Below are 144,179 nucleotides of genomic sequence, written 5' to 3'. Positions count from 1 at the left end.
GGTAATGAGCAAGTCCATTACCCCCCAAAGTGTTCTCATGCTCCTTGGCAATCCAGCCCATTCTTCATCACAACAGATGCTGGGTGTCTTGATTTGGTCCTTTTACCCTTTTCATAATTTATGACTTAGGTTCCTGGCTTTGAACAAGTTACTTAGCTTCCATTTTATCAACTCCATAATAAATACAAAGCTATCCTCAAAAACAGAATATTTTGAGGATTAGTGATTTAAAACAAAGGACTAGATATACAATATTAATAGGGAAAAATAAAAATAGAACTGGCTACATATTAATTAGCCATTAATCTTGATGACAGAAACTTTGAGCCACATCCCCACAACAGATACCATTCAGCCTCCAATGGTATTATTCAGTAAGAAAACTTGTTATGTTAGTACTTCCAGCCCATGTCCTTTTGTTCCCCATCTTGAGTCTCCATGCTTCCACAGACTCAGACTAGTCTTCTCTCAGAGATAGACTCTGGCCTGAGCAGGAGCATATAAAGCCCCCCCCGCCACACACACACCCACCCCCGCCAAATCCTGTGTTCAAAATCAAATCCCATTTTTCCTTTTGGTGCTAGCATCTGCTACACATAGAGGATGCTGCCTAATTTTTCTGATCTCAGTTCTTGACCTTTGGTTGTCCAAAAGTCGTCCCCATTCCTAGTGCCCAAATATTCTTCCCTCCCAACCTGGTTCATCTACCCAGGCCAAGTCTCTCCAGAGAGTCTCTTGACAAATGATTGCTGCGTCAGTCAAATTCCCTCTATCAGCCTCAGATATATGGGACACATCAACCCCCACCCCATCCTGGCTTCCTGTCCCACCTGGTCTGTCACCAACCATCCAAATCCCAGCATGATAGTTTAATCCCCATGTCCATCCTCCCCTAGCCTAATTAATTTTGCATTTAAGCAGCTTACATGATAGATTATACTTTTTTCTTTAATCTTCAAGAGTCAGTTTAGGATCTAGAAAACAAAACAGAATTCTATCATCCAAATGCAGGATCAGTGTTTAGAAATCTGTTTTTGTAAATCAAGAATGAATCATTTATATTTATTTAATTAGTGATGCAAGACGACATGAGAAAAATATGCTCTGAATCCTGTAAAATCTGTAAGGGAGAGAGGTATGAAGGAGAATGCCACACTTAAGCACTTTTAACTTGTGTACTCTTTAATTATTGGGGCTAGTACAGCCCAGTTGAAGAGTGTACATGTTAAAAATATGCAAAATATAAAAATAAATTTTTGAAATATATGAAGTATGTAAGTTGGGCCTATTTGTAAGTTGGGCCAATTTATAAATTGGGCTATAGTTGTGTTTATAAAAATATGCCATCTACAGTATAAAACTATGATTATATATCCTAAAAAATATATTGCCTTTAAGCCTTGAAAAATATGGAACAACTATTACTCATTTCCAGAGAGATAAGACATTTCAATGGTGGAAAGAATATTTAAGCTGTATGCATGGAAGAACAGTGAAAATGGTCAAGGCGATGAACAGGTTGGAGTAGCCTTTCCGTCACACCAATGAGACAGACATTTTTCTTGGATGACTGTAGAAAGGCCATTTATAGGGTTGAGGCTATCTCAGGGCCATGAAGATGATTCCCAATGGAGATTGGCTTATACTTGTAGGGGGTATATTTAAAATAGAAATTACCACTGTAGTCAGAGATGCATACTTAAGAATAGAGCACTTACAAATATGAATGAATGTCACAAATCTAAATCTCAGATATTTTTCCATTTGTGACCCTAACCTTCAGCATATTTATTGGAACTTGATGTTGCTCCTTCAGATTTTGGTTCAGTAGAAGAGAGATTAGGAGTGCCTCACTGGCTCAGTAGCAAGAACATGTAACTCTGGAATTCAGGGTTGTGAGTTTGAGGCCCACATTGGGGGTAGAGATTATAAATAAATAAACTTTAAAAAAGTAGAAGAGACATTAATATTTTGGGAAAGGAGAACCACCTCTTGCAACTCCAAAGGCATGTTGAGCACAGAGGCTGCTCCAAGCTTCACCTCTTCCTAGTGAAAGCAAAGAGAAGGCATCCCACATTCTTTAGAGCCACCTCTAGTGGGTTTTCTCAGTTGGCTGAAAAATCTCAAAGGTAAGGAATTAATTGGGAATTTAACATTGGCTTCGAAAAAGAAGTCACAATATCTAGGTATTTCACACAAGGAAGAAGTCAAGCCACTCACAAAAGAGTTTCCTGCTGAAAATTCTTTAGTGGCAAAGAGTGTGTCTTGCTAATTGGGATGATGGCCAAGAGGACGCCAGTGGTCAGCCTTTTGCCCAAGGTGGCTGCCTCCATTAGGAATGGCAATATGCCCTTTTTGTGTACTCTGAAAGGCGCCCAGTGGGGAAGCCTGTGGAGCTACTGACTGCCTTTGTGACGAGGGCAGGTCTGGGCAGGTCTCAGGCCAGCAGGGCTGAGCAGCCACCTGCTGACAGGGCTTTTCTTCCTCTTGAAGGAGTCCAGGGGATTCCATTAGAGAAAGTGCTGCTTCAAGCAAGACTTGGCCACCTTTAATGATTTCCAGAGAAGGAAATGAGTCTCCCAAATCAATTATGACACTCAATTAGGTTATTTAGGTTGATGAATCCCGAGTGAAATCAGAGAATAGGAGGTGTGATTCAATGGCTTGCAACTCTCCTGGCTTCAGAGCCTAAGGACTGCCATGTTAGTATTTTGTTAATATTCCCTTTGTAGCTCTATAGTGCAATGCTTGGTGCCAGCCTGGTCCTGGGCACAGAATGAGCGCCCAGTGAAAAATGACTGAGTATAAATCTCAAGGCCCTTCTTTTCTCTGGATTTGGTCAGCACTAAGCATCCACTTGGGTGATCAGGAATGCTTTGTGTATACCTTTTATATAATGAACAAATGCTGAACATCTCTAATGTACAGTCTTTTCATTTCTTTATGGATTCAAATGGTCAAATCATATAGATGTTTTTCAGTAGTAAAAATATCTAAATAATTTGTTTGTATATGTACACAGGCCCTCTGAGAATGAGTGCAGATAAAAAGAAAAAAACAAAAGCAAAAACAAATGTTAAACTCATACACAGGAGCTAAGCAATTCCTAGAAGACAGGATGTATAACCAGTCTTTATATAAGAATGTGATCCACAAACAAGGGCAGGGTCTCTATGTGCAAGTGGTGTTGAAGACACCAGCCTATCATAAAGCTGTCTTTCTGTAATGGACAACCTGAAGATTACTCTGTTGTTCTGTAGCCCTTTGGGACTCCTTCCCCATACCTTTGATCCTCACACACTGAAGCTAGCCACCACAAGTCCCGCCACTTCAGGGGTGCTGTGATTGGTTAAAACTACCCAACTAAGGAAGCAAGTAGTGACAAAAACCCACCCTGAGGCTGCTTCCTGGCTGCTTTTTGGCTGCTAAATAAAATGCCCCAAGTCTGCCCGAATGGGGCATTTTTTTCAAATTTGCAAAAAGGTACTATATGACCAAATAGAGGACATGTAGTTGTGCTTTGTTGTATTATAGTGACTATCTCTGAACTACTTGTAACAAATTCTGAACAAACATCTCTAGACTACTTGCAATGAACCCCAGAAAGAGATAAAAGACAGCACGGAAAAAGTCAACAGCCAAAGTAAGGCTCGGAATTTTCCAAAATTGAGGAAACATGAGTTCACAGACACAAAAAGCAGGACACAAGCCAAGCAAAATAAGTAAAAAGAAATCCACACCTGGATTTATTTTAGTGAAACTGAAGAACACCAAAAACAAAGGGAAAATCCTAAAAGCAACATGAAAAAATAATCCACAAATTACAGGTAGACCTGTTACTGCAATAAGAGAAGCCAGAAAACAGTGAAATAATATTTTCAAAGTGCTGACAGAAAATAATTGCCAACTAACATCCTCAACACAGCTGTCTTTCAGTCACAAAAGCAAAACAAATTTGCAATCAAAAGTTGCAAACAGGGGCGCCTGGGTGGCTCAGTGGGTTAAGCCGCTGCCTTCGGCTCAGGTCATGATCTCAGGGTCCTGGGGTCGAGTCCCGCATCAAGCTCTCTGCTCAGCAGGGAGCCTTGCTTCCCTCTCTCTCTCTGCCTGCTTCTCCATCTACTTGTGATTTCTCTCTGTCAAATAAATACATAAAATCTTAAAAAAAAAAAAAAAAGTTGCAAACAAAAGTTGCAATCATCACTAAAAGATCTTTATGAAAAAAGGTCCACAGGATAATTATCAGGAAGAAGAAAAATGATCCCAGGAAGGAAAATCTAAGAGACCAGGAAGAAAGGTGAAGAAAGATAGTTTAAACAGGGAGGTAAATCTAGATAATACCACTTGTATAAAATAGTAACAATTTCTAATTTGATGGCTTAAAAAAGACAGAAACACTCAAGATGAGAGAGTTATTAGAATTAAAGTATATTAAGAATCTATCTATTCTTCCAGAGGGAGAGAGACTAAGGCATTGATTACTGACTTTGCCAAGCTTACTTCCAAATTTCAAGGGTGATCACTAAAACAACAGAAGTAAAATGATAACTTTCAAACTTTCCTTCAGGGAAAAGTGGGTGAATAAAAAAATAAACAAAATATTCCATCCACCCTCAAAAGCCAAGAAGACAAATGGAAGAAATATAGTAAATATGAATCAAATAGAAGGGACATAGTAAGATGGTTAAAAACAAAGCAGCCCAAATATATCAGTAATCACAACAAGTGTAACTGTATTAATCTTGCCAATTAAAAATAAGAGTATTAGACTAGAACAATAAAATCCAATTGTATGTTGTTTATAAGTAGTACACAAAAAACATACCTAAGGACGTAGCACGGTCCTTGGAAAATAAATGTCTATGGAAAATAAAAGGAAAGGGAAACTAACCATGCCGGTACTAGTCAAAACAGAATTGGGATAGGTGTAATAGTAGTGGATGAGATAGACTTTGAGACAAAAAACAAAACAAAACAAAACATTCGTATGGATAGAGAATGTCCCAATATCAGAAGAAACATTTCAACTTCCCAGGAAGATGTAACAATTCTAAAATTGCATATAACTAATAAAATAGCTTCAAATGATATTAATCAAAAGTTGATAGAATCATAGAGCGAAATGGACAAATCCTTTCTCATAGTGGGAGACTTCAACACACCTCTTTCAATTCCTGATAGGTCAAAGAGATTAAAAAAAGTAGTAGAGATTCAGTGGCATTTTGTTGTGCCATAATTTCATGTTTTAAATAAAAAATACAAATAGCTGCCACTCTGAACATATGGACTTTATCTAAGCCTGGTAAAAAGCAAGGAAGCTTATGCTTTCTATAGTTGAGAAGCCTCATGCTATTGTATGCATAATTTCCAGTAGGCATTTTGAAAATTTTAAATTGTTTAGAGATCTTCTATATTATAACTGAATTTTATCCACTAACCTAATGAAACCCACTCACTTTAAATATATTAACATAGAAGATTTGAACAACACAATTTATAAATTTGATTTAGTGAGCATAGAACAAAATCTGTGTCTAATAACATAAGCATACAAATTCTTCCACAGAACTCATGGAGTATTTATGAAAACTGACCAAATGTAGGCCAAAAAGCAATTTTCGAGAAATTTCTTCTAATAACTGGTATGTGACCACAACAAAATTGAGCTTAAAATCAATACATAAAAGTGATGTCTATACACAGAAATATAAAAATATTACCAAAAAAACTTCCATGTCATTTGATGAAAAATAAAAGGAACTTAGCAACAAGTATTTACATGCTTCTTATTATTTTCCAGAATTCTTCATATGTGCTTTATATACTAGTCTACTAAATTAAATCACTACTAATTAATTTACTACTTACTCCTTTGAAGTGAGTATAATTATTATCCCCATTTTATTTTTTATTTAGTTTATTTATTTATTTATTTTATTTTTAAAAAATATTTTATGTATTTATTTGACAGAGAGAAATCACAAGTAGATGGAGAGGCAGGCAGAGAGAGAGAGGGAAGCAGGCTCCCCGCTGAGCAGAGAGCCCGATGCGGGACTCAATCCCAGGACCCCGAGATCATGACCCGAGCCGAAGGCAGCGATTTAACCCACTGAGCCACCCAGGCGCCCCTATTATCCCCATTTTAAAGACGAAGAAAATGAGACACAGAGAGGTTATGTAAGTTTACACAGCTGGTAAATGGCAGGATTCAAATCCAGGCAGTTCAGGGCCAGATTCCACACGCTTACCCCCTATTCTTTGCCACTTCTCTAAAGATTGTGAGATCTTTCTGGGGAAATCCATAAAGCTTTATAGAAAGTATTCACAGAGGCACCTGGGTGACTCAGACAGTTAAGCGGCTAAGTGTCTGCCTTCATCTTGGGTCCTGAACCCAGGGTGCTGGCTGGGATTGAGCCCTTAGCAGGCACCTTGCTCTGTGAGGAGCCTGCTTCTCCCTCTCCCTGTGTTGCTTCCCCTGCTTGTGCTTTCTCTTGCTATTTCTCTCTCTCCCTGTCAAATAAATAAATAAATTCTTGAAATAAGAAGGAAAGAAAGAAAGAGAGAGACAGAGAAAGAAAGAAAGAAAGAAAGAAAGGAAGGAGGGAGGAAGGGAGGGAGGGAGAAATGGACACCTGGGTGGCTCAGGTCATGATCCCAAGGTCCTGGGATCAAGTGCCACATCAGGCTCTCAGCTCAGCAGGGAGCCTGCTTCTCCCTCTGCCTGCTGCTCCCTCTCCTTATGCTCGCTGGCTCTTTCTCTCTCTGACAAATAAATAAATAAAATCTTTTTTAAAATTATAAAAAAAGAAAGATATTCATACCTAATAAATTAATGGGATAGACATTTCTGATTTCTTAGAAATCATTAAGATATCAATTCTCTCCAAAATTGTTCTTTAAGTTCAATGTAATTTCAATCAAAATCTCAAAATCTTCTAGGAATTCAACAAAATGATGCTAAAATTTATGTTAAAAGAGCAAATGGTCAATAATCCTAAGACATTCCTGAAGAAGAACAAGAATGGCTTGCCCACCAGAATTATTATATACTGTATTAATTAGAGTAGTGTGGTGTTGACACAGAAATAGATAAATTTGACCAAAGGAATGAAACATAATTTTTGCTACCACCTACTCTATAAAGAGTTTTCAACTCTTTAAATTAAATTGCTCCCTCAAAATATCAAAAAATTTTGGTGAATAATTTTTACCTTTCTCCTCACAGTTTGTCAGACTCTAATTTCTGCAATTTGAATTAAGTATATTTGTAGAGTTATTGTAGTCAGTTCCAATTTAGAAGAATTTGGAACCCCAAGACTATTATACGGGGGGGGGCACATAATTTTGGGTGCCAAATCAGGACACCTTTGAGAATGAGAAAGAGTCCCATTTATAATTAAAGCATACCTGTTAAGTCAGGATGAATAGTCACCCTAATTTCACTCCATTCTGTGCACTTTCAACAACTAGTTTCTTCCATCAGTTACGGAAACTATTTCTAGGCCAGTTGGTAGTTTTTTTAAAATTACTGGTCATAGAGTAATTTAAGCACCATGATATATATCTTTTTATCATGAACCCACCTTGACCATTAAACCAGCCCAACACCCAGAGTTGAGCAGTAGATACACAGTGGCATTTGAGACAATCATTTTGCAATCTCTTTACTTGTTTCCAACCTGCTTGTTTCCGTTGTTTCCAACCTCCTCCTGATTCAACTCAGTTTCCATTCAGACTCCGTCCTTTACAATCCCATACCTGCTCAGTGGACTCAGCATTTACCTCTGGGCTCTCAGTTCTAAACTCTCAGTACCCCTACAGGCATCGGCCGCACAACTTTCCACCTGCTGTCCCCACAATCCCCTACCCCAGAAAGGCAGCTCTACCCCAACCACCCCTGAGGAGCCAGCCCCTGAGCACACAGCTAGTAAAGGTCCGAAACAAGATTTGAAATTGAATCTGTATTACTTCAAAGACCATGTACTTAACTATTAGTAAGTGAGGAAAAGCTGTCATTTTGGGGAAGAACACTTAAATATAGATAAGGACCTGCTTAACAACTTCAATTTCCTATTCTAGAGCCATTCCATTCCTACATGAAGACATAGCCAAGGCCTAATCTCTAGGACCAATCTTGTTCTTTAAAGAAATATGAAGTTTTCCCAGTGCATACATCAACCTTATTACTGGGACCTGTTAACTAGGCTCTTGCTTTATGGACCAATGTATTGACCTGTCCCCTATTTCCAGTTAATATGAGCATAAAGCATGGGCAGTGGGATCAGAGCCTTGGGTTCAAACCTTTTCCCCCTACTACGCATCCTTGTGACTTTGGACAAGTCAGTTAACCTCTCCAAGTCTCAATTTCTACATTTATAAAATGTAAAAAATAAAATCTATATTATAGGGCTGTAGAGATGAATGAACAAGATAATAAATAGTAGGTACTCAATAAAGAATAAATGTGACATAGTTATTATTGATATGAATATAACAATATACCCGGTACCCCTGTTCCAATTAACAGTGTTTTTATTCTTTCCAAAAATACCTTTAATGTTGCCATTGAAACACATTCTTTGATCCTCAACCCCAAGGATGTACAGCCCAACCCCTATGGCATCTGAAGCTTGCCCTCTAGAACGATAGCCTGGTACCCACAGTCACAACCCACTTCTGCTATGCTCTGTCTTCTGGAGATAATTGAAGTATCTCAAAGCAAAGACTATGCCCATTCAAATCCCTGCAGATCACCCACCTCAAGTCTGTTCCAGATCACCGCGTGACCCCCAAGAAATATGCTGTCACAGTCTCCAAGTTTCTAATCCTCTTCTCTCTGGCCCATCCTGCTATATCCATGGTAACCAATCCTATAACTTCTGCCAAATAAAAACATAATGTTAACACATTTATTGATTTGTGCATCATAAACTCAACACAATTTACGTTCAAGGGTAAGGTAAACTTTCCCAGTTTCCTAAGAGGGACTCCAGTCTAACCCAAAGCCACAAACATGGTGGGGCCAGAACGCTCATTTATTTGAATCATTGCATAATCCCCTTGAGAGACTTTCAAGGTCCTCCTTAAAGTGTGTTTCCCTCACTATTGTGGTTCTAAACTATAGCCACGGCCTCAAGACCAAATTACAGCCTTTGGCGGCCGGTTTCAGTCTGGTGGTTACGGCAATGAATTTGGAGTCAGGAATCCTGGAGTCTCAGCCAACTATTCCCTGGGTGACCACAAACAAGTTAGCTGCCCTTGTCTCAGTTTTTCAATCAGTCAAATGGGGTAATTTTTCCTTTCTTCCAACTACTTCAAAGGCATATGTTATGACAATTAATTAACCCCATGGCCATAGTAAACTCAGAACTTTCCATGTAGTAACAAAGCTATTGTCAGCTTTTTCCCTCCAAAGTATAGGAATACTTTAGGATACTTTGGGTTTGGGATGTCTGAACATTACAGCTGGAGGTTCATTCAGGGGTTTTTTCCCTCTAGGGTTACTAAGCCACATATCCAAATGCCTTAGGGCTGGCTGATGGAGGCAACAGCATCTTCCAAAATATTAAACCAAAAGCCTGGATTCAGTTCAAGAGAATAGCATTGCTAAATCATCCTGGTGGCTTTCTTTAAAGTGTCCAGGCTTCCCCATAATGTAAGAATCTGATACCATTTTTTAAAATCTGATACCATTTGAGAAATATTCTAAAGAATATTAGTTTGATATTCACAGGTAAACAAAGTCCATCTCTGCTTTTAGTCCTAAGGTTAACACCAATATATTTCTTTATTTCCCATTTTTCTATTACTTTGGGTCCTAAAGGAATCTTTTTCCCATACTCCATATTTTCATGATTTTTAACACTGAGAAATTTTACTTGCTCCTTGCATATAATCATGAACAGTTACATAAGTAGGACTCCACCTACAAAAACTACTTTTACAGTTGCTTTGAGAAAGACATTACTTTAAGCTTGAGTTTTTATAGTTGATAAAAATGATAGCCATTAGGAAAAGAAAGAAAATTTGCAGCTAGCAGATACACTATTCCTAAGAGAAGTTAAATAAATTATTACTTATATTACTGATTTTCCTTCTTAATATTGTTTCACACCCATGCCACTTTTGAATAAGAATAAACTTTTGACAGTTTAGTAGAATATTAAAGTGTCACCACCTAATGTAGGTTGGGAATATATTCTATTCTGTTTTCTAGAATGGCTAGCTGACACCTGAAATAGAAAGGGGGAAAAAAAAAAAGAACTCGTAATACTCATCTCCCTTGGTATGAATAAATAAAACTTACAGTACTGACTATTTTAGCCAATTTTAGTCCACAATTTTAAATTGTGTTTTTCATTAGTAATGCATAAATATATATGTCCTAAAAGGACTTAAAACAGTTCTGTATTGCATATACATTAGATATCAGAGGTTAAATCACTTTGAACCCCTATGGTATAGCGGAAAGCTTATTCATCAATTAGAAATTCAGCTTCCCAGATTCTGGTTAAAGTCCTTATGACTTCAGGGGTGCCTGGGCAGCTCAGTTGGTTGCCTTCGGTTCAGATCATGATCTCAGGATCTGGGAATAAAGCCCCCACATCTAGCTCTCTGTTCAGTGGGTAATCCACTTCTCCTTCTGCCTCTGCCCCTTCCTCTGCATTTGTGCTTGCTAGCTCTTTCTCTCAAATAAATAAATAAATAAAATCTTAAAAAAAAAAAAAAGCCCATATGACTTGCAAGTCTCATCTTGGTTCTGTCACTAAATCTCTTTGTGACATGGGATGAATCCTTTCACATTTTGGGGATCCAACTTCCTGACAGTTATGGCATGAATTGTGTACTCCCCAACCCTATAGAAATAAAGATATATTGAAATCTTAACTCTCACTACCTAATAATATAACATTATTTGGAAATAGTTAAGTTGAGATCATACTGGAGTAGGAGGAACATCTGACCCAACATGACTAGTATCCTTATAAGAAGACCACCATTGAAGACAAGCACACATGGAGAACACCATGTGACAATAAAGGCAGAAATTGGACTTAAAGAGTCGCAAGCCAAGAAATATCAAAGATTGCCACCAAAGATTGTCACCAAACAACTAGAAGCTAGGAATTGGCAAGGAAGGAATCCCCTACAGATTTCAGAGAGAGCATGGCCCTGTCCATACCTTGGTTTGAGGCTTCTAGACTCTAGAACTGGGAGACAGTAAATTTCTGTTGTCTTGAACTATCTAGTTTGTAATACTTTTGCTTTGGCAACCCTAAGAAATTCAAACACAATCTTTAAACTGAGAGGGCTGGACTCTGCAAGATTCATCCACAAATATACATTTATTATTTGAATTCAGGGGTCCACAAACTTTTTCTTTAAAGGGCCAAGTAATAAATATTTTAAGTTTTGCAGGTCATGTGGTTTCTGTCACAAATAGTTCTGCTGATCAAAAATGTCATAGACAGGGACGCCTGGGTGGCTCAGTCGGTTGGGCCGCTGCCTTGGGCTCAGGTCATGATCTCAGAGTACTGGGATCGAGTCCCACATCATGCTCCTTGTTTGGTGGGGAGACTGCTTCTCTCTGCCTCTGCCTGTCACTCTGCCTGTTTGTGCTCTCTCTCTCTCTCTGACAAATAAATAAATAAAATCTTAAAAAAAAAAGTCATAGACACTAAATAAATAAACAAGTGTGGCTGTGTTCCAATAAAACTTTACTTATTGGATATTAAAGTTTGAATTTCATTTAATTTCCTTATATCACATAATACTGTTCTCTAAAAGAAAATTTTCCCCACCACACAGAAATACAACAATCATTCTTAGCTTCCAGGCCACACAAAAACAGGCAGGGGATTAGATTTGGTCTGCAGGCTACAGTTTGCAAAATCCTGCTTCAAGTTGCTAACATAAATTTGGCCAACTTGGTAGAAAGCATAATAGAAAATCTATATGCAACCTTTTATATAAGATACATGAGCTATGCAACATGACCTCATGTGGATGCTGATAATTATGATCAGAAAACTATATTTCTCCATAATAAAACTATTTTTATAAAACTATATTTTAAAATGCATATTTTTTTCAAGTTTTTATTTAAACATCAGTTAACATGCAGTGTCATATTAGCTTCAGGTGTAGAATTTAGTGATTCATCACTTAACATCTAGAGCTCATCACAACAGTGCCCTCCTTAATACCCGTCACCCATTTAGCCCTTCTTCCCACTCCCCTCTACTCTAAAAACCCTCAGTTTGCTCTCTTTAGTTAAGATTCTGTTTCCTGGTTTGCCTTTCTCTCTCTGTCTCTTTTTTTGCCTATGTTCATCTGTTTTTGTTTCTTAAATTCCACATATGAGTGAAATCAAACCATATGTGTCTTTCTCTGACTTATTTCACTTAGCATAACACTCTCTAGCTCCATTCACGTCATTTTAAATGGCAAGATTTCATTTTATATGACTGAGTAATATTCCATTGTATATATATACCACATCTTCTTTATCCATTCGTCAGCCAATGGACATTTGGCTCTTTCCATAATTTGGCTACATAATAGTTTTTTTAAAAAACTACATTTCATTACTTTATCTCTTTAGTGATAAAAGTTAGTTTAACAGAACAAATATGACCATTTATTGAATAATTATAGAGTCCCAACTACTCTGTTAAATGCTGTACACAGTTATCTCATTAATTGTACAATAATCCCATGAGTTACACAGTCATTTATCCCCTTTAGAGATAAGGCTTAGAAAGATTAAGTAATTTGCCTGAGGCCACATAGTTAATATATAACTGAGCCAGGAATAAATCAGGTGATTCCTACTATAAGGTTTGTGATTTAAACTGCTTTATATACTGTTGTTAGTTTCTTGTTAAGGTTAATTTTAAATGTTCAAATTCCAAAAATATATTGTAACTTACTATAATAAATTATAATTTCTCATAATTAATAATGAACCCCACAATTTTATTAATAACAAATAAACAATGACCATTAATAATCAAATCTACATGGGGACTAAGGAGTGCACTTGTGATGAGCACCAGGTGTTGTATGGAAGTGTTGAATCACTGTATTGTACACCTGAAACTAAAATTATACTATATATTAGCTAAATGGAATTTAAATAAAAACTTGAAAAAAATAATCAAATCTACAAATCATGAAAACAACAAAGAATAAAGAAGTGTACCTCATTCTAGTCATTAAATTAGAACAAACGTAACATTTTATTTCTTTGCTCCAATACTGGAATTACACAAGCAAATGCCCAGCCTTGGTCTTAAACTACTTTTTTTCTGAGGAAAACAGAATACATATGTAAAACTAGATACTATTTTGTATACCCTTTTCTTACCACCCAATGAAAGAACAGTTAGCAGGAAAAAAAAAAAAAACAACCAACTTCTTGTTACCCTATGTGATTAAGTTCCTCATTCAAGTGCACTGACAGATGGCAGAAAAGAGAAGAAAGGATAGAGATGCCAGGGAGATGGAGGATGTTGTAATCATATACAAAACCATCTGGATCCTGTCCCTCTGTGACCTAGTGTTTGTGTTTAAGTTAAACCTTTTGTATCATCACCTGACAGATCACAGACCAAATTTCTAACCTGAAGCATTCTTTCAGCAAGCACAGAGCAGCAAAGTGTTCTTTGAGGAAATCATACACTTCATCTATATAAAGGTTAAGTCAATGAAATTATTAAAATAGTAGAACAGGATTTGAAGGCTTAACCTCCAAGGATGCCATCATTCCTGGCATGCAGAGAACACACAATATGCCTTATATAAAATGTCCACAGAGTGCAAACACAGCAATCTGCTTTGTGTTACTTTCTAATAAATGTCAACGAGAAGAGTGTTTATAACTTGAAATTTGGAGGGGGGAGCAGATCTAGTAGCTTGCCACATGAAAATACATCCTCCTTTTCGATTCCAGGAAAATGTCAAATCAGTACAACTGATCCAAGACTCTTGGTCTTCTGCATTGATTAAGCTGTATGTGCTATGTTTTTTGTAATATTCACACCTATTTTGAAGTTGTGCAAATTAAGACATACAAAATAAACAATTTGCTTCAAAACAGGTTAGAATTAAAGTCAGCAATAAGATTCAGTGTCTTCTAGTTACCTTCTCTGGGATGGCAAGATTTTGAAGCTTAGTTTTGACTTCTTTGTTTCAATGATGGCTATATATAATCAGTTCTCACTTCCACAGCTACAACAGAATTATGGAACTTTCACAGCATCTTACTGGAAACCAGCTTTTGCCCACTTAATGTGGTTCAACTGACTATTTATTTATTTAAACTATTTAGTTATTTAAGCATTTGATTAATTTATTTGAGAGAGAGAGAGAGAGAGCATGAGCAGGGGAAGGGAGGGACAGAGAGAGGGACTCCCCACTAAGTAGGGAGCCAGACATGGACTCAATGCTGGGCTCAATCCTAGGACCCTGGGATCATGACTTGAGCTGAAAGCAGATGCTTAACTGATGGAGCCATCCCGGTACCCCTCAACTGCTATTTATTAAGGACTTTACTAGATCTAGAAGCGAAAAGGCTAAATAAAGACAGACCCTACACATAAGGACTTGAGATTCTAATGAAGGGGGAGGAAGAGCTCTCAAAGCAGTTAATTTCAATTAAGTGAAGCTAAAGGATAAGATAAAAGTATTGAGTGCCAGGGGAAGCTGGAAGAGGGGCACTGAGCACAACCTGGAAGTCCAAAAAAGGCCTCCAGGAGGGGATGATGCCTAAAAGGAGTCCTGAAGGGGCAAAAGGATTTAGCCAGTTAAAGAAAAAAGGAAAGAGTATCACAGCCTGGCAAACTGCAGGAGAAGGGACAACACCAAAGAAAGTTGGGAGAGTGTGCTCTGAGAAAAGGGACCAGAACTACTGGCCTGAAAACTCTAATTCATGGCCTTCCTAAACACGAAAAATTAAGTGTCTGGACAATGCTATTTAAAAATTTTAAATTCATAGGGTAAGCTGTAACTGGGAAACCTATCATTATTATATGATGCCCTTATCAGGATGAAGAATTTGGTCCTAGAACGTCTATGAAAATTGATTTATTTTGACGATATGGCAAGATGGCGAAGGAGTAGGGGACCCTATTTCAACTGGTCCCCTGAATTAAGCTGGATGTCTACCAGACCACTCTGAAGACTCATGAAATCAGCCTGAAATGTAAGAAGATGTATCCTGATCTATACCAGTAGAATATCTCCGGCGGTTGGTTTCAAGGTATGAAGCAGGGAGTCATGATTCTGTGGGCAGATATTGGAAGATAAATGGAAGGGAGCCTTTGGGATCCTGGGCTGCCAGAGTGCAAAAGCCTCTCCCACTGGGCACTGGGCACAGACTTAAAGACCAGTAGTGGCAGGGAAAGGACTTTAGGGCAGCCTCACAGAACGAAACCTGGAGCTGCCAGGGCATGTATGCAAACAGGGGACAACTGGTGGTTTTAGAAGCACAAAGGGCAGGCAGGGGTGCTTGGGTGGCTCAGTCATTAAGCATGTGCCTTCAGCTCAGGTCGTGATCCCAGAGTCTTGGGATTGGGCCCCAAATCAGTTTCCCTACTTGGCAGGAAGGCTTCTTCTCCCCTTCCTATTCCCCCTACTTATGTTACTTCTCTTGCTGTGTTTCTCTTTGTCAAATAAGTGAATAAAGTCTTAAAAAAAAAAAGGAAGTTTATATTCCTTCAAAAAATTTTTGATCAATTCAACATTAGAAAGATTATTGAAAAAAAGAAAAAGAAGAAGAGGAAGAAGAAGCAGCACAAAGGGCAGAGACATACCCTGGACCTATAGACGGAAGTGAGGGCTGGGAGTGCTGCTGTGGGGTACACAACCCAGGATGCTGCAGTTTTTTAGCAGCACAGACAAAAACAGAGGCAGTGTGGCTTGGAGGGCTCATCTGCAATCTCTCTGTTCTGAGATGAAAGTTTGGTTATGGTTACTTCGGCTCTGACTCTGAGAAGAAATGCAGAAAGTCACTAGGGAAAGACCCCAGAGAACAAAAGTCCCCCCAAACTGGTTTTCATTTAGCCCATCAGCCCCCTCAGGGGGCAAGACAACTCTGCCCATACTGGGTTGCCTAAGTAACAGCACCATAGACCCCTCCCCCAGAAGACAGGATGAAAGATCAAGAGGCTAATGATTCTAAGGTCCCTATAAAAGAGGTGCATCTTGATTGGGTTGTGGTCAATAATCTGGACTCTGTATATTCCCTCAACCACCCCTAAACAAGATGACTAAGAGGAGGAACACCCAATACAGGAGAAATTCAGAGACTATGACCTCTGACACAAAACAGATGGATATGGATATAAGCAAGATGTCAGAAATAGACTTCAGCATAAAATTTATGTGGACAATAGCTAGGCTGGAGAAAACCATTAATGGCAACATACTTTCTCTAAGGGCAGAAGTGAGACCTGATCTGGCAGAACTTAAAAATGCTATCAAGAGATCCAATCTAAAATGGATATTCTAATAAGGGTAAATGAGGCATAAGAATAAATTAGTGAGCTAGAAGATAAACTGATAGAAAAGAAGAATCAGGAGGAGACCTGAAACAAACAGCTTAGAATCAATGAAAACAGAATTAGAGAAATAAATGATGCCATGAAACATTCCCATGTCAGAATTAGTGGGATCCCTGAGGGAGTGGAGAGGGACCTCCACTAGAGACTAGAAGATATATTTAAGCAAATCCTAGCTGAGAACTTCCCTAATCTGGGGAATGAAACAAGCATTTGTGTCCTAGAGGCACGGAGAACACCTTCCAAGATCAAGGAGATTAAACCGATGTCCGGGAATGTAATAGTAAAACTTGCAAATCTTAAAACCAATGAAACCATCTTAAAGGCAGTAGGGAGAAGAGATTCCTTACGTACAGAGAGAGGAATATCAGAATAATGTCAGACCTGTCCACAGAGACCTGGCAAACCAGAAATGGCTGACAAGACATATTCAGGGTACTAAATGTGATGAACATGCAGCAAGGCTGTCATTTAGAATGGATGGAAAGATAAAGAGCTTCCAAGACTGGCAAAAACTGAAAGAAGGGGTGCCTGGGTGGCTCAGTGGGTTAGGCCTCTGCCTTTGGCTCAGGTCATGATCTCAGGGTCCTGAAACCGAGCTCCACAATGGGCTCTCTGCTCTGCGGGGAGTCTCCTTCCCCCTCTCTCTCTGTCTGCCTCTCCGCCTGCTTGTGATCTCTCTCTCTCTCTCCCTGTGTCAAATAAATAAAATCTTAAAAAAAAAAAAAAAAACTGAAAGAATATGTGACCACTAAGCCAGCCCTGCAAGAAATATTAAGGGAGGTTCTATAAAAGGAGAAAGACCCCAAGAGTGATATAGAACAGAAATGTACAATCCATAGAAACAAAGTCCTCACAGGCAACATGATGTCAATAAAATCATATCTCTCAATAATCACTCTCAATGTGAATGGCCTAAATGTTCCTATAAAACACCAGAAGGTTGCAGATTGAATAAAAAGACAGGACCCACCCATATGCTGTCTACAAGAGACTAATTTTGAATATAAAAATGCATCCAAACTGAAAGTGAAGATATGGAGAACCATCTTTCATGCCAAAAGATCACAAAAGAAAGCTGAGCTAGCAATTCTCCTATCAGACAAATTAGATTTTAAGGTAAAGACGGTGGTCAGAGATACAGAAGGACACTGTATCATTCTTAAAGGGTCTATCCACAATAATTTCTAACAATTGTAAATATTTATGCTCCCAACATGGAAGCAGCCAACTACATAAGCCAACTGTTAATCAAAATAAAGAGACATATTGATAGTAATACATTAATTGTAGGAGACTTTCATACTCCATTCTCAGCAATAGACAGATTGTCTAAGCAGAAAATCAACAAAGAAACAAGAGCTTTGAATGACACACTGGACAAGATGGACATCATAGATATACAGAACGTTCTACCATAAAACAACAGAATACTCATTCTTCTCAAGCGCACATGGAACTTTCTCCAGAAGAGACCACATACTGTGTCACAAATCAGGTCTCAACAAACACCAAAAGACCGAGATTATTCTCAGCATATTCTCAGACCACGTGTTTTGAAACTGGAACTCAATCACAAGAAAAAGTTTGGAAGAAATTCAAACACTAGGAAACTAAAGACCATCCTTCTCAAGAATGTTTGGGTGAACCAGGAAATCGAAGAACTTAAACAATTCATGGAAACTAATGAGGATGAACACACAACCTATGGGATATGGCAAAGGTGGTCCTAAGTGGGAAATACATAGCATTCCAAACCTCACTCAAAACAAACAGAAAAATCCCGAATACACAAACTATCTTTAAACCTCAAAGAACCAGATAATCAACAACAAATTAAGCCTAGCCCACACACAAGAAGGGAAATAATTAAGATTAGAGAAAAGATCAATGAATTAGAAACCAGAAATATAGTAAAACACATTAATGAAACTAGAAGCTGGTTCTTTGAAAGAATTAATAAGATCGATAAGCCACAGGCCAGACTTATCCAAAAGAAGAGAAAAAGGACCCAAATTAATAGAATTATGAATGAAAGAGGAGAGATCACGGCTAAGACAAAGGAAATAGAAACAATGATCAGAAATTATTATCAACAGCTATATGCCAAAAAGTTAAGCAACCTAGAAGAAATGGATGCATTCCTGGAAACCTATAAACTTCCAAGACTGAAACAGGAAGAAATTCACAGCCCAAATAGACCAATAACCAGTAATGAGATTGAAACAGTGATCCAGAACCTCCCAAAAAACAAGAGTCCAGGACCTGATGGATTCCCTGGGGTATTCTACCAAACATTCAAAGAAGAAATAATAGCTGCTCTTCTCAAGCTGCTTCAAAAAATAGAAACAGAAGGAAAACTTCCAGACTCTTTTTCTAAGGCCAGCATTACTTGGATCTCAAAACCAGGCAAGGACCCCATCAAAAAGTAGAATTTCAGACCAATATCCCTGATGAATATGGATGCCAAAATTCTCAACAAGATCCTAGCCAATGGGATCCAACAGTACATTAAAAGGATTATCCACCATGACCAGGTGGGATTTATCCCTGGGATGCAAGGGTGGTTCAACATTCACAAGTCAATGTGATAGAACACATTAATAAGAGAAGAGAGAAGAATCACATGGTCCTCTCAATTGATGTAGAAAAAGCATTTGAGAAAATACATCATTTTAAGATTAAAACTCTTCAGAGTATTGGGATAGAGGGAACATTCCTCAATATCATAGAACCCATATATGAAAAACCCACAGTGAATATCATTCTCAATGAGGAAAAGCTGAGAGAATTTCCCTTAAGATCAGGAACATGACAAGGATGCCCACTCTCACCACTCTTGTTCAACATAGTATTATAAGTCCTAGCAACAGCAATCAGACAATGAAAAGAAATAAAATGTATTCAAATTAGCAAAGGAGAAGTCAAACTCTCTCTCTTCATAGATGACATGATACTTTATGGGAAAACCCAAAAGGCTCCATCCCCAAGTTACTAGATCTCATCCAGCAATTCAGTAATGTGGCAGGATACAAAATCAATGCACAGAAATCAGTTACTTTCTTATACACTAACAATGAAATTATAGAAAGAGAAATTAGAGAATCAATTCCATTTACAATAGCACCAAAAACCATAAGATAACTTGGAATAAACCTAACCAAAGAGGTAAAGGATCTATATTCTAGGAACTACAGAACACTCATGAAAAAATCAAAGAAGACACAAAAGTATGGAAAAACATTCTATACTCGTGGATCAGAAGAGTAAACATTGTTAAAATGTCTATGCTGCCCTGAGCAATCTATACGTTCAATGCCATCCCATCAAAATACCATCAGCATTTTTCAGAGTGCTGGAACAAACAATCCTAAAATTTTAATGGAACCAGAAGAGACCCTGAATCACCAAGGAAAGTCTGAAAAAGAAAAATGAAACTGGGGGCATCATGTTACCTGATTTCAAAGCTATATTATAAAGCTGTGATCACCAAGACAGCATGATACTGGCATAAAACAGACACACAGATCAATGGAATAGAATAGAGACCCCAGATATGGACCCTCAACTCTATGGTCAACTAAATTTCGACAAAGCAGGAAAAATTATCCAATGGAAAAAAGACAGTCTTTTCAATAAATGATGCTGGGAAAATTGGACAGCTACATACAGAAGAATGAAACTCAATCATTCTCTTATACCACACAAAAAGATAAACTCAGAATGGATGAAAGACCTCAATGTGATACAGGAATCTGTCAAAATCCTAGAGGAGACCATAGGCAGTAACCTCTTCAACATAGGCCACAGCAGCTTCTTTCAAGACATGTCTCCAAAGGCAAGGGAAACAAAAGCTGAAATGAACTTTTGGGACTTCATCAAGATAAACAGCTTCTGCACAGCAAAGGAAACAGCCAACAAAACAAAAAGGAAACCCAGGGAATGGGAGAAGATATTTGCAAATGACACTACAGACAAAGGGCTGATATCTAAGGTCCATAAAGAACTTCTCAAACTCAGCACCCAAAAAAACACAAATAATCAAGTCGAAAAATGGACAGAAGACATGAACAGACACTTCTCCAAAGAAGAGATAGGAATGACTAAAAGACACAGGAAAAAACGTTCATCATCATTAGCCATCAGGGAAATTCAAATAAAAATCAAATTGAGATACTACCTTACACCAGTTAGAATGGCAAAAATTGACAAGGTAAGAAACAACAAATGTTGGAGAGGCTGTGGAGAAAGGGGAACCCCCTTACACTGTTGGTGGGAATGCAAGTTGTTACAGCCACCTTGGAAAACAGTGTGGAGGTTCTCAAAAAATTAAAAATGAGCTACCCTATGACCCAGCAATTGCACTACTGGGTATTTACCTCAAAGATACAGATGTAGTGAAAAGAAGGGCCATATACACCCCAATGTTCATAGCAGTAATATCCACAATAGCCAAACTGTGGAAAGAACAGAAACAAATGGATAAAGATGTGGTCCATAAATACAATGGAATATTACTTAGCCATCAGAAAGCACGTATATCAAGCTTTTGCATCAACGTGGATAGGAGTGAAGGAGATTATGCTAATTGAAATAGGTCAAGCGAAGAAAGTTGATATATATGGTTTCACTTATTTGTGGAACATAAAAAATAGCACAGAGGACATTAGGAGAAGGAAGGGAAAAATGAAGTGGTGGGGGATCGGAGGGAAGATGAAGCATGAGAGACCATGGACTCTGGGAAACAAACTGAGGGTTTTAGAGGGGAGGAGGCTGGAGGGATGGGTAAGCCCAGTGATGGGTATTAAGAAGGGCATGTACTGCATGGAGTGCTGGGTATTATATGCAAACAATGAATCATGGAGCACTACATTTTTTGTGAACATAAAATAAAATAAAAACTTGATTTGTTTTTAGAAAACTAAAATGCTCCTTTTTCTCCTGGTTGGTGACATGGCTCTTGCCTGCTCTCAGGTCAGTGCCTTCTTTGACTGAAAGCTTGCTGTAATACCAGGAAAGACAAATAGAAACTCAATGACTTCAAATATTAAGTGCTTGAAAATTGTTGAGGATTTTTGCATCTATATTCATCAGAGATATTGGCCTGTTGTTCTCTCTCTCTCTCTCTTTTTTTTTTTTTTTTTTTTTTTTTTGCAGTATCTTTATCTGGTTTTGGTCTCAGGGTAGTGCTGTCCTCATAGAATGAACTTGGAAGTTTTCCTTCCTTTTCTATTTTTTGGAATAGTTTGAGAAGAATAGATATTCACTCTTCTTTAAATGTTTGGTAGATTCCACCTGTGAAGCCATCTGGTTTTGGATTTTTGTTTATTGGGAGTTCTTTGATTACTGATTCAATTTCACTGCCAGTAACTGGTCTGTTCAAATTTTCTATTTCTTCCTGATTCAATTTGGAAAGGTTATATGTTGCCAGGAATTGACCTATTCCTTCAAACTTGTTGAATTTTTGGCATATAATTTTTCATAATATTCTGTCATAATCCTTTATATATCTGTAGTGTTGGTTGTTATTTCTCTTCTTTTATTTATTTTATTTTATCTATTTGACAGAGTGAGGGAGACAGTGAGAGAGGGAATACAAGCAGGGGTAGTGACAGAGGGAGAAGCAGACTTCCCACAGATCAGGGAACCCAATGCAGGGTTTGATCCCAAGACCCTGGGATCTAGACCTGAGCTGAAGGCAGACACTTAATAACTGAGCCACCCAGGGGGCCCTCACCTCTTTCATTTCTGATTTTGTTTATTTGAGTCCTCTCTCACTCTCCCTCTCTCTTTTATTTTGTCTTATTTTGTTTTGATGAGCCTGGCTAAAGGTTTATCAATTTTGTTCATCTTTTCAAAGAACCAGCTCCTGGTTTCATTGATCTTTTCTATTGTGGTTTTGTTTGTTTGTTTGTTTTGATTTCATTTATTTCTGCTCTAATCTCTGATTTCCTGCCTTCAACTCATTTTGGGTTTTGCTTGTCATTCTTTTTCTAGCTTCTTTACGTGTAAGATTAGGTTGTTTATTTGAGATTTTTTTTGAGGTACACCTGTATTACTATAAACCTCCCTCTTGGGACAGGTTTTGCTATATCCCAAAGTTTTAGACCATTGTACTTTCATTTTCAATGGTCTCTGTATTTTTGATTTCCTCATTAATTTTTTGGTTGGTCATTCATTGTTTAGTATAATGCTATTCAACTTCCATAAATTTGTGCTCTCTCCAGATTTTTTCTTGTGATTGATTTCTAATTTCATAGCATTATGATCAGAAAGGATGCATAGTAAGACTTCAACATTTTTCAATTTGTTTTGTGGGCCAATACGTGATCTATTTTGGAGATGTTCCATGAAATTATGTATTCTCTTGTTTTAGGATGAAATGTTCTGCATATAGATCCATTTGGTCAAATATGTCATTCAAAGCCACTGTTTACTTGTTGATTTTCTGTTTGGATGATATATCCATTGATGTAAGTGAGGTACCAAAGTCCCTTACTATTATTGTATTAGCATGGATTAGTTCCTTTATGTTTGTTATCAACAGTTTTAAGTATTTGGGTACTCCCATGTTGGGTGTGTATCTATTTATAATTGTTAGAACTTCTTGTTGAATTGTTCCCTTTATGATTATATAGTGTCCTTCTTTGTCTCTTGTTACGGTCTTTGTCTTAAAGTCTATTTTGTATGATGTAAGTATTGCTGCCCCAGGTTTCTTTTCACTTCCACTTGCATGACAAATGCTTTTCCATCCCTTCACCTTCAATCTTCATGTGTCTTTATGTTGGAAATAAGTCTCTTGTAGGCAGCATATAGATAGGTTTTGCTTCTTTAATCCATTTCATCATCCTACATCTTTTGATTGAACATTTAGTCCATAACATTCAAAATAATTATGTATTTATTGCCATTTGTAACTTGTTACATGATTGTTTTTGTAGTTCTTCTCTTGCTCTCTCCTCTCACAGTGTCCTGGCTTTCTATAGAGATATAGAGATTCCTTTCTCTTTATTTTTTTGCATTCCTTGTCTATTTTTTGATTTGTGGTTACCATTAATTTTGTATATAACATCTTATGGATATAGCAGTCTATATTAAGTTAATGGTCCCTTAAGTTTGGACCCATTCTTAAAATACCAAATTTTTACCTCTTTGTCCCCTGCACATCTTAAATATATGGTACTGTACTTTATATCCCTTCATTTTGTGAACCCCGTGGCTGATTTTTATAGGTATACTTCATTTTACTTTTGTGCTTCCTACTTTTCTTACTCTTGCTTATGGCCTTTTGTTTCTACTCAGAGCTCCTTTCAACATTTATTATAAGGTTGGTTTAGTGGTGATGAATTCCTCTGACTTTGTCTGAGAAACTGTATCTTGCCTATTCTGAATGATAGATTTGCTAGAGAGAGTATTCCTAGTTGCAGGTTTATTTTCTTCCAGCACTTTGAATATATCATGCCACTCTCTTCTGGCATTTCAGAGTTTCTATGAAAAATCAGCTAATAGCCTTATGGGGTTTCCTTTAAATGTAAATGTTTTCTTTTCTCTTGCTACTTTTAAAATTCTCTATCACTACTTTTTGCCATTTTAATTACTGTGTGTCTTGATATGGACTTCTTGGGTTAATTTTGTTGGGGTCTCTCTGTGTTTCCTGGGTCTGGATCCCTGTTTCCTTCCCCAGATTAGGAAAGTTTTCAGCTATTATTTATTCAAATAAATTTTCTGCCCCCTTTTATCACTCTTCTCCTTCTGGGATCCCTATGATGCAAATGTTGTCATGCTTGAAGATGTTGCTGAATTCCCTTAATCTATTTTCATTTTTTATTATCCTTTTTCTTTCTCCTGTTCAGCTTGTTTGTTTTCCATTACTCTATCTTCCTAGGTTGCTGATCCATCCTTCTGCATCCTCGAGTTTACTATTTATTCCATTAGATGTATTTTTTTATTTCAGTTATTTATTTCTTCATTTGGACTCATCCTTTTTTATATTTTCTACCTCATTGTTGAGGATCTCACTGAGATCTTTCACTCTTTTCTCAAGTCCGGTGAATATATTTATGACCATTATTTTACATTATCTATCAGGCATATTATTTATCTCCATTTAATTCTCTTGTGATTTTTGTCCTGTTCTTTCATTTGGGACATATCCCTCTGTCTTCTCATTTTGTCTAACTCCTTAGGTCTCTCTCTATGTTTTAAGTAAATTAGTTATGTCTCCTGCTCTTGAAGTACTGGATGCAAGAAATAGAGGTCTTGTACTGCCCTGCAGTGCAATGCCACCTGTTCACCAGAACCCTGAATTTCATGGGTGTCTCCTGTTTGTGTTGCATGTGTCCTACTATTGTGGCTGAGCTGTGTTTGCCTTCAATTCAGTCCCATCTGCAATGCTCTCTTTACCTATTGTGAGTAGGGTTTCATCCCTGTGTTGTTAATGGGCCAGTCTGGGGCTACCTTTGGCTTGAGTTGGGTCAGACAAGGCATTTGACAGAACTCCAGACACACTAAATTGCAGGGAGCTCTCCCTGTGTTGTCTCCTGAGAAGCTTTTGTAAGTGGGCAGGGCCTGGAGTCAGACCAGACATCTGCCCCAGCCCACTGTTAGGGTTGCAGTCTAAATAATGTGTGTGGTTATCCTCTTCTTCCCCCAGGACAGGAGTTACTTTGGATTGGTGCTAGCCCCACTGTGACTACTTACACACTGCCAGGCTTGTGGAGACGCTTTGGATTGGCTTCTGCCAAGGGTGTGTTGGAGGGGGTGGGTCCACAAGAGAACACACAGGTGTGATGCCCTGTGTTAGTAAAGTTTGAGCAGGTCTGGTTTGGGAGGGGATCTATAGCCATTTTGGAGAACACTTTCTGAGGTTGGGTTGGAGGTGATGGGTCCATAAAAAAGCACAGGGGCAGGGTATGTTGTTAGCAAACTAGTTAGAGAAATTTTGCCCTGTGCTGGTTCCCACAGGTGTCCATGTATCTAGTCTGGGAGGTAGGGGAGGAAAACGGTGCCCTCCAGCTCCTTTGTTCTTGGATAAGTCTCCCAATATCACTGCCCCTCCAACACAGAGTCTGAGATTAGTAAAACAAATCTCCCTCCCATATATCCCAAGTGTTTTCCAAACTGACATTTCTATGCTGCATCTCAGCAAGGCTGTTTGTTCTACTCTCTCTTTAACGGCAGGATTCAGTTTCCTATCACCTTCAGGTTCTTCCAGAGCCAAGCCTGCTGATTTTTAACATTCTAGGTGTTAAGTGTCACTGATTTTAAGAACTCGTGATGTTAAATCCCCTCTGTTTTTTAATCCTCCAAATGTTATGGGATTCATCTTCTCAATACAGGTTCCCCCTGGCATGGGGTGCCTGGTGTGGGGTTTGCTCATCTTCCTTCTCTGTGCCTGCAGTGTCCCTCCCTCCTGTGGATATTCTCACAGGTCAGCTTGGTTTCCAACCACATCTCCGCTTTCTCTTCTTCTCTAATTTATGGCCTCTTCTCTAATTTAGCTGTGCAGAGTCTGTTCTGCCAGTTTTTAGGTCATTTTCTGTGTTATTTACACTAATGTAGGCATTATCTAGGTGTATCCATGGGACAAAGTGAGCTTAGGATCCTGTTACTCTGTCATCTTCCCCAGAAGTCCTAGAAGCCATATTTTTATATGAAAGACGTGATTTTCCACTGAATTCCAGTAACTGGAACAATTCTTCAAGTGTTATTCTTCAAGTGCACTTTCTACATGACTACAGAAGGCAGCATGATCTCGTACAATCCAACAGTACTGCAGTATGCTAATCATAATCCTATTTCCAGACCTTCCTCCAGGCTTTTCTTTCTGCCTGGAATGCTCTAGCTCCCCCCTTATGCTCATACTCTTTGAGAAAAGCATAACTAATGCCCCACAATACACAGCTCTCCATTCATCCCTCAGCATCCCAGCTTACTGCAGTTAAATAGGGCTATGAACTCATTCAGGTCAATGGTCTGTTAACAGTGGAGAAAAGTTCCCCCTTGCTCTTCCATTTTGGTGGAGAACATGACAGCCACGTGTGTTTATGGGGGTCCAAGTGATAGACCTGAGTCACCAAAAGTGTATAGTTGTCCCAGAGAAAAGACTTTGCATAAGCAAGAAATAAACTTTCAAGGGTTAAGATACTATGATTTTGGTGCTACTTATTACCATAGCTTAAGCCTGACCCACACTGAATAATATACACTACTTACATCCCAACCCCACCCTAAACTTACTCCTTACATCCTTGACCTCTACCTCACCACCCACCTGTCTGAGAGGTTTCTTGTCAAACTTCAGATCATGACTCATCTGTTCTTGGAGAAGTCTAATGGCCATCCTTTCTTAAGATCTCACCCTTGATATCCTATATTTTTGAGCCGTTTTTTACTTAAAATTATTCTCCTCATAATTTATACTTGCATATTTATAAATATGTCCACTTATTTTTTCTTGTCTCTATCAGTAGACTGAATGTAACACACAAGAAATCTATAAGACCATCTATTAAAAAAATAAGTAAAACCTAGATGGTCTTATAAATAAAAAAAAGATAAACTAGAACTTAGAACATCACTAGGTCTTAGAACAATGTTTTTTTGTTTTTTTAGTAAATGAACATCATTCTGTCAAAAGAATTACATGTAAGAAGAAGGAAGTCTGTTGTTCCATAATATGGGCAATGGCATTAGAAAGACAAATCCCACTGGACTAGGTGCTAGGCTAGAAATTTGTACAGAGACTTGACTACAAAAGTTCTGTACACAGAAGAAACTCAAGGGTATAAAAAATTCACATCTAAGAGGAAAATCATCAAAGTCTTGGGCAAGTACTGAAAACCAGATCACTGTTACTATTCTTTCATTTTGGTAACCCTGTCTACAAGTACTAGTGGTATTTCACAGTAGAAAGGAGTGGGGACAGGGTCATTGGAAGGTTCTGAATCTGATAGAAGATGGGAATAGATAATATGTTAACCTAAGCAAAAACAGCAAATATAAATACCTAAGTCCTATACCAGACATTTACCATTTTGTATTTATCTAGCACCCAAATGTATCCACATATATCCACCTTCCTAATAGCATCTCCCCTTGGGGATAATTCAAGTGGTGTGTAGTCTTATGGGGCACCGAGTGCCATCTCTCACTACCATTTCCCATTTCCAAAGAGGGAGCCTATTTCTTCCTTTATTCCTTCCTTCACTAACTACCTGGTACACCCTGTACCAGGCAATCAAACATCACTCTTAGGGCTGTAAATCCCAGTGAGTGAGCAATGAAAAGGAAGAGGGCACAAACAGAGGCCAAATTCATTGGGTCAAATTCAGGGCCCAAGAATCAGGGAGCTCCTGAGTTGAAACTTTGGTTAACTAAGATACTGATGCCAGAGATTCCCTAGCTCTTGTCACTTTCTTATAGTCCTACAGCCCCAAATCCCTGCCAGTGAATTCTCCTTTGACTTAAGATATTTAGGGTTGATCTTTGTTGCAGGCAACCAAGAACTCAGACCATGGCTGCTATATACAGCTATCGAAATTTTACTTTGTACAAGCAAACCCAGCAAAAGAAAGTGTGGCTAAAATCCAGCCTGTGCTCCACTTGCTGAGTTTGTGGGGCTATATTCTGCTAAAGGAAAGGGTGGCATTTTCCAATTTCCTTAGAGGCATTTATAGGTGGGCAGGGGCCCTTCCCCTGACTGATATATCCCCTTTTTTCAGTTGTAAAACAGAGGCCTAGAGATTAAGTCATTGACATATAAACTATGATTACAGTGATGCAATAATACTACAATGGACTATTCTGCTGCCTCTCTACCTGTAGGTTGAACCACCTATTTATTCCTGCAAGGTAAATGTGAAAGGACAAGAATGTTCTTGTACAATTCATCTTTCTATAACTGAGCTTACCACAGTCCCAGGTACTTATAATTTGCATTCAAGTATTAATATGGTTGGAATTTTAATTAAAAATATATTTACAAATATCTAACATTCTGTGTTATACTAGTTTTTGAATTAACCCTTCATATTCATCACCACTGGCAGAAAAACAACTCAAAGTACTCAAGAACTTCCCAAGTATTTTAATTTCCTATAAACTAAATTTTTCCAATTTTATAGAGATACTGTAGAAAGAGAAAATTCTCCAATTATGCTGTCCAAACTCTTATCCTAATCTCTTCAATTCCCATGACAGTTTTTTACATTTCTCACATGTCTTTTAGATCACAGATTTATCTGGAGACTCTCAAGTATTTATACCATACCTGGTATGCAAATGACATTTATTGTTAACAAGGAAATTAGAGCACCACCAGTTCTTCCATTAAGAATCTAACAGTTATGCTACTTTTCCTTTTACCATTTTATTAAATCCTCCATTCTTCTTTTCAATTTACTTTAAGATGATCAAAATCTTTTGTTTCTACTTCTCTTTCCCATAAAAGGAAATTAGATTTGTTTTCAGGCTTTAATCCTGGTAAGATAAAGTGAACCAACTTTGTTTTAATTACTGTCCAGTCATTCCACCAATCACGAAAAGAATCACTAAAAGCAATCAGCGAGCAAGGTCAACAACACTCCACAGAGGATTGGTGCAATAGTACTTAGCAAGACTGGGGGGAAAAACTGGCTGTGCTTCACAGTCCTAAGAGGCCTACTATGGCTTCTTATGAAGTTGCCTCTAAGCAGGAATGGGGATGATTGAGGGAAGGGAATTATCTTTATTATGCAGGTCTTCTGGTACTAAGTCAGTTCATGCAACAAAGAGCTAAAAGTTTCATTTGGAGGTTAGGGTTACCATCTCTCAGTACAGTGACTCAGGTATTGGACTTTGAGACAAAGAGCCTAAGCTTTCACAGGTCCCGTTCTTCTCTAGCAGTTTGTGTTGTCATATGCAATAAGGAATTGCAGTATCTTTCACAAACAGGTTCTAAGTTAAAGAAACCAACTTTACCTAACTTGAAAGGGACTTTAATGGAAGTGAGAGTTAAGAGAATCAAAGACGATGTTGAAATCCCAAGTTTGAAAAAGAATCCAAGATGCCCTGTTAGGGAGAAGAGTCTCAGAAGCAGGAATGAATTCTGACAGTTTTCCCCATCTTTTGATCTGAGATAGAAATTATGAGAAAAGAGTCTAATTGGCCTAGAATTGGCCATAGACTTTTCATCCTTTTGGCTTGGGCTGAACAGGGGACCTCAATTCTTGGGTTTCATGAAGACTGGAGGGGGATGGTGGAGAGGTGGTGATGTTAATTACCCATAAAGAATTTTGGGTATTGTTATCAACATAAGGGGCATAGTATTGTAGGTGGCCAAGTTGAAAACAATGTCCACTATGGCGTTAAAACAGAAATTTTTTTGACCCAAAGAGCACAACTTAGTTTCAGCGAATACACAGTGCCTGATGCATGGTAGCTACTCAATTTTTAAAAAATATTTTATTTATGTATTTGACAGAGAAAGACAGCGAGAGAGAGGGAATACAAGCAGAGGGAGTGGGAAGGGGAGAAGCAGACTTCCCGTAGAGCAGGGAGCCCAATACAGGGCACCATCCCAGGACCCTGGATCGAGAACTGAGCCAAAGGGAGACATTTAATGACTGAGCCACCCTGGCATCCCTCAATAAATATTTTTTTGAATGAATTTCTTCTTCAGTGCTATTTGTTCTCATCCTTCCTTTATGCCATTTATATTTCCTTTTATTAAGTATCCCTTATTCTAGATTGATGAAGTAGAACCCCCCAAAAAGAAAGTTCAATGCAGTGAGGAGAGTACTGGAGTTTTTCTTGCTTCTCCCTATGTGACCTTGGGGACAGGTCATAATGGCTTTGGGTTTATTTCTTTAACTGCAAAATGAAGTGGTAGAGGTAGATGCTCTTTAAGAATCTGTCCAATTCTGTAAATCTAACATCATGGTCAGAAATATAAAGATGACAAAGACTCAGCAAATTTAGAAAAAAAAATGTTTATAATTTTCACAGTATGTAGTGGTTTTACCCTGAATCTGGACAGAAAGCAAAACCTAACTTACTTGCTAGTACTTAGGTGAAATTGCCAATATCATAGAAAATCTAGATCACTGTTATCAAACTTTAAAAAAAGGCAATGAAACCGATTTTTCAAATGAAATCCTACATTGAATCTCAATGTCTAACACAAGTAAAGGTCAAAAAGGTCCAAATGAAACAAAGAGGGATCTGTGGACCCCTATCCTCACGCCTTAATCCACAAGCTCCTAGGAATACTATTAGAAATCCCTCATCAAATTTGACTGAATATCCTAGACTTTTCTGTGCATTGTGACCGTTCTAAAATGAGATTACCAATTTCATTCATGCAAGAAAAATTAAGGAAAAGTATATATGCTCTGTTTCAATGATATTAAAAGAGATAATTGTTAGTCTATCAGCAATTTTAATTTGAAAACAAAATAAAACCTAACAGCAGTTAATCTCCTATGCTACTGTCAACTAGTAATACACAGATTGAGACTATTGTATCAGTGAAAACTTAAGCTTCCAAAATGTTTTAATAATTTAACAAGCTAAATTGTAAGAAGAAACCTCTCCAATATATAAATCATAAGTATTTTAAAACTTTGCTTACAATTTTTGTACACTTACAGCATGACTTCTTTATCCCACTAAATGTTTTTCCTACAGTCCTGCTTTAGAGGAAAGATGCATATCTCCAAAGCCAAAGTAATTTAGCATATCTGTATCTATGTATCTGTATCTACCTATATATCTGTATATATCTCTATCTATATGTAGAGAACATCCTGTTCTTATCACCAAAGGGGAAATTACTGAAAAATATTAAATGACATAAACACAAACTGTCATCTTTGTGACTAGATAGTGACCTTAGCCCTAGCAAAGAACAATTGCTCTTCTCATAAAATCTATCCATTCCTCGACTTGGAAATATGATAATCAAAATCAGTAAGATATACCCTATCAACTTAGACCACAGGTTTCTACACACACAATGCAATGAGTATTTGAGTATGAGATCTGCAAAGTTCAAACATCCTTATTATCTTTTTTTTTTTAGGATTTTATTTATATGACAGACAGAGATCACAAGTAGGCAGAGAGGCAGGCAGAGAGGCAGGCAGAGAGGGGTAAGCAGGCTCCCTGCTGAGCAGAGAGCACAATTTGGGGCTCGATCCCTGGACTCTGAGACCATGACCTGAGCTGAAGGCAGAGGCTTTAACCCACTGAGCCACCCAGGTGCCCCATCCTTATTATCTTTATTAACACTAATGTACAGAAGAGAACATTACCTTAGGTAAAGGATTACTCTTGAAAACATAAGATTCATGTAATTAATGTATTGAATAATTAGTGAAAAATGATGTCATATTTTGGGCAAAGTAAAAAGTTATGAAGATTTTTCTGTAAGATATTCACTGCAGGAAGTAACAAAAAAACACATTTCAGTCATTGGTGATCCTACTGACCTCTTCTGGCAAGATACAAGTTTTGAATTGTCTAGGTATAACCAATGAGATGACATGAGCCAATTACAAGGATTTGTGTCTTACAAGCAAGAAGGAAGGCAAAAGTCATCTCTCTGTTTAAAAAAAAAAAAAAAAAAAAAAAGTCTCTCCTCTATCTCCTCATTTATACTGACTCTGCTGGACCCTTCTGAGTTCAGGAATGACTTGTGAGGATGAGGCGGGGGGGGGGGGGGCAAGCCTTCCAGGTACCAACTGGTGGAAAGGCCCCTGGTGCATTCAAGCAATTGAGTATAATGACTTTCTGCTTAGTGATTTAACTTTCATTTACTTTTCAAAAGTGACCAAAATATGACACTAACTGAAAATCAAGTGATGTAAGCTGAGATAGGCAGAGCCTAATTATATTCAGCTTTGAGTTCAGTTTTATGATACTTTAAGAAGTCCTTGATGGCATTTAAAGAAAGGGATGACATGGTCTAAATTTCAACAAGATCCCTATTTTTAACAGGAAAAGACAGTAGGGCAGAGAAAGTAAAAGCAGGGAGACTAGTCAGGTGATCATTATAGAAAATCCTAGTGAATGATGGTTTAGATTAAGGTACTAGAAAGTGGGAGTAGATAGATTCTGAAATTATCAGTTATTTCTGGATACCAGTAACCAAATATCCAACCGAAGATGCCTTATATTTGCTTATTTTGCAGGAAGCTTAGTGCCAGAGCAGCCTCAAGGATATTATCGAAGAATCACATTCTTCCAGACTAATTATCTTTGGCCTCAAAGTGGAATAGTTCTTAGGTAACTGCCACTAGCAATTAAGACTACATGCTCCTTATTCACACCTATAGAGAGGCTTGCTATTTCAAAAGCCAAGATCCCTCTTTGCCAGATGCCCCTAGCCAATTGTTTATTGGCCCATATTTATTTAAACTTGCCCATCCATCATCCACTCATCTGTATGAGATGGAGTTATGACTGACTAAAGCAGAGCCCATCATGAACTGGGAATGGAGTTGACTTGCCTTGAGTTAGATGGCATATATGAAAAGGTAGTATGTGGGGGAAAAAAATGATTTGTTTGAAGAGTAAGGGGAAATGGATGCTGGGTAGGCAAGCAGTGCTATCAACCTGATATACTTTGAAGGTGGAGTTGACAGGGCTTGCCACTAGATTAAATACCAAGAGAAGATTTCAAGAACAGTTCTTAATAGTGTTGGCTTCAGCAATTGGGAAGAAGATGGGGGTATTTACTGAGATGGTAAAGACTGGATGAAAGATAAAATTAGAGAAGAATAATCAAATCTTCCATTTCTACCATTTCTTCCATTTCTTCTACCATTTCTTCCATTTCTACCCAGTTAACTTTGAGATACTCTTTAGATCAAGTGATCAAGTTGTTAGTGGTTAAGAAAATTTAGGACTTCAAGGAGAGGCAAAGACTGAAAATAGAGAATGAAATCATACATATGCAGTTTTGTTTTTCTTTTTTAAGCAACTGAGACTGGACAAAATTACTGAAGAGAATATAGTATGGATAATAGAGCAAGAAGTAGATACAGGATAGAATCTAGACCTATGCCAAGATTTAAAGTTGGAATACAACTAGAGCCATTAAGGCAGCTAGAAAACTCAAGTCTAACTCCCAGTATCTTCTGTGTGAGTAGACAGAGAGTGGCGAAAATTATTAGCTCTCTGCTAAAAGAATGGAAGATGTTCCCTCTCTCAACTTAGCTGTGGAGCAGAAATGATATGGCTATCTTTAAAAAGTACAGAACAGATCATGATATGCCATAACATGGCATTTTTAACATACCATACAATTTTTCAAGAGTGTTGGCTCATTATTAAAATTCTTTAAATTAAACATTTAGTAGAAATAGGAAGAAGAGACATGGCATCCAGTGGTGGCAATTCTGATCCAAGGCCTGATGAAAAATACTGACCATTATTATATTTACAATTTGAATTCAAAACTATTTCAAGTGGAATTAAGTGATTATGGAAAACGACAAAGAAAAAAAAAAAAACAACCCTGGATGCTAGGCATCCTACAAGCTATACAACCAAGGCCCCTTTCACTGCCTTATTTTCCAAGGTGGTTTTCTATTTGATGAAATGTTTACAATAGACAGGCCCTTCCTACCTGCCTTGGCAGGGCTGTTGTGAAGATCAAAATTAAAGAAATCTATTAACTATAAAGTCTCACAAAAATAATTTTCTTCAGCTGCTTGTCTTTCTACCACTGACGGCTTCATCATCCCGATACTAAATACCAATTTTCAGGTACTCAATCCTTAACAGAAAAGAATACCCAAACTAAATTTTGAAATTTCATTAAGAACAAAACACCAGATACTAATGAAAGCCCATTAAAGCCTCTGCCCAATTCCTATAAGGTTTCAAAATTGTACCTTGCACCAATTTAAAGTCACATGAGGTGGCAACCCTCCCCGGGTAATATCTGACACTGTCAAAGTGACTACTGATATGGCATCTAAAGATAACCACCCACCAGAGTACTGAGAACATATAAATCAAAATATTTCTTCACTTGCCACAACAGTAGCATGGCTGCCTGTGCTGCACTACAGGATTACAAAAATGTAAGATGTTTTTACACTTTCCAAAGTTCGTTCTTATTCCTTAGTCTACCTAAATCACCCAGCAGTTCTCCAGGTAGGCAAGACAGATATAAGCTTGTCTTAGGAGAAAAACATGTTCAAAGTCATTTTGAGGCATAACTTAAAGTGTATTTCAGGCACCCAATTTTATTTTGGTGTTAATACATCATGTTACATAAATTTTACATTTTAAATTACTCAACAGTTCTGCTAATTCTCCTTCTAAATAAGTAACACATTCAAGTTTGAAAATATTCCTCATAAAACCTGTACATTGGCTTCATTCTAAGACTTAACGAGGAAGAATCCTTTTACCAACTAAATTATATCTCCCACTCACAAAAGTAAATGTGGCAATGATAATCACTTTGTAGAATCTTATACTAAATGAATCTATTATGTAGTACCTGAGAATATGCCTGTTAACAAAGTCTCTTGATCCTACTTTACCAATTTTGACAGAGGACACTGACTATGATCAAACCACTTGGTTTTCAGTACTAATAATACTCTATCACCTATTAATACTATTATTAATGGCTCAGGAACTAATTACATCAATTGAAAACGATTAATATTTTTAAAACACAGGTTTTAAAGGGTCATCTTAGAGATGTCAGCATGTTTCCTAAGCTTTCAAAATACAGATGAGATTAAGGTTAAATGTAACTTAAAAGAAGTAACCTTATGAATAAAATTGATGTGGTTAAAAAAAAATTGATGTGGTTAAAAAAAATGTTGAATCGGGGATCAGATGAATTTACTGTCTCTATATAATAAAGTCCTATAAAATCATAAATAGTGTGAGAAAATTAATGACGGGAAGCAAAAGATCAAGACTTCTGAACCAAACCAAGATTAGATCAAAACATTTATTTTTTTGTGTGTTACAAAAACAAAAATAAATCCCAGCAGGTAATGAAATAAACTTTTTTTTTTTTTTTTTTAAAGTGTCCCATCCTGGGTTCTCTGACTTAGAAATTTAGTACAGTTCAAGTTTAGGTTGCTTCAACACTTCTTCTGGATGCTATGAGGTCTCCATCTTATAACCATGTTTCTCTAGTTCAGCTCTATAATAAAACACAAAAGAACAACAACATCACTGGACATTCTTTATGATAAATTAAAGAAACAATGTTTTTAGAAATAAAATTAATTAAACAATGAGCTAAGCCTAGGCACAAATATAAAACACTACCAAGTAGCTTTTACTTTACACCCTTAAAAGAAATCTGTGCAAGAAGGAAGCTGAATGTGAATAAACATTAATGCTAATAAAATTCTGCTTTCCCATAAGTAAACCTAATTTTATATTCCTTAATTTTCTAATAAATCGATTTAAGGAAAAGATGAGATAGATTAACTACTATCTTCCAAACATCTTTGAAATACCATACAAATGTCCTGTTCCTAATATTTAAAGAAATTTTAAGAATTATCAACCATAAGGCTAAGAACACAAGACATCTGGTATCAAATTTTTAGGAATTTTATAATCCTAGTAGGTATTACTGCTATTTACACATAAAGAATAAACAGACTGCTTTCCATATTGACTTATATCTACTGCTCTAACCCAGACAAAACTTATTAAATTTAAAAGTACATGGGACTTATTCTGCATTAACTTTATGTAGACAAAACATATATACTAAGTTATAAAATACTAAACAAGATTTTACTTAAAAAAATTTTAAATGTGTATTAAAGACCTCAAAAATTTATAAATATATACCCAATATATACAAATATATATTGTAAATATGCAACATAAATTTAATTTATATTTTATATAAATATAGATATTTTATAATTTAAGTAATTTATTCAACCTGAACTTTCAGTCGTCCTTATACACTGCAACTTTTCATCTGCTTTGCATAAAACAGATGCACAAAAAAGTTTAGCTCTATAGTCAATTTCAGCTAAACTACTACTCCAAGTATGATCGGTAACTTCTCTGACACAATCCAATTTTATAGAAGTTTATAACAAAATTATTTCAGGGCCAAAGTATGATAAAACACTGTATAAATGGGCGCCTGGGTGGCTCAGTGGGTTAAGCCGCTGCCTTCAGCTCAGGTCATGATCTCAGGTCCTGGGATGGAGTCCCACATCGGGCTCTTTGCTTGGCAGGGAGCCTGCTTCCTCCTCTCTCTCTGCCTGCCTCTCTGCCTACTTGTGATCTCTCTCTGTCAAATAAATAAATAAAATCTTAAAAAACAAAAAACAAAACACTGTATAAATGTAAAGTATGATTAATGTGCCCCATGCCATTATATCTAGTAAGATAAATTGACATTTGTTCTCAAGTATAATTTAGCTTGGACACTATCACACTCTCCAATGTAAACACAACACAAAAAAAACACATGTAGGAATGATGTATATTTACTATTCATTTACCCAAATGTCACTAAAATATTTACAGTTACTTATAATACAAACATGGATCTAAAGTCCATGAATAATATTAAATCCAGAGATTATTCAGAAAAAACATTTTTATCTTCTGCTCAGGTGTAGAGAATAGTATGGGCCAGTGGTAAATCACCCCTTTAGAAGTCAAAAGATCAGCCCAGGTTTCTGCTCTTTCCTTTGCTAAATTTAACCAAAATGCTTCCTTTGCCCCCCCCACCCCATCCCCTTCCAGGAGATTAAAAGATTTTATCTGTTCTTCATGTTTTCTACTTAAAAAGGAAATAATTTTTAAAGTTTCTTAACAGTCTTCTGCCGTCTTTAACAGAATCAATGTGGATTATTCAAATTCTCTTATTCTACAACAACAAAAATCCTGAAAAGTCAGCCTACAATTTAGTTAACAGGTACACCAAATCTGTCCAGGTTTGCATCTGCCTTCCTGAAAGGAGGTAGTGACTAATTACATTTGTAAATTATTAACACATACAAAGGAGAATATGATATGCTTCTCTATTTTTAAAGATGAAAAGGTTTTTTGCTAGAATTTAAGACATATAAAAAATCAAAAGGAAAAACAAATCAAGGTACTAAGTACAAAGCACAAAATTATACAATCTAATCTATACAATCTAACAGAGATGAGAAAGAAATCCAGCACAACTGGAACAGGATCACAGGACACATATAGTGACTACACACTATTTGAAACAAAAACAGCACCTTTCCTTTTTCAACAAAAACAGAAAGACAAATAGCCACTGGTAGGTTTGAGAACTCTCTTATTATCCAAGAAACTACACTGCTATAGGACAGTGGCTATATTTGACATGGAAATCAGAACAATATTGGCTTCTTGGCTTTTTTTATGTAACATATGATGCAAGGTCAGGAAAACTAATCCCACCCATTTCTACTGAATGTGTCTCTAAATAATTCCAAGAAGAACTAAGAGTCATTGTTTTTGCTGCTTCTGATTATTTGTTTCTCTATGACTCTTAGTTACTTGGAGATACAGGTGACCTTTTTCTTTCTACTTCTACTTGTTATAGGTATTTACAGTGAAAGAGAAAAACATGGAAAGCAGAAGGCTAAGACATGTAGCTAATAAAAGGCAGATTCAGAGTTGGAACCCAGGGAATCACAGTGACTCTAGAAAATGTATTGCCTCTCCAAAGCTAGGGATTAGAACCTATTTACAATATCAGAACACAGTAAAATATGTTATTATGGCTTATAATATCACATTAAGGACCTCCAGATATTTTACAAAGACTAAGAAGAACATCTTTGCAGAGCTAATCAGGACAAGGACAACTTTTTTTTTTTTTTTTTGTCATAGAGAGAGAAGCGAGAGCAAGCACAGGCAGACAGAGTGGCAGGCAGAGGCAGAGGGAGAAGCAGGCTCCCTGCCAAGCAAGGAGCCCAATGTGGGACTCGATCCCAGGACGCTGGGATCATGACCTGAGCTGAAGGCAGCCGCTTAACCAACTGAGCCACCCAGGCGTCCCCAGGACAACTTTTTTAAAGCAAAGATAAAAATATTATCTGACACTGCAATGTCCAATAACGGAATCACATATGGCTATTTATTAAAATTAAGTAAGATGAAAAATTCAGTTCATCAGCTGCACTAGCTACATTTCAATGTGCTCAAGAGCCACATGTGACTGGTGGCTTCTGTACTGGATAGGGCAGCTTACAAAACATTTCTATCAATATAAGAAGTTCTATTTTATAGTGCTGATGAGATGTATCAACCCACATGTGGAAAAAAAACCTCATGATTCAAACAGAAAAATAAAAAGAAAAATCTTATTCACTAATAAATCTTATTCACTAATAAAGGTATCAAAACTTATACTCTTATAGAAATCCACAAACATAAAGGCAGAACAAAAGAGAACATAAGAATTGTGTAAGTGTATTATAAAAACAACAGGACACAAATAATAATATGAATAATGCTCTACTTCCAAGCTAGAAAAACGGTAAGATGCAGTAGTGGCAAGAAATCCAATTATCAATGTATTTACTACTAGAAGTCTCCTGGTAAGATCATTGTACTTAATAACGCCTATTTAAAAATTTATTTATTTATTTATTTATTTATTTATTTTGAGAGCGCGCACACATGAGCAGGGGGAGAGGCAGAGGGAGAGTGGAGAACCTGAATGTGGGGCTCAATCCCAGGACCCTGGGATCATAACCTGAGCCAAAGGCTGACACAACCGACTGAGCCACCCAGTTGACCCAGTATTTAATAATGTCTTAGTTTAATTTTTTATGAGAAAAGTGCTATTTTCTGACTTTGAAAGATAAAAAAGGAAAACATTTTGAAGAGATTTAATTTATGAATAGCAAAGGAAGAAAACTCATTCAGTTCCAACCTGAAAAGTTTAAAGATAACAGAAAAGAAAACAAATGATAATGATAAGAACTCCGAATGGGGATCAACAGAGCCGGAAGGCCTGAAAATATTCTAAGAGTATAATGTGATTCTAGTGAGGGAAGAAAGAGGGGGATGCCTACTAAAAGAAATAATGAAAAAAGAAGAAAAGAAAAAAAAAGAAAAGAAAAGGTAGCAGGGTGTTCTCTGATGTTGCTCAGTTTTAAAATATGAACCAAAAATTAATGCAAAAAGTGGCAAGAACTTATGCACACAGAATTTAATCCCAGAATGGATTGAGAGCTATAGAAAGAACAAAAAAGGTGAGAGCCATATATGAATAAAAAGAAATGAGAACAGATCCAATGCTTGGAAGAGATATAATATTAACAGACTCAGAGAAAAAGCAGAATTATTGTTCAACAGTGTTGTTCCTATCTTGTTCATAAAACTGCAATAGGAAGAACATAATTAATGCAAAATTGAAACTAAGACAGTTTAGATAACTCTAAACTGAATTAAAGCAGCTTAAAATCTCTAGGCTCTGAATAATTACATCTCAGCGTACTAAAAGAATGAAAAGACACAGTCAAAAAAGAGTCAGCCATTTTGAGAAATCATGGAGAATTGTAAAAGTACCAGAATAAAAGGGAAAGGTAAATTGTGCTATTTCCAAAAAGGGGAAAAAGGTGATAGATAAAATTGTTATTAGTCTCCAGCAAAATCCTAAAATATCTTTAGAATGTAGGGTTTTTGAGCCCGTGAAAAATGCAGTGTAGAACAAAAGGTACTGCATCATTAAATTTATTATAAAACATCTCTCTTTTTGAATAAATGTACTAGACTAGAAAATTAGAAGTCTGCAGTAGAACTGCTAGATCTTGATTTGAGCAAAGCATGACAGTTTACTTAGATAACTCTGTGGCCAAGATAGCTTCTATGGATTGAATCAAAATAAAATTGGGGAGGTAAGAATTATCTCTACAACAAATGGTACTGGTATAACAAAAGAATGAAGTTGGACTCATTTCAAACCATGTACAAAAATTAATTTAATTTTATTTTTTTTTTAAAAGATTTTGTTTATTTATTTGACAGATTACATGTAGGCAGAGAGGCAGGCAGAGAGAGAGAAGGAAGCAGGCTCCCTGCTGAGCAGAGAGCCTGATGCGGGGCTCGATCCCAAGACCCTGAGATCATGACCTGAGCCGAAGGCACAGGCTTAACCCACTGAGCCACCCAGGCGCCCCCAAAAATTAATTTTAAACGGATCTTAGACCTAATGTAAGAACTAAAATTCTAAAACTGTTAGAAGAAAATATGTGGATAAATTTTCCTTGAATTTGGCAATAAATTCTTAAAAAGTAGATAAACTGGACTTCATCTGAATTAAAAACTATGAGGAAAATGAAAAGAGAAATGAGCAGAATGAGAGAAAATAACTGTAAGTAATAGGTCTGATAAGGGCTTAGTACTCAGAATATATAAAGAACTCTGACAACTCAACAACAAAAAGAATATCAACCCAACTTAAAATGGGCAGAGGACTTAACTAGATTATTTTGCAAAAGAAGATATACAAATTGACAACAAATACACGAAAAAAGGCTCTTCATTAGTCATTTGGGAAATGCAAATCAAAACCACAGTGAGATACCAATCCACACCACTAGGATGGTTAAAATAAAAAAATAAAGTTTTGATGAGAATGTGGACAATTTAGGACCTTCATACACTATTGGTAGTAATGTAAAATTGTGCAGCTGCTGTGGAAAACAATTTGGCAGTTCCTCAAAAAGTTAAAGAGAATTATGATACGACCCAGAAATTCCACTCCTAGGATTATATCCCCCAAAGCTGGAAATAGATATTCAAACAAAAACTTGTTCATGAATACTCATAGTAACACAGTTCACAGTAGTCAAAAGCTGGAAACAAACCAAACGTCCATCAACTGATGAATGGATAAACAAACTGTGGCATATCATACAATGAAATATTATTCAGCCATTAAAAGAAACAAAGTACTAATACATGCTGTGGCATGAATGAAAGGTGAGAACATTATGCTAACTGTAAGAAACTAGACACACAAGATCACTTATTGTATGATTCTGTTTTTATGACTTATCTAAAACAGGCAAATCTATAGACAGGAAATTAGTAGTTGCCAAGGGCCAGGAAAAGAAGAATGCAGAGTGACTGCTTAACAGGTATGGTGTTTCCTTTTGGAGTGATAGAAATGCTTTGGAATTACATAGAGATGATAGCTGCAGAACAGTGTGAATATACAAAATGCCACTGAATTATACACTAAATGATTAGTTTTGTGATATATGAATTTTACTTCAATCAATCATATTAGGTAAATTTGCACATAAATATGAAAAAGTACACTCCCATCACCCCAATCTCCTTTCCAGTTTGAGAATCACCAATCTTTTGGTCCTGGCATTCTGGTTCTAATTTCTGCGGAGTTATTCAACATTGGTAGAAAATTAATGTTGACAGAATTAAACCCACAAAAATAAAAATAGCAAATATGCTTCTATTTAACTACCTTTGTAAGGAAACTAGAAAGAATAAAAGTTCTATGCAATTACACAAAGTATTCATGTTCAGAAACACAGATGAAGGTAGTAGATTTTCCTTTTCGTAATTCAAAAATGTATTTCAAAGATTAATGATCTTTTAAAGAGGTCAATCATCATATGTAAATTACATATTCCATCTTTACAATTAATACTAAGCTATATAAAATCTGACTTAAAACTCACCGTAACTGATTGGAGAAGTCATCCTCTACATTGTCATCATCCCAATTATCCTCCCAGACATGTGCATCTTCATCTTCATCTAAACCAGCCCAGTCTAAAAACAGAAACAGATGCTGTCTAAATACTTCTCACATGTTATTTCCATAAATACAGAAACTTCAGAAAGTTTGCCACTTAAGACACAATTCAAAACATCTAATACCATATCTATAAGAAATGGTAACCCTCCTCCTTAAATCTCAATTTATGCTGTCGTGTTCTTTCAATTCTTGAATTTGCAGAAAATCTAAAGAGGAAGTTAATACAAAAAAAATTCTATTTGCCATGAAAATGTATTGTAATTTCAAGAGGATATTTACTTTCCTGATTTTTACCTTGGGCTAATTTTTATAAGGTCTATTTCACAAACTTCTAAAATACAGCACCAAGGATGTGAAAGTAAACTGAGGAGAAACTGCTAAACATAAAAAATGATAACTCATACGTAAAAAATGGACCAAATTACAAGCATCACTAACATTTGCCTATCAACAATAGAAAATTTTTAAAGGGAGGACAAATATAGATATGTACAAAGAGGAATGCTTCCGTTTTTAGTTTTCTCAATTTCCTTTTTTGCTTTCTTCCCTTTTGACGATGGGGAGAGGGGTTAAATTTTAGCTTTTGTTTAGAATACTCAGAAAACCTATAAAACTAACATCTCCTTCCCTACTACCTCAGACATTTGCATTATCATTTCTTACCTATATAATGGCAATATTCTTCTATCAGGCTCTTCTTGCTTCTACTCTCTTGATCCTGATAAAAATCTAGCCTCCTGGGTTATAATGTCATTATATATTCTTCTTCTTTTTTTAAAATGTCATCAAACCATCCCAGAAGAGAGTTTATGCATACTCTGTTGTCCTATTTAAGATGCACTGCCTGCTACAATCTTGACATAGCTTTATTACAAAAAATTGTATGATTTTGCATAATGTATTTGTTTTAAAACAAGTATTTTAATTATTTAAATTTAAATCCACTGGGATGATTCACTCATGTTAGTCATGCAGCTTCAAGTACCCTCTTATACACATTTCCCCCTTGTAAAAAATAACAGTGAAGAGCAATTCACAAAATTTTCCTTTTTATTCAGTTCTAACTTTACTTCACATTTTGAAATTGCTTAAAATTTTCTAGTCATCAAACATATGCTGCTCCTCATTTCTTTGACTTTCTGCCATCTTTTGAACCTATTAGTTGGCCTGACATCTACTTAATCAAAATACCTTAATTAGTTAAAATACCATTCCCCAATAAAAGGAACAATAGATGCCTGAAGAAATGGCTAATACCAGATCTGGAATAAGGAAGTTAACAGGTAAATTTGGGATTCCTTTTTGTAAACATGTCAGAAGGTACTAAAACTGGGTTAAAGTTGTTTCTACTGGCCAAATCTGGAGCAACTTTAGAATCACAAAGAATGACATACTGAATTAAATGAAAAAACCCATGAGTCCATAGCAGTATTTGAGGGGATGGGTTGTTGGGAAGGGGATGCTCTTTACAATTCCCAGGTACATAAATGGAGAAAGAATGACAGAATTAGAAAATCACCACTTTGCAACCCTCAGTACAATTCAGGCAAGGATCAGCAATGGATACTAAAACTATTGAGTGAAAAACAGCTGAAACTAGACAAGATTATGTACTTACTAAATGAGGGGAAAATTGGAAATCACAACCTTAACCAATGATTACACTTAACATCACCAATAAATTTTGACAACTTGACATGTATCTTTTGATGTAATTCAGTGAGAAATAAATATCATCTATGTAGATTTCATTAAAAATGCTGGCCTTTAATCTAATCATGAAGGAAATACCAGGCAAATCCAGAATGTGAAATTTTTTATAACTGGTACCTTCAAATAAGTTAATGTGATAAACAAACAAACAAACAAACAAAAAAGAACAAAAAAAAAAAAAAAGAAGAAGAAGGGGCTGTACTGGATGGGGGAAAAGGGATGAGACATTTTCTTTTCTTCTTTTTTTTTTTAAAGATTTTATTTATTTATTTTGAGAGAGAGTGAGAGAGAACATGAGCAAGGAGAAGGTCAGAGGGAGAAGCAGACTCCCCGTGGAGCTGGGAGCCCGATGTGGGACTCGATCCTGGGACTCCAGGATCATGACCTGAGCCGAAGGCAGTCGTCCAACCAACTGAGCCACCCAGGCGCCCGGGATGAGAGATTTTCTACAACAGTTGGTAAAATCTGGATATGGACTCTGAATCTGGATGACAATGAATTAATGTTAAGTTTCTTAAACATGACTGTAAAACTGTTTTAGAGGAACATGTCCCCCACTAAAACATGTATGCTAAAATATGTAAGAGTTGTGTCATTTTGTCAACAGTTTATTCGCAGGTGGTTCTCAAATATATTTGATATATATGATACAAGTAAAGTAAACAGGGCAAAATACTAGCAACTGATAATCCTTAGGTATTTGTTGCCTTTTTTTAACTGACACACAATTGACATATAACATTGCATTAGTTTCAGGTATAAATATAATGATTCAATAATTGTATATTTTGCAAAATGATAACCACAGTAAGTATAGTTACACCCATCACCATACATAGTTACAAAATTTTTTGTGATGAGTAATTTTGAGAGATTTACTCTCTTAGCAACTTTTGAATATGCAATACAGTATTATTAACTATAGTCACCATGCTATATACAGTAAATTCCCATGACTTATTTATTTTGTAACTGGAAGTTTGTACCTTTTGACACCTCATCCATTTTGCTCAGCCCCACCTTGTCTTTTTTAATACTTTTCTATAGGGTTGAAAGTTTCAAAATTAAATGGTGGGAAAAATAGTTTAAAAAAAAAATCACTTTGGGGGCACCTGGGTGGCTCAGTGGGTTAAGCCTCTGCCTTCAGCTCAGGTCGTGGTCCCAGGGTCCTGGGATCAAGCCCCACATCGGGCTCTGTGCACAGTGGGGAGCCTGCTTCCCCCTCTTTCTCTGCCTACTTGTGATCTCTCTCTGTGTCAAATAACAGAAAGAAAAAAAAATGACTTTGGAAATCAACTCTGGAAGCCTTCCCTATGCCCATCTCCTCCTCCTTACCCTCGGGGGTTAGGACCCCTCTTTTGTGTCTATCTCTATTACAGCAATTACATACAGTACAACCATAATGATCAGTTTATATGTCTATGTCCATTACTGGAGTCTGAGCTCCTTAACAATAACTTTGTGTTATTTACCTTTGTATTCTTTTTTTTAAAAAATTTTTTAAAGATTTTATTTATTTACTTGACAGAGATCACAAGTAGGCAAAGAGACAGGTAGAGAGAGAGAGAGAGAGGAAGAAGCAGGCTCCCCGCTGAGCAGAGAGCTCGATGCGATGCGGGGCTAGATCCCAGGACCCTGAGATCATGACCTGAGCCGAAGGCAGAGGCTTAACCCACTGAGCCGCCCAGACACCCCTACCTTTGTATTCTTAAACTACAAACAGTACCTAGCATCATGCACAACAAATGGCTATGAAAAATAAAACTCTAAACCAGACCTTGTATATTGTTGTATAACCCCCTCCCTACCCAAAACAGTTATACTCTCTCTTAAGTATGTCTTAGCCTAAGTTTCACTTTAGTAATTAATTATTAGAGACATGGCTAAGAACATTTCAACTTGAAAAGAAAAATAATAAAATGTATGATTTAGGTTTTTCTTGTACATATAAATTAAAATCTATTCAACAATTTTTGTTAGGTATATAACATAATGAGTAATATGGGTATATTACTCATTATGTTATATACCTAACAAAAATTTTTGAATGCAATACATGTCATCATCATGATTTAAGAATAGAAGAAAGTACGTCTATTTATCTGGTCCCCGAAGTCAGGACCAGATAAAACTTAGGAGGCATCGTAACTACTCTTTCTCCTTCCACTACCACAATCACTCATTATGACCCTTCCATTTCAACTCCCAATTATCTCCAGAATAAGTCTCCCCTTCCCTATTCTTACTGCCACTTATTAATTTAGGGTTATTCCCTTCATAAATAATACTGTAGTCTTCTTTCTGTCCCCTCCTCCCCAGTGGTACACAGTTTATACCATTCCACCACCAATGCCTAAAATGCAACTGCCATCTCTGTCCATTACTAATTCAAAACCTACAGGTTGGAACCACATTTTATTAAATCTGCAACTCTGATATGATTAGTTGAGTGCTGGGCACACCACAGACACTCAATAAAACACTGGGTAAATGGACTATATTTCTCAAGTGCCCTCTGTGTGGTTAATCTCAAGAAAACAGAGGCCAGTGTGATCTCAGTAAAGCCAAGAGCATCTATTTCAACACAGAAGAGATCAATAAGCTCCTGTATTATGAACTGGTAATGTAAAATTCTCAATTATACTTTGAGAATGTCTTTGAGAATAGTGATAACTTCATCCAATGCTCCCCAAGGAAAAATCATGGGGGAAACTTAAGACCCTAGTGCCTGAAAACATGAAAAAGTTTCCTTATGCAATTTAATTCAGATTGTTAAGAAGCTCAGTTAAATGTATACCCAACGTTAGGGCACCTGGCTAGCTCAGTTGGTAGAACACGTGATTTTTTAAAGAAATTTTATTTATTTATTTGTGAGATAGAGCAAGAAAGATCATAAGCAGGGGGAGTGGCAGAAGGAGAAGCAGACTTCCTGCTGAGGAGGGAGCTCGATGACATCCCAGCACGCTAAGGTCATGACCTGAGCCAAAGCAGACACTTAACCCACTGAGCTACCCAGGCACCCCAGAGCATGCAATTCTTGATCTCTGAGTTCAAACTCCATCATGGGTGCAGAGCTTACTTAAAACACACACACACAGGGGCGCCTGGGTGGCTCAGTGGGTTAAAGTCTCTGCCTTCAGCTCAGGTCATGATCCCAGGGTCCTGGGATCAAGCCCCGCATCGGGCTCTCTGCTCAGTGGGGAGCCTGCTTCCTCCTCTCTCTCTGCCTGCTTGTGATCTCTCTCTGCCAAATAGAGAAATAAAATCTTAAACCCCCCCCACACATACACACACACACACACACACACGATATATACCCATCTTTAATTATTGGATATAGGGCAGTGAATGTATATTCATTAATAAAAGTTCTCAATAATCAAAAGTATTTTTACACAAATAAATTTTCTTGTACCTCTTAGCATATTATTCTCAAGCAGAGAATACTATAATTACCTAAATTCAAATCCTAACTATTCTCTGAGGTCCTTAACAACAATAATACTTAACAGCAGTATTAATTATATCTCAATTGACTGGGCTAGAAATAGCCTTACATTTCCTATAGTACCTTGCAACTCAAACTGAAAATTTTTATTCTGTTTGTGAAACTAACTATATTTTATCATGAGTAGATTAAGACGTTAAAAAAAATTGGGGAACCACATTAAAGGAGCCACATTCCCTTAGTCTGTGGAAGTGTGATTAGAAAGCTACTGCAACCCATTTTTATTTTTACTTTTTAAAAGATTTTATTCATCTATTTGAGAGAAAAAGAGTGCGCACGAGCAAGGAAAGGGGCTGAAGGAGAAGCAGACTCCCGCTGAGCAGGGAGCCTGATGTAGGACTCAATCCTAGGACCCTGGAATCGTGACCCGAGCTAAAGGCAGATGCTTAACCAACTGAGCCACCAAGGCACCCAACCCATTTTTACACACACACACACACACACACACACACGCACGCACTCCCAAAGCTAAAATAAACTGAGAGAAAAAACATTTTGCACCTTTATAGACCAGAAAAGTGACTTAGTTAAGAGTTAATCATCAGGTACTGGGATAAAATAGTATTGTTAATTCCCATATTGCCATTGCAATCAATAATAAACTATTCATTATATATGTCATAATATTATGAATAAACTTTTTATTCTTCTAAGAGGAAAATCTCAGAAAGTAAGGTATTCTAAGGGAAATATAAAGGGGCAGAAACTGCAATGTTAAGTACATGAGAGGAACATTAAGTAAAGGTGGTACCGGGTGTAGCTCAAATAAAATTTTAAATTAAAAAGGAGCCTCATTTTAAACAGTAGATATATCTCTCTACAATACTGAATAATTTTCATTTTAAAATTAAAACTAAATAAAGCACTTCAAATGATCTCAAATTTAACTTTCATAGAAATATGTATTCTTGTATGTTTAACTTGTATTGGGACAACTAAATTCATAATTCATTTTATGGCAAGTGAACACTGACTATATGCATTCATCCACATCCTCTCCAGTCTTACTATAACCTATAGTTCCATAACTACCTAATAGTATTAATGGACAATCTAGGATTTTATGATTATTGTGTTGTGCTAATTGCACACACTAAGGCTTTCCAGTATAAAAAATCCACATAATGGGGCGCCTGGGTGGCTCAGTGGGTTAAAGCCTCTGCCTTCGGCTCAGGTCATGATCCCAGGGTCCTGGGATCGAGCCCCGCATCTGGCTCTCTGCTCAGCGGGGAGCCTGCTTCCTCCTCTCTCTCTGCCTGCCTTTCTGCCTACTTGTGATCTCTGTCTGTCAAATAAATAAATAAAAATCTTTAAAAAAAAAATAAATAAATAATCCACATAAAACTAACTATATCATTACACTGCAATGTAGCAAGATATGGCTCTACACTTCAAGTTTTTTTTATAAAATGTCTAAGATGAAGTACTGTTTAAAATCAGAATTTTAGAGAAACTCTTGGAAATCACAGCACATCATACCCCCCTTCATTTGAAAACCACCGCCATTGCCACTACAATAAAACAAAGAAGGTAAATATTGTTTACAAGAAAATATTTAACTTTTTCTATCAATATTTCAAAATCCTAGACTTTAAACATTGATATTTGTATTGAGCCAAGAAATAGGAATTGCTAAATTAAGTGTTTATTTTACTGATACTTTTTAAGCATTCTTCATAAAGATATCTAATGGGGTATAATATTCCACAAAATAATCTGAAAATATTAAGACTAAATAATGTGTTCTTGAGTAAAGGGGGTGATATAACTAAGTAACAACTGAACTGTTTTAAAGTTCTAAGACACAAAGTCTCTTACCAGCCCACAATACTTCTAATTAAACATAACCAAGTTATTTCTATTTATACTACTCCCTAATAAACAATAATGTGTCAAAAGATTTGTTAGAAATATAAAATAAAAGAATATTTATTTCACATTTCTCTGCTAATCTTGTAGGCCTACCCTTTCAAGAAGAGTAAAAACATAGTTTTCCCCCTGCCCCAGGAACTTTTAATATTACTATGACTTGATTCAAAATGCTGATTTCAGTACTGTTATTATTTGATGTCATTCAAATGTCTTCAAGCTGGCTTTTAACTCAAGAATTTTTAACTAAAGAGACTAAAAAAACAAAAACAAAACAAAACAAAACACAAAATCAAATTGTTAATACCTATCCAACTTTCTCAGAGAATCACCAATAAGAAACAACAGATTCAATAACTTGTTTTATAGAAGCTCCCAATTCTTAACTCTACATAGGATAGAAAAAGTCAAAATTCTTACCATGAAAGACACTAGTTTGAACAGTGTCTTAAAAACTTAGAGTGGTACAAGGTTGGGTTTAAAAAGTTGAATTCTGGGATGCATGGGTGGCTCAGTTAAGTGTCTCCCTTCAGCTCAGATCATGATCCGAAGGTCCTGGGATTGAGAGCCCCATATAACAACACTCCCTGCTCAGCAGGGACCCGGCTTCTCCCTTTCTCACTACTCTGTGCTTGTGTTCCTCTCTCACTATCTCTGTCATACATAAATAAAATCTTAAAAAAAAAAAAAAAAAAAAAAAAAAGAAGAGGTGAATTCTGATGATAATTTAGCATACAGATAAAGTATCTCTCCCTCCTTTAAAAACCATCTTGTGCTATTTTAATGGCAAGGAAAGGAAAAAGAAGGTAAAAATAAAGTTTAAAAAAAAAAAAAAGGAAAGCAGCTCATGAGGGTTGGGCACGACAGTACTGTGAGCAAAATTTTGGGTAGAATACACACAAAAAAATTCATAATGATAGTTCTGTATTTCTTTAGTAGTATTATACAGTACTTTATAATTTTGATACTATTGAGTATACAGATATACAAATTTAGAAAAGCTGGTTAAATTCTTCACAAATCATCATATGAAATTCAATGTATTACTCTTTAACCTTAATGCCTTATCTTAGAAGTAAGACACACTGAACTCTGTATGAAGTGAACTATCCTTCTAATTATCACAGGTGAAGAATCCAATATATAATCTTTTGAATTACAACTTATTAAGCACTTTAAACTATTTAACAAAAGCACCAATGAAGAAATATGTGTTCATTCACACTGACAAATGGGAATCCATAATCTATTTTAGGTGGAAACTTTAAAGATTTTATTAACAAATGTACTGAATATATTATGTAAAAAGTTTAAGTTATAAGGTAAAATAATACCCAAGTATTATTTCCAAACACTTATAAATCCTCCATACTGTACATATGTTACATTATTTATATTTGCAATATATGTATACTCATACTAAGTGAATGTGTAAATTAAAAAGCAATGATGTTGTAATCTCCGGTATCTGGCATTTCTTGCAATATATCCCTGATTTGTGTTTTAATTTTCAACTATAACTCTAAACTGATAACTATGCAATTTTATTTAATCACTCTTTTTTAAAGGCTTAAACCCAAATATAGGGCAAAATAATAAAATGAAACAAAGGATACCTGATTCATGTCTAATGCTTTCCTTCAATACATAGCTGACTTTATAAAGTATATACTTTATCTTCAACACTAAGTGCATTGCCAGGATTGTGATTAATCATTTAAATAACCACAGCTGTGTTTACTTCAGTGTGCAGGCCTCCAGATGTGTACTGGTAAAAAAAAAAAAAAAAAAAAAAAAAAAAATACGATATTTTAAGAAGAATTGTAAGTAACCAGTAACAGATGCCTAATACATAAGTTTCTAGGAATTCTAGAAAATTATTTAAGACTTTCCCCCAGATATGGCTTTGTTCACATCTGCCAGTGAGAATTATATCTGTGACTAGCCTTAAGTTTCACAAATCTGAACCATCAAAGATCCTACATACTTCTTCTAAGTATCACCTTGAAATTTAAGTATGGGAAAGGGAATTCTCTCAACTTAGTATTTTGAAATTACTCTCCCCACTCTCCAATACACATTTCAAAATTTCCCTAAAAGTATAAAGTATACTATTTGAAGAAAAGCGAAAAAGAAATTCTTGTTATATTAAATAGGGTTGCAAATGCCTTATTCTATACCAATGTGTAGGAGCATCAAATTTTCATTTAATCCTTAAAACTAAAGCTACCCTCAGTATAAACAAACTAATCTTCAACAAAGTGTCTTCAAATAAAAATTGAGCATTTATATGCAGAACATTATATGAAGAAAAAGATTTTTAAAAACATATGGAAGTTTGAAAAATTCTTAATTGTACACTTACCATCACAGTAGAGTATACAGAGAACTACCTACCATCATAGGTAAGTGAAAGAGAACAGCAACAGTTACAAAACCATCATTCTGCTCATGAATTCAACAATGAAGACACCCTAAATCTAGTCATTTTGAGATGAATATACATGTCCCTGCTTAAACTGTATAAAATAGATTAAAACAAAAATTTAAGTTTTACAGGTTATCATGATACAAAAACAACTATACCCTAGAGATCTAATGTTTATTCAATAGCTAAAAAATCAGTACCTAGCACAGCACCATATTATTACTGCATTTTCTCCAATAAGGACCAAAAATGTCAGTGAGGAACTTTAGACCAACCAACCAAATGCAAGTCATAAATGATGTTGCTACCAGACTACTGGTAAGCTTTCAGTTATTTGTGGTCAGCAGTCTGAAAGAGGCTCAAAATAAGCTAAATAATCATTTATAATTTTTCATATATTTTAAAAGAAGGAAATTCAAACACAATTCCTTTCATCGATAATTTAAAAATACATGCCTCTGGGAGAATGGTTCCACAATAAAGTCATGCTGACTTTGCTTCTCTTTATTAGCGCTTAGTTTTTCTCTGTACTTTTATAAAACTGCCGAAAGCCATTACTCTCATTTTTTGCAAGGCCTCATGCCCACACTTGTCGCAATTCCCTCATTCTGATCCTCCATATGAATGAGTTAAGATGTGAACCTCAGCACCTGTCTTCCACTAGACATGCAAGTGCAAAATCACAACCTCCAATTTCTTATTCCCAACAGTCCTTATCAAACCAGTTGCCAAAGCTCACTTGTTATTCTTGTGTCACTCTCTTCACTTCTTTCCTAACAACCTTTCTCAGGCCCTTAATCCTCAGTCAAGCTATTTCAACATTTTGCTAATCAGTTTCCCTGACTCAGTCTCTTTTCTATCTTTCCAAATTAATTTAGCTGAGTTGATCTTAAACTACCTACAGCTTAAAGGAGGCCCACACATATCAAACAAACAAAAAAAAATCTACTTCTCATGTATCTAAAGGATGTCCAAACTGGACTTTTGATTTAAAATTTTACAATATTAGGCCCCAAACTACCTGCATTTACAACCACTATTTCATAGTCAAATAAAACACAAGTATTATTTTTTCACCTCCAAGTATCTACTCTTTTCCTGTTCTTTTGGAAACCCTTGTTCTACACTTCTGTCTTTCGAAAGCTTTGTTCAAATGTTGCTATCTCAGCTTGTACAGAACTGGAAATGATTTCCCCTTCTTTTCAACTTCTGTTAGTTACACTTTACTACCAGCTGTTTAATTCCCTGCCCTCCCTATCCCAGCCCCCACCACTGGAAGGAAACTCAATGAAATCTTACCCAGAAGCCCAACAGATAAAGATAAGCAAAAGCAAAATTGCTCTGATTTAATTGGGAGTATTGAGGGAAGGACTTCGAGTTCCACTCCCAAGATAAGCACCTCCAAAATACTAAAAATCTCAAGCTTACTATGAAAATCACTGTGCCCCGACTCCATGGTATTTCTAAGTTCAAAGGTAAGTTATCACCTAAGGAGTCAAATTTGCCTCAGTACAGCATCTAGTTAACTGTGACTTGGTAAATTACCAAATTTTGCAGAGCCCCAAGCATAAAACCTTTATAAATCTGCTATGTGAATTAAGTGAGACCATGTATCTAAAGCACTTACTATTGATAAATGGCAGCTAACATCATTCTCTCTGCACCATTCACTACCACATTTATAGGAAGCACTCAACAAATACATATTGAATGAATAAATCACTTATTATGCACCAATCACCTCACAGGAAGTTGTGGAGTAAGGAAAGTAAGAAGGAAAACATGTTCCAGAATAAAGACAATACTATTTCTACCAAACATTACATGTACACAACACAGGAAAAAAATGTATTTGGTGAACTTTTAATACTTCAGAAGAGTTTAAATATAGTCTTTGAAACTTTTATTTTCTCCTCAATACTTTCAACAATTCATCACATCTTTCACTGAGTGATGTTTAACAACAACAAGTAATAATGTTAAATACTGAAGTTGCAATTGCTTACTGCTTGTTTATTCTTTTTTTTTTTTTTTTAAGATTTTATTTATTTGTCAGAGAGAGAGCGAGCGAGAGCGAGCACAGGCAGACAGAGTGGAAAGCAGAGTCAGACGGAGAAGCAGGCTCCCTGCGGAGCAAGGAGCCCCATATGGGACTCACTGCTTGTTTATTCTATAGGATCAGTGAAACAGCTAATCCAAATAGTTTTTCGAAGTAATTTTTACTGTTTAATATCCTGGAGTACGCCTCTCACTAAATCCTCCCAAGCACATACATATGTGTGTGTGTGTGTGTGTGTGTGTAGCACTATATATATATATATATATATATATGCATTTTTTTTAAGAATTTTTAAAAGATTTTATTTGTCAGACAGAGCGAGCAAAAAGCAGGGAGAACAGCAGGCAAAGGGAGAAGCAAGCTCCCCACTGAGCAGGGGGCCCAATGTGGGACTCAATCCTAGAACCTGGAATCATGACCTTAGCTGAAGGCAGACACTTAACCCACCGAGCCACCTAGGTGTCCCCAAGCACCAGTATCTTGATTTTTTTGTTTTCTTAACTTCACTGTATTTCTTTATACCTCCTGCACATTTGTTTGCATCCTTAAACAACTGTTTGCTATTATTTTATGTATCTTTATATTTTATATGAATACACTATTTTTAGAGCACTTTTGGAAATTAATTTAAAAGTTTTCAATACTAGAAAACTAATCAATTTTTAAATAACCAACGAAGTCAAGCTTTATTTTGGATATTCCTAAAATTACAAATAAAATATCTGTCAATTCAAATTCTAAGTAAATACCAAATATCCAAAATCCAACTCCCTAAGGAGACTGGAGGGAAGAAAAGGGAACTAACATTTATTGAGTACCATTTTGTATGAAACTCTGTGCTATGCCATTTCATATGTATCATTGTTATGTGTGTGTCCTTCTCCATCTCAAAACAGTTACGTTGAAGCCCTAACCCCAATGTAATGGTATCCGGAGATGGGGTCTTTGGAAGGTAATTAAGATTGTGTAAGGTCATGAGGGTGGAGTCCTCAAGATGTGATTACTGCCATTACAGGAAGAGACACCAAACAGCTCACTCTTTCTCTCTTCACCCTGTGAGAACACAATAAGAAGGCAGCAGTCTGCAAGCCAGAGAGTTCTCACCAGTCACTGAATCAGCCAACAACTCGATCTTGGACTTTCCAGCCCCCAGAATGCTGAGAAAATAAACTTCCATTGTTTAAGTCACTCAATCTACAGTATTTTGCTATGGCCCCTCGATGGTAACAGCTGGGGTGCCTGGGTGGCTCAATCCACTAAGTATCTGCCTTTGGTTCAGGTCATGATCCCAGGGTCCTGGGATCCAGCCCTGCATAGAGCTCCTTGCTCAGCTGGGAGTCTGTTTCTCCCTCTCCCTGCGACTCCCCCTGGTTGTGTGCAGGCACGCTCTCTCTCTCAAATAAATAAATAAACTCTTTAAAAAAAAAAAAAGACAGTAAAAATTCAAGGAAAAAATAACAGTCAATCTCACTTAATTCAATCCCAAAATCAAAATGATGACATTTCATTTTTCATCCATCAGGTTCACAATGACTAAAATGCTAAATATGGACAATAGGCAACCTTATGAGGGAAAAAGTAAACTGTGATAGAAATTTTAATTGGTATAGCCATTCTCAAAGGCAATTTAAGGCTCTATGTCAAAATTCAAAATGCACCTGGTAGCAAATGAGGTGGCAGAGCCAAGAGGGCATTCCTACAGAGGCAGAACATAGAGTGAACACGGAGAAGTAGTCATGCGGTGCTTTAGCGAGGAGAGGAGAGGGTGGTCTGGCAAAGAATGTTGAAGCCCAAGCGACATAAGGAAGGTAACTGTGGGTGGAGGGATCAACAAAGATTGGCTAGGGAGCAGGATGACCAAACAGACAATATATTTAAGACAGTGAAAGCCAGATTTCTCCCTGTTAGGGAAGGGAGATACAAATATGGAAAGAAAATGAGCTAGAATGAACCCCGTAGTGCTGAACTGTAACTGGAGACACTGTGTGAACTTATGGTTTTATATATACACACATACAAATACAAGTGTATAAATTTATGCACACATTTGTGTACTTCGTTCCTTCCACTGAGAGGGTCCCCAAAGCAACTAGCACAGCTGGAGTTGAGATCCTGCTTTCTGAATATTATTCTCCACTAAAAGAAATGCTCCTTGGAGAAAGAGCTGATTCAAGGATTAGAGCAGGGAAAGAACAAGAATAACTTGGAATATCTTTTTGTGTCAGAATGCTTGGAAACACAAAATTGACGGCGAAATGTCAAAAGGTCAAAGGTATGACAGGGCTCCCCATGTTCAAATATAGGACAATCTGAGGATCAAAATAAATAATAGCACCATATTATAACCCCTTAAATGATAATCTGAGTCTGTATGGATATAAATAACCAAATTAATAAACTGAAAGTTTGATAATGAGTGGAATTTAGTATTTCCATAGTTTCACAAAATGCCTATTAATTACAAAGGGAAAATGAGTAATCTAATTTTGGAAGTGCCTCATAGAAAATACCTTAATAAAGTGATTGAGGTGAACTTCTTCAGTAATACAACAAATGTGAATCATATTCTATCTGATAGGATGTAATGAGAACACAAAATTGCAACTATGATATTCCTGATAACCAAGGTGTAGAACCTGAATTGAATCAGGTGAAAACATCAGAGAAATTCAAGTAAGGAACATCCTACAAAATAACTGGTCTGTAAACTTCAAAAGTGTCAAAAGATGAAAGTCAAAGACAAAGTGAGAATTGCTCTAGAATGAAAAATACTATATATAATATGGTCCTCTGTATTTTTTAAAAATATACATAAATTTTGGAAAGATGCTAGAAAAAACTAGTTAACAGTGGCTATCCCTGGTGTATGGCGAATGATTTGGGGGAAAGGCAAGTAAATGCTTTTACTTTTTACTTTACGCCCTTTTATAGGTTTAAATTTTTGCTATAAGCAGCTACTTGTACAATTATCATATGCGTAATACTATAAAAGCATTTTAAAGAAATTAAGTAACTAACATGAACTGATAAGCTACAAGTTGATGAGAGATGGATTCTGAAACTAGGTCTGATCTTAGATTCATTGTGCTTTTTCTACCCCAGGGTTCAAAAACTTTCTTCTTGCGTATAATTACCATGAATGGACATTCAACAAGCACTCTGCCATTCATCATATTTATTTTTTATTTTTAGTAACACAATTTCTTCATTTCTTGCCACCACCACGTAACTAATTTAAATGTGTGATAGTGTTATGTATGTGTCCACTATATTACATTTAATAACTGAAAATAGCAGAGTCCTCTGAGCATTAGTTAACTAATATTATATGACACATTATCAGTTGTATCTATCCTTATATTTATAATTTTCAGGAATCCCATTGATGATTTAGTCCAATTGGTATCCAATCAATGTAAATATTTCTCCATGACATTTTTCACTGGACAATTCTTATGCAATACTGGTCTATACAAAACAAGCATTTAAAATCCTTGGCCTCTACCCCTAAATGTCATTACTTCACATTTGCATTTGTCAGGTAAATGTGATGTCTAAAAATACTTCCCTGGATAAGAACCACTGTAAGATGTCTTACTTTGTTAGGTGAGAGTAGCTCAGTTATTCCAGAGGGAACCACCAGCTTGTTTATTGTCTGCCTCAACAGACAGATTTCCATCAGTAACAGTCTCTTACCCAGCAATTTTTCAAGGAGAGTTGGAAGGCAGGTAGTACACTGCTCTTGAATTCATCAGATAACAAAGCAGTTTCACTGATCATAGAAAAACTATAGAATACTTAATATAATAGAATTCTCTTGTAAATATCATTACTTCTGGAGGCAAACTCAGTTTCCTTTTAAATATTCTAAAAAGTTTTCCCCTAAAAAAACAAACAAACAAACCCCAAAAAACCCCTCTCAATTCTGGCACAGAAAGAAGAGATTAAAAGAACCAAAAGGCCCACTTGTTCTTTCCACTCTTCTTTTCTCACCCACTTCTGATTGTCAGAGGAAGGTGATTAATGAAAATATTTTAAGTATCCTTTTAATATCTCTCTGATGAAAATTTTTTTGACATTTGAAATAAATTATAAAGTATTTCAGTTTTAGACCCTGCTCTAGTAATTACCAACTTAGCCATACGAGCTTGACAAGTTTTATCTTCTCTAGATTTTAAGTTGCTTCCCAGTTCTAACCATGCCAAAGCCTCCAAAATTAATTATAATCAATCACACACATTATGTTGAGTGTCCTCCGAACAAAGCCTATTCTCAGTTTAAATAGCCAAAAAGCTGCAGAGCGCATTTCACAAAGATCCTAAACATGATTTTTAAGCAGTTCTTTTTTTTTTTTTTTTTAAGATTTTATTTATCCTTCTGACAGATCACAAGCAGGCAGAGAGAGAGAGGGGAAAGCAGGCTCCCTGCCAAGCAGAGAGCCCGATGTGGGGCTTGATCCCAGGACCCCGGGACCACGACCTGAGCCCAAGGCAGAGGCTTTAATCCAATGAGCCACCCAGGTGCTCCTAAACAGTTCTTAATGACCAGATTATATACCCATCAGTTAGAGTAACTGTGAGGAACTGCCAATGTAACACAGATCCACAGACTAAATAACAAGTTTTTAAAAAGAAGCATTTGTTTCTCTGGACCTTCAGAGAATCACCCCTCCCACCACCAGTATACCTCACACTGAAGAACTATTCAAAAGAAACAAAGAGGCTCCATAAAAACATTACCGTAGCTTCCGTTTTAAAACAGAAATTCCCCTTCCTTAAAATGACTGAATGACATCCTACCAAACAAGTTCTTATCTGGGATGAGATGTAGCAACAACATTCCCCCAAAAGATGGATAATCCATTACTCAAACCAGGGATACCAAACTTCAGTAATGGTATTCATGCAGCAGTCTCTTCTAACTGCGAGCTACCCTACACAATGGGTATCCCCCATCACCCACTTTCTGGAGCAATGAGGCAACAAGGCCTGTGAAAATCAGACCTCCTACAGATAGAAAAGAGGATTATAGCCCATTTTATGTTGTATCTGTTACTGTGTCTGACAATGGCACATTTACTATAAAGACAACCATAAGAAAGAGAATCTCCAAAGAAAGCAGAGAACCTGGAAAATAATTCAGGTCATAATCACTGAACTGAAAATTCAAATACTAAAAAATTCAAAATTGGCCATTTAGTTATTCTCCAACTATAAAGTGCACACAAATCTTTAAAGGATCTTGGTAAAGTCCACACTAATTCAGTAGGCCTAGGTTGAGAAACTGCATTTCTAATAAGCCGCCAGTTAATGCCAAAACTGCTGGTCTATGGATCACAATGAACAGCAATGAAGACTGAAACATGACTTGGCCATAAAAAATGAACAAAAATCATATAGTTTCAAAAGGGAAATAATTCAGTAATTCCTTGGTGATATTTTCCCAGGTTTTTTCTCTTAGTTTTTTTTTTTTTTTTTTTTATAAGAGCAGTTTTTATTAGTAAATATTTATTGGTTTCACCTATTGGCCTAATTTTGTACCCACCAAAATCTTAATTCAAATTAACATGAAAGGAAAACCTGTCTAAATTATGAACCACAGAAGAAACATAGAAACCTAAGCAAAACAATGGCATTTCAATGTTATTTCTTACTCTAAAGGGAAATATTCCTAAATGAATTGGGTTTTACACATTCAAACCTGAAGACAACAAAATCCTATAAAGACCAGTTAAGTGCTGAGTTACTTAATTTTAATAAACTGGTTGATCTCAACAGGCTCTTGTCTTAAAAATAAATAAATAAATAAATAAGTAGAATTCTCAGGGTATCTGGATGGCTCCATCAGTTAATCAACTGACTCTCAGGTCATGATCTCAGGACCCTGAGATCAAGACCTGTATCAGGCTCTGTGCTGGGCATAGAGCCTGCTTAAAATTCTCTCTCCCTAAGATCCTCCTTCCTAAAAAACATTCTCTGCTTTTTCTCTTAACTTTAATGAATTCTTTACTATATAACTACCAAGACTCTGAACAAATTGCTCCTCACAACATAAACTTCGAATAAGAACTACATATTCTGCAAAAAGCTGCTGAAATCAAAGTTGCTGAGAAAAATCATGTGTATCATTAGGTACTCAGTTATCTCTAGAACTCTCTAAGCAGTCAATTCTCAACTACTTACTTTTTTTTTTTAAGATTTTATTTATTTATTTGTCAGAGAGAGAGAGAGAGAGAGAGAAGCACAAGCAGGCAGAGTGGCAGGCAAAGGCAGAGAGAGAAGCATGCTCCCTGAGCAAGGAGCCCAAAGCAGGACTCGATCTCAGGACCCTGGGATCATGACTTGAACCAAAGGCAGTGGCTTAACCAACTGAGCTACCCAGGTGTCCCTCACCTACTTACTTTAAAATGCAAGTTTATTCATTAAACAAGCATTTATTTATTTATTTATTTTTAAAGATTTTATTTACTTGACAGATAGACACACAGTGAGAGACAGAACACTAGCAGGAGTGGGAAAGGGAGAAGCAGGCTTCCCGCTGAGCAGAGAGCCTGATGTAGGACTTGATCCCAGCGTCCTGGGATCATGACCTGAGCCGAAGGCAGAGGCTTAATGACTGAGCCACCCAGGTGCTCCTCAACAACCATTTATTTACCACTTACTATGTGTCAGGCACTTTGTTAAATGTTAAAAATAAAGCTTGTGTTGGGGAGTCACACAGACCTTTCAGATCCTGATTTTACTACTTAATGGCAAGCTTTTGAAATCTAAGCATGGATTTCCTTACAGCTGTAGTGACAGTTACACTATAAAATGTAAACAAAGTGTCTACCATTGTACCTTGTATGTGATAAACAATGGGTAAAAGCTATATGAAATATGAAGTCTGAGTAAAAAGTTGATCCTGCCCTCAATAAGCCAGTTCTCTACTGAAGAGCTCAGTATTAGATTACAAACCAACTTGACAGTGAGGTAAAGGAAACATGTCTGGGGGGCCTGGGTAGCTCAGTGGGTTAAGCATCTACCTTCAGCTTAGGTCATGATCCTGAGGTCCTGGGTCCTAGGATCCAAACCTGCTCCAGCTCCCTGTTCAGCAGGGAGTGTGCTTCTCTGTCTTCAATCTGTCCCTCCCCCACCCCCACTTGTACGGTCTCTCTCAAATAAATAAATAAATAAAATCTTACTTTAAAAAAAAAAAAAGAGAGAGAGAGAGAAAACATGTCTGGACAGATAAATCACTACCAAAACAACAACAACAAAACAATCCTCTCAATACATAATGAATCCCATAACTGAAATGTGCTTTCGGTTAGTGTAGGGGTCCTATGAACACTAATGTCTTCTTCCACTAAGCAAAATAACAGAGTACACCATAAATAAGAAGAAAAAATGTTCAAGCTATGTGGTTTTTTATGCACAATAGGATCACAATGGGGTAGACACCTTAGGACAATTTTAGGGAAGTTGTAATTGCTTAACATAACAGATCGGTACACTATTAATCACAATTCTCTTCCTACCACCTTCAGAAAGGCTACCAACAGCAGCCTTTATTTACAAGAACAAATATTTACCCTACACATAACAAATAATAAAGGAAGTCATTCTGGAAACCTACCTGGAAACAACAATTAATAAATTTTGGTCTTTATTTATAAAAAGATAAACAGAAACAGTACATCATTCCTAGAAGGTATCCATCATTTCTAGCCAGCTATATGACATTCGACAAACTTTCTTAATAGTACCAAATTTCAATTTTTTTCATCTGAAAAATGGTAATACTGGTACCTAGTTGCTAGGATCGTTAAAATGAATACAAGCAAAGCACTTAGACAAGTAATTACTCGATAAATATTAGCTATTTGCTATCACTTACAATGAGAAAACTACTCTTGGTAACCATGAAACTAATAAAAATAGAAAGCTTTAGGATTCTGTTAGTTTGAAGTGATCAAAAATGAGAAACAAGGATAAGGTAACAACGTGTTATTACCCACCAACACCTGATCCTACTTAAGTGGCTTCATTTGTGAAGTCCTAAAAGTAAGCAATACTGGCCTAACCAGGTACAGCAATTGAATTCTGGGTGGTTTAAGGACAAAGGAACGCTGCTACACTACAAGAAAGTAAAGAAAAAAGAGATATATGTAGATATGAACAAGGTGACGGGTTAGAAAAAAAAAAAAAAAAAAAAAGACCAACCATCCCGGACTCGGAGCTAGAGGCTCGGGTCACCATGGCTCCTCCCAATGAGGAAGCAGAAGGCATTCAGCCTCACTAGCGAGGCCCACCCAGACACGCCGAACCCAAAGCCGGTCGCACTGAAGGTCGCGCGTGCAGAGCCTCGAGAGCCGGCCGCAGGGGTCTGGACTTCCCGCCGGCGCCCCCCGGCCGAGCCCAAGCATCCGCGCCGACTCTACCCGGAGGCCTGAGTCACCGCCCGCGCGGCCCAGAGGCCGGGGCCCAGCCGGTTACCTTCGGCAGGGAACTCCTCGAACTCGTCGTCCTCCTCCAAGAGACCCAAATCCACCGGCTGCTTTTTCTCTGACATGACGATGCTCTGCGCCAAAAACCTCTCAGGCCAAGAGGAAAGTTGGAACTCTCACTTTTCCTCACCGAAGCCGCCAACGCCGAGGCGCCTCTGAGGCCGGCTCTACCATCGAGACGCGGTAGAAGAGCCACGGGAGCAGCGCAAGGAATGCTGGGATACTGAAGGTCCGCCCAGCGCTTCCTGCGGGTGTAGCAATCTGTCAGATTTAAGAGATGGATCATTTTATACCTTTATTGTTTTATCGGGGCTCTCTGAATTGGCAGATTTGGCATCCGGGTAGGTTTTCCTCACTGGAAAAGACTCACAATGTGTAGAAAAATTAAACACCTTTACTTAGTCTAAGTCTGAGGAATAAAGTGACCGATAAGATTCCCGAAGGGCCTGCTAAGTGTCGGGCCCTTCATATTGATTAGCCCCAATCTTAAACCGATCCCTAAGCATCGTATTAAATATCTCCACGTCACAGAAAATTCAGATTCAGAAAAAAATAGCCAAAGTCAGTCAAGTAGTGCTACACAGTCCAAATACAGGTTTGTTTACCTGACTTTCATCTCCACTCTGCCCTTTGTCCGTCGTTCCTCCATCTTGCAATTATGCTGTGTGTTTCTGTGTGAAATAACTAGTTTTAAGGTTATTATAAAATCAAACAATGTAAAAATCGATATATTTAATACTTTATGGTGTTCACATATATCATTTTGAATTTTTCAAATATTAAGTATTTTTAATGTAGCTGTGAGCTTATAAAACTTACGTATGTTGTGTATGTAATATTATAATGTAATATAACATATAATTAGGTGTATAAATTTTGACACATATGCTTGCTTGTATATTTAAATCGTGTTCCTTCATTCAACAACAGTTGGTGTATTAGTTCATGCCATGCACCAGGCACCATATTGGAAATCAAACAGGTGTAAACAAAGTCCCTCTGTTCCAGGAGTTCAGAGTCCACTCAGAGACATGTAAACAGGTAAATCACAGTGGAACATAGTAAAACATTTGAATTTCTATTTTAAATGGAAATTATCTGAGAAATGAACAGAGCGTATGGATGTACAGAGAATACAGCAAGTAAATATAGCACAGATATGGACCAGAATTTGGGAACCTCAATTAGATGTAAATATTAAAAAAAAATGAGATGTCCCTTATTAATACTATTTTGATTTATAGTGATTACTGAAAACATTAGCAGCCTTCAAATTAAGTTCAAAATGTATGTAATTTGACATGTTATATGAATAAACACCAAAAGAAGAGAAGGAAAAGATGAGGAAAATCTAAAATTGGAATTAAAATTAGAAGTAAACTAAAACTCTAAGTAAATGTGGACAGTGGAAATATAGAAATTATATGGTATATTTCTTCATATTAAAATTTTTAAGTATGGCAGCATTTGCTAACTCTGATGGGACCTCTTAAAATTTTGTACTTTCATGCTGTCTATCATATATATTACATATGCCACTGGGAACGACACACCAAGGTAAAGCTTTGGGCAGGCAGTTTGATTTAGGCAGCAAAGAATAAAAAACAAATCATACATCTGAGACAGCCATTTTGCACAGAGATAAAAGATTTGCCTGAGGATGTATCCATAGAGACAGAAAAATTAATGGCTGCCAGGAGATGAGGAAGGGGGGAATTGGGACTAACCGCTAATAGATATGAGGTTTTTGGGATGATAAAAATATTTTGGAATTAGGTAATGATGATGGTTGCAAAACAGTGAATATACTAAAAACTACTGAAGTGTACACTTTAAAATGATAAATTTTAAGTTATGTGAAGTGTATCTGAATTTTTTAAAGTGCTATAAAAAATTTGGCTTTTTAAAGGATAAAGAAAAAAAAAACACCTCAGTGTGTAGAGACAGATAGTTGACACAAGAACCCCTAAAATCATTTCTTTCTAACACTACTGAACATGTACATATGTAGGAAAATGGCAGAAATACATAAATGTAGACAAAAGTAGAGAGGGCAAAGAGGTAGAATGAGGAAGAAAATGGAATCTTAAGATTGTCTTAGCTGTGTGTAGCAAGGAAACCCTCTATAACATTAGAGAGAAGCACTGCAGTCACAATTATGCCTTTTCCTATATATATCTATAATTGGTTGATTATATTTAACTTCACAAGAAATCAAGATAGCATATTTTATAGTAGATGATTGAATTTGTCTCTAGCAAATTTTTTTTTTCCTCGAAGTCCTGTTTGGGATCTTTATAATTATAGTTATACCACAAATACCTGAATCCTTAAGTTTCCTGTAGAATGACTATCAGTAACTAGGCAGAATGGATTCTATATGATTGATCTTTCTAATATTTATCTCTATCCAGGAAGAAATGGCCAGGGACTGCTAAATGCCTGATATCTGGAGGAAGGACTGATTTCAGAGTCACTTCATTTGACCTCAGGAAGGTACAGCTAATTAGCCAGCCATGAAGAACTGAGGAGACAGGTCTACACATCAAGTCTCTAGGATGTCCTTCCAGGGTATGTAAAAAGCTTTGGTGACGGAATCACTTGAGTTAATTCAGGCTCTGCTGCTTACCAGCTATGGGGCCCTAGAAAATTACTTTCCCTCTTGGGCCTCAGTTCACTCATCTTTGATATGGGAGTAATCAATTACCTTCTCCATGAGGTTGTGGGAAGGATTAAATAAACTATTTCATATAAAACACACTCAGAAGGATGCCTGACATATGATGAACAATAAATAGTAAGAGTTTGAAGCAATAAATAGTAATAGTTTGAAATCAAAAGAATGACTATGTTGATTCCTACCCTCTAGCAATTCACACCACTTCTTGAGGTTAGAAAAAAAATTAATTCCAGCTGTGCTTGTCATCAAGAAAAACTCAACTTTTGCTGTGCCCTATCTGTCTTTTAATCTGTCCTTTCTAACCTCCAGAACACAGTTGTTTGCTAGAGCCTCTAAGTGTCCGAAGGACAGGTCCTAGATAAAATTAAATCCATAAAGCAGACCTTCAGGACCTTTCTCTTCCCACCAAGTCACAACATTCAGGCATTTAACCAACAAGATCATCAAAATTTTACATATATTTGTGATAAAGGCAAGTGTAACTCTGTAGGAGAAAATGGAAATTTGAAAGGGTGGGGCATACTAAACCATATGCAATTTGTGACAAGGGACCTAAAAGCAGGGAAATGTAGAAAGGATGAGATATAGAAAGTAGACTTCAGTATATCTTTTGTAGAACATCTTTTATTTCATATAAATCTATAGCTCTGTGTTCACATTTTCATTCTTTCTCGGCCTTTAAAATTTATTCACCTTCCCCTAAAACAGATCTTGAAGGTCTTTAAGAAAAGTGGACTATAAATGTGAGGTCAGGCTCTGAACACCTGCAGCTAGCTGTAAGCCCTGCTGTGATCTACTTTTTTAAATTTATTGTGGTAAGAGCACTTAATATATCTACCCTTTTACATTTTTGAATGCACAATACAGTATTAACTATAGTCATGGTGCTGTACAGCAGATCTCTAGAACTTACTCATTTTGAATAATTGAAACTTTAACAGCAATTCCCCATTTCTCTCTTTTTCCAACCCCTGGCAATCACCATTTTATTCTGTTTTTATGAGTTTGACTATTATAAACACCTCATGTAAGTGGAATCATGGAATATTTGTCCTTCTGTGACTGGCATATTTTATTTATCATAATGTTCTCCAGGTTCATCCATGTTGTTGAATATGGCAGAATTTCTTTCTTTTTTAAGGCTGAGTAATATTCCATCCCTTTTCCTGTCAATGGGAATTTAGGTTGTTTCTATATCTTGGTTACTGTGAACAGTGCTGCAAAAAAACATGGGAATGCAGATATTTTCTTGAGATCCTGATTTCAGTTCTTTCAAATAAATTCCCAGAAGTGGAATTGCTGGACTGTATAATAGTTCTATTTGTAATTTTTGGAAAGATCTTCTGACAAATAGATGTGAGATGGTGATATCTCATTGTGGTTTTTATTTGCATTTCCTTGATGTTTCGTGATGTTGTTTATATTTTCACATACCGATTGGTCATTTGTATGTTTTCTTTAGGGAAATGTCTATTAAAGTCCTTTGCTCATTTTTCTTTTTCTTTTTCTTTTTTTTGAGCAAGAGAGCATGCATGTATGAGGTGGAGAGAGAGGCAGAAGCAGAGAGAGAATCTTAAGCAGGCCCCACACCCAATGCAGAACTCAGTGTGGGACTTGATCTTATGACCCTCAGGTCATGAACTGAGCCAAAGTCAACAGTCAAAAGCTTAACTGACTAAGCCACCCTCAGGTGCCCCCCTTTGCCCATTTCTTAATTTGGTTTTTGGGGTTTTTGCTATTGAATTGTAAGGAGTTCATATATATTTGAGGGATTAACGCCTTATTAGTTACCTATAGGTTGCACATATTTTCCCCCATTCTGTAACTTGCCTCTGTGGATTATTTTTTCTGTGCAGAATTTTTTAGTTTGATGTAGTCCCTCTTTTCTATTTTTGCTTTATGGCTTGTGCTTTTGGTGTCATATCCAAGAAATTACTGCCTAGACCAATGTCATGTAGCTCTTGACTACATTTTCTTTCAGGAATTTCACCACTTCAGGTCTTACATTTAAATCTTTCATCCACTTTGAGTTGATTTTTGTATGTGATGTATGTTTAATGGTTTGGTTTGGGGGAGTGAGTAAAAACAAAATGAAATATAAGAACTTTTTTTAAACATAAAACCTGAAATATGTCATTTTTGAAATAAAGGGATATTTTCCATTCTCTTTTCACAAAGTTATTTAACATTATTTATGGATTTGCTCTAAACTATATGATATGCAGATGCCACATGCAGACATAGCCCCTCCCCTCTTAGAGCTTACATCCTAGTAGGTTTTTTAGCTTCTATCAGTTCACCTGGAATAAAGCTAGAATTTGTTTGGAGCAAATATTTGAGACTGGCTATGTTTCTAAACTTTAATATGCATTCAGCTCTGGTGATCTTATTAAAATGCAGCTTCTGAATCAGCTGGTCTACCTAGGGCCTGAAGTTCTACATTTTTAAAAAAAAAATTTATTTATTTATTAGAGAGAGAGAGAGAGATCACAGGTAGGCAGAGAGGCGGCGGGGTGGGGGTGGGGTGGGAGGGAGCAGGCTCCCTGCTGAGCAGAAAGCCCCATGCAGGGCTCCATCCCAGGATCCTGAGATCATGACTGGAGCCAAAGGCAGAGGCTTAACCCACTGAGCCACGCAGGCACCCCTGAAATTCTACATTTTTAACAAGCCTGGAGACTACATTAAAGCAGCAAGTGTTTAGATGAAATGAAGAGAAAATACCTGACTTTCTGATCATTGATCCACTTAACAATACTGCATGACTAGTCTATAACTTGCTCTTTTAATGGTGTAGGGGAGAAAAGACTTTCCCTTTGTTCTCCTAGGTTCAATAACTGGGTCTGTAAAATAAATTGACAACAGGCAGATTAACAGGAGCAAAGGTAAACAAACTTATTAATTTTTATTATTATGCACACCAGGGCCTCACAGGAAAAGAAAAAGTGAATACCCAAAGAAGTGGTGAGATTTGAGAGCATGTATGCCATCTTTAACAGTGGGAGGCGGGGATATAGGCAATTTAGGGGAGAGGAAGTTATTTTTAGGAAAGATGAACGGGCTGTTAGAAGAATAGATAGGAAATATGATAATTTATGACAAAGTGTGTCTGTGTGTTGACTTGACTTCTAGTTCCCTCCCAGTGGTAGGAGTCAATCCCAGGAAGGGGATTTATGACAACTGAATTCCTTTTGAAGGCTCTGTCTTTAGGCCGATAAGGGAAGTTCAAAGGAAACCTCCCCCTATATCTGTTGCTTTTCAGGTGCCTTTCCCTCAAAATAATCACTATACCAAAGTGACATGTTTTGGAGTGGCATGTCCAGAACTCCTTCAACAGCCATACTAAATTAAAATTCTTGTTTCTTGATATTAGAGCTTTACCCCTGAAATGCTCTTGCTCCTATCCCTAGGGGCTTACCTATTAGATGCGTATATATCTGTGAACACACACTCACATCTTCATTAATATTATGAGTGCTCTATACTCAGTGGCTGGTTCTGGACTCTCGGAAGAATTACTATCTCAATAAAAGAAGAGTTCTTGGCTCTTTTAATGTGACAAAATGCTTGCATAAGTAAAAATGTGAAAATTATAATTGTAAAATAACTCTCTAAAAATCTAGATCTCATTGTAGAACAATTAATAATGAATAAAGAAATGGTTATATAAAATTGAAATACTAATAATGATAAGTACTTAATCTACCACAAAGGAAAAGCCCAGCCAAAATTTCCATCTTGCACCAAAATACATGTTCAAAAATCGATATTTGCATGCCCAAGACTTGTTTGAAAAGGCGATTATGGTCTTACAAGTAAATCATAAGAATTTTAAAAATTTTGTAAATGCTGTATTTATATGACAGACAAGAACCACTCTGAAGGAATCATTATGGTTTGGGAAATGATATGCAATTTCAAAATCATCTAAATCATTTCAATTGCCTGTATTTACATTTATATAATGGGTATTTATAATGGTGATTATTTTAGAACTTACCTTGTTTTCCAGGATCTCACATTGGTTTCTATGGGAACGAGAATGGCTCTGAAGAGGAGCATTTTAAGAACTCTTTTTACATTCAGTGACTGCTAACTGAACTGCAAATTCTGTTTGTTAATGATTTTTAACTCTTACATTTTAACACACAAATAAAAGTTGGGCATTCTAGCTTCATAAATCGTTTTAAATAGTAAAAACTATTTTTATGAAACATCTGGCACATTGAAACATTAGAAAATGAAATAACTGGTTCTAGGACCTAATAATCTATTCACTTTATTAAATTCATTAGTGATTAATCCATATTAGCCATGTGCTTACCCTTGGAAAATTGTGTAAAGAAAACATCATCTGATATATTGTTTTAGTACATTTTCTCTGCTATTGATGTGTGTATATATGTTTTCTTACTTTTGTAAAAATCCCTTTAAAAAGCAGTATAAAATGTTCTGCATTTAAAGTTTCCCTCTCCAGTTCCTCACCCATCCTGTGCTATTATTTACCCTGGTACCATGTTATACCTTTGCCATGTTCTCACACCAGCTGGAACTTATTTTTAGTATTTTTTGAAACAAGCTCCTAAGTCTTCAAATTCCACTTTTTCTTTTTCTTGGAATAGATTTTTAGATCATAAAAAGCCCAATGTGTAAGTTATGTATTACATTTGTGCAGTTTACTATATTTAATATTTCCTCACATTTCATGTTTTCCTATAAACTTTATTTTTTTTATTCCCTGGAGAAATGATATTTCAGTATATTTTTATTTAATTCCCTCTCAAAGTAATTAAAACCCACTAAAAATAAGAGAAGCTTATTTCAGAAAAGAGTGCTAAAACTAAATTTTTGTAATGTCCAAACTATAAAAGATGCCAGTTGAAAGCACATGGCATCTCATAACCAGCTTATGTAATAGCTTCTCCAGTTATTGCTGACATATAATCTGTGTCTTAAATCCAAAAAGTGCAGGTTGATGGCAGAGTGCCAGGCAGGGTGGAATAAGTGAGAGTGTTTTTTACCTTCTTGGGTTGGTGGATTTCTGCTGTTAACAGTGTTGCTCTAGCATCGGTCAGGATTGCTAGAGACTAGGGGCAGTCTGAAAAGTGAGGCTGCTGGTGTTGTTTGACCAAGAGACTATCCTGTAGAGTACTGACTTGGCATAAACCCCGAAAATTTTTTTTTTCTTTTGTAAAAGTATTTTTCATTAGATTTGATTTTACGAAGTAAACTAGGGATTATTACACTTTGGAAAAAGTGAAAATAAATGGGAAATATGTAACCAAATGTTTTGGGAAAATGATTAATTGATTGGCTCTTCTGTTTTCTAAAAGTTGATTTTTAAGTGAGGCAGAAAACAAGCTGAAAAGTAAAAGGAAGTATTATGTTAATCTTCAGAAGAGAAATATTTATAAAGTATCTGAATCTGAAAATGAGGAAAATGATTGTTAGGGCCATTCAAAATAGGGTCTGTGGACCAGTGCCTGTCTAGGAAAAGATAAATACAAAAAGTGACTCTTTAGAGCACTTTGACATTGCCACTTCACCCAACTCTGTGATTTTTGTATTTTACAAAAATCAGTCCATGGCATTTGGAAACTTGTGAAATTTGCCCTTCACTTCAATTAGTTTGAGTTGCACTGATTTAGCATAAATTACTATAAACCAGGGGGAAAAAAGTGCCATTTGAACTTCATAGTATTGAAAATAATTTATCCTATGTGATTCTGTCTGAAAGCTAGGAAATGAAAGGTTTTTATCTCTGAAAGGTCTCTTTCTAGCCCTATAATAACATCTTTATTTTCGTAAGATTATAGCAAAGGAGGCTGCTGCTGTTATTCTCTCCTTTTGCAGATATAAAAACAAAAGTACAAAGGGCTTAAGTGAGATGTCTGATATTACACAATTACCATCAAAATTTTAAAGGCAAGGGAAGAGCATTGCACAGAACTTGTTTAGTATTCTGATGAATAAAATAAAAACAGCCTAGCTTGATTATGGCAGCAAATTGGATATATTTGCAATTTCATATGGTAGATGGCAGTGCATTGTCTTAAGTTTTCAGAAGGAAAATCATTGTTTTACAGTCATTCAGTGGATGACTAGTGAAACTACACATACTAAAAATCAAGGTGAGGAGTTTGAAAGAATTTACTAAGCAACACCAAAATTGAAGAGAATGAAGAAAAGTAGGAACACATGTAGAGTTCGGCTAAAGAACTGTTAAGAGCAGAAATTTAAGTCCACACTTCTTTGAAAGATGTAAAATCCTGTAAGAGAAAAGGCCTGCTACCTTGGACTACAGATACAAATAAAATGAAAATATGAAAGGGAGAGTTTAGACATACTCTGGGAATTTTTGTTAATTGTTGAGAGTATTAGGTTAGTTGAGTCGGCGCCTAAAGGAATCTCTGAGGACATTTAAAACCTCATTGAACAAAGCCATGGACATTGTATTATGGAGAGCAAGACTTCAATGGCAAGGGGGATGGACTGGATCAACCATGAGGTCTTTTCCAGCTCTAATTTCTAGTATTCCACAGCTCTGAAGAATAGTTGCTAAATTGCTTGATCAACCCAGACAAACAAAACTCAGCACAAGAATAAAAACCCAGACAAAACAATAAAGGTAGCCAAAATTAAAACACGCCCCTCCAAAAAGAAAAACAAAAACCCTAAATCTTGCATCATACACCAAAGACGACAAATTCAGGCTCTGGCAACCTGCCCAGAGAAATGAATTCCAGAGACAGGACCCTTCAGTGAGCAAGCCCAACCAAAAAGTGGGGAGAGTTCAACTTCTCAGTCAGGCTTGCAAAACCTCCCAGATGATCTTAATACCAGAGCGGGCTTAAAAAGTGAAAAGGAAGAAAAAATCTCTTAAAGAATCTGTTCTGTGAGTGAACTGTTCATTCAACAAGGATTTATGGAGTGCCTGCTGTACACCAGCCACTACTCTAGGAAACGGTACAGGTGAACAAAACAGACAAGATCTCTGACCTTGAGATACTTATATGAGGAACGACACAGGGTGGTGTGTCATATATTAAGGGGTGGTAAGTGCTAAGTGGGGTAAAAAGTAGGCTTAAGAAAAGGAGGGGTTGGGGGTGGAATGTGGGGAAGTGACTGTATTTAATAGTGCAATCAGGATAGAACTCAGGGAGGTGACATCTGAGCAAGGTTGAAAGTGAAAGGAGGTAGCCAGGTAGATTTGTGGCAGGGGGGGAACATTCAACATAGCAGGAAGGTTGGAGAAAACCTGGTGTATCTGAGGAACAGGAAGGAGGTTAGTGTGGCTGGAGGAGAACGAGCATAAGGAAAAGTACAGAGTGAGTCAAAGAAGCCTTCTGGGTTGTTATTAGGACCTTGTCTTTTACTCTGAGTCAACTACCCACAACATCTTGCTTCTAGGATCCTAGGAACTCAGTAAGAAACTAATTTATGCCAGGTAGCATCCTCCCTGGGAATCCACTCCACCCACATATCAACAGTGTTTCTGCAGGTTACTTGCTGTAGTAATGTCAGCTTTATCCAGGTATATGGCCCCTTAATGTAAAAATATGTCCTGTAGTTACTACTACTGAGAATGAGGAATGCTCATCAATACTGAAACTCTGGATATTTCCTTCTGTTTATTCTTAGATCACAATAAAAAAATCCAAACAAAATTATATTTGTGATATTTGTATGTTATTTACATATATATGAAATATGTCTTCTGTAACAGAAAATACACCCCTAATATCAGCAATACTATTATGGGCTCATGCTTTTGAAACCTAATCTTTATTAAGCACTTGATGAATATTTAAATGTAAGGAGAAGCATAAGCAAATCAATTAAAAAAAAAACTGGATCTGCTTATGAGAAGTAAAGACATTATGAAAGAAATTATTAGATGTTTTCAGGTATTTGAAAAATTATAATAAAATTAAAAATTCAGTTAGAAAAGCACTCTTAATGTTTATTCATTAATTGAAAAAAATTGTGCTGAGTGCCTGCTTTGTATCTGACAAGTTTTCTAGACTCTATGGATAAAAGAGGGAGCAGTTCAGGAAAGCCTGCAGCCTACTATGTTTCTCCCTTAAGATTCTCCTCAGGCAGTTCACCAGATCATCCTTGTGTAACAATATGCAGTTGAGGACATAGGTTGGAGGCTCATCTGCAAACCAGTATCACCTTTTAAGATGGAATATGTCAAGAAAGGATGCTTTGTAACTTTTCCCCATCTAGTTATTCCCCTCAGGCAGACAACATGCTGAAGTCTTAGGAACTTTAGGCAAGGAAAAGAGCACTGCACTTGAATTAAGAGCTTTGTGGTCCTATACACCAGGCATTAGGTGACTACTGGGCAACTGAAATGTGGCTAGTCCAAATTGAGATGTTCTCTAAGTAAAACATATACAGGATTTTGATGATTCAGTTTGAAAAAGAGAATGCAAACTATCTAAACATTTTTTATGTTGATTACATGTTGAAATGATAATATTTTTATTTTTTAAATTTTTAAAAAAGATTTTATTTATTTATTTGACAGAGATCACAAGTAGGCAGAGAGGTGGCGGGGTGGGGGGGGGGGTGGCGGGGAGGGGTAGCAGGCTCCCTGCTCAGCAGGGAGGCCTGATGCAGGGCTCCATCCCAGGACCTTGAGAACATGACCTGAGCCGAAGGCAGAGGCTTTAACTCACTGAGCCACCCAGGTACCCCAAGAAATAATAATACTTTTAATACATTGGGTTAAATAAAATATACTATTACTTTATCTTAGTTCTTTTTACTTTTTATATGTGGCTACTAGAAAATTTAAACTTAGATCTGTGGCTTAATTTCCCCAAAAGTGGGGATCTGTATTTGTTTCCTGTGTCAGCTCAGTACTATTGCATAATAATAGCTTATTATGAGTACTCTGCTCATTGAGTGGCAAACTCTCTTCCAAGCAGATTACTTGTATTTAAACATTTAGTGCTCATAATAACCCTGTGAGGAATGATTTCTCTGGTTGAGTAATTTGAGGCACTGAAAGGTCAAGAAATTTGCCAAAGGCTACACATCTAGCGACCAGGAGAGCAGGAAGGCTTTAAAGTTGTAACTAATCCAGTGACTCTCAACACCTGAGTGTTCATCAAAATCACCGGTAGAACTTGTTAAAATACAGATTGCTGAGCTCCCTCTCCTGAGGTTCTGACTTATTTGATCTGGGGTGTAACCTGAGAATGTGCATACCTAACGAATTTCCAGGTGACACTGATGCTGCTGATTTGCAAACCACATTTTGAGAACCATTAGCCTAATTCAGTGCACTTATACCACCAGCCTCCAATGTTAATGGAGTCTTCAGCCTTTTCGAACCATAATTTCTTTACCTTAAACTGTGGATATTTCATATACCAGAAACTTTACCATTTTAAAGAGTACAACTCCACGGTTTTAGTATGTTTACGATTTTGCCGCTATTGTTGCTATCTAATTCCCAAATATTTCCATCACTCCAAAAAGAAACTCAGTACCTGTTAGCAGTCATTCCGTTTCCCTCTCTCCCAGGCTCTGACAACCACTAATATACTTTCTTTCTCTATCGATTTGCCTATTCTGGACATTTCATGCAAATGAAGTAATATAATGTGTGGTCTTTTTGTCTGACTTCTTTTCCCTTACCATCATGTTTTCAGGGTTCATCCATATTTTAACATCTATTTATACTTAATTTTATGGCCAAATAATACAAAATTGTACCACTTTTTGTGGTGCACAGATTTTGCCCATTTCTCAGTTGATGCACATTTGGGTTGTTTCCCCTTTTTGGTTATTATGAATTTGTGTGGATTTGTTTTCATTTTTTCATGGGATATAACTAGGAGTAGATCCAGTAGGAATAGAACTGCTGACTCATATGGTAACTCTATATTTAACTTTTTGACGAATTATCAAACTATTTCCAAACCATTGTACTATTTTACGTTACCATTGGCAATATATGAAGACTCCAGTTTTTCCATAACTTTGCCAACATTTGTCATTGTCATTTTGATTACAGCCATCCTAGTGGGTATGAAGTAGTGTTTCATTATGGTTTTGATTTGCTTTTGTCTAATGACTAATGATGTTCATTTTTTTTTAAATGCTTATTGGACATGTGTATATCTTCTTTGGAGAAATGTCTATTCAAATCCTTTGCCCATTTTAAAATTGGGTTGTCTTTTTATTTTTGTGGTAGAACGATTCTTTATGTATTCTGGGTACAAGTTCCTTATTAGATATATATGATTTGCAATTTCTCCCACTCAGTGGGTTGTCTTTTCACTTTCTTGACAGTGTCCATTGAAGCAAAAAGTCTTTAATCTTGTAATTTATATATTTTTTAAAATAGCAACTATATATATTTAAGTACACAACATGATAATTTTGTACATATACATGGTGTACATATACATGGTGAAATGATTACTACAATTAAACAGAATAACATATCTCCTCACATAGTTATCATTAAGTTTTTAATTTTGATGAAATCCAATTTATCTGTTTTTTTATCACTTGTGCTTTTAGGTCACATCTAGAAACCACTGCTTAATCCAAGGTCATGAAAGTTTAGGTCAGTGATCCATTTTCAGTTAGTTTTTATACATGGTGTGAAATAAGGGTCCAACTGTATTCTTTATCATATGGCTATCCAGTTATACCAGCACCATTTGTTGATCATAGGATCCTTTTAAAATTTAGATAAAAATATTTCAGAGGTGGTATTAATTATGGCTACTTATTAATATTAATTACAATACTATTTTCCCCTCTTGGTGCTTCTCTGCAATTCTATCAAAGCTTTGTAAACACTGTATGTAGAACAAAATAAATGTCCTGTGAACTAAAACTTCAAGTTGGTAATGACTGACCACAAGATAGGTTTGTTCAATTGCAGTTCTTCATTTACTGTTACGTATTAAAGTACCAACGTCCCTGCCATTATGTCAACCTGTATTAATTCTCCCATTCGCATATAGAGGATGAGGGAAAAAGGAATGTTTATCCTGTATGATTCTCCTTTGTGATTTTATAATACCATCTCTCTCTTGTTTGTGCTTATGGTACCTATTCATCTGATATAACTACAAATCTGAAATGTGGTGAGTTATTGCTATATACTACTGTAGTAATGAATATACAAAAGAGACAAGAATAAGATAAATGCTAGGGAAAAAAGTTTTAGAAAGGAAAGAAAAAAGGCAAGTCCTATTGTGGGACTGACAGCAATTAATGTATGTAGATAATTCCTTTCCATAGGAAGACAGCTAAATGGAATATAAAACACATTGTCCAAATGTTGTAAGAAGGTTGCAGTGAGGGTAAAGATATAGAGTTACAAAGGTGTGGGTACATGTGGCATCCAGAGAGATGAGAATTTTAAAGTAAGAATGTTTTGGTGTGTCCCTAGACTAAGGGCTCCCAGACCAGTGACAGGAATAGTTAGGCTCCTAAGCAGATATAAGTCTGTGGTGCCATAATTCTAAGGGGAAGTTTCATCATCAGCTTTAAAGCATTCTTTTTGCTTTATTCCCTGCCTCCATAGTCATTAAGCCTATGTCTGTCCTTGGTTCATTTCTGAGGTCGATATCTGGAGAGAAAAAAATTCTTAGTGTAAATGGTTTGCATTATAAATGAACAAAGTTTTCTAGTGACTTTGTGGAACTAAACCTAAACTCTATTAGATGAAGTTCTGGATCTAAGGACTAAGGAAAAAATCCTAGACTAGCATTTAGTCCAAGCAACATTGCTGAGTAGAATATGATAATGAAATTAGAAACTAAGCCACAGAGCCTTGTACATTTGTTTCAGAATCATATATATATTTAATAAAATTCTCATTAGTTACTATAATGAGTCAAATGATAGAAATAAAATTTGGAGTCAGATTCTTCTTTTTGAGTGAATTAATAACTCCTTAGCATTCAAAGAATTCTGGATAGAGATGTAAGTATCTCAGTATGTTTAAGGGAGGTAGTAATTCTTTAAATACCTATTTCTGTGAAAATGCCCACCGAATTTGGTAACATACGGTTGAAAGTTCCTGAAAAATACACATTTCCCCCAAATAAGAATCCAATCAACATTTTTCCTTATTATTTCTTATGAACTTCACTCTTATGAACAAGAACTGCAAACAAAGGGTTTGTTTGCAGACTAGGAACTACGAATGGAAGACTTTTATTTAATTTATTAGTTTTTACAACTTCTGCCATGCTTATTACATTCTTTTCTGGTGTCAGCATTCCTATAGTACTTAAGTCTAAACTTCTAAAGCAAAAATGGTGTTCATGTCCATACAGTTGACAAGAAAGTACTAGGGAGTACATGATCCACTCACAGCCAGTCTTAGAGATGAGAAGAAACAGGAACCTCCAGGGATAGATGCAGTATTAAAGAGAAAAGGAATGCAAGCTATGGAATTCAAGTCTTACAACTTTAAAATCATGTGATGAATTTTTGTTCCATAAAATTCTTGGTCAGTAACTACCATCCTAAGTCTTAATCACCATGAGTTCCATGGACCTACATGAGGGAAGAAAAGGCGCAGTTGGAAATTACCTTAGGCCAGAGACTGGACCCAGCAGGTTCCACAGAAGAATAGCCTGCCTGTCTTCTGTTGGTCCAACCAAGTGAGATTCTCTTGAATTGGGCAGTGATAGCACAAACCGAGAGAAAACAGACACCACAGAAGTTGATTACCATACCCCTGGCTGCCTACTTTCTGGTATAGACTTAGGTCTCTTTTCAGAGCTTGCGGTCACCTTTACTGTCTTGTGACTTCTGATTTCATGTGGGGTTGTTTCTACACTCAGACCTGTGACTGAATTGAATAGCTGATTGCCTCACTCTGTTTCATGTTACCTGACAAGATCAAGCAATGGTGTATCAACTCCAGTGGCTCAGGGATGGGGAGCAGAGGCAAAGCAAGCATGGATAGTGAAAGCCAGGACCTAGGGTCTTAGAAAAAGCATGCATTTTTAGGATATTAGAAAAGCAAGCTGTAGTTAGCTTAATTTTGAATTCTGGGGCTGATTCCAAGCAAAGTAAAATTCCCCACATCCTGGGCAGAGCAAGTCTGTACATGTGGTGGCCGTGATGTCTTGTCCCTAGGCAATCACTTCTCTTACCTTAGAACAGCACAGTGAGGTTGCCAAAGACTTTCCTCCCTCACATCGAGGGCTGATTCATGAAACAGTGACTTGCTGGGTTACACCGTGTCCTGGATTTAAAAAACTGAGCAGGAGCCAGGGTGTGGACTATCTATGTAATTCTGTCCCCAGCCTGTGTCAGCATGTCTTGGTATTTAAGCAAAGTTTAAGTGCATGCTGATTTGTGTGAAGAAAATTCAACAAAAGAATAAAATTATTATAGACATCATCATTGTCAGGAAAGTCAAATACTCTGGTCACTGGGTGAGATGGATGAAAATTTTATTTTAAAAAGCTCTGATAGGGACGCCTGGGTGGCTCAGTTGGTTAAGCAGCTGCCTTCGGCTCAGGTCATGATCCCAGCGTCCTGGGATCGAGTCCCACATCGGGCTCCTTGCTCAGCAGGGAGCCTGCTTCTCCCTCTGCCTCTGTCTGCCATTCTGTCTGCCTGTGCTCGCTCTCTCCCTCTCTCTCTCTGATAAATAAATAAAATCTTAAAAAAAAAAAAGCTTTGATATTATAATGTTATCCCTAAAGTAATTCTTTTTATAAACTGTTTATCTATTTCTTTCCATCCTTGCATTAAACTTTATAACCCTCCCATGAGGTAAAATTTTATCTGTTTTACAAATGGAAACATGACTTTTTAAAGATCATAATCAATAATAAACCTAAAGAAAAAATAACCGTGAATTTCTTAATCTCTGTTCATGATGGCAAGATGGGAAAAGTAATTTATTATACTTCCATGATAGAAACATTTCCGATGAATTTTTTAAAATGCTATTTTTTTCTGTGTGCTTGTGATGTTTAAAAAACATGAGAATGGGAGAAGAACATGCCTTTTAAGGAGTTTATTCAAAACAAAACCCTATTTACATGCTCTTTCATTTTAGTTATTTTTCTAATAAACTTTATTTTCTGGAACAGTTTTAGATTTATAGAAAAATCATGAGGAGAGCATGGAGATTCCCACATAACCCACTAGTAGTTTGCCCTGTCATTAGCATCTTACCTTAGTATGGTCTTTTTGTCACAATTAGTGAACCAATATCAATACATTATTTTTAATTGAAGTCTGTCCTTTACTCAGGTTTTCTTAGTTTTTACCTATTGTCCTTTATCTATTCCAGGATATCATCCAGGATGTCACATTACCTTTAGTTATCCTGTCTCCTTAAGCTTCTATTGACAGTGACAATTTCTTAGACTTTCTTGGTTTTTGATGACCTTGAGAGTTTTGAGGAGTACTTAGGTATTTTGGTTTCAGCTATATCTATATCTCTATTAGGTATCTTGTAAAATGTCCTTCTATTGAGATTTTTCTAATATTTTTTCTCTTAATTAGATGGAAGTTAACAAAATTTAGAAGCAAGACCACAGATATAAAGTGCCAATTTAATCCCATGGTTTATCACTGTTGATCACCTTGACCACCTAGCTGATGTAGTGTTTGTCAGGTTACATGCTCTTTTAAATTTTCATTTGATCATAGAGAATATTCTTGTTATTAAAAATTATTAACTTTAATTTTAAACATAATTTATCCAAATAGCAATAGAATTAGAACTAGCGATCACTGAACAGATTACAGTACATAAGAGATGACATTGCATATTTAGGAGGGTGACAGGAGGAGGAATTACACAACAGAAAAACTGGTTTAGTGAGTCTTAATGTTTATCATGTACAGGATTCCTCTGGAGCAGGTTGATACAATCAGTTCACTAGCATATTTTACTTTGCAAAACATGTTGCAATTCCTTTTCGTTATCTCTCCCCCCCCCACCATTCCTAATGAGGAAGAGAAGTAGGGCTTCCTTTAATCACTTTTCAACAAATGAAGGAAGGACTTTAGAGAGATTTGTGTTTGATTTTGAACTTAGCCACTTTCTAATAAGTGCTCTTTGGAAAACTTTTGAGAATATCTTGTCCATAAAAGGGGACAGTGGGCATATGTATAAGAACACAAGAGGATTAAATGTGAAGTAGGTTGAGCAAGGAGGCATTATTACTGCAAGATGGAGAATATGAATTCCATAGCTCTTATACATCTATAAACATGTTTGTTTTTCATGCCCATATGCTTTATGGCGCAGCAGAAAATACAAAGCAGATATTTTGCTAAAGCCTCATGGTGTGGTGGAGAGACTCAAATCTAAGTAATAGTGTTATCATCTCTGAATCAGGTGAGTGACTTTAAGAGCTCAGGATTTGGAGTCAAAAGACCTGGGTCTATAGCCTGAGTCTATATCCTGAGTCTGTCATTATCTACTGTGTGACATTGTAAACATTACTTAACATCTCTTAGCTGTGGTGTAGTCTGTAAGATGACTATAATGTAAGGATTAAATAAAAGCAGCTAGCACATAAATTAATATTAATTTCATCTGGATTTTAATCAACTCTGAAGAAGCTGAAAGTCAACTTGCCTATGTAATAACTAGCAGAAAGCTTCAGAGCATTCTTAGCTATGCTTTCAATAGAGAAATTGGGCTCTTAATGTCCTCGAAGGCCATTATTTTGACATTTTGTCTAAGGCTAGTTCTTAATTTGACTCAGTTATTTTAGGTAGGAATGTTTTCAAAAGACCTAAGTGATGTTATTAACAAATGGGTTACATCTTCTCTTCACAGAGTTAAGCCTCTAATTATACCTTGAGCTGATTTATTAGTACTACAGGCTTAAACATTTCCTAACTATTAAGACTGACTAGAGACTCAGAATAACTGTCCACATGCAAGGGATCTAAATAGCAAAACACCACAGAGGAAGAGGTGATACATGGTAGGTGAGTCACAAGGAAAAGCTCAGAGAAAGGTATTAATTAGAGTAATAGGAAATTATAACAAGTAAAATATGGGTTAAGTATCAGTCAATTTCCCTTAAGGACATATTTCCTATGGTAGGAGGGAAGAGTCTTCTAAAGAAGGTGATTAAAACGAGACTGAACAGAGTCCTTATGAACGTACCAGAGAGAAGAATCCTACAGTGGTGGAAGTATGGGGGGAGGGTGGTAAGTGATCTAATAGACTTTTGCACTGCTAAGAGACTTGAGTTGCTGTTCTACCCAGTAATTGAACACATTGTAAACCACTAGGTATGCAGTTCCCTCCCTTGAGTGTGTAACTGTCATTCTCATAGGCACTATTTTGGGGGGGGGGGGGGCAACCTTCCAGTATCACTGATATTACCATAAAGATTCCATGTCTGTCTTTGTTTTTAAGATCCAGTGTATATATTTTAACCATTCTTCCAGCAAAGAAAATTTTATTTCTCCAGATATAAAGGACTAATTATTAATTTCAGTTTCCTTAAAAGGAATATAAATTTGACTTTTTGGAGTTAATTATTTAATTTCTTTTTTGGTAGAATGCTATTAGTTTAGTAACATTGAGTGAGTAAGGATTAGCTGCAAGTCTCAGGAACCCAACCAGTGTATTTAAGGAATGAGGAATAATTAACTATCACTCTTTTAAGTCAAATAGGGAGAAGTGCACACAGATTCATAGTCTTGGCTTCAGCAACTTTGTAACCCCGCTGTAGTATCCACAACTGGGCTGCTCTGGATCTCAGGCAACATTGGGCCATAGCACTCCTCCTAGACCCATTCCAACTTGAACCTACACGAACCTTCATGAGCAGGCTAGGTGGCCACCTATGTGGAGTGATTTCAGAGGTGCTAGGAAGGTCCTCCTTATCTGTTGCTTGGCCATATCTGCAACAAATATCATTCTTTAATTAGCACCAAGGTGTGACATCATCCCCCCACTCTTATCATCCACCTCTTCATCCTGCTCCCATCTTACTTTCTACTTCCTTGTATCCTCTCTTTTTCCTCTCAAGCTCCCCAAACGATTTGGGGGCATTGCTGTTTGCTCTCTACCCTTATTTCATTTTAATAGCCAAGACCTGTTAAATCCACTTCCAAATATCTCTAAAATAATCTACTCTTCTCTACTACTATAGTTTGATTCACACTCATCTTTCTCGTGGGTTATTACAACAGCCTCCTGAACTGGTCTTGCTTCTCTTCTTATCTCCCTTTAATCCGTGATCCACATAGCAGCCAAGGAGATCTTTTAAAACACTAATCTGTGTTAAAAGATTTAAAACAGGGAAGAATATGGAGAAAAGAGTACACTTGTGGACTTGTGCACATGATCTGGTAATTTCACTTCTGGAATTCTGCATCCAAAGGAAACGAATATACCAACTCAAAAAGATACCTCCACCCATGTATTCACTGCAGCTTTATTTACAAAAGCCAAGACATGAAGACAGACTAAGTGTCCATCAATGGATTAATGGATAAAGAAAATGCTATATGTAGGGGCGCCTTGGTGGCTCAGTGGGTTGAGCCTCTGCCTTCGGCTCAGGTCATGATCTCAGGGTCCTGGGATCAAGCCCCGCATCGGGCTTTCTTCTCAGCAGAGAGCCTGCTTCCTCCTCTCTCTCTGCTTGCCTCTCTGCCTACTTGTGATCTCTCTCTCTCTGTCAATAAATAAAATAAAAAAATAAAAAAAATGCTATATGTATATTATGTATGATTATTATATTATTCATCATAATATATCTAATATAAATAACTTATAATGTTTATAATATATCTATAATATTTATATGTGCTATAATATATGTAATTATAACATAAATGTGTAGTTTGTGTATATATATATATATATATGTATATATGTATATACATATAAATAAAATGGAATGCAGACTTATAAAAGGAAATCCTGCCATTTGCAATACCATGATGGACCTTGAGGTCATTATACTAAGTGAAATAAGTCAAAGATAGGCAAATGCCATATGATCTCACTTATAGATGGAATTTTTTAAATTAGCTCATAAATATTGAGAACAGATTTGTGATGGCCAGAAGTGGGTGGTAGTGAGACGTGAAATGGGTGAAAGAGGTCAAAAGATAAAAACTGCCAATATAAAATAAATCAGACGTGGGGATGTGATTGTACAGAATGGTGACTACAGTTAACAATACCTTATTGTAAAAATTACTAAGAGAGTAGATGTTAAAAGTTCTCATCATAAGAAAAAAAATAAGAATGGGGCACCTGGGTGGCTCAGTTGGTTAAGCATCCAACTCCTGATTTCAGCTCAGGTTATGATCTCAGGGTCATGAGGTTGAGCCCTGCGATGGGTTCCATAATAGGTGGAAAGTCAGCTTGCGATTCTTTCCCTGTCCCTCACCCTTTCTGCTCCTCCCCCTGAGCAGACATGCACGTGCTCTCTCTTTCAAATAAAAAAACTTTTTAAGGAATTGTAACTATGTATGGTGATGGATATTAAGTAGATTTGTGGTGATCATACAGTAATATATACAAAATTGAATCATTATATTGTTCACCCAAAACTAATATAATGTTATATTTTAATTATATCTCAATCGAAGAAAGCAAAATAAAATTAAAAATCCAAACAGGAACCTGATTATGTCAAGTCCTTTCTTAAGCACACTGCTTACCTTCCTGCTGACTTCAGTGAGTTTCATATTCCCTCCGCATGGCTTTCCTCTCTAGCCTTATTTCCCTCCTCTCTCTGTTTTATATTCAGTGCCCCAGCCCCACACAATTATGGGAAGCACTTTAAATACGCTGGCTATTTCTTCTTCATCTTAGTTCCTTCAACCTTAATGCTTTCTACTGATCCTTTTTCAACTGAATAATTCTCACTTACCACGTAGATTTAACTTTAGATAACTTGTTCTCCAGGTCTTCCCATAGTCCCCCAAGGCAGGATTAAATGCCATTCCTGTGTACCTCTGTGCCTCCCTATATGTTCACCTCTCTGCAGCTCTATCACACCTTAGTATTTCCTAAGAGATTGTGAACCAGTATATCCCAGTGACTGGACTTTTTAAAAAACTAATGTATTTATTGATTTTTATTTATATTTTACTTTTTATTGAAGTAAAATGGACATATAATATCCTATTAGTTTCAAGTATATATCATGGAGATTTTATTTTTATATATTATGAAATAATCTTCATAATAATTCTAGTTACTGTCTGTCACCATACAGAGTTTTTGTAATATTACTGACTGTATTCCCTATGTTGTACATTATTACATCTTCATGACTTATTTTTTTATAACTGGAAGTTTTTACTTCTTAATCCCCTTCACCTGTTTTGCCCGCTCCCCAAACCCTGATCCGATTGATAACCAAGAGTTTCTTTCCTCTATCTACAAGTCTGTTTTGTTTTATTCATCTGTTTTTTAGATTCTACATATTTAGAAATCTAGATTTCTCCAACTTACTTCACTTAGCATAATGCCCTCTAGATTCATCCATGTTGTTGCAAACAGGAAGATTTCATTCTCTTTTTATGGGTTTCATTCTCTTTTATGGTCTCTCTTATGGTGAGTGATATTCCATTGTGTGTTGCATGTATGTGTATATATAGATAGATAGATACATACATACATAATACAGATATAATAGGTATATGCATATCCATTCATTTATTGAGAATTTTTACATATATATTCATCAGGGATATTAGCCTGTAATTTTCTTTTTGTGGGGTCTTTGGTTTTGGTATCAGGATAATGCTGGCCTTGAGGTGTTCCTTCCTCTTCAATTTTTTGGAATAATTGGAGAAAGATGGATATTAACTTTTTATATGTTTGGTAGAATTCACCTGTGAGGTAGTCTGGTCCTGGGCTTTTGTTTTTTAGGAGCTTTTTAATTACTGATTCAGTTTTATCACTTGTAATTAGTCTATTCGGGCTTTCTATTTCTTTATGATTCAGTTTTGGAAGGTTGGGTATTTCTAGGAATTTATCCATTTCTTCTAGGTTATCCAGTTTACTGTTGTATAATATAGGGCCTGGGTGTTTTTCCCTGTGTTATCCCCAACATTTACTATAATGCCTGGCAATGCCTAGTAAATACTAAGTAAAACCTTGTTGAATCCGTAAGTGACAAACAGATCTTCCCCTGGGAGAAGTAACATATTGATTCAACAGCAGAAAAGGCACACAAATTAGGGAAATTACCTCAGAAACTTTGTGGAGAGTATGAAATTAGGACTGGGCAGATGGGGTGGCATTTATGGCAGGAGGAACTGTCTGAACAAAAGTATCTAGATGAGACTAGGTAAAAGATGTTCATAAAATATTGAAGAATCTGGCTTTATTAGAGTGGAGGATATATGCTGAGAAAATGAAGAATGGCCTGATTATGAAGGGTTTTGAAAGACAGGGTTTTTAGACATAGTATAGATGAAATTGAGACCCATTCATGATTTTAGAACAAATGAATGATTTAATAAAAGTACTTTTTAAAGAAGATTGATCTGGGAAATGTATACAAAAAACACTGGACAAGGATGGTTCTACATACTGAAAGACAGTTAAGAGGTCAATGTACCATAACATATGAATAAGGAGATGAGGTAAATTAAATTGCTATTCCAAATATTCATTCCTTCTCTCTTCCAACCTACATTTCTCACCTCTTGGCTCAGGACTTGATGATATGATCTGCTTTGGCTGCTAGAATATTAGTAGGACTTGAGAAGCTCTTGTGTGATTGGATTTACTTCAGCGGTCATCAAGAGAAGAACATGTCTTAGCTAGCCTAGAGAGAAAGAGAAAGAGAGAGAGAGAGAGAGAGGTGGGAAGCAGTTGAGCCCCAGCTGACCTCAGGCAGCCCACAAACACATGATAAATACTAAATATTTGTTTTAAGCCATTGGGTTTTGGTGTGTTTGTTATACAGCAATAGTAGCTGATACAGGGGATAAGGATGTGATAGTGGTATAGAAAGAAGGAAGGGAATGATTATGATATATTTTTAAAGGATAAATTAATTGGTTGAAACAGGCTCTGGCCATAATGAAATAAATTTATGTTAAAAAATGGAAAAGAATAGCTTTAAAAACCTTTTTTCCTTTATTGAATAAATCGAGACTATCTGAATAAGAAAATCTGAAGTAAATGAATAACATTATTATTCTTAAGAAGCAGTCACTTAGGTATATTCTTTCTCTTCTGGGGGTAGATTTATTTTTCTATTCAGCAAGTGTTTGCTTTATGCATTTGCATTCGCAATGGTCCTTATTTGGTCAAATTCTTCTTTTGGAAAGTGTACCAGTTAGTTAATTATCTACTTAGGAGGGAAGATGATGTCACTGGAAAACATTTTATTCTTGTGAATTTACATAAACGTAGAATGCAAATAAAATAACATTTTTGAATAGTCCCCTGCACATTTTTACTTTGGGAGAAAATAAAAATTGACTGCCAATTTCTGGTAATTTTTTTTCTTTTGTAGACTATAGGTAATTTGGAGTGACTAATCCAGCTGTCTTTACTCAATTATCTGGCTTGCTTCTGGCAAGAAGCACATTAATAGAAGAAATCAGAGGGGACATTACAATTAGAAGAGCAAGGAAGAACTATATAATGCTTTGCTTATAAGAATCACCTATTGTTGCTGGGGAAATTGCATTGCAATATTTTAATTTGGAAGTCAAATCACTCATCCTTGTCTAGACATAATCCTCTGACTATGGAGGAAAGTGCTTCTTTGCCCTTCCACCAAACTTCCTGCTGCAAATCCGCTTTTACCTGTGTCCCACTGTGTGGATTCATATTGCTGTGGGCAAGCAGCTTCTGATTATTTCACATGCAGGAAAAAAGGGCAGGAAGGAGGGAAGGGGGGTGGGAGTGGGGAGAAGAGAAGAAAGAGAAAAAGAGGAAAATGAATGAAAAATTCTCTATAGGGTTATTGGAGATCAATAAATATGGCTGAGGTGTATATATCAAGGTTTGTCATACTGTCTTACCCTGGCTATGTTCTTTCTGGGCTTTTTTTCCCCTCTAAGATTTTATTTATTTATGAGAGAGAGAGAGAGCAGGAGCAGGGAGGAGAGGGAGAAGCAAGCTCCCCTGCTGAGCAGGGAGTTGGATGCAGGGCTCAATCCCAGGATGCGGGGATCATGACTTCAGCCAAAGACAGATGCTTAACCTACTAAGCCACCATAGGTGCCCCAGCTATATTCCTTCTAAAAGCCACACACCTTGGCACAAAACTGCCACCTCAAGTCTGTGAAATACCCTCTTCTATCATTATAAAAACTCAGCTTTAATGTATTTCTTAGACAAATTTTCCTAGACGTATTTTACAAATGAAGACTAGGATACAGCTGGGAGTACCTAGTACTCGGCTGGTTCTGTTAAGAGAGTAAAGTAGCTCTAAGAGAGTAAAGGAGCTGGATTTCCCCTAACCAACTTCTGGGGATGCCAAAAGAGAAGAGAAAAGGTTGAGGAATCCTAGAACCTGACATTGAAACTTAAGGAGCTCCTGGGAGACAGAAGGAGATTAGGTCCAGGTGTGAGGAACATATCAACTCAAAAGCAAGGGGCCATCCTGTGCTCTGGATCAGAGTCAGATAGGGAAGTGCTCTCTAGTTTGGATGGAGAGTGATAAAAAGCAAGCCAATGAACAAAACTCATACATACCGGAGATTAGTCCTTAATCATTGAGCTCTCCCTCTCCCCCTTTCCTTTCAATATGCCATGAGAGAGGTGATTGTCATTCAGAGAGCTAGCTTTTGGCAAAGAATAGTGCCATAGGCCAAGGGATAGGAATGTTTCAAAGCCAGTTGCCAAGTTGATGGTGGAGAGAACAAGTGGGATGAGTGATAGAGGGTGAATTTTACACCAAAGACCTTCTAAGAAGGGAGCATTGCTCCCTCCCCAATGCCAAATACAGTCAGATGAGTGCTAGACAGGGCCTAGGCTTTTGCTGCTTCAGCGTGAAAACATTACCAGCCAAAGCAGAAACTTTCCAAGATGTAAGCACTATAAAAGAAGACAAACTTAACAACCTGTGCTAGATGAAGCACTATTAATGCACCAGGTAGAAGAAAAAGATTTTTAAAGCATGATAAAGATTTTCAAAAAAATAAGGGAGATTATTAGGAACACAAAATAAACAAAAATCATTATAAAAATGAATCAGTGAAAGAAGCTGGGCGTCAAAACATGAAACTTGAAATAAAGAACTCAATATATCTGAAAATAAATTAGTGAACTGGAAGATTAGCTGAAGAACTCTCCTAGGAAGCAACAGGCAAGAAAATATAAAAGGAAAGGTAAGATATACAGAGAATAGAAGTTTAAAAAAAATTGAGATCTATAAATAGGAGTCTTGAGAAGAGGGAACAAATAAATGGAGGAAGGAAGTCTTGCCGTTTGCAACACTATGGATAGACCTTTAGATTGTGATTAGTGAAATAAGTCTGACAGAGAAAGTCAAATACTGTATGGTATAACTTACATGTGGAATCTAAAAAAGCCAGACACATAGAAACAGTAGAAGGATGGTTGCCAAGAGCTGGGAGTGACAAAAATGGTCAAAGGGTACAAACTTCCAGTTATAAGGTGAATTCTGGGATCTAATGTACAATATGGTGACTATCATTAACAGTATTGTAGGGGGGGCTGGGTGGTTCAGTGGGTTAAGCCTCAGCCTTCAGCTCAGGTCATAATCTCAGGGTCCTGGGATCCAGTCCTGCATTGGGCTCTCTGCTCAGCAAGGAGCCTGCTTCCCCCCACTCTCTGCCTGCCTCTCTGCCTGCTTGTGATCTCTGTCTGTTAAATAAATAAATAAAATCTTAAAAAAAATTGTATTCCTGAAAGTTACTAAGAGTAGATCTTAAATTTTTCATAACACACACAAAAAGGTAATTATGTGAGGTAATAAATGTGTTAACTAACCTTATTGTGATGATCATTTCATAATATATGTGTATCAAATCATCACATCCATCTTAAACCAATGTTCCTGGTCAATCATATCTCAGTAAAGCTGGGGGGGGGGGACCAAACCAAATAAATGAAGGAAAGGAAATATTTGAGGAGATAATAACAAAAATTTTTCAAAACTGAAGAAATGTCGAAGACCTTAGATAAAAATCACCATGAACTGTTAAATAGAGTAGATGAAAAAAGAAATCATAACTAGGCATAATATACTAACATTTAAGACCATCAACCAAAAAAGAAAAACTCTACAAGCTTCTAAAATGGGGGTGAGGGCTAGGCACAGGGTATTATACCTATCAAGAAACTAGAATGAGGTTGCTATTAAAGACATTAAATGAGCTAATGTATGTAAATTGCATCAAACACTCCCTTGCATAGTAAACATTCTTTAAGTGTTAACTATTTTATTATCAAACTTTTCCTAGATGGAAGAAGACAGTAGAGTAATATTTGTGTTACAGTTAACATAGAGTATTAAAGGAAGTCCTTGAACTTAGGGTTTTATGATATTCTCAGTAATGTAAGGTTAATAAAATGATAATATTCCCATAAAATGTACCCTTGGACAGATATTTCCAGTAGGAAAAAAATCGATCACTCTGCTCCCAAATGCAACCCTTGTGGCCCCCAGTGGTGTGTGGTATCCTCCTCTCCTGGTTTGTGAATATATGTCCAATACACTGCTATCAATCTCATATGTCTCAAGTCAGGTGTCTTGTGTTTGGCCATCTCATACTATTTAGGGTGGGAAAATCCCTCCCTCACCAGAAGGCAATCAAAACATAACTAATATGGGATATAGATTTAAATATATTCATCAGAAAAGAAGAAAGTCTAAAAACACATGAGCTAAGAATTTTAATCAAAGGGGAAAAAACAACAAAGCAATGAAATAGAGACTAGTAATAAAACCTGAATAAAATATATAATTTGGGGAAGAAAAACACACAAAAAAAGCATAATTGGCCCAAGAAGAAATAGAAAAGTTTAGTAGACTGATACAGTTACATTTTTTTGTGGTAATCAAAGCTTTTTTTTTTTACAATTTTACAGTTGAGTTTTACTAAATTATTAAAGAACTGTTAAACTTTATGAGTTATCCCAGAAAATACAAAACAAGGGAAAACTGCTCAAGTAATTTGATAAAGCCAATTAAACCTTGATTTCAAACCCAGATGAAAACAGTGTAAGAAAAAAATATGTAGATCCACCTTACTTATGAATATAGGTAAGAAAATTCTAAATAAAATTATTAGCTAAAGGAAGGATTCTATCTGCTAAAAAAAATAGCATCGCAATAAGTTTTTCTCTTGAGAATACAAAGGTCATTCAACATAAGAAAATGTACACATTAAGAGACTAAAAGTGAAAGATTTATGTCATTCAAATAGCTGTAGAAAAAGAATTTGATAAATATGATTTTTAAAAACTTAAAATTTTTTTCCCTAAATAAAGTTTATTTACTAAAACTTTACAACCAACATTATACTGAATAGAGAAATTTTGGATGTTGGCTGCAGTGTACCATTATTTGATACAATACCAGAAGTTCCGGCCAAAAAATAATATTTGAAACAAAATAAGAGGTATAGGATTAAAATGGAAAAAACAAGTATTGTTTTTTTGTATCTACATTAAAAAAAACTCAAAGGGATTAGCAGACAAAATATTAAAGCATTAGGAGTTTTTTGAGAGTTTGGCAAATCTGTCAAACAAAAACAGTTTAGAAATTTCAACCAGCAATAATTAGCTTAAAAATATTAATAGGAAGGAGACACCATTTACAGTAACATTAAAACCATAGTGCCTAAGAACTAAAGTATACAATGTGTAAAACTTAATGGAAAATTTTAGAATTCTATTAAGAATGTAAAAGAAAATCTTAGTAAATAGATAAAATGACAACATAGCATTTTTTTCTTTCAGTATTGACCTGAAAGTGTTAATAAAATTCTAGCAGTATGTTTTTAGGAATTTAAGCAACTGATTATAAGATATATGAAGGAATACAAGTTCCCAAGTTTTAAAAGGAAAATTTTAAAAAGGAAAAGCAAAGTCATTTTTAAATGACTCACCTCAGACATTAAGATACACCGTGGACTCTTAGCAATAGAAACAATACAGTTTTGGTAGAAGAACAGAGACTGGTAGGATTGAACAGAGTGTTTATAAACAGACCCATGAACATATAAAAACCAGAATATGATTGAGAAAGCATTACAAAGCAGTAGAGAAAGCTAGATTTTTTAACATATGATTCTGACTGTGCTGATTTACCATATAAAGAATAAAGTAGCTCTCTACTTCACATCATACACTATAAACTATAAAGCTTACATATTAAACTATAAAGCTAATAAATAGAATGTAAAGGAATGTTTTCTAACTTCTTCCTAAGGAATGGTTTCTTGGATCAAGGAAGTATACACAATATTGCCAAAATTGATGTCCATAGCTGTATAAAATTTAACAATTTCTATTCAGTGAAGGGCACCATATACAAGGCTAATAGAGAGGTCACTGGAAGAAAATGTTTGCTAACTCTAAAGAGAGTTTCTAGTAACTAAAAAAGAAAAAAAAAATAGAAAAGGAATCATGCCTACAGAAGTGATACACAAAATGGAAGATAGCCAATGAATAGATGAAGAAATGCTCAACCTCATTAGTAATCAAGAGAAAACAAAGGAAATTCAAACAACATGAAAGGTCATATTTTACTAACCAGAGAGACAAAAACCAGAAATAGGATAATATTAAGTACTGGTGAGATATACGTGGAAATAGGAAAACGAGAGCACTGCTGGGAGGAATGGAAACAGGAATAGCCATTCTGGAGAAGTGTCTGTCACTACTTACGTTTAAATACTAAAAAACATATATTTAATTATATAAATTGCATCTATATTCTCTATTTGCTGACCTATCAATCCCATTCCTGAGTTTATACCTTAGAAGATACACTCACAGGGCGCCTGGGTGGCTCAGTGGGTTAAAGCCTCTGCCTTCAGCTCAGGTCATGATCCCAGAGTTCTGGAATCAAGCCCCGCATCAAGCTCTCTGCTCAGCAGGGAGCCTGCTTCCTCCTCTCTCTCTCTCTGCCTGCCTCTCCGCCTACTTGTGATCTCTGTCTGTCAAATAAATGAATAAAATCTTTAAAATAAAAAAAAAAAGATACACTCACAGATCTTTAGAAGTTATATATAAGGATGTTCATATGAAGTGGTATGTGATAAGTTACTTGGTAAGTGCCTGGAGGGGACGTAGGTGCAATCACCAGGAAAATGCATAAATAAAATGTAGCAGATGCATTTAAAATACCATACAGTGGATAGAAGCATACTCTCAGTGTACATACAGCAACATGGATAGATCCTAAAAACACAGTGTTAAGTGACAAAAGCATGTGCATATCCAGGGGCATCGTAAGCAAAGTAGAATGGCGATCTTGGTGAAGGAGCAGGCATTGGGGTGGAAAGGGAAAAAAAAAAATAGAAATAAAACAAGAGAGACGATTGGCATAGAGCCAGGAATTGAGTGTAATGAACACAAACGTGCTTCTGGTGTCCCAAAGAAAAAAAGTCCCGATGCCTTGTCTGGTTGCTGACACAAATTCTCCCACAATTTCAAAATATAAGATGTAAACATACACATGTGCATGTACACATACACACACACACACACACACACACACCAGACAAAACCAAAACAAAAACGCTTTTACAGCCTTACCTGGAAGAGCTTATTTTTGTGTCTAACAACTAGTTAAATCAATTAATGCAGTTAAACTGGTTTATGCTTTTATTTTCCTCTTCTCCTTACACAGATTTCTCTGCCCTGTCAGCATCACACCCCACATCAGTTACTCCCCACAACTTTAGTGAATCAATAATATTAAAGGCTGAAAAGGAACTTGTGAAGATAAAATTAAAATTAATTTGGTCAAATATACCCACTCCATGTACTGAACCTTCTTGGTGCAGGTTATTTGGGGAATCAGGTAATTAAGCAGCAATTTCGATTAGTAGATTGCCAACAGGAAATTAAACCCCAAACTTTTGCTCAGTGGTAAAATTCTTGTCTAAAATGTCAAGAAGATGTTTCATCAAAATCATTGAAAGAGAAAGCAGAGTTCATTAACTACTTGAGAAACTCAAAATACAGTTAGTTGGAGTATTGCTACTTTCCAAAACAATACCATTAAAATATTCAAGTAGGAACAGTTAATATTTATTAAGGGCTTACAATAGCTGAGCATCCTGCAGGCACCTTATCAGGTGGTTGTTATTATCATCTTTTTTTTTTTTTTAACAAATGAGGAAACTGAGGCTTAGAAATAGAAAGTATTTAGCTGAGATTATATAGCTACTAAATGGCCAAAATGATGAAAAACAACAACAACCAGATTTAAGAGGTGTTTCCTTTCTCTCACAGGAAATCCTTTGTATATGTATGTAATGGCAGAGGAACTAATTCTGAACTGTAGTATTAACTCTAAGTTGAAAAGAAGGTGATTTGTGGAGTCATGCCTCTTCCCAGTAGGCACAAGCTTCTGTTCCCCTGCTGCTGATTAGCTTACCTGATCAAAATTTTGACCTCCATTCTACATGCCTTTCGAGCCCTCTGGAACTCATGATATGAGGCCCCAGCTCATTAGACCTGTTCAAGCCAGACTTCAATGCATTGTCAGCCCTAGGGATCTGTTTGGTCTGGTACTAAGTTCTGTTTTCACCCAAGAAAAGAGAGCATCCAAGCAACCCTATTTTCTAAAAACTGTGAGTTAAGACACTGTGCAAGTAACTCTTTGGGGTTTGTTCCAAGGTCAATAGTTATTACTAGTCATTGTGTTTTCTATTATCCTCTTTCTTTCCTTTCTCACTCTCTCTCTCTCATTTTATTTTTGCTGTGAGCAAGTCTTAAAATATGTTGGGCAGTTTCCATTATGTACCAGAGCTAAAATTTCTTAAGAAGCTATGAACATTGGAGAAAGATGTATATGGGCAATCATAACAGGAAGTCATGATAATTAAAACCCTAGTTTATGTCCTAAAAAGCTCACTAAACCAGGAAACAGGAGATAATTGCAGTCCTGATATTGAGCAGTTGGTTTACCTCTTTTGGGCTTTCATTTTGTCATCTATAAAATGACTGCCCTGGACAGATAATTTCTAATGTCTTTATTAAAGTTTAATGTGCTCCTGGTAAATTAATGCATAATTAGAAGCAAAATAGAATGAGATTAAGAAAATGCCCAGGTTATAATATTTGAAGGCTATCTATGTGTCAGCACAGCAAATGTAACATAAAGCTCATGAACAATAACAGAACAATGAGAAAGTCAAAGGCAAGAGGCTCTGGGCTTAAAAACAAGCAATTGTGGTTCTTAAATTTGGGTATAATGAGTCAGAACCACAAGGTAATCTTTCCATGACAAACAGGTATGACCAGACCTTTCCTAGAGAGAGGGGCTGATGCACTGATTCTCATAGTATGAGTTTTTAAACTGGCATCTTAAATGTGGTTTTTCATATTGTTGGAGTAATAGACTTCTTTTAGAATCTGGTAAAATCTAGTCCTTCTATCTCAGGAAAATACAAGTATGAACACACACCATTTTACATATAATTTTAGAAGTTTACAGACACCATGCATTCAGCCTCCAAATTAGCAACCCTAAAGGTATAAATGATCTCTAGGTCATCCATAGGGTTAGTTGACTATTTTCTTGTAGTTTTCATGTTTATAACCTGGCTCATTCATTCATTAAGTCATTCAGCAAATGTTTATTGATCACCTTAGTAAGTAATGAGAATCCAAAGTTGAAACACATAGTGTGCCTTTGGTAAGGAAGTAAGGATAAGGTAAGTATAGAAAGTACAAATTAGGAGCAGTATCTGTGTAGGGCAAGGTTTCCCAGCATTGGCATTTTGAGCTAGATAATTCTTTATTTTGGGAGCTATCCCACGGGTTGTAGGATGTTTAGCAGCATCCCTGATCTTACCTACTAACCACTGGTAGAATCCCAACTCCAGACTGAGATACCCAAAAATGTCTCCAGGCATTGCCAGTTGTCCCCTTGTAGAGGAGGGGGTGGGAATTCACCCCTAGTTGAAAATCACTGACTAGAGAAAAGCGCCTCTAAATCTCTTAGCAAAAACTAGGGAATACACAGGAATAAAGACTAGAGGAAGACATGAAAATATTAGGAAGGACTGCATTTCTCCCACTTCTAGTGTCCATGTAGAAGGATTTGTAAAAGCACATTCACATTCCTGGCCTCTCCTTGCCTCTTTATTTATTTACTCTGTCCTAAAGAAAATGAAGTGACTGGCCTGATTGGAAAATTTACAAAAGATCCCTGGCCTTAACAGGCTCAGGTTCTTTTTTCTCATCTTAGGATCTGCTGCCTTCAGGGTATACATGTGATAGTACTTCTCCAGGGTCCTCCTTGGTCACCAGGGTAGGGTCTTCTGTAGGGTCTTCCTTAGTCATGGGGGGAAGCTTAATCCAGTCCATTCCCATCACTTCAGCTGGTGAGCTGCCCAACTCAAGGGTTCTTCATTAGCATCCTAACTAGGTTCACACACCTAAAGCCATGACCTCTGATTAGGGCTCCAACAGTAAGCAGAGTACTATTTTGGTCTTAACCCTCTCATCCTTTATTTTATTTTTCAGTTTATCCAGAACAGATGGTAGGGAAGGGGGATATTCTATATTGAGTCTCTTCAAAGACTACTTTTCCCAAATATTAAAATCAGGCAGATGAGTTGGGAGAACACAGTCTAGACAAAGGAAACATCGTAAACAGAAACAATAAAGTATGAGGTTGTGGTCTACTCAGAAAACTCTATAGTCAGTTCAGTGACCAGAATCTGAAGTACAAGGTGAGGGAGGATTAAGTGGTGAATTAGGCTGGACAGAGAGGTAGAAGCCAGATCAAGAAATGCCTTCTAGACTGCTTAGAAGAATCTAGACTTTTTTTTTCTCCTGAGGCCATTGTGAGCAGTGTGGAGATTGTTATGAGGCAGGACTATTAGGGTGGCTGCTCTAGAAGTCAAGTCACTAGAGGCTGGGGGCCTGAGCAAGAGAATTGTGGGATCTCCTACAGAGATTTTTAAAAGTAGGACTTATAAGTATAGTGCAAGGTGCTATGCATATAAATTTTATAAAGCATTGATTTTGATTTTGTTTAAAAACAAAAACAAGTAGATGACTTTGAGCTTGCAGTATATAAACAAAAAATCAAAATACATTCCACTCTGGGATTTTGCTAATATTATCTTAGATTCACTCACTCAACAAATATTTTTTGAGCAGCAACTGTGGAGTTTACATTTACTAAAATAGGGGATTTTGTGAGGGGAGGGGAATTGGGGTATGCATATCAGAAGCTCCATTTTGGGTAAGTGAATTTTGAGATGCAGTTTGGCATAGAAGCTTCTACACTACAAGGCATGGAGCGAACACCAGATCTTCTAATTCTCCTTTCCCTAACTGCCCTCCCCCCACATTATACAACCTCCCCATTGACCTGTTGGTATAAAACAAAACAAAAAAAAAACTTTTTTCTTCCAAGTTTTAAAATTCACATGACGATTGTGCTATGCTTTCATTTTTCTTTTTAGTTTTATTTTGTCTAATAAAGTGAAATATGCATTAAAATGCCTGGCACATGATAGGCGTTGAATAAATATTTGTTGAATGAATGAATGGTAGTGGGGAAGCCACAGGGCAATTACTCTTTCCTGAAAAGACCACACAGGAATGGAAGGAGAGCAAGGCAATGTTGTTAGTCTAAATAAGAACCACTATATGTCTCAGGCATTTTCAGAAACTCAATGAGCAATGAGAAATCCAGAAATCTTTTACTTCTATAGATCCCAGAGACTTGGACAAAAGCCTTCAAACAACGTATTCCATTAAAGAAAGAACTTTTGAAGAGAAAAATACTATGGTTTTTTTCCCTTTCTTAATCTTAGCCTTACAACTCAAACCAAGCATAAAGAATTGGCAGTACTTTTTTTTTTTTTTTTTTTTTTTTTTAAAGAGAAAAAAAGCCTTCCTGCGATGAAAGATAGAAAGTTCAACAGTGTTCCCGGCCAACAAGAGAGTGGTTTTGTAGCATGATGGGAAGAGATATTAATTTGGGAGCTATGTAGTGTAAATTGACTCATTGGTAATATAAAATATAGTCTTTGGGAAGAGACCTAAGGATCCATGTGCAAGACAGACTCATTGGATGAGATTTATAATCTGTGCAGGAGAACTCTTCAGAGCTGTCTTCTGGAAAAAGAGCAGGAATCTCACACAGTAACCCCAGAACTGAGGTCTGTGTTTGTCCACATGCTTGGGTATAAATGCTTAAGAAGGGGAAGAGCTTTTAATGTTCAAAGGAAGAGAAAGGCTGCTTCATTGTAAAAGAAATGTTAAAATTTGGTGGGCTTGAAGGCAGGGATAACTGAAGCAAAGATTCTAATTTCTTTAAACGTATTGTGTAATTGTCATTTGCAGCCCATGAGAAGCAGATGCTAAGATGAAGTGCAGTTCTAGTGGTATTGGCAGGCCAGGGAATGGAGGAGGAATATAAGTTAGGGACGATAAAGGAGGGAGGAAGCTGACTTGGCCAGGGAAAGCCTTCAGACTAAAATGTGGTTCTGACATCTATACGAGGAAAAGAATCTGGGGAAACTGAATTCAGCAGGAAGAACCTCAGACCATGATAGAAATCTAACAGTGTCTTGGCCCACCCAGCAGGGAGCTTCCAAGCACCAATAACTGGCTTTAGGAGGCTGAGTTAGGCAGAGTGGCCAGGCCCTAATACTCTAACCATGCCCAGCCATTGGCGGAATACTTCCCAGAAGACATGGCCTCAGCACAAAAACTGAGGAGAATACTGAAGGCTCTGCAGCCAGAAGATGTTAACTAAGCATGTTTCCTGCAGATGAATGGGAAGCTGCTTCTCAAAGGGAGATACGACCAGGGAACCCCCATGACTATCACACAAAATACCATTGTCAAAGTCTTAATACACTTTGGTGTATTAGGAAATGGGAATGTACTGGAAACCTGGCTGACGTTGCATAAAATATAATGCATAATGTTTGCTGGTGCACATCTTATAAAAAGACCAGATCTCTTCATCCATGTTTTTGAAAAAGTGCTGCCATACCTATGTAGAGCATTTTAAAATTTCCTATCATTACTTCTCCACAACTTTGTAAGGTGAAAGCAAACAGACTTAACAACATGTGGGGATTTTTGAAATATCGTTTATAATAGCATCATCAAATATCAAATATCTAGTAATAAATCTAGTAAAGATACTTAAAAACTTCTACTCTAGAAATTATAAAACTTTTCTTAGAGAAATTAAGGAACTAAGTGGGAAAATAAACCATACCTGTGGATTAAAGACTCAGTATTTTTTTACATATCCATTCTTCTCAAATTCATCTATAAATGCAATGCAGTCCCTAAAGACTATTTTTAAAAAATAAACTTTATTGAGGCAAAATTAACATAGAATAGGATGCACACATTTTAAGTCTGTGCAACTTACTTTAATAAGTTTGAAAAAATTAACATAGAATAGGATGCACACATTTTAAGTGTGTGCAACTTATTTTAATAAGTTTGAAAAAAAGTAGACTCCAGGGTATCTACCACCTCAATAGAGATATAAAACATTATCATTCCCAAAAGTTCCCTCATGCTACTTTACAGTTACCACTCTGCCTGAGTTTTAGGAAACTGCTGATCTGCTCCCCATTTTGTCTTTCCTAGACATTCATATAAATGGAATCAAATAGATGCTCTTTTATGTCTTGCTTTTTTTTTTAACCACAAAATGCTTTTCAAATTCATCCATATTGTTGCATATGTTAGTAGATTGCTTTTTTATATTACAAATTGCTATTCATACATTCACCACAATTTGCTTATCTAGTCACCTGCTGGGGGATATTTGGGATTTTTCATTAGGGGCTTCTAAGAATAAGGCTATTTAAACATTCATCTAAAAAATATTCATTTTCAACTTTTTGTGTAGACTGCAGTTTCTCAGCTTCAAAACTATTGACTTTAAGTGTGGCAAATCTTTTTTGTTAATTTATGCCTGTGTATTGTAAGATTTTTAGCAGGATCCTTGTCTTCTACCTACTAGATGCTAGTATTCCCCAGTAGTGGCAATAAAAAAAAAAAGTCTCCAGACCTTGCCAGTATTCTTTGACTGGGGGGCATGGGAGTGTCAAGACTCACCTTCAGTTGAGAAACTATTATATACATTTGTATTCATTGTTCTTAGGTAAATACCTGAGTGGAATTGCTGGGTCATAGTGTAAATGTATGCTTAACTTTATAAATAACTGAAAACCTGTTTTCCAAAGAGCTTGTTCCATTTTATACTTTCAAGAGCAATGCATGAGAGTCGTAGTGACTCCTCCACACATTTGCCTGCGTTTGGTACTATCATTTCTGTTTTAACAATTCTAGTGAAGGTAAACAGTGTCTTGTTAGATTTTCATGGTTACTCATGCTATTGAGCATCGTGTTCTTATTATATTTGCCTTTTAAGTCATTGTCCTTTGCTCAATTTTCAATTGATATTGTTCTTTTAATTATTTTTATAGTTCTTTGTATGTTCTGTATATGATCCGTTCATCAGATATATATGTTGCAGATGTTTCTCTTACTCTGTGACTTATTGACCTTCTTAGTGGAGATATTTTTTTTTTTAGGTTAATACGTTTGTGTTCTAAAAAGAAAAAAATCTTTTGTTTTTATCTTCCCAAATTTGTGAAGATATTCTCTAGTCTGTTTCCTTAGAGAAACTTCAGGTTTCCAAGTTTTATATTTTGAATGATGAATGATTTTGAGTGGGTTTTGTGGGTAGAGTAAGATAGGAGTTGAGGTTCATTTTCATCCTTGTGAATATCTAGTTCAATATTTGTTAAAAATGTTTTTCTCTTTGGTGACTTGACTAGAATTCAGTTGACTACTATATGTGAGTCTATTTCTGGACTTTCTCTTTCTTTCTATTTATCTGATTGTCCACTCCATTGTTTCTTAACCTTTTTATTATTACCCTCCAACGAAACTTCCTAGACATTTTTATTCCTAATCACCACTTTCTCTCATGAACTTTTAATGTCAGATGCATATTGTGTATTACTTTATGCACCATAGGTATACGTATGCTTTATATGTGAAAAGAATAAGAACATTTTCTTCCAAAAACCAATTTCTACCTGCTTGAAGGTGATATTACTCCCATTGAGAATGCATTATCTATTCTCATACTAATACCAAATTGTAGCTTTATCATCCATCTTGAAATGAGGTGGTATAAGTCTTCCACCTTTGTTCTTTTTAAAAATTGTATTGGCTGTTCTTATCCTTTGTTTTATGATAAGTTTTGTAATCAGATTGTCAATGCCTTTCTAAAACTGAATGCTGAAATTCTGTTACTGTTCATGAAGGAGTAATAGGCATGACATTTATTTTTTCATTTAAACCATGTGGGGAAAAAAGAAGGAAGAAAAAAGAAACCATATGGAAGATTCTACAAAATACAACTCTGTTTTTCAGACGCTGAAGAACAGATGGTTCAGGACTGTGGTCCCCAAGAGAAGGAAAATAAATAAACTGAGCCAGGTAATCACCTCAGAGGCACATTCTGAATTATAGAATAGGAAGAAGGTTGTCAAGGAGAACACAGCAACTTTGCTGAATTGACGCAGAGATGAGAGTTCTGGGAATCTGAAGTAGCTGCATCTTGCAGGGAAGAATTCCAGAAGAGAGGCAGCTAAACAGAAGCAGTTTCAGAAATCTATATAGAGTTCCGCCTTGGATTTTTGCTTAACACTAATATTTGCACACATAGGATAAAACTCGCTGAGCTCAGAAAAAGAACAACGGAGCCATGAGCTAAACTGCTCAGAATTCACACAGGGCTTAGAATTGTTTGAGTTCCCACCAGCCAAATTGGGCATTCCTCACTAGTTAATTGGAATATTCAATAGAGATCCTGGAAGGGTCACCTGTATTACGGTGGGATTAAACTATCCCAACACTAACAGCTACTGTAGACACATTCTAAAAATTCTTAAAACACATCTCATAAAGATCAAACTAAAATAAAATACAACTAATTTAACAATCTACCAGAACTAATTAAAAGCTCTTTAAAGAAAGGCAGCACAGAGCAATCTATACTTTCAATGCCATCCTGATGAAAATACCATCGGCATTTTTCAGAGTGATGAAACAATAATCCTAGAATTTGTGTGGAACCAGAAAAGACCCCAAATCACCAAGGAAATGAAGAAAAAGAAAAACAAAGCTGGGTGTATCCTGTTGCCTAGTTTCAAGCTTATTACAAAGCTGTGATCACCAAGACAACATGGAACTGGCACAAAAACAGACACATAGACCAGTGGAACAGAATAGAGAGCCCAGATATGGACCCTCAACTCTATGGTCAACTAATCTTTGACAAAGCAGGAAAAAATATCCAATGGAAAAAAGACAGTCTTTTCAATAAACGGTGCTGGGAAAATTGGACAGCTATATACAGAAGAATGAAACTTGACCATTCTCTTACACCATACACAAAGGGAAACTCAAAATGGATGAAAGATCTCAATGTGAGACAGGAATCCATCAAAATCCTAGAGGAGACCATAGGCAATAACCTCTTTGACATTGGCCACAGCAGCTTCTTTCAAGACATGTCTCCAAAGGCAAGGGAAACAAAAGCTGAAATGAACTTTTGGGACTTCATCAAGATAAACAGCTTCTGCACAGCAAAGGAAACAGTCAACAAAACAAAGAGGAAACCCAGGGAATGGGAGAAGATATTTGCAAATGACACCACAGACAAAGGACTGATATCCAAGGTTCATAAAGAACTTCCCAAACTCAACACCCAAAAAAACACAAATAATCAAGTCAAAAAATGGACAGAAGACATGAACAGACACTTCTCCAAAGAAGACATAGAAATGACTAAAAGGCACATGAAAAAATGTTTATCATCATTAGCCATCAGGGAAATTCAAATCAAAGCGACATTGAGATACCACCTTACACCAGTTAGAATGGCAAAAATGGACAAGGCAAGAAACAACAAACAAACAATGTTGGAGAAGCTGTGGAGAAAGGGGAACCCTCTTACAATGTTGGTGGGAATGAAAGTTGTTACAGCCACCTTGGAAAACAGTGTGGAGGTTCCTCAAAAAATTAAAAATGAGCTACCCTATGACCCAGCAATTGCACTACTGGGTATTTACCCCAAAGATACAGATGTAGTGAAAAGAAAGGCCATATGCACCCCAGTGTTCATAGCAGTAATATCCACAGTAGCCAAACTGTGAAAAGAGCAGAGATGCTCTTCAGCAGACGAATGGATAAAGAAGATGTGGTCCATAAATACAATGGAATATTACTTAGCCATCAGAAAGGATGAATATCCAGGTTTACACCAACAGGGATGGGACTGGAGGAGATTTATGCTAAGTGAAATAAGTCAAGCAGAGAAAGTCAATTATCATATGGTTTCACTTATTTGTGGAACATAAGGAATATCATGGAGGACATTAGGAGAAGGAAGGGGAAAATGAAGGGGGGCGGAATTGGATGGGGAGATGAACCATGAGAGACTCTGAGAAACAAAAGTGAGGGTTTTAGAGGGAAGGGGTGGGGAAGGATGGGTGAGTCCATTGATGGGTATTAAGGAGGGCATATATTGCATGGAGCACTGGGTGTTATATGCAACCAATGAATCATGGAACACTACATTAAAAACTAATGATGTGCTCTATGGTGACTAACATAAAATAATTAAAAAAGTAAAGAAAGGCAGCAAAATCCAACACTAAACAACATAATATTTACAGAAACTGACAAACATTAAAAAATTCTTTTTTTTTTAAGATTTTATTTATTTATTTGACAGAGAGAGATCACAGTAGGAGAGAGGAAGGGAAGAGATCACAGAGAGAGAGGAAGGGAAGCAGGCCCCCCGCTGAGCAGAGAGCCCGATGTGGGACTCGATCCCAGGACCCTGAGATCATGACCTGAGCTGAAGGCAGCGGCTTAACCCACTGAGCCACCCAGGCGCCCCAAACATTAAAAAATTCTTAGACATGTCAAAATCAAGAGACAGTATACTTTATACTCTTTATGTATATCTCAATAATAAAGTGAAAAGATAAAAGAATTTTTGGTAAAAAGTATTGCTGTAGGAAGCATAGAATATAGTGTGTATCAAACTTTTAGGATTACACAGAAGGTTTGTATTTTTTTTAATAATTTTTTAAAGATTTTATTTATTTATTTGACAGAGAGAGATCACAAGTAGGCAGAGAAGCAGGCAGAGAGAGAGAGAGAATGGGAAGCAGACTCCCCGCTGAGCAGATAGCCCGATGCGGGGCTCCATCCCAGAACCCTGGGATCATGACCTGAGCTGAAGGCCGAGGCCCCACTGAGCCACCCAAGTGCCCCGAAGGTCTGTATTGTTAGAGCACAGATTGTTGAAGCAACCCCTAGAATTCCTGATTGCTGGGTCAGTTATTGAGGCCAAGAATGTGGATTTCTAGCAAGTTCCCAGCTGCTACTACTACTACTGCTGTAGCCTGCTCTCGAGAACCACTGGGATAGTGGTTAGTTTTAGATTCTAGGGTTAGTTAAATCTACTCAAGCCATGTACTCAGTTTGAAATCTTGGTTGCATTTCTCTCTCTCTTTTAAAAATACAAGTCAGTATGGGAGGTTGGGTGAGCCTGGTGGTGGGTATTAAGGAGGGCATGTATTGCATAGAGCACTGGGTATGGTGCATAAACAATGAATTCTGTTACACTGAAAAGAAATTTTTTAAAAATGAAAAAAAATACAAGTCAGTATATTTCTTTGTTTACTTTTTAGAGATGGTTTTCCATTATTGCATTATAAATCCACTGGTAGACACTTAGAAAGTATATTTTATTTTTTTGAAGTGTATTTTACATACAATGTTACATTAGTTTCAGGTGTACAACATAGTGATTCAATAAACCTGTAGATTATGCTGTGCTCACTGCAAATGTAGCTACCATCTGTCACCGTACAATTCTATTATAATACTATTGACTGTATTTCCTATGCTATACCTTTTATCCCCATGATTTATTCATTCTAAAACTAGAAGCCTCTATCTCCCACTCCCCTTCCCCATCCCCCACACCTCTGCCCTTTGGCAACTATTAGTTTGTTTTCAGTATTTATAGGTCTCTTTCTGCTTTTTTTGTTTGTTTCTTTGTTTCATTTTTTTAGATTCTTTGTAAGAGTGAAAATACATGGTATTTGTCCTTCTCAGTCTAACTTGTTTCATTAGCATAATACCATCTAGGTCCATCCATGTTGTCACAAAAGGCAAGACCTCATCCTCTCTTATGGCTGCATAATTTTCCCTTATATGTAAATGATATGTATATATATTATAGATATTCCTATACACACACATATATAGATACCTATATAGATCTTACATTTTCTTTATCCATTCATCTCTCAGTGAACACAGGTTGCTTCCATGTGTTGGCTATTGTAAATAATGCTGTAGCAAGCATAGGGATGCATATATCTTTTTAAATTACTGTTTTCATTTTCTTTGAGTAAATGCCTAATAGTGGGAATTATTGGATCATATGGTATTTCTATTTTTAATTTTTTTGAGGAACCTACATATTGTTTTCTACAGGGGCTATGCTAATTTACATTCTCACCAATAGTGCATGAGGGTTCCTGTTATCTCCATGGCCTCACCAACACTTGTTATTTCTTGTTTCTAGTCATTATGTAGTCATTTTTGTTTCTAGTCATTATGACACATATAAGGTAGTATCTCATTGTAGTTTTGATTTACTTTTCCCTGATCCTTAGTGATGTTGAGAATCTTTTCATGTGTCTGTTTGCCAACTATATGTCTTCTTCGGAAAAATGTCTATTCAGGTCCTCTGCCCATTTGTCAGTTGGACTATTTGAGTAGTTTTTGTGTGTTTGTGTGCGTTGAGCTATATAAATTCTTTATATATTTTGGATATTAACCTCTTACAGGATATATCATCTGTAAACATCTTCTCCCATTCAGTAGGTTGCCTTTTCATTTTGTTGGTTTCTTTCACTGTGCAAATTTGGTTGCATTTTTTGATCTCTCAAATCTTTGATTTTTTTTTAAATAAAATAGGGATAATAAAATAATAAAGGTACCCCATATGATTGATATGAGGATTAAATGAGATAATATACCCAGTAAGTGTGCAATAAAAGCTACTTTGTTATATATAGTTATATATAGTTAACTATTTTTATTATTATCATCACTGAGAACAAACTTATGTTTTCTTTGTTTATTCTGTGGTCTTAAGTTAGCTGGTTTGTTGTAGTTAAATGTGAAAATCCTTTTTAATCCAAGTTCTTTCTTTTCTTTTGTTTATACAACTATTTTCCAAAATATTCCTTTGGGGCTAAAATTTTCCATGCTTGGTTTAAGCTAAAAAGATGAGTTGGATTTTTTTTTAAGGCAAATGAATAAAAAATCAGTTAAACCTTGCTGAGTTGTGGGAATAGGGGGAAAAAGTAATTTTCATGGCTTTAGAAAAACAACCTCATTGAAGTATCTAAAGAGTATTGTAAACATAAAATAAGTTCAGTTTGGCATAATAATGATTCTTGAGGACAAAACTTAAATTAGCAACCTTGGAAAAATAGAGGGTTTTTTCAACTAGGATTTTACTGACTTTAAATTAATTAAATTTAAGCTTCTTAAGGGAAAAATTAGTGTTAAGATAGGATACTGGAGATGACAAATAGAAAAATCTCTTACAACAACATTGTTCTATGGAACAATTAAGGTACTAGTGGAAAAGCAGCTGTCCATGAAGAAATCCTTTTCTGTACAAAAGTATACAGTAACCAGCTCCATAACACCTCATTGACTTAACCCGAGACGGAGTTTTGATACAGTTTTGAAATACAAATTCCCAAACCCTTTGAAAAATAGACCTAAGATATATCTTTGGTTGTATTTTAACTATGATAAATACCACAACTAGATCTACATATAGTGTGGTAGGTATATCATTCTTCAAAATACTTTCTTTCTATGAAGATTAATGTCAAACCTGGTTAGGTGACTGACTTTGGCCAGTGTGAAACATGGGTGAAAGTGATATTGCCGTATCAGAGCAAAAGCTTTAAAAGCCATTAGATGAGGGGCGCCTGGGTGGCTCAGTTGGTTCAGAGTCTGTCTTTGGCTCAGCTCATGATCCCAGGGTGCTGGGATTCAGCCCCACATAGGGCTCCCTGCTCAGTGGGGTTGTCTGCTTCTTGCACTCCCTCTGCCTCTGTCTTTGCTTATGTTCTCTCTCTCTAAAATGAATAAATAAAATATTTTTAAAATAAATAAATAAATAATAAACAAATAAATAAATGCCACTATTTGGCTTTGCCCTCTTTATTTTCCCTCTGCTAAAGACTATGTTATGTTTCAGATGGTGAACTGTTTTTTCAGTTGGGGTCCTAGAATGAAGAAAATAGAGTGAGAAGTCACAGGTGGCCAGTGACAGATGAATAGTAGAAGCAAGAAATAAACTTTTTTTTTGGCTAGGCCATGGAAAATTTAAGATTTCTTGTAATTGCAACATAACTTATGCCAACACACACACACACACACACACACACATTATACATTGCCCCCAACACACATAAACATTATATACCCACCCCCCCACACATCATATATAGTGGTGCTCTCTGCAAAATTGGGCTTATGTTGGCCAGCCCTATGGATACATGTCTCAAATTTTTAAAAAGGCTCCTCTCACTAATAACCTCAACTAAGAGGAAGAGAGTCAGGGAGAAGATAGGGAGAAGATGCTGTTGATAGGTAAAAAAGACCAGAAATCTGAGTCTACTTCCAGATCAACTTTTTGCCATTTTTGAGAGCCAGTGGTCAATTCAAATTTCACTTAGGACCCCTTGTGAAATATTGAATGTCTGTGCCTATCTTTGTACCACCAATAGGCCTAACCCAATAAAACAAATAGTATATACATTTAATTATGTTTGGACAAACGAATGACTGATGACACTGACCATAGAAAACAGAGACTTTTTTCTCCCTGAGTTATGATGAATCTATAAAATTAACACCATGGATATTTTCCTAGGGAAAATATTCTTAGAGACTCTTTGGTTGAGTGGGAGAAATAGGATGAGAAGGGAAGGGAGCAGTGGTGAAGGATAAAGAGAACTAGGTGGTGTCAGCCAAGCAATTTGGATTAATTAACAATTTTTTTAAAAGGTAGATGACAACAAAATATAACAGCTAATATGTCTTTCCAAATAGCTTCACAAAGTGTCGGATTTGTCTGGGAATCTTTCCAATAATAATGCATGTTGCCATGCTTTAAAGAGGCTAAAGATAATCTATAGCTCACAAAAAAGAACAGGTCTGAAGGTATTAGGCCATATGTAATTTTCTTGGGTCACAATTTCAAAGAGTTCTGTAAGTCTGTGGAATCCATTAAGTAAATTGTGTGAACTCTCTTAAAGTTCTTTTTCTTTAAGAGAAAGAAACTTTCTCTTAAAGTCGAATTGTTTATTAACAATATTTTATAGAAGGTCAGAATTTGAGTATTTTTATTAAATATATTTTTGGCTTTCATTTTTTAAAAATCATAAGTTAAATAACCATGGTTTGGGCTCATCAAGCAGTTTAAACTGTTTTTGAAAAGTTTTGGGTTCAATAAAACCCAAGCTGCTTTTTGCCAAGCACCTTTTCCTCTCATTTTAAAAACCATATGTATTTTAAGGGAAATTTAAGCCATGTGTTTTTGATTCATTTAAATTTAAATAATCAAAATGGTGTTTTTTATAAGCTGGTTGATGTCAAAGAAGCTTTTTGAGCCTTTTAAAGAAACTTTTATTCTAAAAACAAGAAGCAATGATGTGCCAAGTATAAATACATTTCAACACCAAGAGACTTGTATTCATTTGTAACTGCAGACCTCTGAATCTGAGTCCTTTCTATATCTGGCAGAGATAGATCATTCCTGTTCTGTAACATATTGGGGCCTGAACTCCCCAAAGCTAACTAGCTTTTCAGTGAAATAAATGTATTGACGCTGTAAAAAGTAAGAAAAATGGTAATGTTTGTTAAAATTTTTTCAGAGATCATTGGTACTATAAGAGGTTGTTTAGCCAAATGGAAAGGGTTTTCCTTTGTCTGTTACACATTTATTGAGTTTCTATTGTGGATATGGTACTTGGTGGTAGGGAAAGATACTAAGATGAACATCTTTGGAATTCCTTACTCAAAATTAGGAAGAGTAACCTCAAAAGTTTGCTTTTAAATTCATTCAAGCAGGAAGAGCCCTAAAAAGTCTAATTGGTGGTATTTTGGTGGAAAGAGATTAGTTTTGGAATTTTCAGATATGAGGATAATTTTCTTAGGGAATTAGATTAAGAATGAGAGGAGATAAGAGCATTTGTGTGTCCAACTCTTCTTTTTTAAAATATTGATTTGTTTAAGAGACAGCAAGCATAAACGGGGGGAGCAGCAGAGGGAGAGGGAGAAGCAGGCAACCTGCTGAGCAGGGAACCCAATGAGGGGCTTGATTCCAGGACTCGGAGATCATGACCCGAGCCGAAGGCAGACGCTTAACTGACTGAGCCACCCAGGCACCCTGCATCTCTTGATTTCAGCTCAGATCATGATCTCAGGGTTGTACGATCAGGCCTGGAGTCGGGCTCCGTGCTAGGTGTGCAGCCTGCTCAAGATTCTCTCTCTTCCTCTCCCTCTGCTCACCCACAACTCCAGCCTACTCATGTGGGCACGAATACTGTCTCTCTAAAAAGAAAAGAAAGATAGTGTGGGGGTGGTAGAGTTTATCAGGTAGATGGTACTGCTTTTTCTTTCTCCCACTTCTGTCTCTCCCTAAGATAGGACCAGTCACTCAGATGACTGACCAAATCACAATGTCTTGTAAGCTGTTATGTACAGAAGCATAAAGGCCCACTTATTTTAAATCTTCAGATATATTCTCTAAACTTGAAGTTGACTTAAATGTCAGATGGATAGTCCCCTCAGCTCTCTCCACTCAGGTTTTCAGTAGCTTCTTTTCGGGCCTATAAATGTGAATAGCGTTCAACTTACGAATCTTTCAAAGGGTAAGTAGGATAGCACTTCACTTTTTGCCTCACTCTTTGGAAATTTGCTCCAAAGAATTATTGAATTATTTTGCTGCCCCCCTCCTCTTACAGAGTTGGGGAGGAGTGAGGATCAGGGGAAGGAGATAGGAGAGGCTTTGCTCCAAAATTTGACCTAACTCAATGTAAAGACAAAACTCCTGAGAAATACTAAATTCCGATTGCATGGCTTCTACCGTGTTTTTATGGACTTCAGTGTATATCTAGAGTAAGATGATTCTTAGGCAGATGCTGCTTAGCAAGACATTGTAATGGGCCTCATTTCTTAGACACATGGAACTTTGCATATTGTCAAAAAAAATTTATTTTCTTCTATAAACAAAATTACCACATATAATTGTGCAGCCTGTGCAGTATACATCCTGTGTAGTTGTGTGGTGGCTTTGTGTATATTCAGACATGTCTGGTTTCAGGTGTTCAGATGATGGCATAAGAGATTTTCTTTCTCCCTCTCTTTTTCTCTCTCTCTCTCTCTTTCTCTGTCTCACACACACACACACACACACACACACACACACACACACCCCTACCAATAGTTTTGTTCCTATACCCTTAGAGTCATGTAATCTTGTATCTAAAAAGAACTAAGGGATGGTTTAATTAGGAAATGAGCTCAAGAAGCTCTGCCATTTTTTTTTTAAGATGAGCTTCCCTGAGCACATCATCCCCAAATAGAGAATATACAACTAATAGCCGAGCATGGTGAACATTAAAAATTATAGCCTAATTATCCCTGTTCTGTCTTGGGTCATGTGCCTATCTCTGAACTGAGCATACTAGCTGGGAGACTGAAATGTTCTGGTGGGCCAGACCTGAGTCTTGGTCAGTTACCAGAATTCACGGGTGGATTCAGCCCCACCTGAACCACATGGAGTAAGAGTGGGAAGGGATAGTTTCCATAGAGAACCAATAATAGGAGGCAAAAAGGCTAATGTCCATATCTGCCACCTAATATTTTTCATTTGTTACTGTGCCTTGTTGTCTTCAAATACTAATTACATATGTCCCTATTAAATTTCACCTACTTGGTTTTCTACTGGGATTCCAGGGCACTGGAATAAATATGAATCTTTATTTTATCATCTTTAAAATAAGTCCCATAACCAATGGAGAAGTTAATCTTCTGTATCCAGGTTATTAAATAAATTTGAATAATACCAGATCAAAAATTGTTGAGACACTTAACTAGCTTCATGTTGACATAATTTCTTTAATGGCTATTTATCAAACACTTAGTAGGTACCAAACATAAAATTATATTCATGAATACTTTGGGTTATTATTGTTCAATCAACCTAAAATTCAGTTACACTTATGATTATCCTATATTTTTTATCTTCTAACTAAGGATATCTCTTGATTCAATTTACATAAACATTTTGAATGTGAATTATGTGCCAGAAATTGTGCTAACATTGGGACTACAAAGGAGCCTCGTGGGGAAGAGAGATGTGTAAGAGAACAAAACAAGATTAAAATAAAATGCGATCAAATGAACACAAATCATTAGATTCTTTGGCATATTTACTGTTAAATAGATTTATGGACTAGCAGTATAATCCTATTAAAAAAGATACATTACTGAGGAATCAATTTTCTTAGTTAAGTGGTGATGAGTCCCAGATCTCTCCATCATTTCCTGAGTGCTCATGCATCATCTGTAGAGCAAACAACTCTAAAATTTTACTAGAAATCAACTTCACATTTTAGACAATTTCCAAAAATTTTCATCTTCATCCTTCTTTTAAAATCAAGACCCTTTAAGACTCTCACTTATTTTCCGTGATGTCCCCAAAAGAATGACTGTTGACATGAAAACCACTCCTGCAGTTCTTTCACACCCTGGAATTTAAAGTGTCTAGGCACAGATATAGTCATTCATAAAAATGGAGAGATGCTGTATTTTTTTTTATCTTATTGCTTTTATCTCCATAGACCAGTGGTCCTCAAACTTTAGCATTATCAGAATCATCTATGGAGTTTTTTTAAAAACATAGATGCAATCAGAGTTTCTGACTCATGGGCAGAAACATGGATTGGAGATGGGGCCTGAGAATTTTTATTTCTAATTAGCTCCTGGGTGATGGTGATGCTGCTGGTCCCACGACCACATTTTGAGAACCACTGCTCTATCGGTCGCATCTGCCACTTTGTTTGGAAATCATTTTCCTTGCCAAAAAAGATAAAGGAAAATAAAAAATGAACCATGAGTGACTATAGACTCTAGGAATCAAACTGAGGGTTTTAGAGGAGAAGGGGATGGAGGGATGGGTAAGCCTGATGATGAGTATGAAGGAGGGCATGTATTGCGTGGGGCACTGGGTGTTATACACAATAATGAATCATAGAACACAACATCAAAAACTAACGATGTACTGTATGGTGACTAACATAGCATAATAAAAATTATAATAAATAAATAAATAAGAAATAATTCTGCCTTCCCCCTGTAACTCAAGAACATCACACCATCTTCTCAGAATTCATTCATTTATTTAACAAATGTTTATTGAATACCTACTATGTGCCAACTACTGCACTAAGCACTAAGAAGGCAAATGTACACTAAAACCCCAGCTCAAAGACATGTACATCTGGACTTAGATTAAATACTAAGCAAATAGAATCTTCTTGGAAAATGCTGTGTTGAGGTTTGCTAAGATCATGTGAGGAACCAGAGCAGTGCCTATGTGTATTTTTTTTAATTCAAGTATTGTTGACACACAATGTTGCATTAGTTTTAGACCTATGTGTATTATTCGTGAGTATTTTGTAGGGGAGAGGCAGCTCCCCTAAGAGGCAAGAATGGTTCTGTTACCAAGAGAAGTGATGCTAGGCAAACAGAATCCGCACTCCACTTTGGGGTTAGGGGAAGATTTTGAAGAAAAGCTGACAGCTATGAATTATTCCTATAAGTCTTTCTTAAGTTTTTTTCTGTTATATTAACTTTTATATTAGCTGTTATATTAACTTTTAGTAGCCCTTATTTACACGAGTTTCCCTTTTACACTTGAAATCATTGGTCATTTCATAAATAATTATAAAAAAAATGAAATTTTAAAGTATTTTGAGTATCCTTTCCTCAGGAATTAGAGACAAAAGATCCATGTTCCTACACCTGCCTGCTGCCCCCTGCACTGAATGGGAGCAGAGCCAAGGCTCTAGAATATGTTACACAGTATCACAGCTATATCACCAGGGTCAGTTTACATTTGTAATCCAGGAAGCAGAGACATGAGAGGGGGAAAGGGAATCATGGGAGAAAAACTATGAGCTTTGTCCAATGTTGTTCTAGAAATCCAAAGCTTATAGGGAAATTGAGTCAGAAACCAAGAAGAGGTAGGCAATGTCAGAAATGAAGGTTCTAGGTGGTACCAAGGAGTTTTTCCAGAATATTTCTTTTTATCCTCTACATGATTTTTGTTGGGCTTTTGGTCATGATATACTAAAGGTTGAGTTCAGCCTTTGGCATAATTTCAGGCACAGTCTTTTTATTGGGTTTGAAAAGGCCCACAGCATGGATGCCAATTAGCTTCTCATAATGTGGCCTCATCTCCTCATAGGGGTACCCTGAGACAGCACTCTACTCTCTGAGGAGTAATAGAACAGGCTAGGCTATAAAAGAGAAAATTCCCCCAGTCTAGTCTTGTACACATTGATTTTACCTCTAAAGGTAAATGATTCAAGGTATTTCAAGCTTTCAGCTTCTGTAACCCACATAACCTCTTTTTTCTCTCTCTCCCTCATGTGTGTGTTTTCACGTGTGCACGTGCGCGCGCAAACACACACACACACAAATATGTAAAAAAAAACCTGCATTTTCCTCTGGGTCAGGAAAAGTATTGGGCAATTATCACTTAACAACAAGTATTTGTTTAGGATCTACTAAGTGCCAGGTCCATTTTAGGTGCTTGGGATTGCCAATAAATAAAATAATCAAGACACCCTCTCACCCTTGTAAAGCTCACTTTCTAGTGATCTTGTATATCCCATGTGAGTGAAAGTATCAGATTTTTCCATGAAATGATATTTAAGTAGGAGGGGGGCCAGTTAATAAAGTATAAAATAAAGTGGGAGAACCACAAAGAACATGATGTGAACGAGTGACTTCTCTGAGTAGGAAAGTGGGTGGAAAGGGGATGTGTGACTGAGGTAAATTCAACCACTTTATAGTTTTGCTTGGGGTAAAACCATCTGTTTTTTAATAAAAGTGGAAAAAATCTATTAAACTAGAAAGCATGCAGGTAGGCAAATTTTAATAAATAAAGCCATTTTCTTTTTCGTCCCAACAAATCTGTTTCTGCTATTAAGGCTTTAACATAATCCACCGACTAATCAGTTGGTCAGTCAGTCAGCACCTTATGCTTGTAGTTTTACAGTAGGGCGCTTCCTAGATAAGAATCCCATTCTTTCTTTTTTCTTACACGGTTTCAAGAGATGTCTGGCAGTCAGACTACTGAATTGAATTCAAGGGTGCTTTCAGATTAGTGCCATGAAGCAGACAATTCACCATATCTCCACAAACTACATTACTGACCCCCAATGAATGATGTCTGACCGAAACAGTAAAGAGTGGCTTATCTAGCATCTAATAGGCATTGCTTTTCCCAGGATGGGAAGAGAAGGGGATGCTGAAGGGAGGCATCACATGTAAGACATAGCATCACTGAGTAATCACAATGAGTACATTGTAACTAAGTCGGCCCACATCAACAACTGTGTCTGGAAAATTTAACCTATGGCACCTATTCTTAAACTGAAATTCCACTTCAAGTGCAGTAGAATAAAAAGTCCAATTTTCTGGAAACTCTGAAAAGAGAGCCCATGTGTTCCTGGAGAAGAAGTGGCCTCTAAAATTATGTATGAGACCAGAGTGGGTTTGATGGTGGACTTTGTTGCCAAGTCTTTTGCGATCACAGGGCTAAAGTTGCTACCAACCATTCACCATGGGGAAAAGTATTATCTTGGATTTTCCATTCAGTTATGGGTATGATGTCTCAGAAATGCCTACAAAAGTGCTGTAGCAAAAAGACCCTGCCAGGGGCAGTTAGCTAGTTAGTTACCAACACTGTTGGTTGCTATTTTCTGTTGGAAACAGATAGAAGAACAGTGCAAGTAAATAATCTCATCGGAGGTAGAGGAAGACTTTTCTAATCCTTAACAGTGTTCTCTGGGACTTGTTTTTGAGTTTTGTAGAATCATGGATATCACTGGGAATCAGCTTCAGATTTCCATAGGATTCTGTATTGTGAAAATTGCTACATCAAATGAACAATGAATTGGTTCACAGCTACTATGGAGTAGATGGGTGGGAAATGCCACAATGGTTGTTTCCTAATTTACAAACCAGTAGGATTATTTTTTTTTCCTTGAGAACTTGGATACATATGTAACTATACTAGTCTGATACTTAGTTCTTCATTTTTTAAAAAGCATGAGAAAATGTCTTCTATATTCAGTATTTTGTGTGCTAGCATCAATAGAGAAGGGGTTTAGGCAGGGTTCATACCATTTTATAAAATAATTATTAAAAATCTGTATGGGGGAGGGCACCTGGGTGGCTCAGTGGGTTAAAGCCTCTGCCTTCGGCTCGGGTCATGATCCCAGGGTCCTGGGATCGAGCCCTGCATCGGGCTCTCTGCTCAGCAGGGAGCCTGCTTCCTCCTTTCTCTCTGCCTACCTCTCTGCCTACTTGTGATCTCTGTCTATCAAATAAATAAATGAACAAAATCTTTTAAAAAAAAATCTGTATGTGGTGAAAATTTGAAACAAATACGTTTCCTGAAGTTGTAGATTCAACCTAAAATTAAATCCACAGTTATTCCAATGTGGCTAGAGGTGGTAATCAAAGATTAAGTGGATTTGCTTCACTAGGGGGTCCCCACTCACTACCAAATCACCTCTAATCTCTGTATTGAGCCCTATTCCTATAATGTAACTGATTTGGCTCTTTGACACTTTCCCCCCTTAAACTCTAAAAGATTCCTGTGTTCTGTTTTCATCGTTCTTATCAGATAATTATTCCCATCCCATTTTGCTCATGCTTCTTTGCATCATCTCTTTTGTTGTGCAAGATTTAAACTTGCACGCACTCCCTCTCATCTCCTCCCTACTAATCCCGCCCAGGAATCATTCTATGGATGAAAAAAAGGTGTTGACTGTTCAATATGTTTTCTGTGTATTTATTACTGCCTCTCCCCAGTTCTTTACTGCTAAGAAGCATGGAGATGTTCATTTAAATCTCTAGGCTTCTGTCATGTCACAATAGAATGGATGTCTGGGATCGGGTGGATGCTTTGAGTAATACTGAAAGCTGTGTCTAACTTGTGTCAGCAGTGAAGTGGCAAAGAATGCAGAAATACCATCCTCAGAGGATACAGAAAAAGCCTCTTCAGAGTAGAACTGTTTTCCAAGAAATATGAAGCTTACTAATTTCTAGTGTCCAGGGACTTGTAATCATAGTGAATGAGCTTGAAGTTTGAGATTTTGTAGTTGTCATTCAAAGAATATTGGAGATCAAGATATATCCTCAAAGTGCAAGCACAAACTGCATTCATCCTGGTACTTTCTTCTCTGCTACATGTCCATCAATATCACCTATATCACCTATTTCTTTCTGAGCATATCTTAGTTTGGGGCCCTATGAAATATCATTGAAATAGGTGGCCATTAAAAGGAGGGAGTTGAACCTTATGACAAGGAATGATGTTCCTGCTACCTTGTTAAAGGAATATTCTTTGTGCATTTCATGACCCGCCAATTTTGTTACGTGCACACCAGACACACACACATAACCCAGGGAACAAAGAATTAAATTACATACACCGAAACATTAGTGGGGATATCTCTAAGTGCTGGGATTACAGAAGATTCTTATATTTTTCTTTATGGTCATCTTTGTTCTTACAGTGAATGAAACAATGTTATATATATTATAAATTAAGCCATAGCCAATTTGACTTCATATGTAGAGGGCCACCAAGGGGTTTGGACTTATAAGAAACAAACAGAACAAAAAGTCCATGTTATAGTTGTATGGTTTCAAAAGTAGTAATTTAGAGGCTTCATAATGATTTACTGGTTCTCAAGGTGAAAACAAGTTCTGATACATTTCAGTTAGTTTTCATTGAGACTTTTAGTGTTCCTATTCAGTGTTCCCATCCAGTGTTCCAATGTGTGTTTTGCTTATATCTAACACTATTTCCAGATGGTTTGGAATGAAGAAAACCAAAGTTTTTTTAAGGCAGTGTCATCATATTTTATTCTCATATTTGGAAACAAACAATTTCATTGTGCCCTTCTTTTATGCATACATGTATGTCCTTCTTTTGAGATAGTTACAGAATATTTTCCTACTTTCTTTTATGCCTTTTTGCAAGTTGGATCTTTTAAAAATTTATTTAGTGCTTTTTGATCTCCCTCCAAAAGCTTTATGACAGCCGAGTTTAAGTGGTTGCTTCAGGCTATAGAAGTCAAAGATGAAATTGAATTATGCTTCCAGGCTTGGCATACAAAATCAAGAAAAATTTCATTCATTATGATTAATTAATCCAGAGGCACAGTGGTAGTATTATGATTATATTGTATCTGGAACTTGGCATATTTTCAACTGACATTTACATGGTAAAGGGGGAATGGTAACTCTGTGCCTGGAAAATTGCTCCATAATGGGCTGGGGGGAAAAAAGAAAAAAAAAGAACAAACAAGAAATCAAGGAGAAGAAAAGATGCTATATATTGCATGTGGGGGTTGGGTCTTTTGAGATTCCTCTCCCTTGATTATCTCTTGGAAAATCCTGTAATATGGGATGATGAATGGTTTACAATTCAGTTACTCTCAATACCATTTTTACTATATGACTCAATTTGTCATATATGGTGTTATAGTGAAAGTTATTCACAATGATAGTGACATACATAAGTGAATAATAAAAACATTTCAAAAATGCCTGTTAGAGAAGAGGCATTGCTAGCAAGAATTGCCTACTCAAATCCTTTTATATGGACTTCTTTTCTTTGTGATAAACTTCAAAATAGACTACGTGGGATTTGTATTACTATCTAGTAGACAGTTGATATGTCTACTGGACTAGCACCAGCTGAGGAGGGAGACTTCTCAAGGATGAGAAAAATGGAGAAAAACAGAGAAAAAGAAAGGGAGAGAAAGAAGGGAGGGAATTAGAAGGATAATGAATCCCATTATCCACTGTAATAACACTGGATAAAACAAAACAAAGTACCAGTGGCATGCAACAGTAAATATGAATTCACCATGCATCTGTGGGTCAACTCTGCTGGTTTCTGCTGGATTTGCTCATGCATGTGCAAGGTCAGTTGCCCTAGGCTATTTGAGATCTACTGGGCGTCTCAGCTTTAAGGTGCAGATATGTAGGTCAGCCTGGGAGCTATGCTCCCCATCTTTCCCATCTAAGAAAGATGCCATATTCTTTTCATGGCAAAGACAGAGGCCCAAAAGAGAGCAAGTTCCACTGCAATAACAGTCAAAAGCCTAAATGCCATGACATCTGTAAATATCTCACTGGGTCAAAGAAAGTCACATAGTCTGAGCATTACTTGGGTGGGGAAATAGGAGATCCCGGAGAGAGAACAAAGAACTGGGAGCAGTAATTCCATCATCAAAAAGGATGAAAGCAGAAGGGGGAATGAGTATGGAAACAAGCAATTTCCTTTAGATCTTCCCCAGCTGATGGCCAAGCAAATAAGGAACTCATATCGGTAATGGTTTTGACCCTTCAAAATGTTGGAATCTTCATTAGAATTTATTTTGGAGGTTTCTTGCTAATAAGGTGGTGATTTGGTGAACACTTCTGTTGTAGGTCACAATCTCCACTTTGTCAGCAACTTTCCAGTGTGTTGGCATCAAGTATTTTCTGAGTAGTGTGGGAGAAACTTTTCTGGGGGCCTGTGAATTTCCATTTGTCATTAATTTTTAATCACATTGTCATCATGACAGCTTCGGGCCTTATGGATGCAAACATTAGCTAAGGCAGGTAGGTGTAAATCAGGTTGTTCTCTGAAAAGTATGGTTCATAGGTGTTATATATGGATGAGGATACAAAATATACTTCCTATATGAGAAAGCCAGTTAAAGACAAAGAGCACTTTAAGGATGGTCAAATTAATTTTGTACTTGAATTTCTCTATTTCATCATCAACAGAAATGTACTTATGTCATCAAGAATACAGTAACTATAAACTTTGTAAGACATAAATAAGTGCTGAGTTACAAGAATTCAAATTTGGCAAAATAAGATGATTTCACTATAATAATTTTTGTCTAATATTAATATAGTTACTACAGACAGTTTTTTAGTTGAAAAGTTAATTCTAAAACACATTTGGAAGAAAAGAAAACTAAGAATAGTCAAGATACTCCTGAAGAACTAGTAGAACAAGGTAAAAAGACTTGATTTACCAGATACAGATTTATTCCAGAGCAATGATTAATAAGGTAAAGTGGTATTGTTACTTTGGGGAAACTAACAGAAAAGAATGGAATGTCTAGATAGAGACTCACACAATATGGAAACTTCATATATGAAGGGCTGGCAATGAGGATCTGTGGAAGGTAAACTAGCCACTTCAACATGCTGAGAAAACTAGCTATAGGAGGGGTCATACTTTACTCTTTTTTTCTCTCTACACAAACATACACACATGTGCACACACACACATGTGCATGCGTGCACACACACACACACATTTCAGAATGGTTTGGTGATTTATCCATGAATAGCAAAACTCCAAAATTTTAAAACTTTGAAAAGAAAATAGAATAGTGTTAAGACTTCTGGATAGGGTTCAGTAGAGAAGACAATAAGATAGCAACATTAAAAACCATGAAAGAAAAGATTTGCCTTGCCTTTCACTGCAGACACTGAAAGACACTGAATTCCAGTCAGATAAAAGTCAGATGCTTCAGATATTGGTCTTTCCTGGTACACCACACTTGCAGCAGAATCCCGTCCAGATGACTGGGACATAACAGGAACACAGAGTGAAAGACTGAGAGAGGGCGTTGTATAGAATAGGTGTATAGGAGCACAGCCAGATGAGTGCCACATGAAGAAGACTTACTACCATTCCAGAAAAAGAAGATGTATAGGAAGGATAAAATTCAACATGGAATTTCATATCACATCTCATTGTAATGTCTTATTTTTATTTTCTGTCATATGATCCCTAATATGGATTTGTGGCTTTATTTAATATAAATTTTATTTAATGAAAACCCTTGTAGAACATAATGGTTATATATAAATATATTCCCATAAATATGAGTCCTTCAAAACATTAAGATAGCTACTGATTTTTTTAACCACTGAGTGTCTACTGTATTTCAACATAATGTAAAATATCTTAAAATGTAATGGACTTGAAAAAAGGCTCTATTGACATTTTGAGGACTGAGGGGAACAAACTGGTGACAGATCCCTTCCTTGGAATGAAAGGACTGTTGTAGGTGAGATGGAGAGTAGGATTGTAAGGCAAGACATGGAAGTGGAGAAATGAAAATGGGCAATCTCTCAGCTAGAATTCATGTACGAGAATAACAAAAACCATGTCCTTGACATGGAAAATTATTTTTCAGTTTTTATACTATTGCAAAAGTTCTTCTAAGGAAAATAAACCGTTTTAATAAGATGGAAGTCTATGCATAATAACAGTGTAGAAACAGGTTGACTGATAAAACAAGTTCATGTTTAAAAAAACCACTGCATCTCTTAAAACATCATAAACAAAACCTTGCATAGACTAATATCCTTGGACAAGGACAGGTATTTTGCTTTTTAACATTTTTTAAAAATTGGGGAACAGCTTTCCTTCTTAAAGATTTCCTTACATGTTAGATAAAATAACAAATAGAGGGGATAATGTCTTAAAAGAGGATATCTAATAACCTTAGTCTTAATATGTAAAAGCATATAGGTCTCAAAATTAGTAGACCTGTGTTCAAATAGTCTTGAGAACTTGGACAAATTTCCAACTTCATTACATTTTTATTTTCTTGTCTGTAGTATGAGAGTATTGTATAAAATGATATCAAAAACAAAAGTGAAAATCCAGACAAACAGAAGGGCAGGCCTTAAGTAAGCACCAGGCAAGTTCCAGACTCTGAGTATAATAGCAAGTCAGAGAGGAAAACTTAGAGCACAACAGAGCTTTACTCTTCAGAGAAACTGAATATCTAGCAAGCTAATAAAACAGACAGCATTCAAGACAGGAAAAGATACAGTAAAGTTAGAGGAGACTGAATCCCTTGAACCAGATGAAATTCCAGGCTGCAGAAGTGGGGGGTCTAAGAAGGAGGCTGCTTTCTCTGATAGATAGACTTGCTGCCAAGTGTGGAACCAATGCTCCCCAAAGCGCCTCTATCTTTCTTGAGTCTGACATTGGAGTTTGGGATTGGGAGAGCCTGATCTAAGATATGGAGCCAAGGGACTCTGAAGGAAGGTGACAGCAGAATCTGAGGAAGTAGGAACCTAAATAGCGCTGTGGCTTTCAAGACATTAAGTCTCTCACAGAAGAATGAAGATCTCATTAGCACTTTTGTAGAGCCAGAAAACATAGTCCTAGACAGGCTATATGGCTGTCAGCCCAGAAACTTCACTGTAAATCATTTGGAAAATCATGTTTGTCAACAGAAAATTAAAATGCCTTTAATGGTAGTTGCTTAAATGTCGTCTGGTGTTTTCACCACAGCCTCTTTTCCTGGGGAGAAAATTTCAAATTTGTCATTATTATCCTCTCTTAGAAGTGGCTCAGGGCAGTTGTTGTATGAAACATAAACCAAAACACAACAATCAACTTCCAAATGGGATGCCAGTGTCGTATATGGAAGCAGCATGTAAACCACAAAGGGAGGAGGGTAGCAGCACATTTGTCAGGTTGCCAGTACGAGACAATGTCTGCATTTCCATAACTAGATCTGCCTTTAGAATATTTTATGTTTTCCAAATCAGACCTGGGGTTTTCTGGAATGATGAACAGTAACACCCTAAGCAGCAAACTCTTAATCAGTACTACTCTGAAATTTGTAACTGAAAATTAATCAAGTCTCCCTGTTGAGGTTAAGAACATGATTATGTGATAATGTTGCTCATTTCACACATGGAAAAATCCCAGGGCAGTTAGGGGTCCTATTAAGCCATTTGTATTTTTAAATCATTTATTCAGATTCGACTTTTCTGGACTTGGTTTAGAAGCTGTTGCATTTTGTGTGTGTTAATCTCTGCATCTCTCTGCCCAGTTTTCTTTCTTTATTTTAGTTAATTAATTAATTTATTCTTTTATTAACATATGATGTATTATTTGTTTCAGGGGTACAGGTCTGTGAATCATCAGGCTTACACAATTCACAGCACTCACCATAGCACATACCCTCCCCAATGTCCATCACCCAGCCACCTGTCCCTCTCCAGTCCCCCACCCCAGCAGTCCTCAGTTTGTTTCCTGAGATTAAGAGTCTCTTAAATTTGTCTCCCTCCCCATCCCATCTTGTTTTATTCTTCCCTTCTGCCACCAACCCCCACCTTGCCTCAAATTCCTTCTATCAGAGAGATCATATAATTGTCTTTCTCTGTTTCACTTATTTTGCTTAGCATAATACCCTCTAGTTCCATCCACATTGTTGCAAATGGCAAGATTTCTTTCTTTCTTTTCTTTTCTTTTCTTTTTTTCTTACTTTCTTTTTTTTTTTTTAATGATGCTCTGCCTAGTTTTCAATACAATGTAATATCACAGGAAAATGGCTCATCTTTACCACATACTTTCTGAGAGCTACTGAGTCAGATATCTAAACTTTTGGAGCCTTTCTCCAGTCTGTAAGGATAATCATACCCACTTCACAGTCTTGTCCTGAAGAACAACCTGAGGGAACCTCTATGCAAGGCCTGGCATTCAGCACATGTTAGTTTCCTTCCTTGGTTTTCAACTGACCCCACTCTACCTACTTAATCATATTTCCTACTCACTTCTAAACCTACAATTTTCATTCCTCCAGCAAGGCAAGTCTCCTTATGTTCCTGCCATGCTAATTCTTACTTTCCAATTTGGGTTATATTGGTGGGCCCATTCTCTTTACCTAGTTTCTACTCATTTCTAGGTCCATAAAGCAAACATATCTACACATAAATATCAAGAAAATGGAAATAAATCATGTTATTTTGTTTTACTTCTACCTCTAACAGTTTTTCTTAGCTACCTATTTGTGTAGGTAGTCATTGGTCATTCTTCATGGTCATGGTCATTCCTCAATTTGTGGATATCATGGGGAATACATATAATAGACTTAATAAAGTTCATTTGTGTGAAATTTATAATTGTAGAAATATTTATTGCTTGGCTACTAGGCAGAGGATATAACGTTGAGGGAAAAATAGTCCCTTCCCTTTTAGGCCCATTATTCCCCTGGGAAGAAAGTTGAGTGATACTGCATGTTGTATTTTCACTCTGCTTAAGTAGTTTTTACAAATTATCTTGTGTCTTTACACTTGGTAAAATTCAGGCCATAGTCTTTTGCTTATATTTTCTGGAGAGTGAAATGAGATTATATAATCAATGGTTTAAATAATATAATATATGATAATTTGTAAACAAGAGGCTTTAATTTCCATCTAGACTATCTAAAACTTGTTGTAGATAATAAAAAACAGACAATTTCTTCTAAATTTACCAACAGATTATGGCTTAGTAATTGACTCATTAGGAGTTAAACAAAGGGCTTAGTGGTAAGGTGATATAATCAGAACACATTCTCAGGGGTTGCATTTATCAGTCGAAGAAAAATATGTTTAAGTACTAGAATACATGTCAATCCATGTGAAAAGTAAATCTGGTTAACTATGTTTAATGTATTTTGTCAGCTTTGTTCACATAATTTATATTTGAACTCAAAGGTGCTACCTTGATTTTTTAGCTCTAGACTGGGCGCTCATTTGTCTTTTATAACGTTCCCTTTATGCACTATTATTGTCTCCATCACATAGACTGAAGCTTTTTCTTATGTTCCCCAAGAAGACCTTATTTCTTGGAAAATAAAAAGGAAGCAATGACACACTTCCTGGCGATATTTAGCTTGGGCTGATGTGGTAGGAAATTTTTATTGATTTTTTTTTCTGGGTAGAGGAAGGATATGGTCTCCGTGTGTTAGAAAAGTTACATGGGGGTGATGGTCTTTAACCTTTTGATCTGCCCCTCTATCTGAGAACCTACTGAGCATGATTATAGATCACGAGTTGGGCTTGGGTTTTCCCAAGCTGGCTGTAGAGACAACTTGTCTAGGCTCCCAGTGAACAGCCACAGCCCACAGAGAATGTGTGTTTACCCAGACCTTTTCCATGGTTTACTTCTGAAAATTAGTTCAACCGCATGGGAATCTAGTTAGACTCTTGGAATTATAATCTTTGACTGGCACGTAACCCAAACATTTTTTTATAGGATTTAGAAAGCAGATTGCAACTTAAAAAAATGTCGAAAGAATAGTAAGAGTTCAGTCTGAACCTCTTTCTGGTCTGCCTGAAATCTACCTTTTAAAGCATGAGTTCCCATTACCAAATCACCTAATTTTATTAGATATAATTTGGAAGCACAATTCTGGTGAGACACGGTGACAGATAATTTTTCAGTCCTCTTGCAACTCATTTGGAAGGTAAAGATATGTGGAAATCATCCCTATGAAACTAGACATATTCCACCCAGTCATTTAGGAGGATAAGTTTTTGTAGGATAAAGGTCGATTTTATAGAATACACCAGTGATACTTCATACATGAACCAAGGTCAGTCCTATGGTTGATAAACTGAAATATGAAGTTGATAGATAAACTCTTACTTTTAGAAATCTTCAAGCTATTATATCTGCATTTCTGAGTGCAATTAAGGCTGATGCTTTATTTGAAAATGCATTGTTTTTCCTGTCAAGAATAAACCATACTTATTAATAGAAAAAAGCTTATCCATAGTAGAAAGCTAGCAAAAAACTTGCTATTCAATGAAGAACTTGCCTTTTCTAGTTCTAACATTCAGTAGCTGAAAGCAGATCATTGCCATAAAGAAGTATTTACCAATTTTAAAAGGTCTTGGCCCATCATAGCTAGTGTGAGATTTGGAAGATAGCTTTTGTTGCCAAGGTGACAAACACTTATAAATATAACACATCTTCTAATGTGCTTTTAACTTGGTATTTTTATGGCTTTTAAATCAGATACCATTAGCAAATATATTAGGTAATTTAGCTGAAAGACCATTTTCCTCTAACACTTTTTGTTACATTTCCCCAGGTATTTCAGTAAATGTCTGTTGTGACATTCTACTCCTGCTAGGCTTCCAACGTAAGGGGATACATAAAGTACATCTGGTAAAGATTAACATATATTACCTTGCCTTTTTTGTATTGATCACCGAAAAAATGTATAAAAGAGAGTTAAATTTGTAGTCTCCTTGAAGAGCAATCATTGTTCCTATTGTTATTTTGGGGTCTGTACCCCCTCCCCCCAAAACAATCTGGCTTTAAGATTCAATACACAGAGGAAAGGGTTTTGGGACAGTGTAATAACTATATATTAATACTCCCCCAAACCTCCACACCTAAAATGCTTTCCCTTAGATATTGAAAAAAGGAGGGAGCTATGGTGAAAATAATTACAATGGACCATCTGGAGCCCTAGTATTTCCATGAGCCTCGGATTATTGTTCTAAACAATAAATTCAACAGCCCAGGCAGGGAAGGAATTAGCTCCAAGTGTATGCACTGGATTTTTAAAAGAAGGCTCCTGAGGTGGACATATTTGTCACAGCAAAGATAAAATCAGATCAGACATATTTAGTTTAGGCCCAAATTTGCATGTATTGTTACTTTGTCAGAAATTTTTCCTAGAAGATTGTCCATTAATTCATTCATTTTTTTTTCCTTTCATTCATTTCACCAGTAGACATTTAAGAAATATCAACCATATTCCAAGAACTGGAGATACAGAGATGAGCAATCCTGGCCTTCAAGAAGATATTATCAGGAAAGACGTAGGCAAATAAATGAAGTATTACAGCACACTATTACGTGCTAAGGTAGAGACTGCACACAAGAAGGGGTCAGAGATGAGTCCCAAAGAGGAAATGTTCTTTGTAAATTGTTTTAAGAAAATCAAGATGGAAAAGAGGAATATATATTTGACAGTTAATGTTTTATATAGTAACTCCAGAATTGCTATTTCCTTACTGTGTGATCCTGAATGCCTCTCTGTGCCTCAGTTACTCCTGCTATGTAATACAGATAATTATCCTTGCCACCCGCATAGCTCATTGAAGACTGTTGATAGGAATAATGGGGTATGGGTGGTGTAGCTATTTGAATTCTTAGGAGAAGAAAGATGATGTGTAAACACACAGCATCCTTATTATTCCAAGCGGTAGCATTTTGGATAATCACTGTATAATGCTGCACCTTTGTGTGTGTGTGTGGTTTGTTTCTTTATAGAAAAGTAAGTGCTAATGTTGAGTTTCTCTGATGACTTTGGAAGCAATTCTAATCCAGCAGACAAAACATAATAATCTTTAGAGTAAGTTAAATCCTTTTGTATCTGAGTAGATTTTGTTATTTACCAAGGTCTTAGGCAATTTTACCACAGTTATGAAAAGCGGTGCCCAACAAGCCCAGCTCTCTCTGTGAGTATCTGAAAGACACCACTGCAGACAGGCCAGAAGCTTCTTTACAAGACACAGCCCAGAGTGTGTGCACACGCGCAGTGGCGCCAATGTCGTGTGTGCGCCTGAGCCTTGGCCTTGCCAAGAAGAGCTGGGAACGAGCTGAGACTGGCTAGCATACCTGAGGCAGCTGTTAACATTGTGGCGCCTGGATTCTTCTCTCAGACTCCAGGCTGGCTCCCCTCCTCCTCCTCCTCCTCCTCCTCCTCCTCCTCCTCCTCCTTCTCCTCCCCTTCCTCCTCTTCCTCCTCCTCCTTTTTATAGTCTTTCTAACTCTGCCTCTCACTGTCTTTCTTCTTCCTCCCTGTGACTTGGTGGGTGATTCCCATGGCCTAACACTGTGCCCTAGTCCTGCTGCCAGACACTCCAGAACTTTCTGACTGGTGGAAGAATCCACGCTGGTCAGGGCGTGAAGTCTCAGAGAAAAATGATCTCTTATCAATTTCCTCTTTCCTTTCCCTCATTCAGTCTCTTTCTCCCTCACTCTCTCCCCACTGCTGTCTAGTTCTTACCTTGATTTTTTTGTGGAGATTAGCCATGAATTGCATGGCAACCAGGGAAAGTGACAGTTCAAGGCAGACCTGCTCTTGGGCTCTGAAACTTGCTTCAGGCTATCTCAGCAAGATATCATCTATCAACTTGACCTGGGATTTGCCAAGGCAGTCCAGCCATTCATTAATAAAAGAGGCAGGCTGTATTAATCCCTCCTCTCCCCCAGAAGCAGTGCTGCTCAGAAAGCTTTCTCGAGGAGATGCCAAAGAGCAGTAAGGTCATACACTAAATAACTAAATAACTGCAAGAATTAAAAAACAACAACAACTGTACAAGAAACTTTAATTTTTAGTTTAATCTAGCTTCGCATCGTTTGAGATAGCTTTCCATGGACTGCCACTGGAATTGGACAGAACTAGTACAGCTGATGAGAATGAACAAGGGGGAAAAAATGGTGCTAAACCAGCATGGGAAAGGCAAAGAGCCCTAGACCCCTGGAGGCGCCAAGGCCCTTGACTAGGGTAAAAGGTATGTATCACCAGTAGAAAGGCCAATGATATTAATCCTAAGAGATGGTCTCTGGTTACATTTCATGGACTTGGGACCCACTGAAAGAAAAGAACAATTACTTATAGTCATATATTTTTTTTAATTTGACAAAGATCCCCATCATGGTGGATTAGGTACATTTAATATCTCAATAAATAAGCCTTCTACAATAGTAACATGTCAACTTTGGTTCAAGAAATCCACTCCAGTTGATAGTCATCCAGGAAATGTCTTTCATGCCTACATATTAAATTTAATCTGCCACCCCTGTCTTATAAGACTTTGTATTCATCTGCTGAAGAAAAGATGCTTATTTTATCATTCCAACTTAACAGCTTGCTTAGCAAAGCTGGTAGGTAGGAGTTTAGAAGATATTCATTGAATGCCTATTTTGTATATTCACAAAGGAGGTAGATTTAAGGGAGTTACCCAAAAGCAGTATGTTTTTTGTCCCACAGTTATCCTGTTGGTCTTCCTTTCATTCAGCAGATTTATCTGTCATGAAGAATTTAAGTTTCATATTTTCCTCTGTCAGTTGTGAAAAGGCCTGTCAGCTGGGGCTTACACTACAGTTTGCCAAAAGGCCTATAGTACACAATGACTATACAATCTTATATTTGTGCTCCCAGTCCCCAGATAATCCCCCACTTTCCTTCTCTGCAGCCCAGTTATGATCAGGCTTAAGTTGCATATTCCATTTTTAGCCAGATTTTGCTGATAAATGCTATCAGCAAGACTGAAATGAAATACAGCAGGTTTAGCTCTTATTACCAGTATAGAACATGCCTTGGGAGTTGTGTGTGTGATACTGAGACAGTAGTTGTATAAAACTATTTAATTCACATAAACTCAATAAAGGAATGTTAATGGTATTGGCTTTTATCTGCTGAATGTCCCAAGGTCCTTTATTCATGCACCTGAAAATATAGACCTTTGATTAATGTTCTAGGAGTTGTGCCAGAGATACCAGGCCATTTCCTGGATTGCTTCCAGTAGGGAATGTAATTTTGAGAGAAAACTGCAAAGTCTTGGTATTAATTTGTTGAAACCCTCAAACATAAGGCAGTTTGTTTTTGCCATTTGTATTTTGAATTCACATGTATCCCCAGTCTAGGAAAGATTTACATTTCCCACATCCATGCAGAAGCTACTACATTCTCATTAAATTAAAACCATATACATAGTCGGAGGCCTGCAAACCATTTTTTTAATGACCTAGTGAGTCTGCAGCAAAAGGCAAAAGACTGATACACTAGAAACATGCATCACTGATTTAGCCAAGGAGAGGGAAGGGTTAATCATTATTCCTAGAACTCTAAAGTGGAACAAAAGCTTGCAGCTTGACACCAAAATAACATTACAATGAGAAGTGAAATTGCTTCTAAGGCTAAATTGCTTCATTTGAAAATTGTAGTGATACTGAGAACAATTATGTCACTTAAACTTTCACAATTTTGTTTTTATAAATCAGTTATAAAACTATCATGTGGTTTAAATGCAATTATTTAATAACGGCATTTGTAATTGTCCAACATAATCAATTATGCTTCAATCAGGTTCTTCTCTGAGGCTGTATTTTTGTTAGTGTCTGAGTCATTCTTATGCTTATTCATACTTTTGGAAAAAGCCAAATAAAATCATTGTTTTCCAGAAAAGTTTTTTCACCCCTCTGATTGCACAGTATTTTCCCCACTGCAAACTGAGTTTCAGAACTCTTTTTTTCTCTTTGTCTTAGAAACTAAATGCCCACCCAAAGCACAAGAAGAAAACACAGGGCTAAATAATAGGAAGAGTGAAAGTTGGTTCTTTAAGAGTCATCATAGTGTTGTGAAGTATGTTTTCTGAACTGAGTCAGGGACCAGAGTTGGGGGTGGGGGGCATGGAGTGGTGCTTTGGATTTACCCAGCAGGAGTCATTACAAAGCTGGTACCATAAGCTGTATATCATGCCTTTGATTTTCTAAGAAGGAGGAGGAATGAATCATGGGCTGAGTCCCAGAGGCTATAGGATTTTAGTTGCTGTGTTGTGCAATTTGTGAGCTATTTGGTCCACTCTAGATTGCCTAAAGAACTATGTTTTCCTTCAAAATTTCAGCTGAAGTCTCTGTTAGTGCCTTCTCCATGTGTTTTGCCTGACTCACCCTGATCTCTGTACCCAGTGGCTTGGCCAAGAGAATTTTCATGAAGCCAGGCCCTTAGCCTTTCTTTCCTCCCCATTCTTTTTCTCTTCTCTAAGTAGAGTCTCCCTTATCTTGATTTCTCTTTTACATTTTCTTTTTCGCTAAAGATTTATACCACTTCATAGAAGATATCAAGCCTTTTCACTCACTCTGCTGTGCGTCTTGCCTTAAAAGCAGATACTTCTACAGAAGAGCATTTCTTCATTTCAGATCACTCTTCAAGAGAATGACTGAGTCCTGCCAGTGACGAGATGTTCAGCTTCAGCCTCATAGATTCAGCAAAAACTGGATCAGGGATCCCAACAAAGACTTTTCTATGTAGAAGCCCCTGAATTTGTTTTGAAAGCCAAATATGATAGTATCCCTTTCCAGCTTAAACCAAGCCCATGGTGTTCCCTCACCTTAGAGTAAAAGCCAAAAAGTTCTGTGTATTTTGGCCTATATTGTTTCGAGTTCTGCTCAAGCCTTCTTTCCCTTCACTCTTTGTTCCAGCCAAATAGGCCTGCTCTCTAAAACAGCCACTCTCTCTTCCAGCCCAAGACCTATACACCTCCTGTTTCCTCTGCTTACGATGTTTTCCCACACCTGCCTCAACCCAAACCCCGTATTCCTTACTAAACTGGTTCTTACTCATTTCTCTTCCCCCTTTCAGGCCAAGCACACTATTTCAGGAAGACCAACATGATGCCCTGAACTAAGGCATTGATAACACAAGTAAATACTACAACTAGGTATGAAATTTAGAAAGTGTAGGAAGGCGAGACTTTCAAAGTTCTTTCCTTCCTTTCCGTGTCATTCTCTAGCTGGCTTATAGTCAGGGGAATGTCATCAATCCACGCTCTTTTCTTGGCCACATCACCACTGTTTACTTTGTAGGGCCTTTTTAAACTGCTTTTGGGAATAACCGTATCTCCGAAGGGTAATGATAAGAGAATCATAATAATTTATAAATGAAAAAAATAAAAGGAAATAAACTAGAGAATAGTAATAATATAGAATAAAAAAATCAATTCTATACAAAATATATCAAACTTCAATTCTTTTGAAATATTCTGTGGGGGGCGCCTGGGTGGCTCAGCAGGTTAAAGCCTCTGTCTTTGGCTCAGGTCATGATCCCAGGGTCCTGGGATCGAGCCCCACATCGGGCTCTCTGCTCGGCAGGGAGTCTGCTTCCTCCTCTCTCTCTGCCTGTCTCTCTGCCTACTTTGATCTCTGTCTGTCAAATAAATAAATAAAATCTTAAAAAAAAAAAATTTGTGGGACTGAGATATAGAAGATCTCAGAGCCCAAATAGGAAGTTGAAAATTAAATGAAATATGTAAGAATTCTTCAAGACTCAGCTTATAACTCTAAGCTAGGAAACATTAGACACTGAAGTATCTAATGTACTATGGCCTTGTTCCTAATATAAGCTGTTTTTCTCTCTCTCTTTGTGGAAATAGAAAGTTTTAGAAGCCACTTTTTCCCTTACTCATTTTGATGTAATGTCTTTAAATCCACTTTCCTTCTTGACTTTGTGTCAAGTGTGTTGAGGAACACTCTTAAACTTGCAGGATTTCAGAATGACAGAAAGGTCTTATTTCTTAGATAAGATGAGAAAACTAATGCTTAGAAAGTCAAGATAGCTTTCCAAGGCAACTTAGCCGTCATCTAGGAGACTGGGGACCAGAATCCCTGTCTCCTCATTCATGGATATTTATGCTTCCCATGATACTACATTTCACTGTTGGATCTGGGGGGTCACAATATTAAATGTTCATCCATTGTTAATTCTGTGGTTTGCATTTTTTTGGCGAGGCAGTCACCCAGCTAGTACCTGGGGGACAAAGACAAAGGTGAAATCAGATGAAAATGTTATGTGCATACGATAAAATATTATTCAGCCTTTGAAAGGAATAAAATTCTGACACATGATACAAAATGGGTGATATTTGAGACATTTATACTAAGTGGAATAAGCCAGCTACAAAAGGATAATATTGTATGATTCCATATATATGGGGTACCTAGAGTGGTCAAATTCATAGAGACAGAAAGAAGAATTGTGACTGCCAGGACATGGGGGAAGGGAAAAAAAGGTAGTTATTCCTTAATGATTACAGAGTTTTAGCTGGGAAGATGAAAAAGTTCTGGAGATGGATGATGGTGATGGATGCATACCAGTATTTAATGTTCTTAAAGCCACTGAATTGTACACTTAAAAATAGTTAGAATGGTAGATAGGCTTTATGTATATTTTACCACAATTTTAAGAAATGAATAAAAAGATGAGAAATTATTAATTATGGACTCCAGCCTAAAAGGCATGTGTGGTAGGAATTCTTGACATCCAGATAGTGCTATGAAAGTACTATGTGTGGAGGAGAATAGAAGGTAGGTGAGGGGAGGAGGGGAAAAGAGAAAGATCTATAGTATAGACCAGTGCTGTCCAATAGAACTTTCTGTCATGGTGGAAAGGTTCTATATCCATGCTATCCAGTTTGGTAGCCACTAGCTAATAGCCACATTTGAACACTTGAAATGTAGCTAGCACAACTGAAGGACTGAATTTTTAATCTAATTTGACTTGTAATTGATTTATTTGAATAGTAGAGGTCTAGACCTTGTATTATTGGTGACTTCATTTAAAAGTACTTGTATTTCTGCTTCTAGTTACTTTTATATATATATATATATATATATATATATATATATATATATATATATGAATTCAATACCATTTATTTGCTCATTTAGCCACTGTTGGCAAATCAGTGTATCTCCTGCATGCTAGACTCTTGCTAAGCAATAAAGATTAAAAGGAGCCAGGAGAAACTCTCTGCATTGCTGGAAGGAACATAAATTAAGTGTAACCACTGTGACCATCAATGTGGTCATATCTCCTGAGGTGAAAGATATTCATATCCTGTGACCCAGTGCTCCTAAACCCTAAAGAAACTCTCATATGTGTTTGGGAACATGGACATTAAGAATCATAAAAGACCTAAATATCAATGGAAGAACAGATAAACTATGTTCATAGAGCAATACTGCACAATAGTTAAAGTAAAGGAATACCTTGTCAACTTATGTGGCTAAGCCCCCAAAACGCAATAGTGAGCAAAAATAAAAATTCATTTGCAGAACGCTACATATAGGATGATATCTTTTTTAAAAACCCTTTTTAAAAACTTGCAAAATTATTATTTATGGATACAAACATATATAGAAAACATAAAACTGTGTGTGGGCATGAGAGACAACACATTTAGGGTAGTGAATACTTCTGGCAAGAGAGGGAGTGGGATGGGAGAAGGTATAGAGAGGTCTTCAATCTATCTGTAATATTCTATTTACTATAAAAGATTTGAAGCAAATATGACAAAACCAGAAGGGAGTCCATTGATATTCATTATATTATTAACCATACTTCTGTGATACTTAAAATATTTCATAATAAAATTGATGCTAAGAAGTGGCTCTGCTGGGACGCCTGGGTGGCTCAGTTGGTTAAGCAGCTGCCTTCGGCTCAGGTCATGATCCCAGCGTCCTGGGATCGAGTCCCACATCGGGCTCCTTGCTCGGCAGGGAGCCTGCTTCTCCCTCTGAATCTGCCTTCCACTCTGTCTGCCTGTGCTCGCTCTCGCTCGCTCTCTCTCTGACAAATAAATAAATAAAATCTTTAAAAAAAAAAAAGTGGCTCTGCTATTTAGAAGAACTGTCTCAAGGAGTAAAAGAAGACCTCATTAGCTGATTACATTTGAGTTCAATCTCTGAAGTTATATAGATGTTTACTCAGGAGAAAAATAAAAGGGGTATTTACTTGAGGCTGAGAAGACAAAGGTCAAGGTACAAAAGAGTTTGGTGCCTTCAAGGAACAGCAAGAAATTTTGGCTTCATTAGAACTTAGAACTGTCATGGTACAGGTGGGGTGCTAAGGCTGGTAAAACTGATTGGGATTGACTCTGGTCTGGCTTTGCAATGTAAGCCAGGGCAGCAGTGTGTGTAGTGTGGGTGGAGTTGATCAGTGGTGGAATGGAACAGGGAGAGATTTCACACTCAGAAACTCTCATGATTGTCCATAAGCCTGAACTGTGGTAATAGTAGTAAGACATGGAACAGGTGGGGCAGGAACTATCATAGGTAGAATCTATAGGACTTGGTGATTGGTTGAATGAGTGAAGGAATGAGCTAGGGCAAAGAACCAAAAATGAGGTTCCCATCTTGGACAACCTTGGCTAGTGGTTGCATTGACCTAAGTAATAGGAGAAGGAAAAGAAGCATGGTTTCCCTAACTGTGGTATTGAAAAGTTAGAGAGGCAAGAAGATAATGAGTTCAATTTTTAAAGAGCTGAATTTGAAAAATCTCAAGGCAGAATGTCTAGAAGGGAGATATGGGGACAGGCAGCATAGAGATAATAACTGAGATAGATGACACAAGCAAGGGCCATCCAGTAAAACAAGAAAACAAGGTTGCACCATAAAGCTAAGAAGCTGGATGATCATGCTTTAGGCGCACTAAGCTGTTGTTTCCAGAGAATGGTCATGTATTAGCAGGAAACTCTGAAGACCTGTAATTCAACAGCAACAAAGAGGACTAAACAATGGGATCATGCTCCAGGGTTTGGCATCCAGCCTTAGCACACTAGTATAGTAATAAAGGCACCAGCTTTGTAGTTAAACAGACCTGTATTCAATGCATTCAGTGCATTTGAACTTTCATTCCTGACTTACTAGCTGTAAATTGGGCAAGTCCCCAAATTTCTCTGAGCTTCATTTCTTTATCTGGAAATGGGAACGATAATAATACCTGCCCCAAAGGATTATGTTGAGGAAAAGTATAATAATGTTTGTTGGTAAAGACAAATTTATAGACAAATAGAGAATACCATGTTAACTGCAATTATGGGTAAATCACTTCTAATTCTGATAGAAAAGTTAGAACATAAAAGTATTAAATATAACTACAACTGAAAAATTGTCAAATGATGCACAATGTAAATTGTGGCAAAAATAACAAAAGTGTATGTTAGGGGAGAAGTTAAAGTGGAGTTTTTGTATGCAATTGAATGCAAGTTGTTATCAGCTTAGACTATTATAACTATGAAATACTTTATGTAACCCCCAGAGTAACCACGTCCGTGCACACGCACACACACACACACACACACACACACACACACACACGCCTAGGAAGTTACACAGAAGGAAAAGAGAAAGGAATCAATGCATATCAATACAAAAAAAAATCAAGAAGACACAAATGAACATAACAAGAGTGCAAAGACAGACAAAAGAACTATTAACACTAGAAAATAACAAAATGACAATAGTCAATCCTACCCTATCAGTAATTACTTTAAATGGATTAATTCTCCAATCCAAACATAGGCATAGAGTGGCCAAATGGATAAAAACAACAACAAAACCATCTAATTATATTCTTTCTACAAGAGACATACTTTAGATTTAAGGACACACATATGCTGAAAGTGAAGGGATGGAAAAAGATAGTCCATGAAAATGGAAACAGAAAAATAAGCTGTGGTAGCATTATTTATATCACGTAAAATAGACTTGAAAATAAAGACTGTAACAAGAGATAGAGAATAGCATTACATGATGGTAAAGGGATCAATTCAATAAGAGTTGGTTTTTCTGAAAGATAAAATTGACAAACCCTTAGCTAGACTAAGAAAAAAAGAAAACTCAAAAAATAACATCAGAAATGAAAGAGATGATTTTAGAACTGATGCCACAGCAATAAAAAAGATCACAAAGACTGCTAAGAATAATTACATACCAATGAATTGAGTAACTAGAAGAAATGGATAAATTCATAGAAATACACAACATACCAAGACTAAATTATGAAGAGATAGAAGTGTGAACAGAACTATAACTAGTATGGAGAGCGAATCAGTAATCAGAAATGTACCACCAAAGGAAACAGTGGCTTCTCTGGTGAATTCTGCTAAACATTTCAAGAAAAATTAATGCCAGCCCATCCCAAACTCTTCTAAAAAAATTTAAGACGGGGGAATAATTATAAATTCATTTTATGAGGCTAGCATTATTCTGATACCAAAGGGAAGGACTCCACAAGTAAAGAAAATGACAGGCCAAGGCGCCTGGGTGGCTCAGTGGGTTAAGCCTCTGCCTTCGGCTCAGGTCATGATCCCAGCATCCTGGGATCAAGCCCTGCATGGGGCTCTCTGCTCAGCAGGGAGCCTGCTTCCTCCTTTCTCTCTCTGCCTGCCTCTCTGTCTACTTGTGATCTGTCTGTCAAATAAATAAAGTCTTTAAAGAAAAGAAAAGAAAATGACAGGTCAATATCCTTGGTGAATATAGATACAAAAATACTCAATAAAATACTAGCAATTGGAAAAAAAAATACTAGCAATTAGAACTCAACAGTACATTAATAGATCTATACACCATGACCAAGTAGGATTTATTCCTGTGGTATAAGGACATTTCAATCTGAAAATTAATTAATGTGATGCACTGCATTAACAGAATAAAGGGTAAAAATCACATGATAATCTCAATAGATGCATAAAAAGAATTGGGCAAAATTCAACATTTTTTCATAATTATAGCTGAACAAACAATATAGTAGAGGCCATATGTATAAAGCTCACAGCTAGTATTTATACTCAATGGTAAAAAACTGAAAGTTTTAAGATTAGGAACAAGGGATGTATGCCCACTTTCACCACTCTTATGAGACATAGTTCTGGAAATCCTAGCCAAAGTAATTTAGGAAAGAAATGAAAGGTATGCAAAATGGAAAGGAAGAAGTAAAATTGTGCCTTTTTTGCATATGACATGATATTTTATTTAGAAGATCCTAAAGATTGCATAAAAACACTGTTAGAAATAATGAATTCAGTAAAATCGCGGGATACAAGATCAACATACAAAAATCAGTGGCATTTCTATACACTAACAGTCAACTATCTGAAAAGGAAATTAAGAAAACAATGCCATTAATCATGGAACAAAAAGCAAAATATTTAGGAATAAACTTAACTAAAGGAGATGAAAAGACTTGTCCTGAAAACTATAAAACATTGATGAAAGAAATTAAAGACACAAACAAATGGAAAGACAGCTTTCATTCATTGATTGGAAGACTTAATGTTAAAATGTACATACTACTCAAGTAACTGACAGATTCACTACAATCCCTTTTAAAATGCTCATGGCATTTTTTTTTTTACAGATAGAAAAAACAATTCAAAAATTCATGGAGAACCACAAAAGACTCAGAATAGTCAAAGCAATGTTGAGAAGAAGGAACAAAATTGGAGGCGTCACACTTCCTAATTTCAAAATATATTAGAGTTACTGGAATCAAAACAGTGTGTGGTACTGGCATACAGACAAACCATATAGACCAATAGAGCAGAATAGGGCAACCAGAAATAGATCTATGCATATATGATCAACTGATCTTTAACAAGAGAGCCAAGAATATACAATGAGGAAAAGTAGTCTTTCCAACAAATGATACTGGGAAAACTGGATAAACACCTGCAAAAGAATCAACTCAAGAATGAATTAAAGACTTACACGTAAGACCTAAGACTGTAAAACTCTAGAAGAAAACACAGAGGAAAAGCTTCATGACAGTGGTCTTGCTATTGATTTTATGGATATGGTACCAAAGTCATAGGCAACAAGAACAAAAATAAACAAATGAGACTATATTAAACTATAAAGCTTCTGCACAACAAAGGAACCAATCAACAGTATGAAAAGGCAACTTACAGAATAGTAGAAATTATTTGAAAACCATATATCTGATAAGAAGTTAATATCTAAAATATGTAAAAACTCTTACAACTCAATTTAAAAAAAATGTAATAGCTTAATTTAAAAATGGCTTGAGTGAGGAGTTGGATAGGCATTTCTCCATAGAAGACATAAAATGGCCAACAGGTATATGAAAAGTGTTTAATGTTACTAATCATCCCGGAAATGCAAACCAATGCCACAATGGGATATTACTGCCCATCTGTCACAGTGACTATTATTTAAAGTCAAAAAAATAAAAACAAGAAGTGTTGGTGAGGATGTGGAGAAATTGGAACCCTTACACACTGTTGATGGGAATGCAAGATGATGCAGCTACTGTGAAAAACAGTATAGAGATTCCTCAAAAAATTAAAAATATAACTACCATATAATCCATCAATCCTTTCTGGGTATTTATCCAAAAGAATTGAAATTGGACCCCCAAAGAGATATTAGCATTTCTTGTTAATTATAACACTATTCACAGTTATGGAAACAAGTTAAATATCCATTGCAGTTGAATTGTTAAAGAAAACGTATTATATACATGAACAATGGAATACTACTTAGCCTTTAAAAAGAAGGAAATTTTGCAATATGTAACAACATGGGTAAACCTTGAGGACATTATGCTAGGTGAAATCAGCCAGTCACAAAAAGACACACACTGAACGGTTCCACTTATAAGAAGTATTTAAATATCCAAATTCATAGAATTAAAGGGTAGTATGGTGGTTGTCAGGGGATGGGAGAAGGAGAAAATGTGAATTCCTAATCAACAGCCCTAAACGTTCATTTAAACAAAAGGTTGTCTTCTAGAGATGAACTTTGTAGCATTATACTTACAATCAACAGTACTGTTGACTTAAAAGTTACCAAAAAATTTAAGAGACTGGATCTCATGTTAAGTGCACTTACTACAGTAAGATAAAAAAACTTTAAAGTATAACTACTGGGTATTTACCCTAAAGATACAAACGTAGTGATCCGAAGGGGCACGTGTACCCGAATGTTTATAGCAGCAGTGTCCACAATAGCCAAACTATGGAAAGAACCTAGATGTCCATCAATAGATGAATGGATAAAGAAGATGTGGTATATATACACAATGGAATACTATGCAGCCATCAAAAGAAATGAAATCTTGCCATGTGCGACGACATGGATGGAACTAGAGCGGATCATGCATAGTGAAATAAGTCAAGCAGAGAAAGACAACTATCATATGATCTCCCTGATATGAGGAAGTGGTGATGCAACATGGGGGCTTAAGTGGGTAGGAGAAGAATCAATGAAACAAGATGGGATTGGGAGGGAGACAAACCATAAGTGACTCTTAATCTCACAAAACAAACTGAGGGTTGCTGGGGGGAGGGGGGTTGGGAGAAGGAGGGTGGGGCTATGGACATTGGGGAGGGTATGTGCTTTGGTGAGTGCTGGGAAGTGTGTAAACCTGGTGATTCACAGACCTGTACCCCTGGGGATAAAAATCTATGTTGATAAAAAATAAAAAAATTTTTAAAAAAGTATAATGTTGATAAAGTATTTAGTAAACATTAAATACTTACTAAATATTAGTTCCTTGTCCTTCCCTTTGTTTTATCCTTGCTAATGCCAAGACTTGTCTGAGAACATTTTAAGTAAATTGCTGTTTATTCAAGGTAAGCAACATACTTCTAACCACAGAAGCTCTAGATTGCTTGAAAGCAGAGACTATATCTTATACTTTGATCGATCAAGTATATATTGGACATATATTATTTGCCTAGCAAGCTATAGATTACCAACAACATGTAGCACAATGCTAGTACATAGTAGGTACCAGATAAATATATAAATGCCTTCTGAATTGATCTTTTCTACATCACAACCAATAAAAATACACATAAAATGTTTTATAATTTAGGCTAATGTATATTCACTTGGTAACAACCTTGTTAAGACTAACAACATCCACAGGCAATAAGCATATCATTTTATAAGGAAAGAGAAATACTTACAATAGCTATTTGTTCAAGTTCACAGGGAAAAAAAAAGTCATTTCAGTGCCAAAAATAGACAGCAGTTAATCTAACTGTCAGTAAATATGGGGAAAGCTCCCAGTGGTATTTCAGTTATGGGCCCAGTGAGGCGTGAACACACTGTCCCTTAGGATTTCTAATGCAAAAGAACAAACATAAAAATAGAAGACTGCTTTTCATGTAGTTAATTCCAAGTTATCTAATCATATTCCAAGCAGCAACCAGAGCAGAGGACCCAGGGTCAAGGAGGAAGCGGATTTGGCTTAGAGGAAACCTGTTTGGGTTCAAGGCAATGGGGTATACAAATTATGGAACAAGCCCACGTCTTTGTATGCTTTCTTATGCCCTGTGTGGTAAAATAAGCTGATAGCATAGAGTCACCACAGAAATGAGATCTCATTTAATTTTTATCTTTGTGACTTTCTACTTAGATTGATTATAGGAAAACTGTGATTTGGCCTGGAGTATAAGGTAGACTAAGACTTCCCATCTCAGGTATTAATAAGTTTTGCCAGTAAGTACTCAGAAGAGAGGTTAATGGATTGCTGAAAAGCGCCCAAGTAGCATACTGACTAACTGCGATATGAAGGAGGGGTGGGAAGATAGCAGAGTCAAAAAAGAAGAGGTGGCCAAATGAGGCGGAGTTTGAGACAGAGATGTCTATGGTGTGCTCGTTACGACAAGAATAAATAAAGTTAGAGATTCCTTTCTGAAGTGGACAGACTAAGAGGGGGTAGAGTCCTATCTCTCTTTCTGGGCTGCCATATTCTCATTTGTAAAATGTATATATAGTGTATGCATATCTACAGATAATATTTTACTTCAGAAAATCTGTTGCTTTGAGATATGGAAGTGTCAGTTGGGGTGGAGGGAGACAGGAAAGGCAATTATATAGTTAGTTAGCAGATGTCAAAACCTGAGAAGTCAGGAGGTTAGTGAAAGGCAATAAGAGGGATTTCTCCTAGGAAGCAGAATATGTAAATAATCCTTTTGTTGTGGGTTGAATTGTGTCCCCCACAATTATATATCTAAATCCTAACCTCTGGACCTATAAATGTGGCCTCATTTGGAAGTAGGATCTTTGCAGATGTAATCAAGTTAGGATGAATTCATAATGGATTAGAGGAGAAGGCCATGTGAACATGGAGGCAGAGATTGAAATTATGTGACTATAAGCCAAGGAACAAAGGAACACCAAGGAATGCCTACAATCACCAGAATGTAGGAAAAGGCAAAGAAAGATTCTTCTCTGGAACATCCAGAGAAAGCATGAAACTTCCAGTGCCTTGATTTTGGACTTCTAGGCTCCCTAACTGTGACAGAATCAATTTCTGTGTGCTCATCTATGTGCCTAGAGCATACAAATGTCTATATCTCAAATTATTTCTTATCTTACTAGTATAAGAAGTAGATATGGTGTTTGGCCAAGTAAAAGAGTAGGCATTAAAACAATTTATAGACCTTTTGAGTTTAGGGAAACCAATGAATTAGTGGCTGCATTTTAGAGTCACTGAGATTTTAGTAAACACAAATATCTAGGTACTACCTGCAGAGATAAGACTGTGGTACAGCCAAGGTATTTTTTTTTTCTTTCTAGAAAGAGAGAGAAAGAGCACAAATGGTGGGCAAGGGGCAGAGGGAGGGAGAAAGAGAGAATCTCAAGCAAGTGCTACACTCAGCACAGAGCTGAGATCATGACCTAACCCAGAATCAAGAGTCAGATGCTCAACTGACTACCCAGACACACTAAGGTATTGGTATTTTTAAAAAGATCTCCAGTGTTGTCAAGTTGAAAATGTGTACTGTGTGATGACTGGGATGATAAGAAAGGGGTCTATGATGAATCCACCCAACTTCTTGCCAGGTCATAGAGAAGATAAATTTATTAATTTATTAGGTGGATGATTATACCTGGTTCAGATGATTATACCTGATTATACCTGTCAGAGTTCTGTCAGAATTTCTCTTCTGTTTTAGACCTAACTTCTAGCTTTGCCCCAAACTCTTCCTTCTTCTTCATCCCCCACACGCAGTCACCAAATCTTCTTGATTTCTGTCTTTAAGTGTTTCTTAAAAGCATCCGCTCCTCTCCATTTTTTGGGTCATTCTCTCACCACTTCCTGCCTGGATTTCTACATAGAAGCCTAATTCAACCTCCTGCCTGTAGCCTCCCCATTTTCAATTAATTCTCCCAATTGCCACCAAAAGAATAATTTGGAAGTACAAAAGTGTAACTCTCCTGTTTAAACCTTTTTAATGACTGCCTTTCACCTGCAGAGTCACTTGGCAAACAGGACTCTCCGTGATGCAGCCCTTGCCTCCTCCTCGACATTGTGGCCACTCGACCTTTACACTTTATTCTGTAGCCATAGGTCACTCTGCTATTTCAGATTTCAGTCTTTTTATATATTGTTTTTGCCATTGCCCAGCAAGTCCCTCCCTAAACCTCTCCTTTGGCTACATGGAATACTTACATTCCTGATCCAGGAAATCTTCTTGACATGTACTCCCACTATTTCTTGTATCATCCCTATGTTTTATTTAAAAAAATTTTTTATTTAAGTTCAATGAGTCAACATATAGCACATCATTAGCTTCAGATATAGTGTTCAATATAACAATACATATGGGCGCCTGGGTGGCTCAGTGGTTAAGCCGCTGCCTTCGGCTCAGGTCATGATCTCAGGGTCCTGGGATCGAGTCCCGCATCGGGCTCTCTGCTCAGCGGGGAGCCTGCTTCCTCCTCTCTATCTCTCTGCCTGCCTCTCTGCCTACTTGTGATTTCTCTCTGTCAAATAAATAAATAAAATCTTTAAAAAAAATATATATATATAACAATACATATAATAATATTTAGAGTGTATATATATATCTATATATATTTATATAATATAGATATTTATAGATATATAGAGAGATATACCTCTCTATATATTATATATATTTATATATAGAGAGAGATATTTATAAATATATATATATTATAGAGATATATATTTATATATATATATATATAGAGAGAGATATCGAGATATCTCGATATCTCTCTCTCTATATATATATAAAATAAGTTGCTTATAACACCCAGTGCTCATCGCATCACGTGCCCTCCTTAATGCCCATCACCCAATCCCCATTCCCCCAGCTTCCTCCCCTCCAGCAACCCTCAGTTTGTTTCCTTTAGTTAGGAGTCTCTCGTGTTTTTTCTCCCTTTCTGATGACCTCCCCTTCACTTTTCCCTCCCTTACCCTGTGATCATCTGTGCTGTTTCTTATATTCCACATATAAATAAAACTATATAATAATTGTCTTTCTCTGACTGACTTATTTTGCTCAGCACAATACCTCCAGTTCCATCCATATCGATGTAAATGGTAAATATTCATCCTTTCTGTTGGCTGAGTAATATTCGTGTGTGTGTGTGTGTGTGTGTGTGTGTGTGTGTTCCACATCTTCTTTATCCATTTATCTGTTGATGGACATCTGGGCTTTTCCCACAGCTTGGATATTGTGGACATTGCTGCTATGAATTTGGGGTGCAGTTGCCCTTTTGGATCACTATTTTTGTAAACACATGAAAAATGCTCCACCAAACTCGGCATCAGGGAAGTATAAATCAAAACCCACAATGAGATTTTGCCTTACACCACTCAGAATGGCTAAAATTAAAAAGAAAGGAAACAATGAATGGTGAGGATGTGGAGAAAGAGGAATTCTCTTACACTGTTCATAGTAATGCAAGCTGGTACAGCTGCTCTGGAAAATGGTATGGAGGTTCCTCATTTTAAACATAGAATGGTCCATGCCAGGCTTCTAATATTATCTTAGTTTCCAAGAATATTTTTTTCCAGTTCATTGTTCTATGAAGATGAAGTGTTAGAAAAAGAATTCATAAAAAGATTGAAAGTGAGTTGTATTCAGGGTTAAGATTGCTCATGCTACAATGTTAGCACTATACACTTTTACCAGCAAGAAGCATTGCAGATCATAGTGAAGGAATAAGTCAGAGGCACAGTTTCTTCAGGTCTTCAAATGGAGCAGGCTTTGGACTAAAAAAAGGCATAATTATTCTTATGCTGAGGAATGTTGTCATGGTGAAGAAGTGGAACAGGAACTCTTTGCATTAGTCAATGAAATCCAGAACTTACTGGAGCACATTAGACTTAAAGTCAGAGGAGGATAAGGATCTTGTAAGATCTCCCTGGATACCCATCAGGCTGATGTTGTGTTGCAGAAACTGGTCTTCTGCTGGCCAGGTAAATACTTCTCTAGCCTGCCTTGCAACTTGCACTACTGGAGGCTGGCCCAAATCATGTAGACATACACGATGTGCTGGGCCAAGTCCTGTGAGTAAATCAAGATAATATCAAAGGGATCCTTTATAAACTGTTGGAGCAAGGCCAGTCTATTGCATCATTCCTGATGGCATTCTACTCATAATGACTGTACTGAGTCCTAAGGTAGCTTTGCTTTTCACTCTAGAGTCAAACTAGTTTGTATGCCTCTCAGAGGTCATTTGGTATAGGCAATTAATGTACATTATTGGTCTTAGAAATTGGAGAGCATTAGATGATGATGGGAGAGCATTAGATGATGATTGGGATGAGAATCAGTAATCTTTCATAACCCCATTTGTTCGCTTTTATATTACATAAGACGAATCAGAATCCAAGGAGCAAAGAGAGAAGGGGAAATGAGCCTTCACTACAAATTTGCCTCAGTGAACTTCAGGAGTTGCTTTGTATCTGCTTTTTTTTTTTTTTTTTTATCTCCAGGCTTACTATTGTTAGATGTTTACCCCTTTTAAGGTACTGTGCTAAGCATCTTGTGTACATTACCTCATTTAGTCCTCACAGCAATCTCTGAGGAATACATGGCCAGTAGCTCCTTTATACCCATGAGGAATCTTTGGAATTTGCTAGTCAGCAGAGTCAATTCCATAAGGCAATATACGAGATCTGCTAGGATCCATATCAATCTCAGTGCAGTGGTTGTGGTGGAAAACATGATGGAGAATTCATAGGGCATCTAAAATAAAGCCCAGATCAACTTTTGCATATATGGTTCAGTTTGCCTGTATTGTAGTCCAGAGGAATCATAAGTAATGTTAGCAAACTGTATAGAGGTAAAAATCAGTTCTCAGGAATACAGTGTCCTGG

The 144,179-nt window shown here is 36.7% G+C and overlaps 1 protein-coding gene and 1 long non-coding RNA gene across 3 annotated transcripts; one reads left to right on the top strand and one right to left on the bottom strand.

Annotated features, from left to right (window-relative positions):
* Window positions 1–35,509: 35,509 nt before the first annotated feature.
* SEM1 (SEM1 26S proteasome subunit) lies at window positions 35,510–62,601 on the bottom strand. Its single transcript, XM_082693608.1, has 3 exons — window positions 62,370–62,601; window positions 42,236–42,329; window positions 35,510–35,721 (listed from the first exon to the last, which is right to left on the bottom strand). Exons 1-3 carry the CDS (start codon window positions 62,443–62,445, stop codon window positions 35,679–35,681), a joined length of 213 nt encoding a protein of 70 aa, XP_082549734.1. The 5' UTR covers window positions 62,446–62,601; the 3' UTR covers window positions 35,510–35,678.
* A 37-nt stretch (window positions 62,602–62,638) lies between these two features.
* On the top strand, window positions 62,639–138,172 carry LOC309845524. Of its 2 annotated transcripts, none has more exons than XR_014301324.1 (3): window positions 62,639–62,721; window positions 64,795–64,951; window positions 136,425–138,172. It is a non-coding gene; the product is annotated as an uncharacterized lncRNA (long non-coding RNA). The 2 variants fall into 2 exon arrangements; XR_014301325.1 differs by lacking the exon at window positions 136,425–138,172 and adding an exon at window positions 65,769–66,398.
* Window positions 138,173–144,179: the final 6,007 nt, after the last annotated feature.

This window comes from Mustela nivalis (assembly GCF_964662115.1).
Source record: "Mustela nivalis genome assembly, chromosome: 12".
Taxonomy (NCBI): Eukaryota; Metazoa; Chordata; class Mammalia; order Carnivora; family Mustelidae; genus Mustela; species Mustela nivalis.
The sequence above is the reverse complement of the archived record's forward strand: the minus strand, read 5'-3'. Positions and strand labels throughout refer to the sequence as shown.

What these genes read in the sequence shown, in the direction of transcription:
- SEM1 (XM_082693608.1), bottom strand. Translation starts at nt 62,445, where the DNA reads ATGTCAGAGAAAAAGCAGCCGGTGGATTTGGGTCTCTTGGAGGAGGAC. An exon ending in CGAGGAGTTCCCTGCCGAAG is followed by an intron (nt 42,330 to 62,369) that starts GTAACCGGCTGG and finishes TTCTGTTTTTAG; the next exon opens with ACTGGGCTGGTTTAGATGAA. An exon ending in GACTTCTCCAATCAGTTACG is followed by an intron (nt 35,722 to 42,235) that starts GTGAGTTTTAAG and finishes GTTTTATTATAG; the next exon opens with AGCTGAACTAGAGAAACATG.